General features: G+C 49.7%; 3 protein-coding genes across 24 annotated transcripts; 2 read left to right on the plus strand and 1 right to left on the minus strand.

Moving 5' to 3' along the window:
* The first annotated feature begins 4,328 nt into the window (after positions 1-4,328).
* Arfgap1 (ARF GTPase activating protein 1) lies at positions 4,329-26,218 on the plus strand. 21 transcript variants are annotated; one of them, XM_076571378.1, is made up of 15 exons: positions 4,329-4,439; positions 9,830-10,624; positions 11,017-11,192; positions 14,193-14,256; positions 14,707-14,816; positions 15,122-15,293; positions 15,755-15,855; positions 16,593-16,679; positions 17,135-17,231; positions 19,588-19,644; positions 20,648-20,680; positions 22,630-22,686; positions 23,141-23,200; positions 24,100-24,176; positions 24,775-26,218. In XM_076571378.1, the coding sequence occupies exons 4-15, from the start codon at positions 14,197-14,199 to the stop codon at positions 25,109-25,111; spliced, it is 1,248 nt and encodes a 415-aa protein (XP_076427493.1). In that variant the 5' UTR covers positions 4,329-4,439; positions 9,830-10,624; positions 11,017-11,192; positions 14,193-14,196; the 3' UTR covers positions 25,112-26,218. The 21 variants fall into 21 exon arrangements, with proteins under 21 accessions (XP_076427493.1, XP_076427494.1, XP_076427502.1 ...); XM_076571379.1 differs by lacking the exon at positions 4,329-4,439 and adding an exon at positions 9,678-9,746 and having other exon boundaries at positions 9,951-10,624; XM_076571376.1 differs by lacking the exon at positions 4,329-4,439 and adding an exon at positions 21,827-21,856 and having other exon boundaries at positions 9,681-10,624; positions 14,168-14,256.
* A 3,140-nt stretch (positions 26,219-29,358) lies between these two features.
* Positions 29,359-63,956, plus strand: Col20a1 (collagen type XX alpha 1 chain). Of its 2 annotated transcripts, XM_015995017.3 has the most exons (37): positions 29,359-30,862; positions 33,558-33,668; positions 37,812-37,955; positions 38,204-38,359; positions 38,604-38,729; positions 39,558-39,716; positions 40,220-40,339; positions 40,820-40,984; positions 41,634-41,786; positions 41,989-42,158; positions 42,573-42,702; positions 44,375-44,520; positions 44,601-44,724; positions 44,899-45,035; positions 45,567-45,696; positions 45,941-46,083; positions 46,281-46,413; positions 46,810-46,958; positions 47,135-47,264; positions 48,208-48,246; positions 49,458-49,596; positions 52,018-52,160; positions 52,447-52,556; positions 52,884-53,042; positions 53,115-53,192; positions 53,852-53,938; positions 55,299-55,352; positions 59,403-59,498; positions 59,573-59,626; positions 59,727-59,780; positions 60,181-60,234; positions 61,151-61,222; positions 61,839-61,874; positions 61,955-62,021; positions 62,095-62,265; positions 62,715-62,792; positions 63,737-63,956. In XM_015995017.3, exons 1-36 carry the CDS (start codon positions 30,694-30,696, stop codon positions 62,786-62,788), a joined length of 4,182 nt encoding a protein of 1,393 aa, XP_015850503.2. In that variant the 5' UTR covers positions 29,359-30,693; the 3' UTR covers positions 62,789-62,792; positions 63,737-63,956. The 2 variants fall into 2 exon arrangements, with proteins under 2 accessions (XP_015850503.2, XP_076427490.1); XM_076571375.1 differs by lacking the exons at positions 62,715-62,792; positions 63,737-63,956 and having other exon boundaries at positions 62,095-62,708.
* A 2,519-nt stretch (positions 63,957-66,475) lies between these two features.
* On the minus strand, positions 66,476-85,604 carry Chrna4 (cholinergic receptor nicotinic alpha 4 subunit). The gene is made up of 6 exons (XM_006994631.4): positions 85,316-85,604; positions 83,811-83,962; positions 80,491-80,535; positions 80,305-80,414; positions 74,430-75,804; positions 66,476-70,969 (listed from the first exon to the last, which is right to left on the minus strand). Exons 1-6 carry the CDS (start codon positions 85,398-85,400, stop codon positions 70,844-70,846), a joined length of 1,893 nt encoding a protein of 630 aa, XP_006994693.3. The 5' UTR covers positions 85,401-85,604; the 3' UTR covers positions 66,476-70,843.
* Between the last annotated feature and the right edge of the window lie 34,512 nt (positions 85,605-120,116).

Genomic DNA, 120,116 nt, shown 5'->3' on the forward strand with positions numbered 1-120,116 from the left:
GTGACAGCTACACATGTCTCCAGTGTGGACAAATGTCCACTCAGTCCCTTCCAGTGTGGGTTTGGTGTCATATGAAGGGAAATACTGTGGAGACAGCTCGATGGCACAGGGCACCACATGACACTGTGCACACCTCTGGGTACATTCTCGCCATGGCCATGTGTGGGGGCCACAGGCTTCACTGCATGTTTTGCATACAAGCACACATTCTTTCTGCAGCCTGCTGTCTGTCTCCAACTACCATGGTACCTAAACTGTACCAGACATCGGAGTTAAGCAGTGAGCCTAGCATGACCCTACCTGCATACTCTATGGTCCAAGCCTATACCTCCATACCTCCAACCAGGTGGGTGCCCTGTTGCACGAATCCTAAATAGTCTTATAATAAAAACCTGGAGCCAGATGTTGGGGTAAATGCTGAAAGATCAGAGGAAACAGAGGAACAAGCCACAGCCACTTCTCACCTCGCCAACTCCTAAGCTGATCCTGTCTCCACGAATCCTCACACTGAATGCCTCTGAGTCCTCAGCCAAAAAGGCTCTATTTCCTGTCTTCTCCTGCCTTATATGCCTTTCTCCGCCCAGCCATTTCACTTCCTATCTCAACCTTCCTGGTGCTGGGATTAATGGCATGTGTGCTTCCCAAATACTGGGGTTAAAGGTGTGTGCCACCACTGCCTGGCTCTGTTTCTCTCCTAGACTGGATCAATCACATGTAGCCCAGTGTGGTCTTGAACTCACAAAGATCTAGATGGATCTCTGCCTCCCCAGTGCTAGGATTAAAGGTGTGTGCCACCGCTGCCTGACCTCTATATTAATCTAGGGGCTTGTTCTGTCCTCTGATCTTCAGGCAAATTTTATTAGAGTACAACAAACTATCACCACAGTGCCCAGCCTGTGTTCTTCCCAGTTCTCTTGGTAGACAGCAGACATTTTGTTTCTGGTGTCTGCAGGTCCTGAGTCTTGGCTATCACCTCCCTGAGGTTCTTTTTTTTTTTTTTTTTTTTTTTTTTTTTTTTCTTCTTCTTCTTCTTCTTCTTCTTCTTCTTCTTCTTCTTCTTCTTCTTCTTCTTCTTCTTCTTCTTCTTCTTCTTCTTTCCGTTTTTCGAGACAGGGTTTCTCTGTGTAGCTTTGGAGTCTGTCCTGGATCTCACTCTGTAGACCAGGCTGGCCTCGAACTCACAGAGATCCACCTGGCTCTGCCTCCTGAGTGCTGGGATTAAAGGCATGTGCCACCACCACCTCGCCATCTCCCTGAGGTTCTTTAGGACTCACTCTGAGACAAGAGGGGTGTTCTTATTCACAGGAGAACAGAACAGTGAAGTCTTCCTGACACACCCTGTAGCTCAGGGGTGACTGGGATCCAGGGCTTCGCCTCAGCTATTTGGTCTGTCTGTGGGAATTCGCCTTTCTGCATACAGAGCAGGAGCGTGCCGTCTTAAGTTTCTGGGTCATCCCAACTTCCTAACCTGGAGTGCACCTTGGGGACATAGAAGGGCAGGCAGAGTTAGACACCAGATCCACACATTTCATCTGTGTCACAGTGTGACTTTATGCCAAACCTAGGCACATGCTCAATCTCATCCCTCTCTGGATCTGCCTCCACTCCCTGTGCCAAGCTCCATCTTTATAGACCAGCGGGTCTCGTTGCATTGTGACTGCATTTCTTTCTTTTTTTTTCTTAAAATTTTTTTTATTCATTTTACATACCAACCACAGATTCCCCCTCCCCCTTCCCTCCTCCCACCCCCAGCCCATTCCCCATTCCCTGCTCCAACAAGGTCAGCAGAGCCTAATACATTCAGTTGAGGCAGGTCCATGTCCCTTCCCCTGCATCAAGACTGTGTAAGGTGTCCCACCATAGATAGGTAGTGGCCTCCAAAAAGCCAGCTCATGCTCCAGGGATGGATCCTGATCCTACTGTTAGGGGGCCCCTTAAGCAGATCAAGCTACACAACTATCTTGCTTATACAGAGGGCCTAGTCCAGTCCCATAGAGGCTCCCAGCTGTTGGTCTAAAGTTCATGAGGTCTCACTAGTTTGGTTTAGTTGCTTCTGTAGTTTTCCCCATCATGATCTTGATGCCCCTTTGCTCATGGAATCCCTCTTCCCTCTCTTTGATTGGACTCCTGGAGCTCGGCCTGGTGCTTGGCTGTGGCTCTCTGCATCTGCTTCCATCAGTTACAGGATGAAGGCTCTATGATGACAGGGTATTCACCAATCTGATTACTGGGGTAAACCATTGACTGCCTTTCTTATGAATGGTAAAGAATGTCCCTCAAGGGACATTGCCACCTATTCTAAAATTGATAATGCATTTTTGGTTATATGCAGGATAGTTATATCATGTTAGACATAACGGTGATGTGGTTAAATATAAAATTTGTTTGCAATTGTATGTGGTATAGTTTAATCATGATAGGCCTACTTATGAACTGGTTATTATTTTTGTTTGGAAATCAAACATGATATAAAGAGATAAATCTGTGTGTCACGTTGACAAGGAGTGGACTTGTGGCTATTTTGTTGTTGTTGTTTTTGAGACAGGGTTTCTCTGTGTAACAGCACTAGCTGTCCTGGAACTTGCTCTGTAGACCAGGCTGGCCTCGAACTCACAGAGATCTGCCTGCCTCTGCCTCCCGAGTGCTGGGATTAAAGGTGTGTGCCACCACTGCCTGTTGTGGTGGTTATTCTTCCTTGTCAACTTGACTACATCTAGAATCAACTAAAATTGAAGCAGCTGGTATAACTATGAAAGATTTTTTTTCTTAATTAAATACTTTAAAATGGGAAGACCTGTAGTGGATACCTGTTCCACCTATGACCTTGAAGTACCAGCCCCTAAGGTGTGGCCTCTGAGCTAGCTTAAGACCTGAGGGGTACATACACAGTCCCTTTTCTTCTCTCCCTCGTGGGCTTGGACGGTGGGGATTGACTCAGGCGGCAGAAGCAGCATGGGACTGGCCATCAGCCTTCCAGGACTCTGCAACAGATTTGCCTTATCCTGTTTAGTGAGTTCTTCTCCCCAGTATCATTTCTTAATAAATAATTCTTTTATCAGTATCTGTGGATTATCTGCAATAAAGACTCATTTTTAACCCGGCTCTCTTGAGGTGAGAAGATCCACCTTTAATCTGGGCCATGCCTTCTGCAGGCAGCCCATATAAAGTACCCAGAAGAAAGAAGCACCCTCTCTCTTTTTGCCTGATCGTCCTCACTCTCGTTTGGAAAGTCTATTCCTTCATTGGCATTAGAGCCTACTTCTTTGGAATTCCAGTGTCTACTGAAGACCAGCTGAGACAGCCTCATGGACTGAACAAACTACTAGATTCTTGGACTTTCCATTGTTAAGGCAGCCATTGTTGGACTAGCAGGACCACATCCTGTGAGCCACTTTAAGAAATCATATACATATATTACATAATAGAAACATAACTGACAGAATATATATGTACACATACACTCTAGAGCACTGGTTCTCAACTTATTGTGACTCCTCTTGGGGTCATATATCAGATATCCTGCATATCAGATATTTACATTACTAGTCATAACAGTAGCAAAATTACAGTTATGAAGTAGCAATGAAATAACTTTATGGTTGGGGGGGTCACAATAAGGAACTGTATTATAGGGTATTAAAGGGTCACAACATCAGGAAGATTGAGAACCACTACTCTAGAGTCTAGAGAATTTTACTAATACAGCTTGGGTAAGGTAGGCTGGCCTTGCAGGGACAGAGGGTTGTCTTCTCATCTGGTTTGCTTGATTCTTGGAGCAGGTAGTCTGATCCTCGTTTCAGATGAGGAAGCTGTGTGAGGGCGATCACACAGCTGAGAGGAGGAGAAAGTGTAGGCTGAATCTCGCAGTGCACATTTGCTCTCACAGAACCGTACATGTTGCTGAGTGGTGAGCAATGGGCCTGGGCCTCCCTGGGTCCCAGGGCGGAGAGAAATTTAAGTACAAGTACTGAGACCACTGACAATGCAGTGTAGAATGGAGCCCAGGGCAGTCAGTGATAGTGATGCCATGAGTGACTATGGACACCAGACCAGAGCAAGGTAAGCCAGATGAGGCCAGTCACTTCTAATAGTTCACTAGGCTGTCAGACAGCATGATCAGCTACAGAGGAAGCCTTAAGCCTGGGACCCTTTTCCTCTAAATTGAAACGTTCTCTCCTGGAGTGAAGAGGAAGCACATGCCACTTTTCAGGCTCAGGAAGCTCAGAATGTTTTCAGATCCACAAGGCACTCCCCAAGGTTACATAAGCAACAGTTGCTGAGTTGAGGAGATTCTCCCAGGAAGCTGTCTGCAAGCTGTGCAGTGAACTCTCTGGGTGCAGCGCTCACGCATGAGTAGTCATGTTGAGGAGGACTTTCCTGTGAATGCAGCTGTGTTTGAATCACCCTGGTCCTGTAAGCAGCCCATCATTTACGCTTCTGTAAGTAAACCCTATAAGCTCACTTGTTAATTAAGCTAGACCTAGATGGAATAGTTTCTTTGGTCTGTAGTTGGTACTTTATCTGGGGTTAATAGATGTGCGCCCACTTATCCTTTGTAAAAGTCAACTAATTTCTGGGAAACTAGGACTCCCTGCAGCAGAAGGGCCCATGCTTGGAGTCTAACAGCATGAGGGAGAAGACCTTTCCCTGTGGCCACGTACCTGGGTTTCTGAGAACTTCTCCATAGGAGCCCAAGGCCAGGGATCTGACCAGGATGTCTTGGGATCTCATCTTTAGTATTAGAAACTCATAGATCAAAGAGCAGAGCAAAGCAGAGGCAGGCGAGGCTGATATTTTTCTCACAAGCTTTCAAACATTAGCTTTATTAAACAAACTCAAAGGGATCAAAAGCCAGCTGCAGGCCCCATTGGATCCCTCTGCCCTCTCCTGAGGCTAGCAGCTGCTCCCCTTCAGTGCATCCTATACAGATTTCCTCTGCCCCCACTTCTGTTTCTTCCTGTTGAGCTGTCTCTCACGATGGAGCCCATAACATGATCCCTAAATGTTGACAAGAAACCAACGTTTGAGATAAAAGACCCGAGCTAGAGTAGTTTTTAAAGAACGGAAGCTTGTTATTTACAGTTCAGGAAGCGGGAAGTTCAAGATCTAGCTTCATTAGATTTTGTGTTTGGTGTGGCCACTGTGCTTCCCAGCAGCCAGCAGGACAAGAGCCTTTTTACAGAATGCTATGCCATTTCTCAGGCCAGAGCCTTCTAATCCAGCCTTCTGTGACCACACCTTAAAAGCTCTTACATTGAGTTAGGCAGTGGTGGTGCACACCTTTAATCCCAGTACTTGGGAGGCAGAGCCAGGTGGATCTCTGTGAGTTCAAGGCTAGCCTGGGCTACAGAGGGAGATCCAGGACAGGCACCAAAACTACACAGAGAAACCCTGTCTTGAAAAAAACAAAAACAAAAACAAAAACAAAAACAAAAAAAAAACAAACTCCCCCAAAACAAAAAAAGTTCTTACACTGAGGTTTCAGGCTTGGCATGAATTCTAGAGGGACTTCATCATTAAATCATAGCAGGGAGTACCCAGGAGGATATAGAAATGATCCTTCTAGCCAGCAAACTCAGCTTCAGAATCACATCATGGACATTTTTCACTGTGGGCCATGCATTAATTTCGCTGGACAAAACACAGGACACTCTTCCCAGGCCCTCTGCTTTGTTTCCTTCTGCAGGGCACCCCACTTGGGAAGACCCCACTCCAGCAGCAACAATAGTAGTGGTCCCCACAGTCCCTGCCAGCCTGACAGCTTTTTAAATTTCTTTCTTTCTTTTCTTTTCTTTCTTCTTCTTTTTTTTTTTTTTTTTTTTGGTTTTTTGAGACAGGGTTTCTCTGTGTAGCTTTGCACCTTTCCTGGAACTCACTCTGTAGACCAGGCTGGCCTCAAACTCACAGAGATCCGCCTGGCTCTGCCTCCTGAGTGCTGGGATTAAAGGTGTGCACCACCACCGCTTGGCAAAGTCCTTGTGGATTAGTGTTGTATCTTCTTCCACCGGAGCTTCATCCTAAGTGACTTGCCTGGAGCCTGCAAATGACAGAGGCAAGATTTGACACCAGGCCTCTTCAACTTCAGAGCTGGACACAGACTGCACTTTTGTGCTAAAGAGAACATCCCAAGGCCCCTGGGAGTCCGGACTAGGACAGAGAGTAGCCAGGAGGTGCCAAGGCCACTCTAGCACATACCCAGAAGAGAGGTGCACAGCCCATACCTTATCTTAGGGACAGATCTCACTTGTCTGGGCCTGTCAGCTTACAGGCCTTCATCTGATCAACACCACGGTGGGTGCCAGCCTTGGTTAGATGGCCTGTGTGGACCTCTTATAGCCCGATCTCTACCCATGGTCCTGTTGGTCTTGGGGTAGGTTTGAGTCCTTTGTTGACTATCCCAAGTCCCCTCTGGCCACACTGGCTCCTTTCTCAGCTTCCTTGTGGGCACCAATTCCTCTACCTACTAACTCCACAGTCCCTAGGGTCTCTTCTAGGGTCTCATCCTGTGGGGCCTCTATTTCTTCACAGATCTGGCACTAGTGCTGTATTTTCTCTGTAAGCCAACTCCAGGCTCATGGGTTTGGTATTGGGTACCTAGGTCTGGATATAACCAAGTCTGAAGTCATGGCTCCAACTCTCCTATCAACTAGTCTTCCTGGGCCTTCTGGCCTCCAGCAAGCTTCTCATGACTTCAGCCAAGAGTCAGTATCCTGTTTCTCTCTCAGCTCCTGGACAGGGCAAGGTGCAGCTACCACACCTCGGCCATTCCTCTTCCCAGGCAGTAGTCTCTGGGACAAGGGTGTTCAGAGGCTCTCACACTGAGACTCCTGTACACATACAGGACAGTTGATGTATGTGTATATGCTGTTACCAATATCTAGATCTACAAACCTCTACCTGCTCAAGTCTAGCACATGCTCTCTCATGGTTGGATCCGAAGGAGAATAGCCCAATCTAAGACACATGTAGAGAACAGAAAAGACCAACAAAGTCCCACCAGTCTGTCATCAATGTTTTCCTCAGGAAGGCTGTAGACTTACTGGATCTGGTGACACAAAGTTAAAAGCACCCCCACCATGCAGGGAAAGCGTGCAGGAAAGGAGCACAGAGGAGCTCTGCACTGAGGTTGTGGACTGTCTGCTCTCCATGGCCAGCTTTCATCTGAATTAGTGCATTTGTTGTGTCCACAATTTAAGATTGGGTTTCTGTTTCTAGCAACTAGATGAAGAATCTCATCTAAGATAGGAATGGGAGGGGCTAAGGCACAGGGAGTATTTAGGTCCTGACCCTTACAGTCCTGAGATCTGAACCATCAAGCCTCTAATCTGAGGAGCTGCCAGTCCTGGCATATTCTTAGATACTGTGACCAAATGTGATTCAACACAGCTGCAGGTTCCTTGGAGGGTTAGGATGGAAGATGGCCCAAGACTGCTAAGGACAGTTGCACTTCCGAAGCTCTCATGGCTTCTTGACCTTGCAGTGTCGCCTGCTCTGACCGTCCTCCAGTTCCCTCTGTCCCAACCCCAGGCCCTCTCCATCATGGCTGCTTCACACTGCAACAGCCTTATCTGGGTGGACCTGAGCCATCTCACATTCTTCTCTCCTGATTCAGGAAGGATCTGGAGGAGGTAGGCTATCAACAGAAACACACACACACACACACACACACACACACACACACACACACACACACACCAGGAAAGCAGAGGTTTCACTGGGTATACAACTGCTAATGCCTGCTGCCTAGCTTCAGCCTCACTTAAAAAAAAAGTAAAATCTTCACTGGGAGGTGGTACAGCTCTGCCTAGCACACAGCAAAGACAGGAGCTTGATGACACCAGCAGAGGGAGGCTGTAACTACTACACTAGGCACTGGGAACAATCTGAACTTCAAGAGGGTGTAGGAGGCTCCCAGGAGAAAGGAGGGTATGACGCAGCAGGTTATGTCCTCAGATGGAGATAAGCCTCAATTGACCCAACCCTGCTCACCAGGGGAGGAGGGGGCGGGCACTTGTGTTCTCACCTCTTGGGTGCTGGCTAAGGACTGGCATATGTTCTCTAGAGACCAGAGGCCAGCTCTCTGGAGAAAGGTGCTATATGCTATGGGCACCCAGAAGGCCCATGGTGAGTACATTACAGAGGATGTAGGTATAGACACTGGGTTTCCAATTCTGCACAGGGGCTGGCAGTAACCTGCAGAGGCCTTGTGCTTACTCTGCTGTCTATTTCAGGGTGTTATCTGTATGGTACACTTGCAATTGGAGATAAATAACAGGTCCAGAAATGAGGACTCAGGATTGCCCACTATTTTGCTTTTGTGAACTCTGAATTCCTCAGTAGGCCTGACATGGCAGGGCTGAGCTCTGCCCTCTGGCTGGAAGGGCCCCAGCTCAGGCCAAGCAGGCTCCTTACTATGGCCTCTTGTCACCAGGATCTTCTTTGTCAGTTTACTCCAGTTGTTACACAAGGCAAGAGCCTTCCATGTCTGGGGCCTAAGCCACTTGCACCCGCCCAGTCCTCCTTGCATCCACTCTTTGCCTCCCAATCCTGGTGGCTGGCCAGAACTATCTAGACCTTCCATGGCAGTGTTTTCTTCCATAGACTTTCAGGAGACTGGAAAGAGGAGCTGTTTCTGATGAAACCCCAAATGGGCTGACCTGCCCCCTGGAGGCCAGTCAGGGCTACATGCTTACTGTATGCTGGTGGGAAACATCCCAGTTCAGAGATGAGAATGAGCCCACTATGGAGAATGTTTCAGAGTGACATTAACACCCGAGGGCTCTCACATTTGAGCTGTTTAATACTAGCACTAGTGCTTCCTGGAGCAGTGTTTTATTTAGGGTTAGCCACTATTTCTGTGACAAAAGTGACCAAAAACAACTCGGGGAGGAAAGGGTTATTTGGCTTAGCTTCCACATCACTGATCATCATTGAAGAAAATCAGGAGAAGAGCTCAAACAGGGCAGGGATGTGGAGGCAGGAGCTGATGCAGAGGCCATGAAGGAAAGCTGTTTACTGGCTTGCTCTTTATAGTTTGCTCAGCCTGCCTCTTATAGCACCCGGGACCACCAGCCCAGGGTGGTACCACTCATAATGGGCTGGGCCTTCCACATCAATCACTAATTAAGAAAATGCTCTACAGGCTTGCCTGATTACAGCCTGATTTTCTAGAGCATCAGTTCTCAACCTGCAGTTTGTGACCCCTTTGTTTGGGGGTTGAATATCAGATATTTACATTACAATTCATAACAGTAGCCAAATTACAGTTATGAAATAGCAACAAAATAATTTTGTGGTTGGGAGTTACCACAACATGAGAAGCTATACTAAAAGTTCGCAGCATTAGGAATGTTGAGAACCGCTGTTCTGGAGGCTCCCTCCTCTCCAATAACTGGTTTATATCAAGCTGACACAAAACTAGCAAACACAAACAGGAAGAGATGACTTGGTCAGGATGGGGATAGCTTGAGAACCACAACCTACACTGGCCAAGGTTCCCACCTGCCAAGCAGCATTTCAGCCAGCCTGACCTGAAGGCCGTGGGTGGGAGCAGCCCAGGTCTGCACCCTACACTTTTGTCTGTCACAGAACTCAGGAAGCATGTAGCCCTGACTGGCCTCCAGGGGGCAGGTCAGCCCATTTCGGGTTTCATGAGAAACAGCTCCTCTTCCCAGTCTCCTGAGAGTCGATGGAAGAAAATACTGCCATGGAAGGTCTTCGAGTCTCAAGCTAAACTGGGCTACAGTGTGAGAGCCTGTCTCAAGCCACAAAATCGGGCTCTGGATAAGTCATCTAACACTACATTTTTCGTTATTCTATTTATACAAAGTTCTGAACCTGTGACAGAAACCCCAACAGTGGATGGAAGAAGGGACGCATTACCCCTGACGGTGGTACGGGTACCAACCGTAAGTATTTGGCAAAATGCCTCACTGTACGTTTCGTTGCAGGTAAGTCTGGTTTGGTTTGGTCAATCTGAAAGTCGAACAACGCGGGAGGTGGTGGCGCATGCCTTTAAGTCCCAGCACTCGGGAGGCAAAGCCAGTCAGATCTGAGTTCGAGGCCAGGCTGACAGCCAAGGTTATAAAGAAACCCCATCTCGAAAAACAAAACAAGAACAGAAATTCAAGCAGTCGACGAGGGAGGAATACATGGCACAGAGAGGCCCAAAGTGTATACGAAACTAAAAACCACCAGCAATTAACCCGAGTGATTTGACCAGAACAGCCGGCCCAAGTCTGTTTTTAGACCACGAGTCCTCGGTTCGAGTTGACAGTGCCCGCGGGCAGTTCTTTGCTCTGGTCCAGCCTCGGTCGGCATCGTGGATTTCCCAGAAGCCCGACTGCCGTGACCGCTACCCGGATCCATCCGCTCTGCCTTGCTATGCGGCACCGCCCACCCCGGAGCGCCCCAGCAAACTCGGCGCCAGGCCCAGGGGCTGGACAGACCGGAAGAAAGCCCCGCTTCGGGGCTCGCGCACGGAAGCGGAAGTACCCCCTCACAGGCCTCCCATGAGTCCTTTCGAAGCGCGACGTAGCCGGAAGCTGCTGGCGGCTGGTGGGGGAATCTGAGCACCTAGTCCAGCTTGGCAACTCGGCCGGACCCGACCCCCTGAGGGCAGCAGGTGAGCTCGCGGCCCGGACACCCGAGACCCGCGGACCCTCAGTTCCATGACCTTCCGGTTCTCAGTTTACCGGGTTCCCGGTCCTCTAATCCTCGATACTGCGCCCCTAGGCCCTGGTCCCCTAACACCCCGACTGTCCGACGCCCCCAGTCTTCATCCCTGACTCCACGGCTCCCGGTTCCTCCCGCGCCCCTTACCTCCCACTCCCTAGCTTCCTGGCCCCGGACTCTCCAGTCCCCCGACCCGTGACGTTCCTGTTCCTGGGACCCCAAACTCCAGGATCCCTGTGTGAGGCTGCCCTTCTCGGTCCCCAGCGGCCGCCCCATTGCGTGAGCGGACCTCCTCGCCGCGGCGGTCCAGACCCCTCGGCCTCTGAGCCTGCCTCTCTTCAGCCTAGCGGTTACCCGCATCTACGTGGTCGCTCGGCGATCTCGGGCGCAGACCGGTTCTGCACAGCCCAGTTACCCGGGAAAGGGCCGCTACTCTTCACTTCGAAAGAAGATTCTGTCCAGAGGTGCCAGGAAGCCTAGCCTCAGCTTGTTGATCATTTTCCTTCTTGGCCTTTAAAGTGAGTACTTTGCCGAAAGTGGAAAAAAATAAACCAACAACAAAACAAACCAACAATAAAACCCCCAAAGGACCAGCCTTCTAAATCTTTTCTCAGTTTTACCTGGGTTTAGAAGGATGTGCTTATGATTGCCCTCTTTGGCACCACACGTCAGAAATAATCCACTCCGTTTCAGGCTTCCTATTTCTGCTGTGCTGTGTTCGCAGCATCGGAGCCCTGTCTGTAGTCCTGGGCAAGGTGATGTTCTGAAACCACCTGTTCTTCAGAGCGGAGAAGCATGCCTTAGACATGGGTTCTTTGTGTGCTTTGAGCAGTTCTGAGAAAGACAATTAGTATTTCTCCTTGTCACCCATAGTGTAACCTTGGGCCACACTATGTTCCCAGGTGTCCCTTTCGACCTCAAAGGTTCATCATGTCCCATTTTAAGAACCAAATGTTCTGTAGTGTGACATGTAGCTTAGTAAAGTCTGAAAATATCCTTATTTGCTTCAGTATTTACTGGTTATGTGTGCTTGAAGGAAGAGTATTTTGTCGTTTTTTATTTCAGCTTTAAGAATTCTTAGGGGTGGGTGAGAGATGGATTACCAGGTAAGGGTACTTGCCACCAAGACTGAGTACCTGAGTTTGACCCCTGGAACTCACATGGTGGAAGGAAATAGCAGACTCCCACCTTCTAGGCTTCTAGGCATGTACTGTGGACACATTGTACACACACCTAAGAAAGAAATGTTTTTAAAAAAAGGATTCTTGAACCTTTTTTGAGCCATATTTAGGCTGGTGAAAGTGAACAGATACTTGTTTTTATGTTATTAAACAATATTTAAGATAAGTAATACCCAGAGTTTGCCACACAGGAGAGTTCCTTCAATCCAAACCAAGCCAGGGATGATGGTGCACACCTGTAATCCCAGCACTTGGGAAGCAGAAGCAGGCAGATCTCTGTTTGAGGCCAGCCTGGTCTGCATAGTGAGTTCCAGGACAGCTAAGGCTATGTAGAAAGACCCTGTCTCAAAAACAAACAAAATCCAAGCCATGTCATCTACTTTCTCCTGTGGCTGCGACTGTCCTTTATTTATTTTACACAGTGAGAAGTGCAGAGTTGTGTCATGAGATGCTGACTTCTTGCCTTTGTTTGCCTCTGTTGTGTAGTTGTGAGCCTCTGAGGGCAGACACAGTGCTTTGAATATTGAGATTGAGTACAGAAACCTGCATTGGTCTTGGTGATGGCTGTTCATGTAGCTACTGGAGAAGAATGCAGAGGGCTTTGTAAACTCAGATCTACCTCTGTCTTCCCAAATGCTCTGAACTGTCTGGGGGTGTGCATGAGTAGATGATTGGGGTGCTAACTGTTCTGTCTGAATGAGTCATGCCAGGGCCCGAGTCCTACATGCAGGAGTCTGCATTTGTGTGTTCGTGGTTTTAGGGTACCATTCTAACATGTAGCTAATACAGTAAAAGGAAGCTAGAGTGAACTAGGATTTAGTTTCAAACAGTTACAGAAAACAGGTATTTCCTAACATCAGAAAAAAGGGGATCCTAGTTATGCTAAAAGATAGAAATTTCAAGATGCAGGAGAATTGGTGGGTTGAGAGTCAAGATTCCCTTTACTGAACACCATGTTTCTTCAGATTTAAATTCAAAATGAAATATGGGATCTAGGACAGAGGCTTTTTTTTTTTTTTTAAATGTGAACCACATGAATAGAAAATGGTCATTTTCAGTCTTAACAGCAAGTAAGTAGTGAGGTGAAACACTGAAAACCTGTAGCTTTTGTTAGAGTGCTCACCTGTTTTTTATATGTGTTTGCCCTGTGAATTAGAGGAAACAGCATGGGTCCATTGCAATGGATGAGTTCTGGAAAGACCACACCTGACTGGTGGGCTGGCAAGGGGGATGGCTAGAGGCCCAGGTCCTGCCTCCAGTCCCCTCAGTGCTGGTATGTGCAATAACAATGGGATTAGTTTACACCCAGCCTTGTGGTTGGCACAGTCTGTTGCTTTTGCTTTATTTTTTGAGTCTTGAATTAAATGGACCACCAGTTAAAGCTAAACATTGCTGAAACTGGCGGATATGAGAAAAGAATAGTGACTAGGGAAACAGTTCAGGGGTAAGAGCACTTTCTGTGTATGCATGAAGATCTGAGTTCAAATCTCCAGTACCTACATAAAACCCAGGCAGGGCTGCACATGCCTATAACCCCAGCATTGGAGGATGGAAATAGGAAGATTGTGGGAGCTTGTTTTCAGCCGAGCTCCAAGTTCAGTATCCCAAGGACATAGGATGGAAATCTGAAGAAGACAACCTGTGTCCTCCTCTGGTCTCCACATGTGTACACAGGCATACATGTGGATGGACAGGTACAAATGAAGAGAAGGAAGGAAGAGAGTATTAAAAAAGGAAGTGAGCTTTTCTCTTTAGCTGAGCCTTATTTCTGTTCCCACCAAAGGCACCAGGCAGTGGTCTGTGGTCATTGTTGTATCCTATTATTTCACATTTATCTGTCAGGATGTCCTCATAGAGGACCTATTTACAGACTAACACCATTGCCAGGAATACTTCCTTGGCCCTTGTTGCAGCCTGAGGGCTTCCTACACCAACTTGGAGAGCTGGCGGAGAGGTAGGAAGTACAAAATACTCTCTTCCATCAGTGAGCTGCCCTTTTTAGTGGGGAAGCAGATTTAGTTGCTAATCTTCGTGTGTTACTCCTTATGAGTTATATCACCAAATGACAGGGCTTTTTAGCCAGTATGCTGCCTGGTGGCACAGAGTGGCTGAACTTGTACATCATTCCTGACTTCTTACTGCTGGTTGCAGCCTGAGATTCCCTCCTCCCATATGAAGTGCCTTCTTGGTAAGTGGCTCCTGTACTGTATAGGACTACCACTGTCAGATCAGCAGTTTTGTGGCAGATGTTATAAAGAAGTCATCACTATGCAATGTTATTGCACTGCCAATTCATTTTCCTTCTCTTATAGTAAGGATTTGTTTTCCTCCTTGCAGTACCATGGCCAGCCCAAGAACCAGAAAAGTACTTAAAGAAGTCAGAGCACAGGATGAGAACAATGTGAGTGTGAACCTTTGGGCTGGGCTTGGGTAGACTGGTGAATGTCTTGGTGTCAGATGAGGCTATCGTTATGTCCCTCCTTGGAGAGACTGATCATGTCATAGCGGAGCAGCCGGCTGTTCTTGGTGCTCACTCATGTGGCTGTAGGGAATGGGACTTCTGTCACGCTGCTCAGGCTATGCTGAGGATGCCCGGTCTCCTTTCTGAACGTTTCTCTTATGAGAGGTTTTTATCTGTATGCTAGTTTCTAGGCAGCTTCGGCAGAAGCTTTGCTCTGAACCCGCATCCTTTGACCACCCTGAGCAGCCCTGTCCGGCTTATTGGTACTAGCTCTTTAGTTCAGTCTTTGCACATGTGTCCTGCTCCTCTTCTGCATCCTTTTGGGGCGTCTTTGGGGTCCTAACCCCACCCTGAGCTGCCTGGTGAGTTGCGTGTGGCCTCCCTTTGCAGGTTTGCTTTGAGTGTGGTGCATTCAATCCTCAGTGGGTCAGCGTGACTTACGGCATCTGGATCTGCCTGGAATGCTCTGGGAGACACCGTGGGCTTGGGGTGCACCTCAGGTCAGTGTCCTGCCAGTTAGCCCCTGCACATCCTGCATCTGTCCTACTTTTCGTGTTGTGGGGCCTGCTGCCCAAACTGCTGTCTGACAGGTGTTAGGGAGCTGTTGTCCACCTGTTAGATGGTCTTCACTCCACTAACCCCTGCCAAGATTATCAGCCGTTGTCCAGCTTGCTTCCATGAAGCTTCTTCTGGCTTCTGCCTCAATAAAGGGGGCACTTGTATCTAGCTCAGGATGTGATCTTGGGTTGGGAGGCTACTTGGGGCCCCTCATACTTGGTAATCAGATCAGATATTTGGTTTCTAGCTTTGTACGCTCTGTTACAATGGACAAATGGAAGGACATCGAGCTCGAGAAGATGAAGGCTGGTGGGAATGCCAAGTTCCGAGAATTCCTGGAGGCACAAGAGGACTATGAGCCTAACTGGTCCTTGCAGGACAAGTACAGCAGCAGAGCCGCAGCACTCTTTAGGGATAAGGTAAGGGCTAATCTAGCTTGCTTCATACACAGAGGTGAATGCATAGCACACATTTTCATAGTGGCCAGAATCTGGCTTTAGTGGCTTTGGGAGACAGGTTTCTTTTGTCACTTTCAGCATCTGTAGAGGCCATGTACTGTCCAAGAACAGACAAGGACAAGTGGCCTTTACTAAACCTAGGGCAGGCTTTTCTTGCCCACAGGTAATACAAACAACCTATGTGATCATAGTGCCTTAGACTAGCTCATTTTGCAGACCCTCTGAGAATTTGGCCTTCCTCAGATTGAGGGTCAAATTAATGAGTTCTTGTGCATTTAAAGTTGCAGCCATAGTGGCCAGTAGGTCACTGACACTCTCATCGTCATAAGAGCCCTGGTTCATGGCTTCGTGGTACTGGCTTGTAGAGTTGGACATGCTTGAGTAGATGGTAGATCCCCTTATGTCTTGTGTCATCTTGTTAGGTGGCTACTTTGGCAGAAGGTAGAGAGTGGTCTCTGGAGTCATCGCCTGCACAGAACTGGACCCCACCTCAGCCCAAGATGCTGCAGTCCACTACTCACCGGTAGCTCCTCTGACCTGCTGGTCAGATCTCAGCTTCACCCTCGCGTTAGTGGTGGCTTAGGATCCCCATAGAAACCTCATTTCCTCCACTTGTGGAAAGAGCTCCAATTGTCAGCTATTCCCAGAAGTCAGTGAAAAGTAGCTTTTTAACATTTCTGAAACAGTGCAAACTTCTAATAAAAATTTACCCCAAATAAGAAGTAGCATCTCAACCTGTTCTGCAGGAGGGTTGATTCATACAACCCTATGTGTGTGTCGTACAACCCTGGGAACAGTACCTGTGGGGATGTGGGTTGTGTCTTTTTTACCATATGGTCATACCATAGAATAGGCCCCAGGATGGTACAGATCCCTGTTGTGCACACCAAGTTCCACTGTGAAGAGTGTCCCCTCTGGAGGCTGGTGTAAGATGGACGAGGCACAGGAGATGACTTTGTGTACTAAATGACAGCACATCCTCCACTCCCAGGTCCTGCAGAATTTGATCAGAAGGTCCTAGCACCACTGATGGCTTCAGTCTTCTTTCCCAGCTCTGAGCCCTTCCTGGCAAGTGCAGAATTCACTGTCAGCTGCTATTAGACTGGGGCAGAGAACCATTGTACTCAGATGTGGCTGAGCAGCCTGTGGGTCAGAGCTGGTTGATGCTTAACCCCCCTATATGATATGAAATGTCACAAAGACTGTGTGGTTTCATTTGGTGTTGTCAAGGCCTTACTGGCCTTTAACTTTCTATTTCAGACCCTCTGGCCAGCCACAGAATGTGACTGCCTCTGGGGACAAGGCTTTTGAAGACTGGCTGAATGATGACCTGGGCTCCTATCAGGGGTAAGGCCTCTCAAGCCAGGGATAGCAAACAGGCAGCTGAGGGCATCTTTGACAGGCCACTCTGCAGGGGTTTACTCCGTTGGGTTGGGGCTCTTTCCTTTAGGGTAAGCTGGGCCCACTCCTATATGTGTCCATAGTGTGTGTAATCCAGGGTTCACTTATGGTAAGCCCCAAGATGGCCCATGTTTGAGTGGAAGTTTTGAATATGAAGAAACCCTAATATTAAAGATGATGCATTTTCTTCCTGGAATCTCCCTGGCCTATAAATGATGCTTTCCAGTAACCCCACTTATTGGGATTGGGTCTTGCTGAGGAACCTCAGGTCATGTGGTAAAAAGTATCTGTATAGTTCCTGTTCCCATTGTGCAGAATGCAGTATGTCCTGTGAGAGGGAGGAGGCACCTCTCCTGCTGGCCTGTTCATGGCTGTGGCTAGTGATGTCTGTTTATTCTCAGGGCACAGGAGAATCGCTACGTAGGGTTTGGGAACACAGTGCCACCTCAGAAGAGAGAAGACGACTTCCTCAACAACGCCATGTCATCCCTGTACTCGGTAAGCAGACCTGCAGAGTGCCTCCTGTGGCAGGCATAGCCAGAGGGGTTGTCTGGTACCAAGACAAGGAGGAGCCTTCATGGACAGAGTGGGTATTCATTCCTGGGGCACATACCCTTTGATCTGATTAAAGGCCCCTTCTTGTTTACCTTCAGTGAATGGTTCTTTTAAAAAATGGCCTTTTATTCATATCCCAGATGTATGCAGCCACTTACTTACTCTGACCATAAAACATGTATTTCAGATTTACCAAGGTAGATTACCTCAAAGCACTAAAAGTTTTCTATGGAGCCTGTGTACTTCTTATCTCCAGGTTATGTCCTGAGTTCAGTGGAAGGCCAACCTAGCCTCACACAGTTAGTGAGGAAGTGATGCCCCGAGCAGAGACTGCCCAAGGTTCTGGTATTCTGCTGGAGTGTGATGCTTGGGTTTGGGGCCATTTGTCTGCTTTCAAGGCAACTTGGAAGCTCTAGGTCAGAAGTTCAGAGTGTGGTGTCTTAGGCTTGCTTTTCCAAGGAAACTAATCTTTTTTAAGCTACTTTTGTTCATTGCAGTGCTGTGTTCTGTAGTAATCATAAATGCAAGCATCCTGAAGGGCTGGCAGGGGCTGCGTTAAATATCAGATGATAGTTCCATTCCTGGATGCTGCAAGTGAAAAGAGGAAGAAATAGGCCAGATGTGGTAGGGCACACCTTTAATCCCAGCACTTGGGAGGCAGAGGCAGGTAGATCTTTTGAGTTCAAAGCTAGCCTGGTCTAGAGTGCCTCCTGTGTTCCAGGACACAGGGCACAGTGTCAAGTTCCAGGACAACGAGGGCTACACAGAGAAACCCTGTCTTGAAAACCAAAAACAACAACAACAAACTAATAATAAGAAAGAGGAAAGGCGCCGGGCACAGGCCTTTAATCTCAGCACTCGGGAGGCAGAGGCAGGTGGATCTCTGTGAGTTCGAGGCTAGCCTGGTCTACAGGCACCAAAACTACACAGAGAAACCCTGTCTCAAAAAAAAAAAAAAGAGGAGGGAAGGCTTTTTATATTGATACCGGATCTTCAAAATACAAATGAATAAGCACAATGCATAAGAGGAATAAATGCTTACTGTGAAAAGGGACAGAATGCAGAAATCTTTGCTGCTCTCCATGTGCACTGGAGTCTAGACTGACAGGCACAGATGAAAGACCAGCATTCTTTTGTATCATGAATGTATGAATCTTTTACTTTTTTTTTTGAGACAGAATCTTGCCTATAGCTCTGTGTGGCCTCCTTGAACTCATGTAGACCAAGCTGGTCTCAAATTTGCAATGTTTTGCCTGCTCCATCCTCCTGCATATTGGGATTACAAGCATGAGCCATCAGGCCTGGCTCAAAAATCGTTTTAAAACTGAAGTCGAATTGTAATGCACCCCTGTAGCCCTAGCCCTAGGGAGGCTGAAGCAGGAAGATTGCAGTGAGCCACCCTGGCCTACATAGTGAGAATCTGTCTCAGAAACCAAAGATTTGCTTTAAACTGCCTCTTTGCCCCCAGGGAGTGTTGTTGTAGGACTGTGGCAGTGACAGTCATTTTCCTGCTATCACACTGTGTCTTTAGGACAGAAAAGCAGGCTTTTATCATAAAGCATATTGCTATTGAGAGCTCTCTCTCTCTCTCTCTTTTTTTTTTTTTTTTTTTGACAACTCATTCGTGACCAGTCTGGCCTCAAACTCAGAGATCAACCTGCCTCTGCCTCCCAGGTGCTGGGGGTAAAGGTGTGCACTACCATGTCAGGCCCTGTAGAGCTTTATTTAAAGCCCCTCATTATTTGCAAGCTGTATTCCCTGTCTTCTGCTGATGACCTTTTCTAAGGAACACCAATGAATATAGATGTCTCCTAAAGTATATCGGTTTCTCTGCACTCTTATGGGGACAAAAGCCAGTTGTGGTTTAAGTGAGATGTTTTTATATTGAAGTAGCTTTAATTTACTTTGGAAGGTATTGGTGAGGAAATAACTTTGAATTTAGAGGAAGGCCTTTTCCCACCACTGTCTGCTCCTCTGGGAGGCAGGAAGGAGTAAGGAAAGAAGTGAGTGCAGCTTTGCTGACACCTTTTATATCTGCCCAAGAGGCCTGGTAGCCGTCCTGTGCCGTGGTTGGTGTTTGAGTCCTTCCTCTTGGGAAGGACAGCACAAAAGTGTTCTGTATGCTGCAGCTGGCAAGGGGACTGTGGATACTGCAGCACTTGGCTGCCTTTGGCTGGTCACAGAGCTATAAAGGTGTTTGATGTGCCTTCTGTGGAGCCTTGCTGTGCTAAGTGTCAAGAGTATGTCATGTGCAAGGTCTAGGAAAGCCATGCTCCACCTTTCTCTGTTGTCTTCTCAGGGCTGGAGCAGTTTTACCACTGGGGCGAGCAAGTTTGCTTCTGCAGCGAAGGAGGGTGTAAGTAACTCTGGGGTGTATGCTGTCCACCACTGGCCTAGGGTTCTGGGCTCCTTCTACATGTGGTCCCCCTTCTAACATACAAGCATGGGGCCTTGTCCACTGCAAGATGGCCCAGGAACACTTACTGTAGCAGAAGGTGGTTTGTGTGTGTCAGGACAAACTACTTGCAGAAGTTGACTTGACTTCATGTGGGTGGAGACAGACACAGTACTAGTGAATAGCTGATGGGTACCTGTGCCTGAATTTTTGCCTTTAGGTCTTAAGAGTAGAGTTGGGATAGTCGAGCTTCTCTCCCTCACTCTTACTTACAATGAGGAGAACTTGAAAGGCCTTGTTGGGATAGACCATGCTGCATAGGGAGCATTTCTGACTCTGGCAATTAGTTGGCAAGCACTGATAGGAAGAAACCAGAAGATACAGGCTTTCAGCCTGGGTTGGGCTGTGTGGTCATGGTATTACGAGGAACAGGGATGGAGGTAAATTGGCCCACTGGTCCACAAGAACCTGACCAATAGTGCCCATAGCTATCCAAACAAGCTGGAAGCCATTGTATCTGCCTTCCTGCCCATTTGCCATGGAGAAGTTGCTGGCTGCTGAGAAGGTGTGTTTCCTCATCTCTAGAAAGGCTGGGGCCAGGGGAGGTGTAGTTATTTTCCAGCTTGGGCATTTGTAGACAAGGCCTACTTTTTCTCAAGTGTCAGTAGTTCTTTATGTCCAGATAAGTTAGATATTGTGCTGCCCACATGTTGAACAAGTAGGGGGAGGGGTGGCTGCTCGGCCCAAACATGTCCTATCCCAGCAGTTTGTGGGCTGTTACAGCATCTGCTAAGCCAGGCAACCTGGTCCCTGAGAACTGTTGCCAGGTTGGTGCTGACTGCCTGGGTACTTGCCAGGAGGGAGTTCTGGAACTAACTCCATTTGAGCTCCATATAGATAAAGCCTTATGATCAGGGTCAAGACATTTGACTACAAAATGCTGGCTTTTGTTTTTCCTTTTTAGGCTACAAAATTTGGATCCCAAGCAAGTCAGAAGGTAAAAAGGGGAAGTTTTTATTCTCTGTTTTAAAATTCTTCAGTCTCGCCGGGCGTGGTGGCGCACGCCTTTAATCCCAGCACTCGGGAGGCAGAGGCAGGCGGATCTTTGTGAGTTCGAGGCCAGCCTGGGCTACCAAGTGAGCTCCAGGAAAGGCGCAAAGCTACACAGAGAAACCCTGTCTCGAAAAAAACCAAAAAAAAAAAATAAATAAATAAAATAAAATAAAATAAAATTCTTCAGTCTTGTATGCAGTGTCTGGAAGCATACTGGGCTAAATGCTCAGGTTCTGAGGTCCTAGTGAAGAAGGTCCTCCTCCTCCTCCTCCTCCTCCTCCTCCTCCTCCTCCTCCTCCTCCTCCTCCGTCCTCGTGTGTCACTGTGAATCCTTATTGCCTCCAGCTGCTGCGAGCAGGGGGCTTCCTGTGTTCAGGGCTTCCTCATCTACCACAGCCACTGATAGACATGAAGCCACTGTGTCATAACTGCCTTATATGGGAAGAATTGTCTAGGCCATGGCTCTCAGCCTTGGGCTGTTCAGCTGGAAAGGGGTCACTGCATCCCCACGTGGCAGCTTGGTTTGTGTGGTCAGCAGTGACAGTCTCAGCTTGGCAGTTTGCTTTTCTTCCAAGCTGAGTATAAGAATAGTTGCCATGCTTAGAGCTCTTGTCGTCTGTCCTCCATGGTGAGGCGGGCAGGGTTTTAGGTCCTTGTAGCCCGCAGCATTCTATTCATATGCATTTCTGCCTCTCAGGGCCTTTTCCAGCCCACCATCCCTAGTGATCCACCTTGGAGAAGCCTTCCTGGCTTTGCTTCAGAGCTTCTAAGGTAGACTCCGGCTCCTCAGGCATATTATGGAGTCTAGACTGTGATATTTTGGAGCCAAGAAATAATGATGCCAGGGTCCAAAGTAGATTGGTGTGGTTCTGATACAGGTAATAAAAGGGTATGGTGGTACACAGTTGTAATGCCAGCAATCAGGTAGCTGAGGATTGTTAAATGGATGCATTGTGAGACCCTTCTTTAAAAAAAAAAAAAGAAAAAAGTTAAGGTGAGGGGTGTGTTTTCTGGCACTTCTGGGCATTGCTAATGCGACTCCCACTGCCTGCTCTTTCTCTGTAACTGCCTTCATGCCAACTGGGTCAAGTTTTGGGGTTACAAGCAGCAATCAGAGCCGGTAAACCCTGTTTGTACTGGTGCATGCTGCCCCATGTCTGCTAAGCATGTGCTTTGCTCCTGGCTGTATCTCCCTTTGTGTTTGGTCACCAGTGTCACCTTCCTAACCTGCTGGTGCTGGAAGCTCATCTTCCCCAAGAGCCACAGCCCAGATGTTCCCTTAGCAAGGTTGTTTGGGCCGTGTGGGCTCTGGCGAGAAAGGCTGCTTAATTCAGTTTTCATTTCATGGATTAATTATCTCAACCCAGATAACTCCTGGAATCACACCCTACTGGAAAAGAGCCTTCCTTTGTTAATGAATTATCCCCCTTCAAGCCTTTTATCTGGTCTTGTTTTGAGGTTAAGGTCTAGACAAGTCATATTCCTAAGGTGGCTCAAAGCTTCATGGCCATTAACCATGGTGGCACCAGGAAAAGCTGTACCCACTGTCTGCTACTGCTGTGCCCCAACCTTTTCTCCATCTCCACCGAGCCTCTCACATAGGCTTTTCTTCCATGTAAGGTTCAGAGACCGCTTCAGGAAATGGATGAAGAGGTGCCTGCAGTGAGCAGGTCCATGTCTGTCCTCCTTGTGGACTAGAGCCAGAGCTGCTTCCAGCATTGTGTGGGAGCTTCCTTCATATCTTGGTTCTTCCATTCTGGTGACCCTGATTCCCCATGTGTATCCATGTCCCACTGCCTTCCTTTCTGTTGGCAAAGCTTGTGCTGTCCTGTGCTTATTGTCCAGCAACTAATGTTGCTGCATGTAAAGCTCACATAGTATGTCTTCTCACAGGCTTCGGAGTTGGGCCACAGCCTGAATGAGAATGTTCTCAAGCCTGCACAGGAGAAGGTATGGGTGGCACCAATGGTTAAGGTGCTTGTGTGTACCACTGAGGCTCTTTATTGACTGGGGAAATGGGTGTATTGGAGATCAGCAAAATCTTGCCTATAATTTTCTCTGGTCTGAGGGTGGCTTTGGGCTCCTTAGTCCCTCCAGTTAGTTCCCAAGGGGTCTCTGAATTTGCTCTTCTTTTTTATCCCAGTGTCCTGGCCACAGGCAGTGGTGCTTATCTTCAGAACGTTCTTAGCCCTGAGAGGAGTCAGTAGTCCCCATCCTTCCTCACAACAGGAGTCTGGACAGCAGTTGACTTCTCCAGGAAGGCACAGGGTCCTCTTGGTAGTGATAAGGTCTTACGAAGCTGAAGCCAGATGGGCTCCTGGTAGAACTTGAGGAAGTTAAAGTGACAGGTCTCTCTGCACTCTGAAACTTCAGTCCTCCTAACAATGCCCTTTAAATTGTGCAGGTGAAGGAGGGAAGGATTTTTGATGATGTGTCCAGTGGGGTCTCTCAGTTGGCATCCAAGGTAGGGTGACCCTGCTGACTTGCACAGCCAAAGCCAGTCTCCATATTCCAGACACTGGAGCCCCACAGGGCCTTGGGCCAGCTGAGGCAGTGGCCACTCCCTCTGATTTCTGGGGGCTTGAGGAATATGGAAACAGCTTGGTTACTGGGGACTTGCCAGCCACTAACCTGTGTTTCTTTTCTGTCTTGGCTGCTGTGGGCCTGTCTTCGGTAAGTGCCGATGCCCTTGTTAGCTGTTGCTGGTCCTGTGACCTCTTCTGAGTTTGGTGGAATGAGGGTGGGGTCATCAGATTTCCCAGTGTGATGGCAATGGAGGACACCTCCTGAAGACCTTCATTGCATAGTGGTAAAGACAAGGCCTGTGGTGGCTTGAAACTTTTGAACACTTTCAAAGTATTGAGTGTGACATTGGGAATGCCATGGTTTTTGTTTGTTTGATGATTTTTTTTTTTTTTGGTTTTCTAAGACAAGGTTTCTCTATGTAACAGTCCTGACTTTCCTGGAACTCACTCTGTAGCCCAGGCTGGCCTCAAACTCACAGAAATCTGTCTGCCTCTGCCTCCTCAGTGTTGGGATTAAAGGCAGGCACCACCACCTCCTGGTGTAAGGCCATGCTTTTTACTATCCATTTCGAATTGTCCCACCCATCATAGGAGCTGCTTCTGCAGAGAAGGTAGAGAGAGATGCTGTAAGCATCTAACTACGCAGCCAACAACTAGTGTTGCTTCAGCACTGCTGCTCTGTTACTGTACACATATGTGTGCATGCATCTATATGGGATACTCTTCCAGGTTTTTGTCCAGGTCTTCTCAGCAGAGCAACATCCATTTTTGTTCATGTTATAGAGCCAGAGGTGCTATGTAGAGTGGGGTCCCAGCTTCTTTTCATGTCTCCTTGTAGGTCCAGGGAGTTGGCAGCAAGGGATGGCGTGATGTTACTACTTTCTTTTCTGGGAAAGCTGAAGACACATCGGACAGGTAGGCCATGTCCCCACCTCAGGCCCTGGGTCTTTTGGGCTCCTGAGAGATAGCTGGTGGCCTGCCTAGCACCCTCTGCCCGGTGTTGTCCACATCGTCCTTTACTAGAGACAGAGTGACTGCCCTCTCACCCTTACCACCAGAGCCCCTCACCAGAGCTCATGGACAGAGGCTGCGTGCTCTTTCCCAGGGCCCTAGTAAATACCCTACGGTTTGGGTGATGGTTGGAAATATGGATCGAGGTAGCAGGAGGAACTCAATCCCTTCTAAAAGTTCCATGCTCTCAGCACCAGGGTGGACCCTTACCAAGGCCAAATTAACTCTCAGAGAAAAGGGACCCTCACTTAGTTGGGTACTCTGACCCTACAAGGGTGGCTAGGAAGCACATGGAAGGGCAGTAACCTGTCTGACTAGGAAGAGCATGGAGCTGTTGTAGGCATTTGCCACACCCTGGTCAAATGTAGGCTGGGCTTATGAAGTGGTGAATCTTGTTCTAGAGAGCCCCTGAGACCTGAGCAGATTGGGCAGCTTGAGGGATACAGGCAGCACAAGTATCTTTCTGTGACAACTATTGAGATTTTGTTCCTCTCTGTAATAGACCCTTAGAGGGCCACAGCTACCAAAACAGCAGTGGAGACAACTCCCAGAACAGCACCATAGACCAGAGCTTCTGGGAGACCTTCGGGAGTGCCGAGCCCCCCAAGGCCAAGTCCCCAAGCAGTGACAGCTGGACCTACGCAGATGCCTCGACAGGGAGGAGGAGCTCGGACAGCTGGGATGTTTGGGGCTCGGGTTCCGCATCCAACAACAAGAACAGCAATAGTGATGGCTGGGAGAGCTGGGAGGGAGCCAGTGGGGAGGTCAGGGCAAAGGCCACCAAGAAGGCTGCCCCATCTACGGCCACTGACGAGGGCTGGGACAACCAGAACTGGTAGGAGCCTTGCTGCATCTTGGCCCAGCTCTGCTGGGAGACTGCTATGTTTGCACTTTACCTTTCTTGTTCCTCCTTCATTTGACCTCAGTGTGGAGACAGTGGCTCAGGCAGGACTTGAGTCGGTGCTGCCTGCCTGGTGTGGGGTGGCTTTCTCTTAGGCCGCAGAGGACATGTCATCCATCTGCCTCTTGGGTCCTCTGAGCAGCCTTCCTGAACTCTGGGTTCTTGGGACCCAGGCACTATCTCTGCAGCCATGGCACAGCCTGGAACTGCAGTGCTGTGCAATGTCAGCCAAGCCAGACATCTGCTTTTGTTGAAATGTCTTTTAAAACTTGAAAGGTTTGCTCTAGTTCTTTTTTTTTTTTCCTTGAAGAAAATGCCTGGAGTCTTAAAGCTGGAAACGAAATGACAGAAGCAATACTGGAGCTCGCACTGCCACCGACACCCTCACCTAAGTCCACGGCCTGTGGCTGTGCTGTGAGACTCACTTTGTGACCCTCTGCCTTTCCTGCATCAGCCTGTCCAGCCCTCAGTCTCATGGGACAACTCTCCACAGATGGCCACACATGGCAGTTGGGCTCTGGCCCTCCCTGGACACCTGACTTGAACTTGGCCAGTCCTGGATGGCTCAGAAAGGAGGAGAGGAGAGTAAAGGGGCTGGGAGCATTGTCAGCCTATCTGCCACTCCCACCTGGTCCAGGGGAGCCTGAACACGGAGGGCGTGCTGAGGGCCAGCTGCCATTGCCCAGGGTGGGGGCATCTTGATGGGGACCATCCAGGCAGAGCACCTGTTGGTATTTTGCCATGTATTGTGTCTACGACAGCCCAGGCCTTCTCCAGCCTGCTCAGGGTGCTCAGGGTCAGAGCACACTAGGTCATGTCTCCTCAGCATGCAGCTGTCCCTCCAGACAGCCCCATTTCCCACCCTGTGGACTTTGTGGAACACTGCAGTTGAGACCCATGTGTTATCAGTGTTTGGAGTGACAGCCTTTTCCTCCCAGGATTCCGTGACTGCTGTGTGCTGTGGCTGGAGAGCCCAGCTGGGTCTCTGTCTCCTTAAACCCACTCCTGTCTTGACCTTCAGTTTGACCAGCAGTGCATGACCTAAGCTCTGTGTGGTTTGTGTGTGTCATGTTTCCTGTTTGAGCTGAGCTGTCTGGGCCCTAAGGTTCCAGTGCTTGTCTCGCCTTGGGAAGTCATAGTTCTCTGCAGAACTGGTAGGCCTTAGGTTTGGGGAGCCTAGGTGCTTTATCCTCAGGTGAATATGACACTGCTCGGTCAGAAATGAAGTATTCAGGTCTCAGAACATCTCTGAGCTAGGAAAGCAAGGGGAGATATCCAGAACTCATGACTGACAGAGCAACCACAGGTAGATGAGATCAGAGTTAGAGACTTGGGGTGAGAAGCGATGGGATTTGTGGGAGCACATAGAAAGTCGATCAGAAGCCAAGGAAGTCTGAACATGGAGGAAGGACCTACACCAGTGCTGGTATATCCCCAGAGCAGAGACTGTGATTCAGTGGATATAGGGTTGTATAAGGGGGATGAAATGCATTGGTTCTGGTCTGGGAAGCTGCCTGCTCTAGGCCTTTTGAGGAATGGGAAATGGCCCTAGCTACCTATAGTTTCCTCTGGTACTGTGTTTAGGGACTGCAAATTTTGAGACTTGTTCTGACATAACTCAGAACCCTCCAGACCACTTCTGCAACCCCTCAAAAAAAAAAAAAAAAAAAAAAAAAAAAAAAAAAAAAGGATGAGTAAGGCCTAGGTCAAGGTATTAGAGCCTTTGGCTGGTTTTTGGAGCCTGTATGTAGGGAACTTGCCAGACTATATACTACATACACAAACCCTAGAGGACTCCTTCCCTTTGGTATACGTGGACAAACACATGCCATGTACTTCTGGGCTTCAGGGAGGCAACAGTTCCAGGATAGGCCTGGTTAGACTTAATGTCAGATAGTTTGGGCCTAGGTGACCTGGCAAGGGCCTGAGCAGCCCTAGCTGCCTCTCTGGTTGGTCAGGTAGCTTGGAAGGTGGAGGAGGAGAAGTTGGTGGTATCTTGGACTGGCTCTGAGCTTTGTGGCTTGGGTAGCCATTTCTGGGCCGTGTTGGTGGGCTCTTACCAGAGACTCCACATTCTTGGGGCAGGTGGTGGCTTGGCCTCTGCCTTCCATCCTCCTGTCCTTGGCTAAGAGCTGTCCAGTGGGTAAGTGTGGAGCCCCCTGTATGAGTAATGGCCCACAGAGGGGCTTGTCCATGGGTAGCACTAAAGGGCTGGGAGTTATGCTGATACTGATGCGTGGTCTCCCACCAAGTATCCTTGGCGGAGTTAGTGCTTAGCTGAAATTGGTCTTGGCCTTTGGCTAGCTGTGGTAAGTGTGGGCTTTAGTTTGAAAGGGGCAACTGACCTGCTGGACCATCAGGGGCATCTGTCTCTCAAGTCAAGCTTTGCTCCAGACTTCCAGCCCAAAACACCAGCCAGACAAGAGGGCACTTTAGGTCAGCCTTGTTCTTCGCGAAACCGTTCAGACAGTATTCTGAGTGACTGCTAGCCACTTCATCACAGTCATCACTGCTTGTGTCATGCCCATCTTGGTATCCCCTTCTGTCAGGCTGTGGTCCAGAAGAAAGATGAGCAGACTCTATGGCACTCTGTTCTGGTTTAGTTGGCATGGATCCCAGAGCATGGGGATGGGGTGTACACATGCCATTGCTAGGGGAAGCAGGACCATTGGGCTGGTTTAAGAACTTCTAGGGCATCACCAGGCAGCATGAGGTAGAAGATACAGAGTAGGCCACCTGAGGACCGTAGTGCAGAGGAGTGCTGAGGTGTTTGTAAATGTATGTAGGTGTTTCAAGATGCCTGTGAGCTGTGGCTATACATGCATATACCCAGAGATTACTAGGATGAATTCCTTCATCTGACCACGGTGAAAGTCTGCAGAGACTGTGAGCCTTGATCTCAGGTTGTGGGGGGTTGTTTGGGGTCCTAGAAACAGGGCTATGTCCCAGAGTTAGGAGCTTTCAGCATGGCATCAAGAAAGAAGACTGCCCCACTTGCATGGATTACATATTGGTCATTGGCCAGGTTTGCCCTAGGCCATGTGTAACTCAGGTTGTCTTCTGGCCAGGGCGGTATTGTATGAGGGGCTGCTATAAACAATTGGCAGCCATACCTAACCTGCAGGGGAGGTGATGAGCTCAAAGAAGAGTACCTAGGCAGGAGGTGCCTGGCAACTGTTATTCCCACAGACATGAATCTGATCAAGTGGCATGTAAGTCATCCAGCTTCAAGGAACATATCCCTGGGTATGAGTTCTTATCTGGGCAACTCAATAGGGAGACCCACAGGGTCCTGTAAGACAGGAAAGGCTACAGTTCTACAACCTCCAATCCTGCTGGGTTCTTGGGCTAAGGTAGGGGTTAGGGTGGGTGGGGGTAAGGGAGGCAGTACTTGGATCAGGCTAGGATATGGTGGGTTGAAGCCATTGTGTAGTTGAAAACAAAGCTGGAGTTGCGCGGGACTCATGGGAACTCTAGAGTGGCTGCTTCACAAGCCATGCCTTCAGGTGGGAGCAGGGGTCCTTTATCCCAGGCCTAGTCTGCTGGGCCAGCTTGCTAAGAGTTATAGGAGTTAGACCATGGGGGATTCAAGATGGATCAGGAGAGCTTTGCTGAGGGCAGAACTTGCCTAACCCATTCAGGCTGGAGTGGCTTAGGAAGGTAGAGAGTGCAAGGGCATCCCAGGTAGTGTAGGCATGGGCCTACTCCTAGTAAACACTTGTTGGGTTCTAGGGCAAACAGGAAGGAAGGGAATAGAGATCATAAACCCTAGTGGTTGGTAGAGTCTAAGTGGTCCTTCCTCCAAGTTTACTGGCAGAGACTCCTAATGCCCAGCACCTACCAACTTGGCACCCAGGGCCACACACACTGGCCTTTATTCTCAAGAAGCCTGTGGGACAGGCTTTTGCTGTCCCTACGACTACTAATGGGACTCTCGTTGTAGCATGCAATGGGGTCCTTTGTGCTGGGACCACCATCTCATTCTTGGAAACACGCCCCAGGCAGCAGCAGAAAAGGGGAGGAGAAAGGATTTGAGGGCGGGACAAGTGATGTTATGGAAGAGGACCTTTCATAAGCCCCGGTCTTCCAGTGGGCACAGCTGGGCCAGGAGGATCAAAAGGCATTGGGGAGTGAGGAACACTGTCTCTGGAGCAGCAGGTTAGTGACTCATCTATGGCCCTGGGCTGGGTGGGTGGGTGAGGGAGCCACTGGAGAATCCATTCAGGGCTATACTGGAGGGTGACTTTGACCTTTTGGAAAGTTTGGGATAGGTGCCGAGACCTCACAAGTAGAGAGACCAAGTCCAGCCTGGACACCTAAGCAGGTTCTCGGGATCCTGTGAGGATCTCAGATGACACTTGGAACTGTGGGTATACAAAAAAGACGTGTCCAGCAGAGGGAGGCTTATCAACTGTGACCACCTTGGCCAAAAGTCCAGAAGGTCAGGGCCATCTATGTGGGTCCTGTAGACAGATGGGACAGTGGTCCATAGCACTGAGACCTTAGTTTTAATTCCCAAGATGGATACGTATATTCACTCTAGGGCAGTGGTTCTCAACCTCCCTAATGCTGCGACCCTTTAATACAGTTCCTCATGCTGTGGTGACCCCCAACCATAAAATTATTTTTGTTGCTACTTATAACTAGTTTTGCTACTGTTATGAATGGTAAGTATCTGTATTCCAGTGGCCTTAGGCCATCCCTATGAAAGGGCTTTTCAAACCATCTGGGGTCACAACTTAGGTTGAGAACCAGTGCTCTGCCTTCCTGCAGGCCTGGGCCCTGCTCAAGGAGAGCTGGATTTTCCTTTCAGAGGGTACCCTTGAGTACACAGGGAAGTTGTGCAGTTACAGGTCCTTTGTTCAGTGGGGTGGGGTATCTGGATTCCTCAGGACTCTGGTCACCTCAGATTCACACATTCTAGACTGGGTCATGCTTGTGTCCCCTCCTCCAAAGTGCCACCCCTGGGCAGTGGACTCTTGGACCTCTACCCCATTGGCCTCTCAAGCATTGTTTCCCAACTTCTGAGAGATCTCAAAGGTTTCCCAATACTTCTCATGCCTACCCGGTGTCCCTGATGTGCCCTCCTGCATCTGCTCTAATCAGAATTTGGTCTTAAATGTCTCCTTTGCTTGAGGGCAAGCCACCTAATGTGAGGGCCTTAATGGTAGGATTCTGTGCAAGCCAATCCCAGGTACCATGTGGGGTTCCTGGGGCCCCAAGTTCTTGCCACCCTAGGTGATCCCCACTGTACATCTGTTGTGGATGTGAACACCAGCAGGGGCACGGGCAGGTGTGCTGCACTGGACCCCACTCGGGGAATTGGTTCCCTGCAGAGGGCACTTTGGAGCACACAGGGAAGCTGTGCAGTTAAGGGCCCTTTGTTCAGTGGGGTGGCCTAGTATGGCTTCAGGGCTGGTCTTAGATCCTCAGTCTCTGTCACCATCCCCATAATGACAAATCATAGGCCTCTGGGCACACACATGTCTGTGGAGACATCCTGCTGCTCCATGGGAATGGATGGAAAAACTAGCTTTCTGGTCAGGGAGGGGGCAGACAGATGAATTAGTAGTGAAGGGCTGTGGCCTCTCCTCCCACAGGCTGCTCATCATGAGCCTCCGAGGCTCCTACCTCCACTTCTGCCTCTGGATGTTGTTGGGTGCCACCTTGGCACTGGGGCAGGGACAAGGTAAGGAGACAATGCCCCCGCTGCCTGCAGGAGGAACCCTGCTGTAAGCCTTTGACCTTCTGTAACTGGCATTTCCTCGCAGATTAAATGCCTATATAAGAGCTGTTGCAGCAACAGGCAAGCTGTCGGAACAAAGGGAGAGAGTCCTCATTCTTAGCTTTTGTCTTGACCTTTGGCCTTGTGGTCTTTCAGCCTTGCCTGGGGAGGCCTTTTTTTTTTTTTTTGTCTCAGCTTTTTCAAGATTACTGGCATACTTCAAATTTAATCTTGTATCAATGCTTTGCTTAGTTATTCTGTAAACCTTTCAACGTTGTTTCAGATAGTACACACACAATTTAATAGAGAGCAAGATTCTTGCCTCCTCCTTTCTAAGACAGAAACGCCTTCCTGTGTTGTCTTAGATAGGTGGTGCATCCCTCTACTCTGTACAAGTCTTGAGACAAGAGTTTCCATCTGGTCCCTTCCTCTTTGGCCACTCCAACTGCTCTCCCTGGGAAAGGCTCTCCTGGTGTTTTCTATCCCCTCCAAGGGATGTGCACTTGGGGAGGGTCTGTGTTGCAGACTCCTTCTTGTGGAGCTGCTGCGGATCCCTGGAAGGCAGGCTGCTGTGTCCCTATAGCTTTCACGCTCATGACTACACCTGGCTCCCAGGAGCAATATGTATGTCCCTCCTAGCACCTGGCTGGTTTGAATCTGTTTCTGGGGTTACATCAAGGTCTAGCCTCACCCAAGTTAAGAACATCTTTTCCTGCCACTACTACCCACTGCACTGTAGGGGTTCCAACTCAGGTTGGCCTGGAGCCCAGCAGACTTCATTTCCCAGCATGTCTTCTCATCCAGGGAGGTGACTGCTATATGGGAATGTCCCTCAGCTCCCTTTGTTCAGACAGAGAAACCCCAAGGTGGGCTTGTGAGCTGGGATTTCAATAAGAAAGCTTTGCCGGGTGGTGGTGGTGGTGGTGGTGCACGCCTTTAATCCCAGCACTCGGGAGGCAGAGCCAGGCGGATCTCTGTGAGTTTGAGGCCAGCCTGGTCTCCAAAGCGAGTGTTGGGAAAGGCGCAAAGCTACACAGAGAAACCCTATCTCAAAAAACTAAAAAAAAAAAAAAAAAGGAAGCCTTTACTGTATGACCAACTTAAGTGATTCTGCAAGACCCACAAATGCACTGCTCCCCCACCTCAGGTCTCAGCATGACAGGCTGCTCCTCATCAGCCCTTTGCATGGCTTGGGTGGGCTGGGGTCTCAGAGTCTAATCAAAGAGACAGGGTCCACATGTTCAGCAACCAGCTGGGAGGCGCAGCTGAGGTTAGGGAGGGGAACACGTGCCTGTGCTATCTCTGAGAGGGAAGTTCTAAAAAGCCTCTAACACATTGCAGGAAGAGGGGAGAAACAGAAGGCTCTTCATGGGCAGAATTGGGGGCCCCTTTCACAGCTGGCCTGTCAGAGCCCCCACCTTATCCTGACACATTCTTGCCTTTCAGCAGATCACTGTCTGAGCAGCCAAGCCCATCCGGAAACAGTTCATTCTGAATGGGTCATTGTGTCTGTTGCAGACACCCTCAGTCTTTGCCCATCTTTCTGTTCCCCAGCACATGCTGAGGAGACTAGAAGAGGCCTCTGTCCCCATTTCCCAAAAATAGCTGCCTGCACCACAGAGTCCGGAAGCTTTCTGGGAGGTCTGCACAGACCCCACTGCGCCTTCTCCCCATTGACCATGGGTTCCCCCTCTTCCATGACAGGATTACCCTGTCTTTGTTTCTTTTCCTGTTGCCATGACAAAAGCTGAAGGGAGAAAGGGTTTATTTTAGCTCACAGTCAAGGTATAGTTCTTCATGGCAGGGAAGTCAAGGTAGCAGGAGCTGGAAGCAGCTGATCACATTGCATCCACCATCAGAAAGCAAAGAGGAGCGAATGTATGCTTGTGCTCAACTCACTACCTCAGTGTCATGTAGTCTGGGATCTCCTGCCAAAGGAGTAGTTCCATCTACAATTAAAATGTGTCTTCCCACATTGTTAACATCAGCCAACAAAATCAAGATAATCCTCCACAGGTGTACTCGAAATCTGATTTTTAGATTCTGTCAAGCTGACAATACTAACCATCATACTGCCATCCCTAGGGCTTTTGGTGTGCATCCTACACGTGCCCACATATAGGCACAGGTGCACACAGACATGCCGAGTGCACATAAGCAGACAGCCACCACCACATTTCCAGCTGAGGTCCTTTAACTAGTCTGCCCACAAAGGATGCATCAACCTAGCATGACTTTGGCAGTTGTGGGGCCGGGGGAGTGTCTTCAGAAGCACAGCTGCTTCTACAGTCTTTCTTGAGACTAGGAGACCCAAGGCAGCTTCTAAGACCTTGGGCAGTGGGTCAGCAGCTACTGTTTTATCTCTGCACCTCTAGTCATCACATGGCAGACACTGCCCCCCGGGTACTGATCTGAGCCTCCTTTGCAGCAGGAGCTTTCCCTTGGGTGGAATTAGACTCCCTCCTGCTGAAGCTAACAGTGTGGCCTTGTCATAGATAATCCCAAGGATGTAGGATTTTTCTTCCACAGATCTTCGTGGGGCCACAGACTCTTCAGACACCTAGGGCTATGTCCCTTCAAACCTCTTAGGGAAGGCCTCCCTCTGTTTGGTCACTGGTAAGTCTGTCTCGCACCCCAACTTCCGACCCTGTTTTTACAGTAAGTGGCCGTCTGAGGTTGGCAGTACTACCCGAGGACCAGCTGCAGATGAAGTGGAGGGAAGCAGAGCGGAGTGGCCTTGGCTACTTGGTGCAGGTGACACCTATGGAAGGTATGGAGCTCATGTCTCCCTACCAGGCTTTCTCGCCTCTTCCCTGTTAGGACTGTCAGAAACGGGTCTAGGGTCTCAAGAAAATGACCACACAGTCCAAAGTATTTTGGCAAAGCATGAAATTTTACTTCTGCAGAATGGTGTATAGCCAAGCTTAAGCAAGCAAGTAAGTGAGTACACCCAGTCAGGGGCCCCACTGTATTTTTGTTCCTAACCAAAGAAGTGTTGTACTGCACTCTGTGATCAGAACTGGGTCTCACATTCTTACAGATGGGCTAACTTAAAACAACAGCTGATTAACAGAGGACAACTTCTGAGAGTATGATGCAACCTTGAACACAAACTTGGATCTTAGGAAAAGGCTGAATGGCGGACAGGGACTTTTCCTCCCAGATGTGCCTTTTTGACAAATTTCTTTAAAGATGGAACTCCTTTGTCTCATTTAATGCTTTACTAGAAGAGACAGTGCATTTCATTCACAACTGTAGGACCAAGGTTTTCCACGTAAGAAAAGCAATGGGAATGGTGCTTTCCTAACAGGTGGTCACTGAGCCTGCTCCAGCTAGCATCTCCTCACACCATCCAGTGGCTCCCACTCTCTGGCAGGGCTATTTCTGCATTTCCTATGTTCCTTTCCCCTGTCAGCCTCAATCATGTGGAGCAGATGCAGTAGGAGAGGCCTCTGTATTCCCCTATATCCAGCATGAGCACACACACAAGGTGCTCAGGATACATGCTTTGAAGAAGTGACTCCCAGGGGTTTTAAGAATAGCCTGGATCCTGCATGCAGTGAGCATGTGAGAGAGCAGTTAGTTTTCCAGTTACAGGGGCAGGGTCATGATGACACAGGAAAGGCTTACAAGCTGTGTGTGGTGAGGTTACATCTATATTCTAATACTTGGGAGGCCGAGACAAGAGTATCCCCCTGTTCAAGGCTGACCTGAGCTACATAGATGCTGTCTTTAGTTTTTTTTCCTATGACTTAGAGGAAGATGACTAGCTTTAGCTCTATTAGTTATAAAAGAAAAATTGCAGGGATGGGGATGTAGATCAGTGGTAGTGCTTGTCCAGCTTATGTAAGGCCCTGGTGTGATTGAGTCCCAGTATTGAAAAAGGAAAAAAGAAAAACTAAGAATGTAAGCATCCATATTAAGTTATATAGAAATTCAGGTAGACTAGAAGGAAATGATAGAAAAGAGAATAAATTATAGAAATAAAAAAACATAAAATGAAGTGAATCAACAAAGCCAAAAAATATCTTATAAAATACTAATAAAATAGATAACATAATACTAATAAAATCAATAACAAAGTAATTGATTTGAGTTTAAATCTACACTCTTCTGATTTTTCTTTTTTATTTAGAAAAGCTTCTAAATGAATAGCAACAGAGCGTTCTTTTTAGCCAGTGAGACAATGTCTTTTTAAATTTGTGTGTGTGTGTGTGTGTGTGTGTGTGTGTGTGTGTGTGTGTGTGTACGCACACATGCACATGAGTGCAGGTGCCCTCAAAAGCCAGAGGAGACAGATACTCCTGGGTTTGGAGTTACAGGCAGCTGTGAGCTACCCAACATAGCCTAGGAACTGAACTTCATCCTCTACAAGAGTAGCCCATGCGCTTAACTGCCTGCCGTCTTTTCAACCCCAATCTTTATCTTTTTTTTTTTTTTTTTTTTTTTTTTTTTTTTTTTTGGTTTTTTCGAGACAGGGTTTCTCTGCGTAGCTTTGCGCCTTTCCTGGAGCTCACTTGGTAGCCCAGCCAATCTTTATCTTTTAGTTGAAACATTTTATCTATTTTTATTTAACAAAGTAATTGATTTATTTGGCTTTAAGTCTACACTCTTCCAATTTGTTTTCTTTTTATATACTTTTATTCTCTTCTTCTTTGGGTCTAAGATTTTTATGGAAAAATTTAAATACCTGGAAGGCAGCAGAGTGTGATGGAGCCTGGTGTTCAGCACTAAGCTCCACAGGTAATGTGGTGCCCGGCTTTGTTTCCCTCCTTGCATTATCTTAAAGCAAAGCTGAGACATTGTATAAGTCTATCTGTGTTTGCTCACCTTGAAGAAGGAAGGACTCAAACACAGCTCAAGTGCTATTGGTATGCCTCCACATTAAAACCACAACTTTGCAGCTCATCCAATAAATACCTTCTACAATTGAGCAGTCTTAATTAGGACCCCAAACGAGTATACCTTTCTTCCTCCCCTCCCCCGAGATGGGGTCTTTCTGTGTAGCCTAGCTTGGCCTTGAGCTCACAATTCCCTCGCCTCAGCCTCCTGAATACTGAGATTGCCAAGTGTGCATGCACCACACACTAGGCTGAGGTATACATACATCTTACTAGTCCTGTGCATCTCATAATTTTTCCTCTCTTCTTTCCCCTTGGTATTTACTTGTAGGAGAAGCCAGATCCCTGTGTCCTTGTCTAGCAATGGCATCTTTGAGAAGCTGTATGACTTATCCCTCTCTCCCCTGTGTCTCCTGCAGATTGGTAGTTGGATCCTGAAGTTTGGTCAGGTTCAAGTTGGGCTGTATTTGCTAGTGAAGATTGTTGCTAGTGGTATGGTGTTTCTGTTTTATGGCAGATGGCTGTCCACAGTGCTTACTTCTACTGTAGAGTTAAGGCTGGCTGGCAGGTGTAGGATGAAGAGTTCATGTCCTGGTGACCACCTTAGACACAGCAGCACACATCCTTATAAACATGTAGCAAGCCTGATAGCTGTGTCACGTTTCATGGGTGGCGCTGCAACCACCGAACATCACATCTCTGTCTATCCTGCTTCGTGAATCCTAATTCTGTAGATATATTAAATCTCATAACATCTATGAAGGTGGGCTCATATCTTAGTTTGTTTTCCTTTCTTTATTTAATTGAGATAGGGTCTCACTCCATAGTTCAGGCTAGACTTAAACTCATCAATTCTTCTGCCTCAGTCCCCTGATGCTTAGACTTCAGGTCTGTGCCACCACAGCCAGCTGGAACCCATCTTCTGCTAACATTATTATAAACTACAGAAGCATGTTAGCCCATGCCTCCCTGTCTGGCCACTGCCTACTGTGGGACTGGGTGCAGGTCTGGGGATTGCCCACTTTTTGAAAACCTTGTTGTATTCCTCCCAGGTGGGAAGTGTTTTTATTCCCTGGTGTTTGAGACCCAGAGGCTCTGTGAGTATGTCCATAAGTTTCGTTATACCTCCCAGCTCCATTATGAGGTCACTTCTTTCAGCTCCACCCCACCTGCCCCCACATAGTTCTCTTTGGAATAGTATGACTTTTTTTTTTTTTTTAAGACAAGGTCTCATTGTATAGTCCTGGCCAGCCTGGAATTTGCTATATAGACAACACTAGCCTTGAACTCACAGAGATCTGCCTGTCTCTGCCTCTCAATGGGTAGAATTAAAGGCATGCACCACCAGGCCTGGCTGTGATTTTTAATACTGGGATCCATCCCTGTCTTTAGATGACAGCATTCCAGAGCAGGAAAAGTGGACCTTTCCCCACAGGACAGGCTCCGCTGCAGAGGTTTTGAAGAAGAAACTTCTTCCCTGACAGAACTTCTTTCCTTTCCCATCCCTGGCTCTCCAATCCAACCCTCATCCTGTTCTCTTCCCTAACCTCAAGAGGGATTAGTTTGGATGATTTCTTACATTATATACATAATCCATGTACACATGTGCATATGTAAGGATAGGTGTATGGTACACATACATTCAAGGCACCCAATGCACACACCCATATGTACACATAGGCATGTATATATATACATGTATGGTACACATGCATGAAAGGCATGCATAACTCATACATACACACATGCCCATTTGTGTACCTACATGCATGCAATGCACACATGCAATGTACATATACCTAGCCACATGTACATGAATACATGAATATTACCTTAGGATTCACACACACATTCATACATTCCATATATATGTGAACATGCAAAACACACACATATAAACATCCACTCACATCCACATATACACTTTTGCATTCCACACATAGTACATATGCAAATGTATATGCACAAACATGTACAGTAAACACATGTCAGCATGCATACACATCAGCCCACATGTATGAACACATGTATTGTAAATTTGGCAACCTCAACAATTCTCCACCTCCACCTAGGGGACTTGGAGCAGGAGCTGATATTAACCACCAAGACGCCTAAGGCCACTGTGGGTGGCCTGAGCCCTTCCAAGGGCTACACCTTGCAGATCTTCGAGCTCACTGACTCTGGGCCTGTCCTTCTGGCACGAAGGGAGTTTGTGAGTAAGTCCTCCTGCACACAGATGGGGTGGATGTGAGTGGAAGGCCTCCAGGTTGGGAGCTCATGGCCTGGGCTTGTGACCTGAGGCATTTTGCCTGTAAGGTACTTGGGTCTTGTTTCCTGTTCCTGACATCGCTGCTCTCCTCCCATGAGGTGGGCAGGTCTGGGAGGTCCATAAACCTTCAAACCCCAAGCCCTTGCTCCCACTCTGGGCTGGTGTCCTGACAGTCAGTCCCTCCTTTCTCTGCAGTTGAGGATCTGAAGAGCCACTCTCTGAGCAGAGGCAGTCAGAGACTGGTGGAACCCACCCCGGAACTCACCTCCTTCCCTCTGGGGGCCTCAGACCCTGAGAAAACACCTGAGGCCAGTATTGCCTTCACCTCAAGCAGAGACCAGCCCATTCTTGGTGGGTCAGAGTGGAGTGAGATCAAACCCTGGGAGTGAGGAGAGCCTTCTGAAGCTTCTTGTGACTCTCGTCATATGGCCAGAAATTCTTGTTTGTATTTGACCATGTGCTCTAGCTTTGATTTAGGCTTATCAGTCATATTCCTGGACTCACAATCTCGAGTATAGGGGCCAGGTACCCCAGAGCCCTAGCTTAGGTCTGGGAGGTGCATGGTAGCAGCTGTGACCCCTCCCCCTGCCCCCAGGAGTGGCCAATAAGGATCAGAGGAAACTCAAGCAGGGCCTTGGAGTACAGGATCCCACTCAGCCAACCACAGACCTGGAGAGGCAGAGCCACATTGCAGACTCTGTGGGAAAGCGAGAGAAGCTAGGTAAGGTGACTCTCTGTACTGTGGGGTCAGATGCAGTGAGGGTATCTTCTCACCTGTCCCCCCTCATATCAGGAGGACACTACTTTCTCCACCAAACACGGAGCTGTGGGAGGGCTTCTGTCCTCAGACTTGGGTATTACTTCCTCCTGGCCAGGCCCTGTGCCCTATTGTGTTGTTATGGATTGGGTCTTCTACTACAGTGTTACCCTCCTATTGAGGGCCTTACAGGCATGCCTGGGCCTCCCCCTTTAGACTGAGGATCAGAAGCCACAGAGGAATCACCTGGCTGTGTTTAGAAATCTTGTAAGGCCTGCCAGGTGCAGTTTGTGTCAATTGATGGGGCCCCAGGGAGCATTTTATCCATAAAGATGGAAGATCCCGAGGCCACAGAAGTAGTTTCTGGTTGCTACTAGCACTGCCCGATCTTCCTGCCAATTTACCCAGTTTGGCCTATCTGTGGTGCTAACACTCCTGCCCATGACTGGTGCCCACCTACAGGCAACTGGGCCTGGAAATGTAGATGCTGGAGCCTGATCAGCTCAGGAACTAAATTTGCAGGTTCAGACATAGTGCTGCCAAGGGCCTTGGAAGGCATAGGTGACCCCTAGACCTGAGACTGTGATCAGCCCTCTCTGCGGGGACTTAGAAGAGCTGAAACCCCAAATTAGGATGCATGAGAGCTTTTCTAAACCTGGTAAGACACAAAGTCCTTAGAAACCCTTGCCCCCAAGATCCCAGGGAAGGATATTTTGAGGATTTCAGTCAGGTCTACAATACCTCAGGTGTCCTGGGGAGGACATAAGTCTCACCCATCCTTACCTGCCACAGCTGACACCCAGTTCCGCTGCACACCCCCAACTCCTACTGATATAATCTTTCTGGTGGATGGGTCCTGGAGCATCGGTCACAGCCACTTCCAGCAGGTCAAAGACTTCCTGGCCAGCATCATCACACCTTTTGAAATAGGACCAGATAAAGTCCAAGTAGGTAGGTACCACCTCCTTTGCCTTGCCTTGGGGGAAATTGGACCTCTTAAGTCCTCACCAGCAGAAGGGGAGTAGCTGCCCTCATAATAGGATGGGAAATGCTATAACCTCCCAGAGTCCATAAGCCGGCCAAGAGAGTTGAGAAACCTGGCTGATGGAAGCCTACTTGTCTGGATCGGATCATGTGTCTGATTCCCTTTCCCTGTGAACCAGGGCTGCTGTTATAGTCTGCAGGAATGATTGGCTCCCAGTCAGCCCCTCTGATGATACCCCTATGAAAGCCTTGGGCCCTGAAAATGTGTCTTTTCCTGGGAATGGGACCCACAAAGACTGTACCCAGAGCAGGCAACTCTGTAGATATGGTCTTTAAACAGCCCTGGCATTGAGGATGCAGTAGCACCCTTGCCTAGCATGCTAGCCCCTTGGTGCTGCAAAAAAAGACAGAGATTAAAAAACAAAACAAAACAAAAAACCCTCAGCCCAGCAACCAGAGTCCACCCCCAGGTCTGACTCAGTACAGTGGAGCCCCCCAGACCGAGTGGGACCTGAAGTCCTTCCACACCAAGGAGCAGGTGCTGGCTGCAGTGCACAGCCTCCGCTACAGGGGAGGAAACACGTTCACAGGTATGCCTGGGCCTTGGGTTTGGCTGTTCTGAAGCCTCTGGCCAACCTCCTTTTATGCCCCTTCCACCCGTGAACATTTGCGCGATGGGTGGGTGCTGAGCCCACTTCACACTTCAGGGAGCAAACTCGACCTCTACCACCCGCCCCAACATTTAGCAAAAGTGGAGAACTTTCGGCATCTTGTTGAGAGTAAGTGTCTGCACTGTTCATAGGCAGCTTCTGTCAGGGTCCCACTCAGCTGGACAGTCAGCCTTGCAGGTGGCTTCTTAGAAGACATAAGCGTGGCCTTGCTGGGTTATGGGTACCCTCTACAGGAGGAGCTGTCCCTGATCTCAAGTGTCTTTAGCCTGACAAGCAGGACAGACAAGACATGTGAACAGAGAGCCCTGGGATCAAGTGCTGGGAGCAGCCGTGGTTGAGAAGGTACCTGAGGAGGAAGTCCTAGTGGCTGCCTGTCACTTTGTCCTTGATGTTCCTAAGGCCTCGCCCTAACCCATGTCCTGGGTCAGAACCTGAAGCCAGCAGCAGGTGCCCGTCCAGAGGTAGCCAAGGTGTTGATTCTGGTGACAGATGGCAAGTCCCAGGATGATGTGCGCACAGCTGCCCGAATTCTTAAGGATCAGGACATTGATGTCTTTGTCGTGGGTGAGCCCACATAGTGCCTGGGCCCTGGGCTGGAATGCTTATGGCCAGGGTGGGCTCTGGGTCACAGACACATTCCACACCCATAGAGCCCAGAGAGTAAGTCCTGCTCCCTAGAGGTGCATGGCTGCACCTTGCAGCAGCATCTGCAAAGTCTGTTCCTGCCTGCTTTGCACGACACTCCCCTAACTCCTTGCCACCCTTCAACTCACACGGCCAAGTAGCCTTCAAACTGGTCCCCTGCCTGGCAGCTGACTTGTGTCTGACAACCCTTCTACCTTCCCCCTCTGCCCCCCAAGCAAGGATTGTTCCTGGTGCTCCCTGGGGCATCAACCACACTCACTGCCCTGTTTGATGGGAAGGAAACTTCAAGTTGTTCTAGGAGGCTCTCTCTCCCCAGGATTCCCCTCTTTCGTGGGCACCTGGCACCAGCATCCACATAGTCTGGTCCTCTTCCCAGAGCTCCCAGAGTTAAGCACACTGGCCTCTCCTGGCCTCTCCTGTTCCACTGATACCCCATGGGATCTAGGACACATGGCATCAGTTTGTGCCCTCCCATATGCTGGGGACTCTGGCAGGTCTCTCCTCTATGGTCCTGTCTGTAAATAGGATCAGGGTCTCAGAGAGATTGGCACACACTCCCCCAAAGCAGGTGTGAAGAATGCCGATGAAGCCGAGCTGAAGCTCCTGGCATCCCAGCCACTGGACATCACTGTCCACAATGTGCTGGACTTCCCTCAGCTGGCCACCTTAGCTGCTCTGCTCAGCCGCCTCATTTGCCAAAAAATCCAGGGCAGGGGCCCAGGTAAGAATACAACACCACAGTGACCACGGGACAGGGAGACTGGAGCCACACCAATTTCCATGGCTCATGAGGGTCTGTAGATTAAACCTGGGGAAATCTGTCCTTGGATATGTTGAGAGGATTTTCCCATCCCTCCTGTACATGGCCACCAGGGGGAGCAAATAGATGTGCTTACTTGTTCCCTGACCACCTTTCCCCATAGTCAAGCCAGCAGCAGCTACTCTGGCCCTGGACCCCTTCCCCATGCCCACCCGACTGGTCCTGACCCACGTCACCTCATCCAGTGTCCACCTGTCTTGGACTCCGGCCTTATACCCACCCCTCAAGTATCTAATTGTATGGCAGCCTTCTAGGGGTGGTACCCCCAAGGAGGTAAGGGGGGGGGGCCCTGGTTCAGCCTTTCCTTGGAAGCTGGGGCAGCTGACAGGACTCTACCAGCATGGCTCAGGTGGGTTCTGCTGAGCTATGGATGAGCACTAGAATGAAGGTCTACAGATGATTAAGACCACATGAGAAAGGAAAGCCAAGGAGGGTGGGGTTGGGAGTGGGTAGCTATATACAGATGCACCCAATCAGACCAAGTCAGGGTGAGGAGTGCTGGGCAGTGACTGCAGACACCTGGATGTGGTTTTGATGACATACTGATAGACAAATGCATTGTTTTACTATCTCTCCTGTGTCTGTGGTGGCTGGTGCTACTCTGTTCTGTGGAGGGACCTAATGTCTCAGGATGATGGTACCACGTCTCCCAAGCCTATACCCTGTTGATGGGATTTTCCTGCCCAGGTGGTGGTGGAGGGACCTGTCTCATCCATGGAGCTTCGAAACCTGACCTCCAACACAGAATACTTGGTCTCTGTGCTTCCTGTCTATGAGAGTGGGGTTGGCAAGAGCCTGCAAGGCCGGGCAACCACAGGTAGAGGGGTGACCTTTGTCTAGTCCTGCCCCTTGGGGACTATCAGGGCACAACTACAGGTAAACCTGGGTCTGAATTGCTCCCACAAGCCTCCATTCCAAGCCTCTCTGACCCTGGTATCCTCTTTTGAATGCAGTGGTGTCGCACATGGCTCATTACTACTGCTGCTTAAGATATCCTAAAGCAGCCTGGTGGTGTGGTACATGCCTTTAATCCCAGCACTAAGAAGGCAAAGGCAGGTGAATCTCTGTGAGTTCGAGGCCAGCCTGGTCTACAGAGTGAGATCCAGGACAGGCACCAAAACTACACAGAGAAACCCTGTCTCGAAAAACAAAAAACAAACAAAAAGATATCCTAAGACTCCCATCCTGTCTAACAACAGCACATGGCTGAGGCCACTAGCTCTCAGCTGTTGCTGGACCCACCATGATTCCTGGATAACAGCTGCATTGAGATAGAATGCATATACTCATGCTCACCCACTTACAGGGAACATGGGATAGCAAACACAGGACTTTGCCAGGTGTGATGGACATACCTTTAATCCCAGAACTAGAGGGTCAGAGACAGGTGGATCTCTGTAAGTTTAATGCCAACTTGTTCTACATAGTGAGTTCCAGGACAACCAGGGTTACAAACAGAAACCTTGTCTCAAAAGACAAAAATATAAACAAACAAAAAAGAACAGTATTGTAGGTAGAGTTTTCCTGTCCTAACAGCCTGCTCCCCAATAACTGACAGCCACTTTCCAAATAATTGACTTGGAAACTTAATATAAATTATAAATGCTTGGCCAATAGCTCAGGCTTGTTATTAGTTAACTCTTACATTTACATTAACACATATTTCTTATCTATGCTTTGCCACATGGCTCATGGCTTGTTACCTCATTTTCTTTTCTTTCTTTCTTTCTTTCTTTCTTTCTTTCTTTCTTTCTTTCTTTCTTTCTTTCTTTCTTTCTTTCTTTCTTTCTTTTTTTTTTTTTGGATTTTTTTCAAGACAGGCATCTCTTCTGACTCCATTCTTCTTCATCTCATCATTCTCAGTTTGGCTTTCCTGCCTAACTTTATCCTATTCAGCTGTTCGCCAGTCAGCTTGTTTATTAAACCAATCATATAGACATATATTCACACAGTGTACAGAAGGATTATTCAACAGCACAGTATATTCAAGCCTGTTTACACTAAGGCCATCATAGATCATATTTGTTCCCCAAGGAAACTGTACATTACATTGGCACCCCAGGTCCTTTACTCAGCCTTGGCAACCTCGACTCCACTCTGCCCCTAGATTTGCCTCTTCCGGTCATTCACAGGAATGGCTTCATGTATTACATGTTGTGTGTGTGTGTGTGTGTGTGTGTGTGTGTGTGTGTGTGTTTCAACCTGGAGGTTACATCCTTCACTACCTTTGTAGCAAATTGCTTTAGGCCAGTAAGATGATCTGGCTCCCCCAGAATTGTGAGCTGAAAAACAGAGTCCACTGACATTTAAGACAAGTGACTCAATCTTGTGCTCTGATTGGTGGTTGCCTACCTGGCTGTGCCCTATCTGTATAACCTTACCTAGTGAAAGTCTTATCATTAGAAAAAAGAGGGGTTCCTTTGTTTATGTTTATGAGTTCTGCATATGCCACACTCGCAAGAGTCCCCTGATGGTCATCCCCTCCCCAGCACCCCTGCCTCCACCGGGGGCACTAACCCTAGCCTCAGTGACACCAAGAACCCTCCACCTCACCTGGCAGCCCTCTGCTGGAGCTACTCAGTACTTGGTGCAGTACTTGCTGGCTGCCTCCCCTGGGGAGGAGCAGAGGAGAGAGGTGAGAGGTGGGGGCAGGGAGACAGGTGGGGCAGATGGTGGGGCTTGGTGCTGAGACATGTGTTGCCATATCCCTGCCAGGTACACGTGGGGCAGCCTGAGGTACTGCTGGATGGCCTGGAGCCGGGCAGGGACTATGAGATTTCAGTGCAGAGCCTTCGGGGACCAGAGGCCAGTGAGGTCCGGAGCATCAATGCCAGGACCAGTGAGTATCCTTCCCAGGCCACTTGTTCACATAGTAGATGCTCGGCTCTATTTTTTTAGCCTGTTCCAGGGTAGGTGACCACAGATGCCCCATATGTTCTTCAGTCCTAGCACTTCCTTTTCCCAGTCCCAAGCATAGCAATGCCAGCCCCTAAGGCCTTGTTATGCTCTGCAGCTGCCCCAGGGCCCCCAAGACACCTGAGTTTCTCAGATGTGAGCTACAACTCAGCCTGTGTGTCCTGGGAAGCCCAGAGGCCTGTGCGCCTGGTCAAGGTCAGCTATGTCTCCAGTGATGGCAGCCACTCTGGGCAGGTAAGAGCAGGGGCTCAAAAATCCCAAGGGCCTCTTGGGGGACTCGGAATCCTAGGTTGATTGAGCATTCACACAGGCACTGGAAGCCTAGCACATCCTTAGGCTCTCGCTCCACATGTTCTTCCTATGGACACCTTAATTCCATATCTGTTTAGCCTCCTGCTACACAGCCTTTGAGATGGTGCAAAGGACACAGTATTGATAATGTCCCAGCCCTCAAGGAGGCTGTGTCTGTCAGGAATTGGGGGAAGACTTGAAGCAAAGACACATGCACACACATGTGTACATACATGCAATAGTGATGTCATGCTAAGACTGTGGCCACGCCAGATTTAGAGGTGGAATGGCTTGTGGAGTTAAAAGGTGAGGCAGGGAGAGGAGTCTCCACTCATGAGCCATTCTGGGGATCCACAGCTGATCACATTTTTCCTCTTTTGGGAGTCATAGGCTAGCCATGGCTGTAGGTCCTGAGCCTGGGTCCCCATCCTGTCAGGGGCTCAGGTACCTGATTGCTCTGTATACCTCCCACAGGCTCAGGTTTCTGGAAATACTACCTCAGCCACCTTGGGTCCCCTTTCTTCCTCTACCAAGTACATCGTCCGAGTCACCTGTTTTTACTTCGGGGCTGGTTCCTCCATGCTGACTGGCCATGTGACCACAAGTGAGTCATTGAAGTCAAGGTTGGGGTGGAGCTGGACTGTGTCTTTATGGTCTGCTGAAGGGCCTGTATTGGGCATCTGTTCTGGCTGTGCTAGGCCAGGTGGGAACCAGCATCTGGGCAGATGTGATAGAAGGTCTGCAGAGAGACAAGAGGTCAGGGACATTCCTTAATATGACTGACCCTTATCGGAAAGCAACAGCTCAGTTCAGCACTCTAGACTCCATTTCTACACCCCATCTTCCAGAGAAAGCTCCCAGTCCTAGCCAGCTGTCTGTAACGGAGCTCCAGGGAGATGCAGTCAAGCTGTCATGGGTGGCCACCGCCTTGTCTGGTGTACTTGTTTATCAAATCAAGTGGATGCCCTTGGGAGAGGGGAAGGCCCATGAGGTAAGGGGACAAGGGGCAGATGAGCTTTCAGAGAATTTGCTATGGCCCCAGATCCTAAGGCCAAGTGGGGCTTAGACTCTGTGTGTCCATCCAAGTCCTATATCTTGGGAATACCTGTCTGCCATAGCCTGTGAGCCGGCCTCTTGAGGTGAGTTTCCCTATGATTCAGGTGGATCCCTGGACTCTCCTTTCTCTAGATCTCTGTCCCAGGGACCCTTGACACAGCCATCTTACCTGGCCTAATGAGTCATGTGGAATATGAGATCACCATCCTTGCCTACTACAGGGACGGCACTCGCAGTGACCCTGTGTCCCTCCGCTACATCCCCTGTAGGTGGCCTTTCTTCCATTCAGATGGGCTTGGGACAGGAGCAGCACAGAGGGGACCCAGATCCTCCTGGATCCACATGCCCGGGGTCTCATACTCCCACTGGCAAGCAGGCTCCCTGAGTCCCTGAGACCCTGGGCTGGACCACTGGATCCAAGCCCATAAAGGGTTCAGGCTCTTGGTGTGGCGAAGGTCCAGATTCCCCAGCATGGGTGACACAGATTCTGTGCAAGACCTCCTAGAAGTACTGGGGGACTCAGCAGGGGTATTGTTAGGGTTGGGCAGGGCAGAGCATAAGATAATGATGAGGACTGGCTGGTTGGCTGGCTGGCCTTCTGGCCATGGGTACCTCCATTCTGGAGAGCCTTGAATTCCACATTGTCTATGCCACTGGATAGCTTCAGCAAGCAGGAGCCCCCCATCCAGCCTGGTCTTGTCCTCGGAGACCCCCAACAGTCTACAGGTCAGCTGGACACCACCAAGTAGCCATGTTCTACATTACCGGCTCAACTATACACTGGCATCAGGCTCTGGACCAGAGAAATCGGTGAGTCTATAAAGAGCAGGGAGTTACCCAGGGATTTAGATGCTGATTTTATCTATCCTTTGTGGGTAGCAGCTTCTTTATAGAGGGAAAGATGGGCAGAAGGAGTACAGCCTTGAAAGAAGAAGGCAGTCTAAGAGGGAATGCTCAGAGGCCTCCCCTCACCCCCCCCCCCCCAGATCTCTGTGCCAAGCACCAGGAGCCATGTTGTACTTCCTGACCTGCTGTCTGCCACCAAGTACAGAGTCCTGGTCTCAGCTGTCTATGGAGCAGGGGAGAGTATAGCAGTGTCTGCTACATACCGCACAGGTTAGTAGGCACCAAGACTGGTTAGTAGGCAGCTCCTTCTAAACCCTAAACCCAAGCCAGACTCAAGGTCAAGCTAGATACTAGACCTAGTCAGACCTCAGATCTGGTCAGACCGCAGACTAGGCCAGATACTAGAATCAGTGAGACCTCAGAAATCAGTGGACCCCAGAGCCAGTGAGGCCCCAGGCCCAACACAGACTATGGAGAGGCCACAGAGAGTTGGGGTACTCAAAATAAACAGAACAGACTGGATCAGAATGACTGGGAAATGGCTAGAGAGTATGGAGAGTTTGACCTAGGAGAGACCTGTCCTTGATGCCACAGGACATAGTCAGGTCTCTTGTGGCCTGGTAGCCTCTAACCCACAAGGGCAGACTCAGCTGTGAGGAATCACTTGAGAGCCACAGCTGCTCAGGGCATAAGGCCTTCAGAGTCCATGAAACCACTGCCTCAACTCTAGTGCCCCATCTTGGATCATTCAGTTATAGCCCAAATGCCTATGATGATTGGTTCCTCACTGCTCAGTGGATGACCATTATGCCTGGAGTCCTGACTGTGACTTCATCTGACTTGTATCTAGCTATAGGGTCAGCCTGTATCTCTGCCTCCAGGCCTGTGCTGCTCACTGTATCCAGTCATCTTCCTGGCCCTACCTTCTGTACTTGGGGCTCACTTTGGGCCCATAACTTTTTGGGTGTGGTCCCCAGGGAACCTTGGTTTTGGCCCTGGGTGCACAGGGTAGGCAGGGGTACTTGCTCACTCAGTGAGGTCCTGGCATGGCAGTGAGGAATGGAGACTTCAGGGTGGGCATTGCACAAAGGAGGAAAATGGGGCTTGTGCCGGTCTGCCTTGTCACCAGAGGCCTGACATTGCCCGGGAAGTGGTCCTTTTGGTAGTTGGGCTAGCTTTGATGTGACTCACCGGACCCTCTGTGTCCTCTCAGCAGCCTGTCCAGCCCTGCACCCAGACAGTTCCCTCTCAGGTAAGTTCTGTATATCTGTGCCAGCTCTGCTCTGTCATTTGCCTGCTCTGCTTTTCTTGACCCTTCCAAGGTTGGGACAGACCTTTCATGATCTAGGATCAACCATAGGGTACTGATCAATTCCTGTACCTTCTCAGGTAGCCCACGAGGCTGTCAGGGAAGTTTTATTCCTGCTTCATCCAAAGTTAATATCGGCATGTGCAGGGCAGAGGCAGAGCTGGCTAGCTCCACTAGGGCCCTGCTGCCAGGCATGTGGGTTAAGTCATGCAAAGCCTGGAGTCCTCATAAGTACTATGCAAGAGGGTGGAGAACAGATGCTTAGCATGAGGCATGTCAGGGGATTCTATCCACCAAGGGAGGGCCTTAAAAGTAGAGTGTACAGAGCTCTGTGATATGAAGCCTGTATGTTACCTACATCCCAGCAAGAGAGTCTGTCTGGGACTTCTACTGCCCTGAAACTGGCAAGGATGGTGAGTGGTGAGATCAGTGAATGGTAGGGCCCGTGGAATGCAGGGCCTTGAAATAGGCCCCAGAAAGGCTGAGCTTCTGCACCCTTGGGTCTAGTTGTGCACAGTTAAACACCAAATACATGTGTGATTTCACTCTCTGAGTTGTGCCAGTTAATGCTGTAAAAGGAGCTGGTACTTGGAGGACCCACCATGACACTGGTCATCCCAGTGACTTGTATGCCAGCCTCAGCCTGTAGCAGGGGTCTGAACCATAGAGAGTCCTCAGGCTCTTGAGGCTGCTTGAAGCTTCTGTGCTGGCTAGAGGGGAATTCAGCAAGGTCTTCCTTAAAGAGAGCAACCTTGGAGCTAGGTTGGGGCAGAGTGTGTGTGCTGTTTGGTAGGTGTATGAGGCAGGTGGCTGGGTCTGAGTGTCAGGGGTTCCACTGTGTCCTGTATATAGCTTTCCAATGTGAGCAGTTTCCCCAGTGTCAGACCTGGAATTGAGGAAGAGGAACAGAGTGGCCTGGGATAGATGTCAGCCTGATTAGAAAGGAGCTAGATTCTCCTCTGGAGGGCAAGGCAGTGCTGGGCCCATGGCCACCTCCAAGACCCTGATCCAGCCTCTCATTGTTCTGGTGACCCCATCCCAAGCCATCTTTTCAGGCCCTCTTTTCTACAACCTGCCACCCCTCTCCAAGTGGAATTGTCCCTGTTCCTCCCCCTTCCCCAATTGTTCCTAGTCATCGTTCCCTGTTTCACCAGGATTTGACCTGATGGTGGCCTTTGGTCTTGTGGCAAAGGAGTATGCCTCTATTCGAGGTGTGGCCATGGAACCCTCAGCCTTGGGTGTGGCCCCCACCTTCACGGTCTTCAAGGATGCTCAACTCATGCGGCGAGCCAGGTGCGAGGGGCTGAGAGAACTGGGAGTACAAGAAGAGGTTGTACAAAATGGGGTGGGAAGATTCAATGTGGGGCCTGCCACATACTTTGTGGCTCTGCCATGACCCTGGTCCAAAACTGACTAGCCTCTGACACTGTGTCAGTAGACCATAGACTGGTTGGCTTCAGCCCTATATACTCCAGAAATTTTCTTTTGACAGATTAATGAAGTCTTTGTGTGTGGGATTGGGCTCCATGTCCAGCATAACTTGAAGCCATCCTTATGTAGCTCAGGGATCATTCACATTCACAAAATTCTGCATTTAAACCATGACACTGTTCCCTCTAAGTGGCTGTGTATCTTCATTGGGCAAATCTACCACCATCCAAGATTTGTGAGAAGTAGGTGCTTTCCAAGAAGCCATGAGAAGGCAATGAGGTCCCTGGCATCTAGTAGACACTAATTCCTGCTTATCCCATGAATGAGTCACTAACCTGAACTTTGATGCATACAGTATGACTGAGCAGTAGGCTCATTTCCCACACCCCGAAAGAACTGAGACCTGGGCATGTAACAAAAGTATAAAAAGGCCTCACAGAGGCATGCAAGGAGCACTGAAAAGCTCTGACCTTCACACCACTACCACATGCTCCCATGAGCAGGAAAGGAGTCCATGAGTGGACAGAGCATGGCCCCATGGGCTCCCACAGCAGTTTGGGGCCCGGGTGCAGGCAGCAAGCTGGAGATTTTGTCCTTGTTCATGCTCCTCCATGAAAACAGTTAGAAACTTTGGTCAGGTGCATGCAGAAGCCTCCTAGTCAAGCAGAGAGCTTGGGGAGGCCCTTCTTGTTCACTCAGCTGAGACCCACACAAACTCACCACTCTGTATACCCACACTCTAGTTCTTCATGAACTCCCTCCCCTACTTCTCCATAGCTTTCTCATCCATTACCCCACTGTCCTACCCCGAGGCGTACACATACCACTCTGTCCTCAGAGCCTGGCTCCATCTCTCATGCAATGGGTATGTTGGCTGATTGCATTTCTTAGCTCTATTCACCAGTGATCACGAAGTCTGATCTCATTTCCTTTTCACCCAGGAATGGACTTGCCAGATCATTTGATAGTTCTTATTTAGTTTTTCAAGGACCCTCCATTCTGTTTCCCACAGTGGCTATGTTAATTTACAGTCTCAACACTGTTCCAGGTTCTTCTCACTCTACCAACACCCAATAGATTTTATTTTCCTGACAGCAAGGTGGTATCTCACTATTTTTACATTTCCTCAGTGACAGTGATGTTAAGAGCTTTTCTATCTGCATGATCTATTTTTACATTTTTCTGAGAGAAGTGTCCTTTGAGGCAGGCATGGCCATGGCCACACATACTTTGTGCTTGACCTTGCCATGGAGTGTCCCTGGCCCTCATGTAGGCTTGGCATATTTGGCTGTCCCTCATCTTAATGACTATCTGTTTCCTTCACCAGCCTCTTCCTTCCCCCCTTGTCTTTGCTACCGGCCGTCCCTGTCTCTAGTCTTACCACAAAACCTAAATTAAAGCCTCCCACATTCTCAGTAGTGATTCCCCTTAATTGTTCCTCTCCTCAAATGAGTGACTTTTCTTGGAGCTCTCTCTTCTGGGGCTCCAAAAGAGGGTGGGACAGATAACTAACTTCCTTGGAGTGCTCACTTAGTCCAAGTGGCCCCCACCCTGACAGCTGCTGAGAGTAGAGGAATCCTTTCTTGTGGTGGAATGTAGAGGCTGATCATTGTGTTTGGAGAATTATATTGTTTTGTGTGTGTTGGCACCTGGAATCCTAGAACTCAGGAGGCTGAGAAAGGATCACCATGAGTCTAATGCCAGCCCAGGCTGTGTAGTGAGTTCCTGTCTCTAAGAAAAAAAGAACTACAGGATCATGGCTGAGGTGGTATTTTTCTAGCTCTAGGATTTTATCTTAAGAGCAGGTGAAGGTCAAACAGGGAGGCTGCAGATTGATAAGAATAGTTGTATTGAGTGACTCGAGACTCCATTTTTTTGTTCTTACTGCCCTTAGATAGGTTGGATCAGCATGGGCATGGATCCCCCCATTGCCTAGTCTGATAGATACCTCAGCATATATACTCAGTGGGAGCAGCTCTTGAGTCCCAGGACTGCTCCAGGGACCTTCCTGGTGGAGTCTCCCTGGTCGGGCCCCTCACCTACAGTGCCACTGAGCATAAGGGTCTCAGCAGTCCTTGCACAGTGACCTCCATTATAGCCTTGGCCTGGCTTCAGAGAGGAGAGGGTCGGTTGGCCCAGGGGCCTCAGCACTTCTTGTTCAAAGCTAACAGTTGTGGGTAGAGGGGATGCTCTGCTACACTCCCATGTTCCTTATGAAGAAACTGAGACAGGAATACCTTAGTTCAGTCCTCTGAAATCTGTTCCAATCCCTTGTCTCTCCAGCGATATCCACCCAGCAGCTCTGCCACCAGAACATACCATTGTCTTCCTGGTGCGCCTACTCCCTGAAACACCCCGAGAAGCCTTTGCACTGTGGCAGATGATGGCTGAGGACTTCCAGCCCATCCTTGGGGTTTTGCTGGATGGTGACTCTGGCCCCCATATCACCCTTGGCAGTTGGGAGGGATGGAACCCCTGCTTACTTTCTTTACCTCCTGGCATATAAAGATGCCAACAGGCTGGCCAAGCTGTGGGTGTCCCTAGGCAACTAGGCATGGAAGCCCATCATCATCAGTGTGAGCAGATATCCTGGATAGCACCATAGCTTTGCATTGTGGAGACCCTACTTGGGCCTTGGGTAGGACCTGTGTTCTGTCACTGCCACCCTCTTCCAGCTTACCATTCTCGTCTGCTCCCTATCCTCCCTGGCAGCTGGCAGAAAATCTCTGACTTACTTCAACCATGATCCCAGGGCAGCCTTGCAGGAGATCACCTTTGACCTGCAGGATGCAAAGAAGGTTTTCTTCGGAAGCTTCCACAAGGTCCTGGGAACTGTCTGCCTGAACCCTGCAGGCCCCAACCCTCTGGTCTGGCCTTCCCTGCATGTGGTTGTCTCCCTTGAGAGTCAAGCATTGATCCATCTAGGGCCTTTGACCCTGGTGCTCCTCTGTTCTGATGGTCCCTTTTTAATTTGGGTCAGAGAGCAAATTCTTCTCTTTGGGAGGCTCCTGCAGTAGCTTTCCCTGGGGAAGCTGAGACCCAGTAGGTCCCAAAGTGGAGTCGGAATCTGACCCCAGGCCCTACATGCTGGGCCCCCTTAATCTGTTTTGACCTGGTCTGGGGTGAGAAACTTGCTGTGGTTTCTGCAGGTACATGTGGCTGTGGGCCACTCCAAGGTCAGACTTTACGTGGACTGTCGGAAGGTAGCTGAGCGGCCTATTGGGGATGCTGGCAGCCCACCCACAGCTGGTTTTATCACACTAGGGAGGCTGGCTAAGGCCAGGGGGCCACGGAGCAGCTCAGCCACAGTGAGTCTGGCCCTTGTCTCGTAGGATGGGTGGGTTCTTCCTATGGGGACTGACTTTCCCCCTGCTTCACAGTTTCAGCTTCAGATGTTGCAAATCATGTGCAGTGATACCTGGGCAGAGAAAGACAGGTGCTGTGAACTCCCTGCATTGGTAAGTGGAAACAGTCCTGGACACAGTACCTTGGCCCTGTGAGAGTGCCACTAAGGGTTACAGAGTCTGGGTAGATGGCCTGTATAGACCCGTGCTCAGAGAGGTGAAAGCAGACTTTCTGGATGAGGTGGCCAGGGACCTGAATAGGAAAGTCCCACAGGCATTTGGGGGAAGGCCAAGAAGCCTCATCTGCAGTTATAGCAGCTGCCATGACTGTGACATGTGCATGACATTCCATTTCTGTCAATAACAGCTGTATGCCAGTTAGAAGTCCCTGGTCAGCTCTAAGGAGAAGCTATTCCCTCTTCTCTATAGACTCAGGTAGAAGCTCATTCAGTGAGGCTGTGGGGCCATCCTAGGTCTGCTGAGGACTTAGCAGCTTTCTTCTCTAGCCCTTGAGAACCCACCCTGAACTTGGCTGTGCTAAGAGGGTGGGAGGAGAAGGGAAAAGGAGATATAAGGCTCCCAGGGGGATCCAGGAGGGGGCACACTGAGCCTTCTGCATACACAGGACTTGGCAGCCTTCATTCTGACCTGACCTGCCTCTGGCAATGACTCTAGAAGTGTCCTAGAGTCAGGTGTCTTTGGCCATGGTGAGTCTAAAGATTGGATGAGATCCAAAGGAGGGTCTATTGAACAAATGATTTCTTTTTTTCCAGAGGGATGGAGAGACATGCCCGGCCTTGCCTTCTGCCTGTGCCTGCTCCTCTGAGACCCCTGGGCCGCCAGGGCCCCAAGGCCCTCCGGTGAGTCTGGCATCTTCTCCCCTGGGGGTGACCAAGGACTTCTACTGCTATTGGTGGACCTCAACACCAGCTTTCAGGAAAACAAACCCACCAGCTGCCCTCTGTAGCAGGAATCTTAACAGGTTTTATTAATAAAAAATAAACCTGGGCCAGGTATTGGGATGAACGCTGGAAGATCAGAGAGACAGAACGGGCCACAGCCACCTCACCTTGTCAATTCCTCAGCTGATCCTGTTTCCTCAGATTGGAAGCCTCTGAGTTCTCATCCAGAATGAATCTCAGCTGAACTGCTGCTAGAAGCCTGAAAGCTTAACCAGCCAAATGCTTAACCAGCCAAACGCTGCTAGTTTCTGGTCCTCACGCCTTATATACCTTTCTGCTTTCTACCATCACTCTCTGGGATTAAAGGTTCACTTTCTGGGATTAAAGGCGTGTGTCACCATGCCTTTCTGTTTCCAATGTGGCCTTGAACTCACAAAGATCCAGAGGGATGTCTGCCTCTGGAATGCTGGGAGTAAAGGTGTGAGTGCCACCATTTTCTAGCCTTTGTATCTAGTGGCTGTTCTGTCTCTGACCCCATCTAAGTTTATTAGGGTGCACAATATTTTGGGGAACACAATACCACCACAGCCCTCCCCAGCCACGTTACACACAGGATAGGCTTCCTTAGGTTTCTTTTATGGCCATCAGGCCCAGAAGCCCAGTCTGGCCAGCCCCTCTGCATACTACTTGAGCTTTTCTCTCTTATATATGTCCTCCATCTGTGGGCAGATGCTGGTCCTTCTCTGCCAGGAAATCAAAAGTTTCTCCAATGTTCCTGATGGGATGAGCCCAGGTCCCACTGGTCTCCAGGACTGTGCTGGTAGTGGTTGGTGAGCTATGATGTGGCAAACTGTGAGCCATGGCCTTGCAGGCAGCTCTGCCTTAGGTACTGGAAAGGAGTTAGCCAGCACCATAAGCCCTCTACCTTGGGCAGGCCATGGTATCCTCAAAGGATGTCTATACCTTTTCTGGTCCTCTCTCTGCAAGCCCAAGGCTTCTGGGCCAGTCTTGCAAGGTTGCAAATGCTTCCAAAGTCAGTGGTTGCAGGACACCTGTTAAGAGCACTTACTTTGCACTTGGTGGTTCACAGGCTTCATTATATATAGGTCCAGGGTGTGACCTCAGATCTGCCTTAATCCAGTGGGTACCCAGCAGTGAAGAGGAGGTCAGTAAGGATACCCTTGATCTTGGAGGATCCTTTTCCTCCCAGCAACACACATAGGAGTTCAGGGCTGGTGGAGGCTGGGTATGGGGGGTAGCTGAGTGGGACTAAAGATTATGATGGGGCTAATATTCAGTCTTGTCTGTATCTTTACAGGGCCTCCCTGGAAGGAATGGCACTCCGGGACAGCAGGGACACCCGGGGCCCAAGGTAGGTCTTATGAAGTACAGGAGCAATAAGCCTGATCTGACCTGCAGCGGGAGGGCCCCACGAATTCAGAGCACAGAGATCAAGTTTCATGGCATTCTGTATCAGGTGGAAGGGCTTCCCACTGTAGAAAAGCAGGGGTGTGATATCACAAGGAAATCAGGGATTATTCGGGGCTCCTCTATCACCTGTAGGACATCTGGCCTTGAACCTAGTATTTAGTGGATATTTGCTCTTCACTTATTTTTATAGGCAGGATCACCTACATAGAACAGGTGGGGAAACTGAGGCGTGGGAGTCCAGATTGCCTAGCTCTTCAACTGTCTCATCATTCCCCTCCATAGACACTGGGTAACTCCTCCATCCACAGCACATAAGAGACTGAATTCCAAAGTGATTTCAGACATGGTTAGCCTCTGAATTGTGTCATCTACAGGGTCTATGGGCATGTTGGAGAGAGGGTCTGACTCTGCAGAGGTTTGTGGGTGTGTCAGAGTATGGCAAGATGTAAAATTTATATCTGTACCAACTGGGATGGCACCAACAGCCCAAAGAATGACTCATTAAAGTTGATCTTTATGAGTAAAATGAGTTTTTAGGGATTACTTAGAGACAAATGTAGACAGTCTTTTGCCCTCCATTTGAATCTGGGTTCAGAACGCTGCCTACTGTCAAAGCAGCAAGTTCAGACGGCATGCATGGTGCACAGAAAAAATCAGGCTAACTCTGGGAAAATTGTTTGTGTGAGCTCCATTACCCTTATCAGGGATTCTGCTAGTCTCAGCAAACAGTCTGGCTGAGGAAATGACAGAGTTTTTACTGGAGTCTGGCAGATAATCCAGCTAAATGATAGTCCACTGAAGCATGATTTTCCTCTGGCTAGGAGCGGGAGAAGCGGTCTCATTACACAGGGTAGGGTCTGGCTCTAGGAGGTCTCTGTGTGTTGGGATAAGGGTCTTGGTCTGAGGAATGTGAAGTGGAAGGCAGTGTACTTCATAGCATTACTGCCACCTCCCCCCGCAGTGGCCTACAAGGTGCCATTCTTGCTTGATTCTAGACTGGTAGGCCACAATGCCACATGCACAGAGTGTAAGGCATTCAAGCAGTGGCAGCTGTTGGAATATGCTTCTCTGCGCTGACACCTTCACTTCTTTCAGCCTTCTGGGGTGTCTGTAAGAATTCACCCCATATCCTGTCCTGCCCTGACCCTGATACAGTGCCTCTTGGGAAGGATTGTGTGAACTCGGACAGAGCCGGCTGAGGTCTTTGTACTGTGGACATGCGTAGATAGTCAGCCTTCGATCAGGGAAATGAGTGTTCGGCCCTGCACCGCGGTGCTGTGTGGGCGCATTCTGCAGGAGCTCGAGAGTCCTCAGGGATGGATGCCTGTGTCCTTAGAGGTCAGCTGTCCTTGGAAGCTGAACGACATGCACCTGCTCTCCCATGGTGAGCCATCTGCTCTCCAGACCTCTCCCAGATAACTAGCTAATGTTAGGCAGTCTGCTGGGTAAAAATGGACATAACTGGAAGGTTTTGTTTGTTTGTGAGAGGCTCTCACTATGTAGCCCACACTAGCCTGGAACTTGCTATGCTAGCTTAGGTGCCTTTCAGAAGCTGCCAGGATTTTATTAGGAGTGTGTCCTCCAACTCTCCACTGTCCTGTTTGTTACTTGCTTTTCAGTGGGAGTCCTAACTTTTTGGAGTCAGCTGTGCTGCTAAAGTGACTTGTGACTTCCTTGCCATCTTGTTGTATGCCCTTTGACCTTGTTTGTGACTGGTTTATGTACAGATTTTTTTTTCTTTTTGGTATTTCAAGACAGGGTTTCTCTGTGTAGCTTTGGAGTCTGTCCTGGAACTCGCTCTGTAGACCAGGCTGGCCTCGAACTCACAGAGATCTGCCTGCCTCTGCCACCCAAGTGCTAGGATTAAAGGCGTGCGCCACCACTGCCCGGCTATCTGTACAGATTTTTTAGGTAAATTTTTGTCTAGTGTATATCATTGCTCTGTCTCTTCTGGGGTTTGAATTTTGTAGGCTATTTTAAAAGGCCTCTCAAGGTGGGCACGATAGTTCTGCATGTGAAGGTGCTTGCTACCTAGCCTACATGCATTTGATTCTCAGGACCCACATGCTGGAAGGACAGAACTGACACTCACAAGTTGTCCTCTGACCTCTACACGTGTCCACAACACTAATAACTGCCTATTAAATACAATTAAATTTAAAAGGCCCCTTGGTCTGCGAGTAGAAAGTGGACATCCTCTGGTTTCTCTGGATGCTGGCATTTTAGAGCTGCACGTGTTGGTTCATCCGCAGCTTGCTTGGTGTAAGTTGGGAGGAGCTATGTCCAGTCTCAAAAAGTTAGCCTCTATCCCCTATCCCCTGAGGATTTATCCCTGCTGGCCAGTACCATCTTCACCTAGACCTATCTCCGAAGCACACTTTACCTTCCTCACTGGTTTGTCTACCAGGCCAAAGCCTAGCCTGACCAAATCTTTCCTGTCCACTGGACAAATCCACATGTCATGAATGACAGTTGGCTTCCACACCTACAACTTCAACAAGGGCAGACTCAACCCTTGAGTGGCAGGTTGTGTGGATGCTTGCAGGTGCAGGTCAGAGGACAACTTTGTGGAATCTGTTCTCTCCATCCACCTTTACACGAGTTCCATCTTACCAGCCTGGTCTGATCCTCTTCAGAACATTGCTGGTTCTCTTTGCTTATTCACTGTGGACTGTAGCTCTCATTTGTCCTTAGTTGGTGTTTTCACTGGGACCAAGTTCAGGTTGTAGCTGTACTTAGGAAGAAGTGGTACTTGTAGAGTTTGTGTTTTATCATCCAGGAGCATGGCATCCTGTTGTTGACAGGCTCAGGTTCATGCCTAAATATGCTTCTTTTTGCTGCTAGTGAAAGTGGTTGTCTCTGTTCTCATTACAGCTTCTCTTGTGGTGTATGTACAGGCTCTTTCCTGAGGGTTTCCTACTTGTCTTGTGGTGTATTTTACTTATATCCCTGTTTTTTAGGCTCACATGAGATCACCTGTATAGTTACTTTTCCTTCTTCTGCCCAATGTTTATAACTTTGTTGTTTTTTTTTTTCTTCTTGCTTGGTGGTGTTGGTGAATAGTTCAGAACTCTGTCAAATGGTGTCATGTGGTGATACAGATGTCTTGGCTTAATAGTAATTCATTAAATGCAGTGCTGATTCAGACACTGAAAGAGATATTCATTTTCATGGGATAACAACATTCCTTTAATCTTAATTTATTTGAAATTTTAAAAAACAAATCAAAAAGACATTAAATAAAATGTATCATTTATTTCAGTGGTTATAGACATGATCAAGCAATTTTCTTCTTGAAGCTCTTCCTATTAATTTTGCTGTTTCCCCACATGCTAAGTACTCTTGCGTCATTAAGAAGCCATCATGGTGACAGTCCTCACCACTGTTCAGTAGGTGGCAGTGCTCTGCATGGTGGTGTTTTATTTATAGTTGTGCATTAATAAGACTGAACAGTTTGCTGTATCTTGTTTGGAACACTGATATGCTTAACTTAAAAAACAGTTTGGAAGTGTTCCCCCTAATCTCAGTTTAAACATCTCTGGTGTCACCTGTCCCTTAGAGCTTAGCTATCTAGTGAGAACTGAGTTTGGTGTTTGGGGATCATAGCTTAAGGGGATGATACCTTTGTCCCCATTATCAGTCCACTGAGTTCCTTCTCTCCCTTGGTGGTTTCTGTGCACGTCTCCTCTGGCCCCTTTGGAACCGGAGCAGAATAGGAAAACTGGGATGGGAAGAACTAGCTTCAATCCCGATGCCATTTTGGCTTGTTTGTGGCTCTGGATAAATGACCATGGACTGATGGTGCCCTACAGATAGGGTCCCCTCAGGACCCACTCAGGGTAGGCATAAGGGAGCCTTTGTTCTCCAGTGAAGGTGCTTGTGGCCTGGTAGGAAAACGACAGCATGATGGACAGTGCTGAGGGCAGGTAGAGAACAGGAAGGGATAGGGGACAGGCCTTCTCAGTCCTTACAATGCTTTTTGTGTCTCCAGGGAGAGCCAGGGCCACCTGGGCAGACAGGACCTGAAGGCCCTGGAGGTCAGCAAGGGTCACCAGGGACCCAGGGCCGCACAGTCCAGGGACCTATGGTAGGTGCTGCTCTGTACCCATCTTCTTCTGCTTTGTCTCTCTCCCCTGCCTCTCAGCCCATCTTCCCCTCCAGGGTCCCCCCGGAGCCAAAGGAGAGAAAGGAGACCATGGACTCCCAGGCTTGCAGGTAATGGGTCAGGGTGGTGGCAGAGAAAGGATATGGGTAGGACCCTCCTCTGCATGTGATGCTGGCCTCCGCCTGGTGGACCATTCCTCTTCCTTCCCAGGGCCTCTCTGGCCAGCAAGGCTTCCCCGGGAAAAATGGCCTACAAGGACCAAAGGTACTGGCTCCAGGCCTAGGAGGTGATGAGTGGGACAGAGTGGGCCCAGGTAGAGTCTTGGAGACAGAGGCTCTGGGGAGCGAGGAAGTGGGGAGGCTTCCTCTTCCACCTGAGGCTTCATGGAAGAAAGCCATCTCCGCCCACACTAAGGATAAAATGGTGCCACCCTGGGGTGGGGTGAAGGGAGGCAGCTCCTCTAATCAAAGCTGGGCAATTGTACATCCCACCCTCTTAGGGTGTGTCACTTTCTTGGTACAGTACTGGCCTGGACCCAAAGGGCAACAAGTTGGTAGGAGAGAATGCCAATGAGAAGAGTTTATCAGGGGCTGTGGGTGGGCACTGTAAAAGGCAAGGACTGACATAAGCCCCCATCTCAGTTTTCTCCTCCTCTGCCCATTAGGGAATGAGGGGACTGGAAGGACCTGCTGGCCTGCCTGGACCACCTGGCCCCAGGGTAGGCTTTGCCCAGAATCCCCAAGGCTCCCTGGAGCTGAAAAGCTAGTTTGGGAGAAAGGCACTGAACATCACCTGCCACTGTCCAGACCACTTTGGAGGAGGGACTTGTTCCTGCTGCAGCCTTCCACAGGGCTCTGCTGGCATCTGAATGTCTGTACCTGGGAGCACCCCAACTCTACCCCAGAAAAGGCCCTTGCGCCTGGATCAGGTTCCTATGGAAATAAGCCCTGTACAGGCCCAATCATACCTATACCCTAACTCTACAGGGCAGGGGTGCCAGGACTGACTGGGCCTGGTAGGGGTAGGTGGCTAGACTACTATGGGGACGTGATGCTGTTCACACTGTCAGACTTCCCAGCAGCTGGGACATCAAAGGCAGCCCTGTGACCCTGCAGAAAAGCTGGAGCTTCCTCACCTTGAGAAGACTTTCCTTCTTCAATCCCAGGGTTCTTTACTCTGAGCTGTACCCAATGAACCTTTGGGAGGGTACCTCAGGCCAGAAGCTGAAACTTACCAGGATATGCTGCAAGGACTACTCTCTGGGGTTGGGGGAAGTCCACTATGTTTCTGCCAGAGCACCCAGAGCCTATCAGGGAGCATTTCAGTGCAGAATAAACTGGATGGACAACTGGGTGAGGGGTGGGTAGTCTACCCTGGATACTGAGTGAGGAGTGGAGTGCCTATACGGAGTACTGAGCATAGGTAGGGTCTGCCCTGGGTGCTGGATGAAGACTAATGGTCTGTTATAGACACTGGTTTGGGAACAGGACCTGGAGCATGCTGGGGAGGAGAGCAAGGCCTGAGAGCAGCTAGGGTTAATCTTGTGGTACAATGGGACCCTGGATATCAAGCCAAGTCTGGGGAAGGGAATAGACTCCTTGGGGCTCAAACTCTGATATCTGCATTTTTTGCAGGGGTTCCATGGTTTGGCAGGGGGCAGGGGCACCAATGGGGAGCGAGGACCCCCAGGGGCTGTGGGGCCAACGGTAAGTGCCCCCTACCTCCCAGCAAGGCAGCCAAGTGACAGGGACGGTGCGAGCACAGGTTCAGGGGTTCCCCAGTTGAGGATCCGCCTGGTCAGAGCTTCTCATGGCTTCATGAGGACAATTGGAAGGAGGCAGCAGTTGACTTTTGGGGATCCAGCTCCCTAGGTGGCCACCTTAGCCTTCAAGCAAGAGGAGTAGGGTTTCAGCAGCTCAGGGCCCCTTAAGTGGGCTCCATGGTGTGGGCATAACATAGAAGAAGAAGCAGGACAATGAGTAGTTCTTGGCTCAGGCCTGCCTCTGGGTCAAGGAGGGTCTGTTCTCAAGGCAGCGTTTCAGCTGTTTGGGACCTCTGCCCATACTCCCCAGCACAAAATGTACAGCTGGGATGGTTCTCTGCAGGTCCCTCCCAGCTCCACTTGGGACTGTTCCTGCTGTGGATGTCCAGCTTCACTTGCTTGCTGTGGGCTGGAGCTGAGGGCAAACATTCCTGGACCCTGGTAGTTGGGTTGGGCTTTGGCACCACAGTGGCCTGTGTGCAGCCAAGCCTGCCTCATGTTGCATGCCAGCAGCTCCTTGTCTCTGTGCTGACGGCTTTTTCCCTGTACCCCTGCTACAGGGTCTACCAGGGTCCAAAGGTGAACGAGGAGAGAAGGTGGGTGATGGCCGTAATCTGGAGACTGGGACTCCCTAGTGGCACCTGCCATGGGTCCCAAAGCCATGTCCTCCTTCCAGGGAGAGCCACAGTCCCTTGCCACCATCTTCCAGCTGGTGAGCCAGGCCTGCGAGTCGGCCATACAGAGTGAGTGAAGCCCACCCCGCCCCGCCTCACCCTTACCGGCAAGGCTGGGCCCAGCTGATGTCTTCTTCTTCAGCACATGTGCTGAAGCTGAATTCCTTCCTCAATGAGAATGCCCGGCCCCCAATGCCCTTCATGGTGGAGACAGCACAGCCAGGCAAACCTGGATCTATAGAGACTCCTGGATCACATAATAAGGCTCTACTTCCTGGAGACGGGGGACATGTCCACCATCCTGAGGACCAAGGTACAAGGCTTCCTGCTCTTAGGAAGGATTCTAGAAGCAGACAGTGGTTAGTTCTTTGCACACACATGGGTGTATATACTTTTGTGTGTGTGTGTGTGTGTGTGTGTGTGTGTGTGTGTGTGTGTGTGTGTGTGTGTGTGTTTCCTCCTTATCAGTCCATTTACCCCAAAGATGTCTTAATGAACCAGAAACAGCCTGGGGTATCCACAGGTGACCCTACCTCATTTAGCAGTAAAGTCTCTACTATGGCCACTGAACCCACACTAAGGTACTTGTTTGGGTCTCGAAGACATGATGTGCTACTGTCATGAGTGCTCAGCCATTGGCCAAGGGCTGAGCCTCATGCTTCTCCTGAGAGGACCCAGCCTCTCCCTGGACAGACAGGGCACAGAACAGGAAGCTGAAGCTGCTACATTTCCTGGTCCTGCAATGTCCCCACTTCCTCTCAGGTGAGCCTGCAGCTATCAGCCACATGGGCAGCCCTGGACTGCAGGAGGGGCAGACCCCAGAACCCCTGGAGTGAACAGGTGAATTTCTCTCACCATGCCAGCCGTGGAGCAAGAAGGAGGGGCAGCTGGAGTGGAGATACCTGCTTGGGCTGCACAGTGTGAGGGTGGGAGATGGTGCTGCCTCCATCTAAGGGGCACTGAATATGAGAGTGGGATAGAGCTGGCACTTGTGAAGCTGGTTGTCCTGCAGACCCCCACTGGGCCAGCAAGTATGGAGGAGCCACAGAGTAGAGCAGAGGTTTGAGCTGCTGGAATGTGGGTGCTCATGGGCCTTGGAGGAGCCCCATACGGGAGGCTCAGTAAGGCACCCCAGTGACGGCCTGGCCAGCTGAGAGCTCCTGAGGTCTCAGACAGAGTACTTTGGGGGTTCTGAGTGTGGGTGATACAGTTGAGATGGGGGTGGGCAGGATCCAGCACCGATGACCTCTTTCCTGTCTCTGGATGTCCTGAGCAAGCTTCCCATGTACAAACCTGCCTGAGGAGGTGTTTCCAGATGCACATGTGGGGGGCGGGGTACAGTGAACACAGGTGGGCATGAGTACAGATAAGCACAGGTAAGTTCTATGAACACAAGTGCAGGTGAGCCAAGTGAGCACAAGGGGCATGGACGGGCTCACACGGGTTCAGACGTGTGCGACAGCATTGTCTCAAGTAGATGATGGAGGTGGAGGTGTCTGGGAGCAGACTCCGCAGGCACAAGGGCTCAGGGGTGCCGAGGCGCAGGAGTGGGGAGCCACCAAATGGACAAGCTAGAGCACTGGGTGAGTATGGCAGCCTTGTCCCTATCCAGGAGACCAGAGAACAACCCAAAGTTCTGCTCTGTTCCCATGTCACACCTAAAGCTAGTGTGTGGAGTCCTCGAGTTCTGTCACTCTGGGGAAGCCTGCGCTCACGGTGCCAGGAGGCTGGGCCATGCTCTCCTAGGCTGCAGTCCAGCTGTGTCTGCCCTTCTCTCTTGCCAGGACCTTCCTCTGCCACTCCAAATCACTCTACTGCCCCAACACCATCACCCACATTTTTCGTCTCAACACTAAGAACAACTGTGTCCTGGAGGGATGGCGAGGGGAAGCAGAGGAAGACACTGAAGCAGCAGGAGTCGGGAGGGGAAAGGGTGGCGCCTCTCAAGCCCCTTCTCTGTAGCACGTCCAAGTTCAGATAAACCTCTGCTTGCTCATCAGCCTATGTGAGGTGTCTGGTCACTGCTGGGAGCTGCCTCCCACCACTCATGTTGCCTATTCACTTAAAACTCCAGGATTCTTGGGCCTCCTCAAAGCCCAGACTCCTTCCCCTGGGCCTCATCAAGGCTCAGCCTGGATCCTGTGCTGGCCCCTTCTCATTCTCCACCCAAGGCAGCAGATGACTACCTGCTCATTCACTGCTCATCTTCTCCCCATTAAGACACAAACCTGCTCGTGACTTCCATTTCTCCCAGGGTTCCATTCCCGACAGTGTCTCCCTCAGAGCAGTGCTCTCACATCAGTCCTTCTGTCTCTTTCAGTCCCCTTTGCTTCTGGGTGTGAGCAACCCCCCCGTGCCCAGTCCAAGAAGTCCAGATTCCCTTCACTTCCCTCAGCCTCTGTGCTCGGATCCTAGCGCGGTGATGTCACTCGAAGACTTGGTATCTATGGCCTCTTGTCTTCAGGGTCTCAGAGCAAGGTTGTCCCTCAACAGCACCTCAGCTCTGGGTCTCTCTCCACCCTGAGAGATCATGCAAGCCTTCCATCTTACCCCACCATTCCAGACAAGGGTCCGGGATGGCATGAATTCATGACACCTGCATTCCCAGTCCTGCACAGCTGAGTCAGAGACTTCTGTTTCCTTTTTCAACAAATATTAAGTAATTGGCCCACCACTTCCATCTGTGTAGCTAAGCAAGTAAAGTCCAGAAACTAAGAGGAAACCCACATCACCGGGGTAAGGGGAAATGTTTAACAAGGAGCATGAGACGTTTGACACGGACTGAAGGAACAGTCTACCACAACTCAATGTGTGTGGGTACATGTATGCATTAATGCCTGCATACATGACTGTCTCTTGTGCATGTATAGTATCTGTGCGCATGCACATCTATGTATATATGCACATGTGTTTTTATGCAATGTTGTGTGCATACATGTTTCCCTGTGCCTATGGTTGCATATGTTTATGTGCATGCATGTCTCTGTGTGTACATATGTCACTGCATGTATGCATGTGTTTGCACATGTGTGCAGCACTGGTCCTCAAGAAGCTGTTATAAACAATGAGTAGTTCCCTCCTGGACCTGCATGTACACACATACATTCTAAGACACATATATACATGTACATAGATGTACCCTCACACTCCAATCATGAACTGCAGTTATGCAGGTTTAGGCGTGTACTGACAAGGAGGAGGAAACAGCCGAGGATAAAAACAGAAACAAATGGACAGTCTATATCAGATGAAGAGGAATTTCTGTTTTCGTTGGTCTATTAATTTTTAAAACACACAATGGACCACAGAGGAAAGGAAGGACATTAATAACATGAAGCCCCAAATCACAGGGATAAATGAAGGAAGGACTGTGTGTGAAAAAGAAACAGGAACCAGGTCAGCAGTAGACACAGTGAGATGAGAATGCTGTTGAAACCATCAGCAAGCTGCAGGATCAGAGGGGAGAAGTGTCTGGGTGTCAGGAGAGATGCAGGGAGCTTGTGACAGCAGCCTCACGTGAGGCCCAGAGGGAAGCAGCAGCAATAAACGGAGCACTGGCATTTTGGGATGACAAGACTTTGAAGATTTGAGCAGCAGAGAAAGGAATAAGATCTCAGACTGATGACGGGGCATGAGAGCTGACGAGTGGGTTGTGAAGTGTGTCCTTGATGTCATACAACATGTTGCAAAGACTGGGAACATTCATTGAGAACTCCTCCTGAGGAGAACCTATAGCCCAAACTACCAGACAATGAAAATCCGAGGCAGCAATGAGGTTCCCGGAGAGCAGAGGGGAAATGCCGAATTTCATATTAAGGATTAGGACAAAGGATATTTCAAGGACCGCAACGCTTCCAGGTGTAACACACAAACCCACTTTGAAACTCATGGGAAGAAGCTTTTGTTAGGAGGGAGTCCATGGCGACCTCTGCAAAGGACTAGGGAAACTGTGAACAGGGGGCAGCAACCTCCCTCCGCCTTGGGCAGTCATACAGCAATAGTCTAAGATCATTTTATGTGCTGTCAGAAGGTGGAGGCACAGTGATGTTTCTGATCAGTACAGAAAGGCTTTGAAGCACAAGTATTTGCTATAAGCAAGGAGCAGCTTCTAGAATAAGAACCAGCAGAGTAAGTGTCCAAAGTGGCCAATTAGATCAGGCTTTCCTCTGTGGAGGGGATAGAACGCATTAAACAATAACCTCCCAGTGTGGCAGAAATCGCTGTAACTCTCCAAATTCCACTGAAACACAAGACATGGTGTTCTAGTTGATCTGTCACTTGTCAGGTAATAGACTGCTAACACAGTCCTCAACTTTGTCACACTTCTTCTCAGTGCAAAAAGAGCACATGCTCCTGCTTGGCCAGAGTCCCATGTACATTTGAAAAGAGTAAACATGCTTTCTGTTATTTTAGAGAAGGCTCTGGAGATGCTATCCAGGCCCAGCTGACAACAATGGTGTTCAAGTCTTCTCTAGCCTTGTGTGTTTTCCCAATAGAAACATGTAATACATTTTTTAATTATTATAATTTATTATTGTGTGTGCATGCATGAGTTTATGCGCCTATGATTTGTGGGGACAAGAGGTTGATGTCTATTGCTTTCCACCTTATTTTTTGAGATATGGTTACTCACTGAAACTAGAGCTTGCCCGTTTGGCTAGAGTGACTAACCAGCAAACCCGGAGGACCTGCCTGCCTGAGGGGAATGCAGGAAACGTTTGAAGGGTTTACAGGTGGCTGCCGCCACTCTCAGCTTTTACATGGGTGCTGGAGATGTGAACATGGGTCTTCATGGTTATGTAGCAAACACTTATTTTACCCACTGAGCAGCCTCCCCAGCCCTAGACATGTTTGTTGTTGTTGTTGTTGTTGTTGTTGTTGGTTTATTCAAGACAAAGTCTCATATAGCCCAGATTGACATCAAACTCAACATATAGTTGAGGGTAACCCTCATGCCTCTCCCTCCCAATGTTGGGATGAAAAGCAAGTATGCAGACCTCGACGCCAGCACTTCTTATACAACGACAAACTGGGACAACCCAAATGTTCACTGCCAAAAGAATGAATGAATGAATGGTGTAGTAGCCATACAGTGAGCACATAAGAACTGCCTGTTCATGGTAAATAGATGAATCCTAAGCAGGCTAAGGAGAGGAAGCCAGGCACAGGAGAACAGCCCACAGGATGGAACCCACACAAGCTAGATGCAGAAATGGATACACTCAGTGGAGAGTGGTAACTTCTGGGTACTGGCGGCATAGGCAATCAGTCAGAAAGTGTATGCACGCATGCTGATTGTCTGTGTATTCTATCTGTATGTTACCCGGGAGGTCAGCAAATAGCAAGAAATGTCAGGCAGGATTAAAGTAATGGAAACTCCTACCTGCAAACAGAAAGAGCAAACAGCACATCCGAGTGGAAAGTGTTTTTGAATCATCTAAATCCCAGCACAAACTCCAGTGCCTGACAATTCCACCCTTCCCCTTGGCATTGTGTCCTGCCTCCAGCTGTGGGTCAGCAAATCAATTTGGGGAGCTTCAACTGGCATTTTTCTACAGATTGAAATAGAAGAAACGAGAATCAAGCAGCAGGAGCCCAGGCATGTTCTCAGGTAGCTTTTGGGAAAAACAAAAACCAAAACCTGTGCGTATACCGTGGACACATACCAGGGATTCCCAGGTACATCCCCCCCCCCCGACCCCCCTGAAGGTCAGGGCAATTCCAGGACCAGTTAGCGGCTTTGTGCCGATGGATCTCAATTTGTATGGGTGGCAGGTGGCCCAGAGTATGAAGCCCTGGACTCTCAGACATTTCTAGTGGAAAAGCACCAGTGTCCAAGAGTATGGCAACAGTGAGATCACTGCCACCCTGTAGGATGAGTTATCTATTGGGGATGGATGCCAAGGCTCTGTGCCCAAATCTCAGTTTACCAGGGAGACGAGAGACTCCCATAGTTGATGGCACTACAGGAAGGGTGTCAGTTGCAATTACCAAGAAATTGTCATGCCAGGCAGCTGCCTGGGATAGGGGATACCAGGTCCATCAGTAGGTGGAAGGAATGAGGGAAGGAAGCGGTACCATCTTCACAGGCTCAGGCTGCATAGAGGGAACAGCCTGTGATAGTCGGGACACCTCCTCAGACGCCAGGCTACAAAGGGATCCCTAGCTGCCTTTGCCTTTGTGGCTGTCTCTTGGTGTAAGTATTGTAAGGAATAGGTACCACTGTATCATCAGCCATGTAGGTGGGTAGGCGCCAAGCAAGCTGAGCACCAGAAACTGGTCAGCCATGGAAGCAGCAGTCTTGAGTCGGATAGGCCCCCAACATGTCAAGACATCATAGCATACAGAAAGCAAGGAAACATGATTAACACAGAGAAATGGCAACATGTGCCCACAGAGATGAACGCAGGAACTCAACAGCACCTTGACCGACAGCTGGAAATGAGGGCAGGGCTACACACTGATGGAGAGACACCACAACTCGGTTTATTCAGACACAAACAGCAACTAAGAACCAACAAGCACACAACAGCAATGAGTCTAGTGCACACGGCACTGCAGGTGAGCCCTGGCCACACAAGTGAAAGAAGCCAGACATCACGGAGTCCAATATGGGATCCCGGACACATGACCAGGAGCCAGCACTCCTGGTCTCCAGGATTCACATTTGAGTTGATGCTGTCCATGGGAAGGAGGAGAATGGGAGGGCTGGGAACTTTGGGGAGACACTGTCTACATATCAGAGGGACTGGGGCCACGCTGTCTGGTTTTTAAAGCTCACTGGCCCAAAGGCCTCAAATCAAGCACTCTGCCCTAACGGAACTTCATCTTGACCATAGATCACTGGAAACAAGCAGACAAAAGGACAGCTGAAGGGCCTGGGGAGAAGACGGTGCTTTATTTTCCTTTTCTGGCTTCTGGGTGCACGTGGGGATGGCCTGTCAGGAACATCAGCCACTCGATTTTTCTGACCAGAAGAGAAGAGCACAGCAGCCCTGCACAGTGTACCACCGTGACCTTGCTGAGCTCTACTGTTGCCTGCAAATCTTGTGGTTGGAGCCACGTGATGGTAGAGCTCACATCTGACAGGCGTGTCTGCTGCCTTCCTCACCGAGGCTTGTGTTCCCCTTGGCTCCCAGGTTCTGGGACAAACTTACTCACCAGGGTTATCTTGCAATGTCCTGAGGGCTCCAGTGTAGGGGATAGTGACCCAGTCAATCAGCGACGTGAGGGCAGATTGAAACATGGCAGATGGGGTCCTTGATGCCCTTAGGACTCCAGGGGAGGCCTAGAACATCCAGGGTTCAAACCCAGGCCTTTGTATGCCCTTCATGTACACACGAATGTCCTGGGGTCTCCAACTCAGGGTTCCTTCCCCAGCAGCACCCTGAGATGCCCAGCTGCTCTGTGTTTAAATGCAGGTTTGCCTGCAGGTACAGGTAAAGTCAGCACTGGCCCTTTGGCATACCTCTGTCCTGACAGCATTCAGCTGGAATGGGCAAGTAGTACCATGGGTTGGCAGCTGTATCTACAGGGAGCTTGGTGTGTTGGCTCCAGACTTCATTAAGTTCTTCATTTCTTCAGTCCCCAGAACTATCCCAACAGGGACCTCAGCTTCAGGGCCTAGGACAAACGGGCTGAGGGTGCAGGGCCCACTCTGCCAAGCCCACTTGGCTGGTGGGGACAGCAGAGGCGACCACGGCACAGGATGATTTCTTAGGTGTCTCCCATGTTCTGCCCTTCACCCAGTGGAATCTCAAAGAGGTGGGCACAGCTGGTGCTTCTCCTACCCCATCACTGGGGATTCTCCAGGTTGCCTGGTGCTGTCTTGGGAAAGGGAAGAGGAGCCCCCAGGTCTTCCCTACAACTTAAGTGCAAGGCAGACTGGGTCTGTGGCTCTCAAGACAATGAGTTAGAGAGCCTGACTTGCTTAGAAGCCTCTTGGCAATCTACCCTATTCCATAACATTGTAGGAGCTTCCTATCACTCCTGCTGGCCTAGAGAGTCCCAGGTCTCTCGTACAAGATGTGCTCAAGGGAACTGTGGCCTCACCACAGGGCCAGGATGAGAAGTCCTATCTTCAGTCTTTTAATCCCAAAGAAGCAGAAACATAGAGGGGTATCAAGAGAGATCCATGAGGGGACCTACAGCCCAGGACCTGGGCGTGATTTGGTTCCCTCACACCCTTGAGACTCCCAGTGCTCTTGCCCTCCTGGGGTTGCTGGTCCCTAGGAAGTACTCACTATAGAGCCCTTGTGACCCTGAGGTGGATGCAGGGCTCCCATGGGACTTCAGTCTTGCTGTGAGGGCCTGCACTCTCTTGTGAGTGGGGCCCATCCACATAGCACAGTGCTCTGCTTCTTCCCAATTCACCCCAATCTAGACAAAACAGAACCTGCCTGGGCTCAGCCCTGATACCTGTGTCATAGAGCAGCCCAGTCTGGAGGGTTGAGGGGGCACACCATGGAGTAGGGAGAGGATGCGGCCAGCAGAGGCACAGTGGGCGTTTCCCAGGTCTGATGAATCCCCGGGCTCTGGTTGCTGAAGAGGGATGAATTCTTGTGGCCCCACAAGAAAACTGAGACCAACATTGGATCATTCTCTGAGACACAGATGGGTGTGTGCTGTCTGTAGCCAGAGGGTGACTGTCACCTGCTCTAGAGAAATTTAAACAGGGGCTCAGACTGTAACTCTGCCCTGTGCCAGCCCTCAGCTAGCTCCAACCAGGCCCATGGCTGGACTAGAACCAGTGCCAGCTTCCAGGTCCGGAGAAGCAGCATTCTCTCCTAGGTGTTTCATGGCAGGCTTGGAAGATGGGGGTAACTGACAAGTAGCATGGCCCTGCAGAGACCAGGGAGCTGGGCCAAGCAGGCCTGTCCAGTGCTGTGTCCCTAAATCATACCAGCCAGCCAGGGGGGCAGGAAGAGGCCCACAGTGCCCAGCAGGCAGACAATGATGAACATCCAGAGAAAGATTCGGTCAATGACCATGGCCACGTACTTCCAGTCCTCCTTCACCTGCAAACACAGACATGGGTCACTCTAGCTCTCAGAGCCCAAGGGCAGCCAGAGAAACTTCTGGAACATGGAACTAGGAGTCACAGTTTCTGCATATCCCATCAATCAGATACACATCTGCACACACCCCTGTGGGCAGTGACAAGTGCAGAAGGAGAATGCAACTGTCCAGCTACGGCCAGAGAATCTGCTGGGGCAGAGCAGCTGCTGCAGGACAGAGCAGAGGGAGACACCACAAGGGGTGGGCTGGGCATCTACGGAGCCCATATCTAAGGCTGTATATGTGAGGGGTCTTTGAATTTGGACTCACTGGAGCTTTCTGGTAGTTCACACTGCCACAAGAGACTTGGGGTTCATGTTGTACCCCAGCTGGTCGTACCTGCTGAGCAGGCTGCCTGAACTCAAAGGGAGGCGGACCAGGCATACTTTGAATGACACACAGGGCCCATGACATGAAGCTCGTCTTAAGTTTGCTAAAGCTGAGTAGCAACATGGAGGTTGAGTCTACCTTCCCATAATGCAGATGTCAAAAGTGGGGGCTGGAGAGATGGATCAGTGGTTAAAGAGTACTGGCTGTTCTTCAAGAGGTCCTGGGTTCAATTCCCATCATCCATATGATGACTCACAACCATCCAAAATGCCAGTTTCAGGGAATCTGACAGCCTCTTCTGGTATCTGCTGGCCTCAGGTAAGCATGCAGTGCACAGACACACATGTAATCAAAACACCCATACACATAACATAAAATTAAACTAACTTAAAAAAATGGATCCTAGAGAGATGTCAGCCATGTGTCCTAGACCAGAAGGTAAGGGCAAAGAAAATGCTGGGTAATGGATTGATCACTAAGGCCATCCCACAGTGGCTAAGTGCCCAAAAGCAAGGGCTAAGTCCACACTCACCCCCTGGCCTGGTCCTGACTACCCATACCCACCTCTTATTTGGGCAAGTGTCCATGTGCTGCACAGCCAGCCTGAGCAGGCACTGTGTGGAAGCAATGATGCCAGATGGCCCATGAAGGGAGGAGGTCAGGGACAGAGGGTGAACAGTGGCAACAAACACACATAAAGCACAATGCATATGTCCACCATCTGCGGCCACTCAGTCTTCATTGGACTGTGCTATAACACATGGTGACCACAGGCACAAAGGACTACTGGCTCTGTCTACGGTTCCTCTGGATCCCACAACGTGAACTCTTTCTGCCAGGGGCCGATGCAAGGTAGCCAGGCACTTCAAGTTGTTTCCAGAAGCAAACACTCAGGGGATTGCTGCCTGGGTCTAACTAGGCCTGGGAATTAGCATTGCACTGAAGACAGTTCAGCATGCAGCTCTGGCCTTGTGCTTCAGGCAGGGTGGCTGTTACACCACTGTCCTGTGAATACGTCACCAGGCTAGAGGGGTCTGCAATGACCCCGAGGCTTGATCAGAGCTGCACTGGGACACAGTCTGTGCACATGTGAGCAGCAGGAGTAAGCCATGGTAAGCAGACCTCAAGTCAACTGAGGGACACTTGGCCTGGCAAGCCTGGGCTGGGGAAGAGTGCATGCGGCTGCCCCAGTTTCAAGGGCATCCACCCCGAGTTTTCAAAGCAATCAGAGGTGTCCTGATGGTTTAGGCCAAAAGTAAGTAGCCATGTTCACTTAGAAAACTTCAGAACAAATAGATCTTTGCTAAATAAAAAGCCCCTCAAGGGCTCCTCAGAGTAAATAGCTGCTTGGTGTTCCTCTGCCCCTTCCTGTGCCTGGGACCAAACCTCCAAAGATGAAACACCACAGCCATGACCAAAGCCCTGCTGTCCTGTTCCTATTAAGTCAGCAAGCTTCCCAGGCTCAGAACCAGGTCAGGCAGCTGCAGCAGGCCAGTGGAGATGGAAGAAGAGGTCACGAGCTCCAGCTACAGGACTATGCTGGGAATGCACTGGTTTCAGGAGGATTTCAATTAAACTTGTCACATCCATCCTCCCTCGGTGGCCTCACTCCAGTTCATCCCTAGATCTCTTTCTTCATCCCAGAGCAGCAACAAGACATAGCCCCAGAACCAAAATTTCCCTGCAGACAGGTCTCTGAGGTCCAGAATGTTCCAGAGACTCCAGAATGGCTTCATGAGTCCCTGAGACTCAGTGGGGTGACTCTGGTGCAAAGACCCACTCCTGGGATGTAGGGCACCGGCCCTCTTTCTTTCCAGGGCTTAGCAGCTCCAGAAGACAAACCACAGACATCTGGAAGTAGACAACAGGCAAGCCCCAGGCTGGGTAGGAAGATGAGAAGAAAGCCAGCAAAACCAACGTCCCAGGAGGGACAGTGGCAAATGCCAGCTCAGGGCAAGGTCAATGTAAAGGACAGATGCCACAGACATTTCAGCCGACACAGCAGAGACAAAGGTCGACCAGGACCGGACTTCCCCCATGACCTCTTCACCCGACCTCTGACTGAGACTCTGATTCTCACAGGCTGAGTCAGATTTGGGAAGCAACTTGCCTAGCACCAGGAGTCCTGCGTCTCAGCCCAGACCCCAGTCCTGGAGACCCTTATGTGTTTCAGACAGATAAATGTGAAGGGAAGATGACCCCACAATGCCCTGGTGGCAAGGTCAGACAGAGCTGGCACCACTGCCCAGCCCAACTGCTCAGCAGAGCGGCACTCTGTGAAAAGAGCCTCTAAGCCCGCACTTGGGTCAGGAGGCCAACACCTATAGAGGGACATGATCACTCTTTCCAGGCCTCTGTAGAGTCAAAGTTTGGAGCATAATGAACACATGGGGGTAGGCTGGCTGAGCACCGGCCGTCTGTGTCTCCAGGTTCCTGAGGGCCATGAAGTGTGGCAGTATATGTCCTCACCCCACAACCCTCCAAAGGACGGACAGGGTGGGAATAGGGTGCAGCTCCTGGCAGCCCCGTCCTCTTCTCTACACCCTCTCTATGCCTAGGGTTCAAAGGACCACCTTTCACCAGGTAGAAGCTCAAGGGAGACCTGTTCTTGGGGTTACAGGTCGGCAGCAGCAGCAGCAGCAGCAGCAGCAGCAGCAGTCCCATGGAATTTTGAGGACGGCCAGTGTGGGACCTTGCCTGTCACTGTGGGACCTTGCCTGTCACTCAGGCATGGCTGGGCAAGAGTTCCAAGGAGCTAGCAACAGTCTGAAGACTTCAAAGGAAGACCTTGCGAGTGTTGGAATGACAGTTAGAAACAGCCTCTCAGCCCGCTGCTTGCCAGGGCTGCTGAGTCCTGCAACCTGATGAGGTGGCAGCCCCTCGGTTTACTCCCCACCAACGACAGGGCTTTGCTTAACCCCAGCTTGCCCTAGGGACCCGTAAAGGATGCTAGGCAGAGACGCTGCACCCTCAAGTTGTGCAGCTTTTGTCTGGGGCCTTGGTTTCTGGACCATGTATGGGAAATGCCAGACATTTTATCTTATCTGGGCCAGGGACACCTCCCATGCATAGCCATTGGCAAGGACTTACCGAGAAATCTGTGTCTTCTGCCTTGAGGTGGTCTGCAATGTACTGGACACCCTCTACTGCCCGTGTCAGGGCTGGCGACAGGGGTAGGTGTTGAGGGGGTGCTTTGGTGCCCCGGGCCTTGAGCACAGTGACTGGAGACACAGGCGATGGTTCCTTGCACGTGCATTTGCATGGAGAGGCCTGGTCTGACAGCGGAAGCTGAGATGGATAGGCCTTCAGGGAGGCTGGGGAGCCAGTTGGCTGGCTGTCAGCCAGGGAGACAGCTCCATCCCGGGAAACACAGTACTGGATACTCCGAGACCGGCAGCGGATGCCACCCTCTGCTGCTTCTTGGGAGCTGGACACATGCTGGACACTCAGGGACCTGGCTTTGACAAGCATTGGGACCCTAGTGCTGTTGGGTGGGTGACAGGGGCCAGGTGATGGACAAGGACTGGTCTTCTCAACCTCTGATGTCTTCAAATCAGGGGCCTTGTGGGGGGGTGACTTGCATGTAGGCTGGGCCTCGACTGGTGTGCCCAGAGGGTTGTGGAAAGATGGGGAGGGTGACAGGCCTTGGTTTCGGATGTCACTCAAGATGCCAGGCTCGCCCTCAGGCTCTGGCCAGAAACGAGGAGCATTGGCCATCTTGTGCATGGACTCAATAAGTCTCCGGCAGTTGTCTTTGACCACAGATGGGCGCTTCATGAAGAGGAGGCGAGGCACGATGTCCAGGAAGACTCTGCGCACCCAGGCAGGCATGGTATGTGTGCGTGGTGAGCGGTGGTGTACATTGAGCACAAAGACCGTGATGACAATGGAGAGAGTGACAAAGATCATTGTGAAGAGCAAATACTCGCCGATGAGTGGGATAACCAGCGAGGTGGACGGGATGATCTCGGTGATGAGCAGAAGGAAGACCGTGAGTGAGAGCAGCACCGAGATGCACAATGTGACCTTCTCACCACACTCAGAGGGCAGGTAGAAGACCAGCACAGTGAGACAGGAGATGAGCAGGCACGGGATGATGAGGTTGATGGTGTAGAACAGTGGCAGCCGGCGGATGATGAAGGCGTAGGTGATGTCAGGGTAGATCTCAGCACAGCATTCATACTTCCTGGTGTTGTAGGTGCCCACAGCATCCACAATGACCCACTCTCCACTTTCCCAGAAGTCCAGCTGGTCTACACGGCTATGCATGCTCACCAAGTCGATCTTGGCCTTGTCATAGGTCCAGGACCCAAACTTCATAGTACAGTTCTGCTGGTCGAAGGGGAAGAAGGTGACATCAATGCTGCAGGAGCTCTTATAGATGGCTGGGGGTGTCCACTGTACACGCCCATCATAGAACAGGTGGGCTTTGGTCAGGTGGGTGACTGCAAAGTCCCCGTCTGCACTGTCAGAGAGAGAGAGCAGTGAGGTCTGCCCATCCCTACACCACACCCATGAACATTATTGCAGGGAAAGGCTCACAGCCCGACCAACAACCCCCACCAGCCACATGCAGAATGCAGGATTATGGGTAGTGGTCATGTGCTCTGGGCCATCACTTACCTGTGTGCTCCAGCTTATCACCCTTGAGTCAAGGTGGTATGTGGTCCAGAGAACAGTGTGAATGGTGCCCGCACCAATGAGCAGAGTTAGTGTTATAGCTCTTATCCATTACTATTAAGAGGGATACAGGGGTGGGCCCAGACCCCTGGCTTCTCTCCTAAGCTCCCACTGCCCCATGAATTTGCATTTGTACCTCCTCGATGCAGAGGGGCCTGGGTCACCTCTGTGTCTTTGTAGATTGAGACACTATGGGAGTTCCTCCTTGGTTTTCCACTGGTTACCACCTGAGCATCTCATGCACTGAGGGAAGGTGCAGGTGCCTGTCTTCTTCAGTTCAGGAGCTAACCACTGGATTCTGCAGTGTGCTATGGGTATCCCAGAGGTCCTCGTAGGACCATACCAAGCCCATTGTGTATGGAGTATGTGTCCACAGGACAGGGCAAATGGGTACACAGGCCTGATCCAGAATGGGTGCCTGCTGGGCCCAGGATCACAGGGGTGGGACAAGCAGGATTTCTTCATCATCCATGAAAAAGGAGGTCTCACACCAAGCAGCTTTTCATAGGTCATTGGTGAAAGGATAATCTCGCTGGAGACTAGTGGGCCTCTCTACCCATCACATCCATATGGAGGACCCTGGGTATGAAAATGACAGTGCGGAGCTACCCAAGGTACCTCCCAGGACAAATACCCCTCTGAATTCCCCCTGGACTGGGCCCTCACTCAGGATGGATCAGTTCTGACCTTCTGCCACTGGAGACTGGGAAGGTGTCTTCCTTTCTACTTGCCCCAAGAATTTGGAGGCCACCTCTCTATAGGCCATGGCACACAGGCTGGATGAGGACTCCAGCTACCGCCCTCATTCAGGCTCCAATGTCTGACTGTTGGCATCCTGCCTCTCCTCTCTGCCTTGAGGGATGTTTGCCAGGTTGGGCAGTGGAACATGGGCCTGCTGTCCTTCAAGCCCCTCCTCTAGATCAGAGTTCCAGCCTTGACCTCTGGGCTTCACAACCAGTGATGCCATGCCTTGTTTTACCCATTGTTGGAACCTGATGACACTGGGAAGCAGACTCCATCAAGCCTTTCTCACCCTGCTTACTTCCACAGCCCTCCCCAGAACTGCTCATATTTCATATTTTCCCCGTGAAACCGGAGTGGCCGGGTGCCACTCTTTAGGCCTTGGCTTCTCTACAGGACCAGACCATTCACTCTGGCCCCAGATTAGCATTCACAGACCGTCAGACTCAGCAGCAATGCACTAACACTTTTGGGCAAACCCTGCCAGCTTCAGCTCAGAAACACTGATGGGAAACCTCGATTTATAGTTAATGAGCTCTCTGAAGCCTGATTAAACCCCTCACTAATGGCACCAGCAGGCATCACTTTGGTCTCATCACTCATAAAACAGTGTAGCCCTGAGTCACAGGCTCCAGAACCTTCTGTTTTCCCAAGTGCCCAGACCCCTCTGTCCGTTCCTTTTCCCACCTCCATTCACAGGCTCAGCTCATTGGTTCTTAGACAGAGAAATCTAGGTCCCCTGAATTTCATCAGCCAACTGGCCCTGCTCCCCTGACCAGCTTCTCAGATCCTGACCAGGACCCCTGGTGGCCACCTGGGACCCTTAGTGGCCCTTCCTATGATAACCAATCACTTGTAGCACCATTCACAAGGTCCAGAAGTCCTGAGCCTCCCATGATGGTGCCAACCCTGGACCCTCCTGCATGTTAACTCATCCTGGGTCAATGCCATTGGTTTTTCTCCTGCACAGCTGTGCTGCATGTGGAAAAGGCTAGAAAAGCTGCTTGCTACATGCTCCCCAATAAGGTTCCCGGCTGCACAATGCAGAGTGCACAGCCTGGCTTCTACAGAAGCTGAGGTTCCCTCCGGGTACATGGGGGTGGATCTTGCGGCACATTTCGGGCCGTGTGGAATCAGGCTTGGGTTTGTTCCCTCCTCTCAGTCCCATCTCTCCAAAAATCAAAGCCTCAACACTCCAGGCACAAATTAAAATTCCCCCACAGCAAGTGAGTGGATCCTCTGCTGTGCAAACACTCTGCAGGGCAGGCAGGAGAGGCTGCAACCAGCTGGCAGACAGGGGCCCTCAGGGCTCACTTGAATTAGTGGCTCCCATCTGCAGCCTAGGCTGCTGGGTCTAGGTTTCCCACCCTTCAGACAAACTGGGGACTCAGCAGTCCTAGCTCAGGCTGTTTTGGCTCCATCCGCCTCCAGCTGTGCTACTCACCACTCTTGCTCTCCCCAGTCTGACCCAAGCCCCCATGAGATTTTCAGAGCACCTAAACCTATGTGGATGGATCCCTCTGAGGTCGCTGTTGTGCTTGTGTTTGCAGACAGGTCTCAAGTGCACTCTCTGAGGAAGGAGGTCTCTGAGGGCGGCAGTGCAGCTCATCTCCATCAAATTCTGGCTCTGCTTCCACATGATACTCCCATAAAGCCCCAGTTGACAGCACAGTCCACAGGGCTCAGCACTCTGAGTCGTAGTTCGGATGCTTTGTTCTTCTCATAGTGCCAAGAGTAAGGTAGTCAGAATGCCCATGGATAATGCTGTCCCAGACCACTGGCAGCCCAGCCATGCACCCAGACAGCAGGTTCCTCAAATGAGCTGTCGGCATTTCACTGCCAAGGCTGCTGATGCAGGGTGAAGATGATGGGTCCTCAGTTTCCAGTTCTGCATCTTATAGCCCCCAGGAAACCAGAGGAAGTACAAGCATTTGGGTCCTACAGCCAGCCGTCCAATGTAAGTTAGTTTTGGACTCAATGAGCTGGCCAGTAGCCGGGGGAGGGTGAGTCCCAGATTTTATCTCTTCCTAAGAGGCTCCACCAAATGAGACTGCAATTCAGAGGCAAGGGAGACCATCTGTTTGACCCGTACCTGGTTGAGCTTCTGGGTTTCCAGGAGAGGGAGCCCCAAGTCAACCAAAGAGTAGGGACTCCCCCTGTCCAGCAATGGAACCAACCATCTGGCTAGCAGCTGCTGATTGCTGCTAGAAATGGCCTTCCTCCCTGCCAGCACAGAGTCCTTTCAACCTTCACCAGCTCCAAGTCCTGTTTGGATAGATCTCAAGTGCTTATCCCAGGCCCACAGAAAAGGGGTTCTGCCCATTTTGCATGTATCCTAGCAGGTAGGAGAGAGACAAAGGTGACCTGGGAGGGGTGGGGACTTCTGAGTGCCTGTCCTCAGGAACTTGGTCCTGGGCTGTTCATTGGCTCCCCCACCTACTCCTCTGCCTACCCAATACCACCCAGGGAATGCATGTCCTTCCTTGCCATGGATCCAGTGGGCTCCCCAGAGTAGATTCAGTACTTGACCCTACGGTTCAAGGGTGGAACGAGCTGAGTGTAGGCCCCAGGAAGGCCCAGTAGCTAGAAGTCTTCCAGGGCTCACGGCTCAACTGGATAGCTACAGGAGACAGAGAGTCTTTCGGAGGGACGAGCAGGAGCCATGGACCTTGACGTTCCCTGCCATCTGCTTACTCTTAGCCCACCCATAACACGTTTTGGGAAAACACCTGCAGCTCTTTCTAAAAGCCAAGGATGTGGCTAGTACCCCGCTTAATGAAGGAGGAAAGAGAATCCCAGTCATTCTTAATCAAATAGGAGCATTTGTAGGTCAGACGGCACCCTAGGGGCTAGAGGGGTCTGTGGACAGATGGCTGAGACTAGGGGATAGAAGGGCTTCTGTTTGCTTTGTCTGCAAGCACCGTGGGAGCTGCTACCCACCCAAACCCTGAGGGAGGAGAGCATCACCTCAGCTCAGAAAGCAGCTGCTCCTAGCTCAGGTCTCTTTGCAAGGGTCCCCAGAAAAACAAGTGTGAGGATGCCCATCTCCTCCTTCTTGTCACCTCTGACTGCATTTGTCTCCATGCAGACCTCGGCTTCCAGAGCTGAGACAGGGTGTGAGCTGAGCCTGAGAGCTGGGATTGCCCACTGCCCAATGCCCAATGTGGGGCACAGCGTGAAGGTGGGACCAAGAAGAGCAGAGGCAAGGCTTTGGGAAGCAGCCGCTTCTCCTGCACCCCTTTGCCTGCTCCCAAAGTCCCCTGCGTCATTTGTCTTCCAGACTGTGATTTGTGCATGGCAGGGTTAAGGAAACCTGCCTGGGATGGGACCTGCAGTCACTGCCAGGAGAGGGTGTCTAACCCATTCTCTGCCCTCAGGAGACCAGAAGAAGTAGAAGACCTCCAGACCTCAGGGTGGGTACCCCCAGGTGCTGGAGGACTTCCACTCCATTTGCCTAGCTCCTCTTTGCTCCCAGCAGCTTCCTTGCTGGGCTGGAGCCTAACCTTACCTAACCTCACCACGTGCCAGGGCCCACGGGGCTTACTTGTTATAGAGGACGATGTCAGGCCTCCAGATGAGCTCAGAGGGGATGCGGATGGAGGTAACATTCTCGTAGTCACCAGGGTCCCAGCGTAGCTTGTAGTCATGCCACTCCTGAGTGGGAGTGGAGAGCCACGTGTGAGGGAGTTATGGGGCAGAGGGCAGAGGCGGGGAAGCCCTCCCCACTCACCTGCTTCACCCACACATTTGTCGTCATCATCTGGTTCTTCTCATCCTAGGGCACAAGCAAGAAAGGAGCTTGAGGTCCCCCTCAGTAACAGATATGTTCCTGCCTAGATCTTCTTATCCATAGCTAGCCACAGGCATGGACAAGCCAGGGCCGAACTTCAGGAGCGAAGGAGTGTCTCAGCCCTGAAGGCAACCTAGCCTGGGACGGCAGCCTAAGGGCAGGTAGGGTTAGGAGGCAAAGACCCTGGAACCTTTCCAGAAAGACATGGGGGATAAGCTCAGCTCCAAATGGACCCCAGGCTCCTTGTAGGCTGAGTGTCCTTCCCAGAAATCTGTCAGCCATGTCCACCCACACTGCTCCTTCTGCAGATGAGATCCATGTGCTGCTGCTCTTCCTATGGCCATCAAAGCCACCGGTTAGGGAGATCTTGACAAAATTATCCCCCAGGGCCAAGGTGGATGTCATGGAGAGATTCTGGTGGTTTCACCTCAAGGTCACCACGTAACAACCAGTCAGGCTGAGAAGATCTAGGCCATAGACTACTCTGTGAGGTCTCTTACAGCTACTGCCCCAATCCACCTGTCCTCCTTATGCCTTTATTTCCCCTCTGTGCCATATGAATGGGCCCATCTGTTGCATCCTTGGTGAAGAACAGCAGGTTGGAGACCCATGTTCTGAACAGTCAGTTCCTAAAACAGACAGGACCCTTCTGGAGAACAAGCAAGCCCTGGTGCAGGCACAGGGGTCTGTGGGGACAGCATGGCAGCCATAGCCATACCTTCTAGCCACTCAGCACTCAGGAGGGGCCTGAGAACTCAGGCCCACAGTCTGTGGAAGAGCATGGCCTCATCAGAGGCCACCTGATACTGGGCAGTATGTGTCCCAATCTGGACCAACATTTTCCATCATCAGCCTAAGCATGACAAACAGGTTCCTCCAGGGACCTAACCAAGGAGATCCCAGGACATCCAGCAAGAAAGTGTCTTGCCCAGAACACGGCATGTGTGTATGACTCCTACCCCACAAAAAACATTATAGACTATCAAGTGTGAGAAGACTGCACCCCCTGAATGCCACGCCCCAGGCCTGGGTCCTCTCCAGTGCAGTCACCTAGGAAGGTGGCCTGAGTGAGCCCCCTCCCTGGAAGGACTCTGAAGAGAAGATGGGATGCAGAGCACAGGCCATCGTCTGCTGCTTCCTCATGTTGCCTGCATGAGCTAGTCTGCAGTAACCTCATCCCTGCATGACCTGGACCTATACCCAAGGAAGCTGGAGATGGAAGACTGCTTGCTTCATCCCACAGGGCCTCCAGAGTCATCAGAACAAACTTGGCTGTGGCGTGGCTGGGCTGGGTCTTCTCGCCTTCCAGCCCCACGTGGCCATCACCCTCCAGGGGCCCTTGGGTCCCACAGATGTCACAGAGCTCTGGAGCACATTTCACAAGGACTCAGCATTAGGGTTAGGAAATTACTGGGGATCCAGTAGCCTTCTCTGCAGCTTGCACTGGGGTATGAACTCAAGCAAGGCACGCAGTCTCCCTTACTGGATGTAGACCCCAGAGAGGGCATCTGTAGTAGATGTAGTAGCTCACCAAGGGACACAAGCAGGTCAAGCACTTGGATGGGACACCTGGATTCCAGGCCCTAGTGTAAGAAGGAAGAGTAGGCCAAACACAAGGCAGATCTTTCTACAATGTGGCCATGAACTTCCAACATGTAGAGTGCCAGCCTGGAGCCAGCACTGCCCTGTGTAGCAAAGAGTTAGGTGCCTGGCAGAGTGTGGGGTGAACCTTTGGGACACACTCCAACCAGGCCCAGGAGCTATCTGTATGCATGTGTATACATGTTCACCTGTGGCCTTAGCTAGATCTAGGGCAGAGGTCAGGCCTGGCCAGGCCCTTATAGAAATTTTGGTGTTGGGTGTGCTCTGAGCCTCAGTGCCTCCGGAGGCAGAGAGACTGGGCTTGGCAGGCTTAGGCTGGCCTGGTGGCAGCAGACCCAGAGCCTTGAGCTGCCGCCAGCAGTTGCCTTGCCAGCCACCACCTGGTAATGGTGTTTGCAAACCTCAGCAAGGTTGAGGGGCCTGTACATCTTGCACTGTCCTTGATGTCCCTCAGCCCCAGGGACACTGCAGGAACCATTCGGGGGTCAAACGCTAGGCCCGCCTGAGAATCAAAGTCTGAGTAGCCGGCTCTGATAGGGCCAACTGGCAAGGTTCTCAGTGTCCAATCCCAGCAAGCCGGATCCCTGGGGTGTAGGTGCTTTTAGCTCACATCAGGCAAGCACATGGAAAGGCTGGAATCACACAGCATGTTCCGTGCCAGCCTCGAGTGTGGGGTGGGTCTTTAGGATACTGGGGCTGGGGTATGAACTCAAGCAGGGCATGCAGTCTCCTTTCTGTCCTCCCTTCTGTCCCTCCCAGAAGGCTCTGCAGGGACAGCTCTCTCCCCGGATCCAGGCTCTGTCCCTGAACCCAGCAAAACCCAGTATGGAGACCCCAAGCTTACTAAATCAGGTGGCCTTTGGATGCCCGCTAGTAATGTTACGCCTTCCCAACATCATTCCTCCAGCCAGGACAGAACCCATGCTGAGGCCCAGCATGAAGGGCAAAACCTTGAGTGGTACTGAAACTCAGGTGTGCACCAACCCCTGGCTGGGTTCCCCAAAGCCTGGTCCTACCCCATAAGGAGCAGCTGAGCCTGGCCAAGAAAGGTTGGGTGCTAACAGCATTTCACATAAGGGCAGCCTCCTATAGTATGCTTCTCGGGGCCAAGACCTTGTCTCTGGTGCTTCCTCCAGGACCCCTTGGGCCCCAGACCATGCAGCAGGGCCTAGCTACTGCCTAGCTCACGCATGTCCTCCTAGAAGTCTTCCTGGACTCTTATTAGGAAAATGAACAGGTAAGCAGGTTCTGACTTCGATTCACCCAAGCCCTGTTTTCCACACTGGTTGGTACTCCGTGGCCTCTGGGATCCACCTGAGATCAATGTGCCCCCAGTGAACCACAGTGCCCACACTAGGGTGGCACAACCAAAGTTCCCACAGCCTAGCTGCTGAAGAGCAGGGCACTGGCCCTCCTATACCCAGGAAGCCTTTTGTGATCTTTACTCCGAAAGGTGCCCCACTTACTTTAGGAAACATCGCCAGTAGCTTTCCTATGGAACAGTTCCGGAGCCACAGAGCCCACCTCCCTCCCCCAGTGCTGAGGACCTGCTGAAGCTCATGATGACATTTTCCTGTCAACCTTGGTTGGACCCAGCCACATGGAGTCTCAGGGTGACCCTATCATCCCATACACCACCGGGCCATCCCCACACCTACCACATCAATGAGCTGAGCAATGGACAGGCCGAAGCGGACAAGGACCACATCTGAGATGTTGGCTACTGGCCGAGACCACTTGTTGTAGCCAGAGAAGAGTCTCTTCAGGAGCCGCTCCTCCGCATGGGCCCGGGTCTCTATGTGGCCGCTAGCTGTGGGAAGGGCAGGAGGTTTAGGGACAGGAGACACAAAGGCTGCCCCTCCAGCCCCATACCATCACAGTCCTTCTTTCCTTCAGGTTCCTCTTACACATCACCTTCCACCTCAGGGCCCCTGGGCATGCTGCCTTGATTTCCCCGACTCCCCTCAAGGAAGCCTTTCCAGTGCCCCCGGAATGGGTCAGGCCCTCCTCTACTTCACCAGGAAAACAGGGCAATGGACAGCGAACACTGAATTGCATACAGCTTCCCTGCAGACAATCACTTTGGATAGAAATGCCCTATCTCCAGTGACCGGCAGAGACAAAGGACATGAAGTGACAGCAGCATGGGGAGGGGGCAGAAGTGCATGGGGGCAGCGAGAGTGGTGGGGACGAATGAAAGGACTGGGCGCTGCTCCTCATGAATGCAGGGAGCTTGAGCCCCTGCCCACAGGAGAGGCCCTGCTGCCTGGGCTTCTAGTGTCCACCCTGACGATGAATGCAGACCCTCAGGGCCACTAGCGCCTGGTGTTCAGGGTAGGTACAAGATGCCCTGGAGAAGCTCCACACTGCTGCCTGAAGAGGGTGGTCCCTCATTCCACCAGCCAGCAGCCCATCTGTGTCCTCTCCACCGGCCCCCCACGTGGCTAGGGGGCCTCCCTGCCTCCATTTGCTGAGTTGCTGCATCAAAGAGGGGGTTGGGAAGAGGGAGGGGAGCCTCTGCTGTCTGCAGGATTCTGCTTACCTGAGAGCTACAGGAACTCCTCAGGAGGGGGCTCCTAGAGTACCCCCCACAGCCTCATTCTTCCAGATACCTTGGACTAGTAAGGCCCAGCCCCACTGCTCAGCGGGGAGGCCAGGGATTAAATAACTGCCGGAAGCCCCTAAATGAGTTAGGGGGAAAGGTGGCCCTTAGAGAATAAGAGGTGGAGGAAGCCGGGGGTGGTGGGGTGGGGGCAGAAAGGTAAGGTGGGAGCTCCAGGGGCAGAAGCATATCCTTGAATCCAGTAGCAGACATGGGGGCGGTCTGCTGCGAAATTTGGCAGGATGGAACCTCCCTCCCAGGTGGACTCCACCTCTATCTTAGTTGGAGGTTCTGGTTGCAGCTCGGAAATGCAGCCAGACCCCCCCGCCCCGCACCTCCCCTCAAACCCTCTCTCCCGGCACTTGGCGGCTGATTCCTTCCTCACTGGCTCAGCTACCACCGCAGGACGTCGGAGCTGTAGTGGGTGGAGGAGTCTGACTATCCCGTTGCGCGCACCCGAGGCTTGGCACCGCAGCCCCGGGCCTCCTCTCCCCTGGCCCTGGAGTCCCAGGTGCCAGGACCCGGGAGAAAAAAAAGCCCATCCTGCGTTTCTAAACTTACCAGGCAAGAGGCCGACCCCTAAGAGCAGCAGCAGCAGTGGCAGTAGCAGCGGCAGCGGCGGCGCCCGGGGGGCCCCGAGCTCCATGGCGCACCGAGTGGGCTCTAGATGCGGGCGGCTCCCGGCTGTGCCGCGCCTCCGCTCCGAGACCCGCGCGCGCCCAACTTCATGCCCCGCGCCGCGGCCGCTCGTCCCCAAGCCGGGCTCCGCAGCTCGTCCCGCGGGGCGCGGCGGCGGGGCGGGAGCTAGAGGTTGTGGGCTCCGCGGCGCGGCCCCGCCCGGACCTGCTGCCTCCAGCCGCCGGAGAGAGGGGAGGAGGGGGAGGAACGGGAGGGAGAAGGAAGCGGGCGGGAGGAGGGGGCGGACCGGGCCCCGAGGGTAGGTGGAGGCCATACTCGGCCCCTCGTGGGGGTAAAGTTTCCTTGTACTCCTGAGGCTCGCGACGTGCCGAGTGGGGTTGGGGATCCCCTGGTCATCCCAGCAACCCCAGCGCCTTCAGGAAACAAGCCCCCAACCCTGGTCTCCAGCCCTAACCCAGCCGGCCGCCTGAAGACTGCTGGGCGCACATTCAGGGACTGTGCGCGAGAGGAGGACACCCTGCTTAGCTCTGGCTAACTCCATCACTCCACCTTGCCTTAGCGTGACTGTTTGCAGTTTGGAAATAGCAAGTCGCTCTCTCATCTCCTTCCCTAGACCAGCGTTGAGGAAAGAACCCACCCTCCATCAGCCTGCCGCCCTCCTCCTGCACTGCAAGCCCAAGAAGCATCCTGCAGCGCCCAGGCCCAGCGCTGCCCTTTTAGTGAGAAGAACCCGGTGCCCCGGACCCTGCGTCTCTCAGTTCCAGCCCGGTACCAGGGTCCACCTTTGTCCTTTCTTGGCGTGTATGTTCTCTCCCCTCACCCCACCCTCGCCGGCCCGGTGGACTGTGCTGGCACGAAAGCAGCTCCCCACCCCAACTCTGTGGGCAACGAGCTACTGACTAGAGAGGACAGGTGCTTGGAGAAAAACTGATGGGTGCTGAGGGTGGTCCTGAGGGATGCCACTAACAAGGTGCACAGTTGCTGTGGTTCCAAGGGAGGAGGGCCCGCCTGAGCAGCAGGTGCTGGAAGAAGGGGTGTGGTTTGTGGGCCTGAGTTTCCCAAAGAAGCCCTGTCCCACCCCAAAAGCCAGATGTGGCCCAACCTTGCCTTGTCCCAGAGACTCTGAAGCCGGCTCTGAGCCCCCAAACTGGAGACACTGAAGCTGAAGGGAAGACGGTGCTGTCTCTGTCCCTGTAGCACATGCCCCTCTGTCCCCAGGCATGGTGGCTCTGAGGTTGACTGGCCCTCTGCACCTACCCACACCAGTACAGGGCCAGTTTCCACGGCCCAGCTCCTGCTCCCACGCCTGTCCTCCTCTTTCCCGTCTCTCCACCATGCCCCACCTCCCCTGTCTGCCTCTCCAACACTAGTGTCCCCAGCTCTCTTGCCCTCTGGTGAATACATGTCACACACCCACTCTGGGACCTTCAGACTCCTCCAGGTCACAGGAGCCATCTGCCTATACTTTGTGAATAGAGCCTTCCAAAATATTCTCCTAGGCAGACCACCTCAGCAGTGACCATTGTTCCCCCACTGTGCCTCCCTAGATGCTGGCCCAAGAATCAGGATGTGTAGGTATGCCAGACTCCCACAGTACCCTCCAAGGCCAATTCTTACCATACCTATGTCTTACCTAAGGGGAAATGGGTGCAAAAAGATTTAATCAACTTGCTCAAGATCACACATTCAGTAGGCTGTTGAACTTCAGGCTGGCCCCTGGCCTCTCGTGAAGAATGTTCTTTGGGTACTCGCTCCCTTTCTGCCTGGAGTCTTTGCAGGAGCCAGGGAAGCCTGACTTTCCCAATAGAACGGCACTCTTTGCAGTCTCACCACTAGGGCTGTTCCTCCCTTTGGGGCTCTTCTTAATTTGTCCTCATCTACCCCAGCCCCCCAAAGAGTCATACCCTGGCTCCACACTTCAGGCATAGATTAGCCCCATCCCTCCACTAGCTGGGTATTCTTAAGCACACTTGTAGTCTTGGGCTAAAAACCAGTTGGTGGCTGAGCACTTACTGTGGGGCAGAAGGCAAGCCTGTGTAAGGCCTGGCAAGGCGAACCCGGAGGGAACTGGGGAGAGCAGCAAGGCCAATAGGTGCCAAGTGGGGAAACTGCAGCTGGACCTGGGTCTACAGACATCTTGATGTGACGTCTCTGCTTCATATGAGCACAGAACAAAGGGATTACCTTACGTGACAGTGCACAGAGCCAACTCCATCTAATATTAATAGCCAAAGATGGATGCAGTGGTGGTGCATGCCTGTCATTCCAGTACTCAGAGGCTGAGACAGGAGGATTGCCACAAGTTCAAAGCAATTCTAGGCTACATAGTAAGTTTGAGGGCAGCCTGGGCTACAGTGTGAGATCCTCATAATACAAAGAAGCAGCCAACCACGATTTGGGTCCCTTGGAGCCTCTTCCAGCTACCCAGGAACTTTGATTAGGAGCTGTCATTCAGACATGGCTGTGGAGAAAAGTAGGCAGACTAAGGCTTCTCACTGAACATCTGCTCCCTAGGTTCAGTGTTGAGAGCCCTGACTCCTGCCCCATGGCAAATCAAAACCTCCTTTGGGGTAAAGCCGCTTTGCTTTCTCCCATCTTGAGTCTAACCCACAGTTTCAGCTTTTGGCTGCCTTGAGTTGGGCTTCCTTTGACAGTGGTTTTTGGAGTGGGGGGGGCGGTGAGTTGCGTGAGCTCTCAGAGGCTCCGTAAGGATGACACGTAGGAGCAGTGTGGATGCTGGCTGTCCACTTGTGCTTGAGGATTTGTTTAGTGTACAGACCTTGGCTCCCACTACCTGAGACTGTTGATACAAACTCAGACCTGTGATTTCTCCAGCCCTTTACAGACAGCTCAGACGTAGGAGCCTCAGACCATATCTGAGTTAGAGCTTATGCCTGAGTCAGGGGGACCTGAGAGCTTCTTGGGGCAGCTCAGCTCTGTTGCCTGTTCCTCTTCACAGCTTCTAGAGACAGGCTTTGTGCCCAGCCTTCCAGGGTTAGCTGTCTGAGACAGTGGTTCTCACCAGCAGGGGTGTCCCCTAGGGCAAAAGGCCAGGCGGGGGTCAGCTCCACCCTCAGGGCACTGCTGACACAGCCCTGTGGACCACGTGTGCTGGCTCACACACATCTGCCTGGCTGGTTGACTTTCCCTGCGGATTTGCTAATGCAGCAGATTAATCAGTCTCACTCATTAATTTGGAGGGCCCCTCCTGCTCCACCTGCTGACTAGAAAGCACTGCGGGGACCCTGGGAATCCTGGCACTGAGTAAGGCTCTTCCTGCAGGCACTAGGCAATAAAAGCCTAGTTTACAAGTCTATAGACCAGTCTGGGCAGAAGGTTAGGGTGACCCTGAGGCCAGAGTCTTGTGACCCTGAGGGTGGGGGTAGGGCAAGCCCCTGCACATGCCTCCCACCCTAGCTAACTGCTCTTCCAGGATGCTGCTGCCCAACTGGACAGGAGTTCTGCGGATGTGGGCCTCTGAGGGGACTTCCCTCCCCCTCTCTGCCCTCTCTACCCTCCACCCTGTCCCAAGGACATTTCCATGGTAACCATCTGCTGGTATAAACAGGGATTCATATAAAAGCTGTGTCCGCTACACTAGGCCTCTGTCCCACAGGGATGTGAGTCCAGGAGGGAGGCTCTGGGCCTCACACACAGGCAGGGCTATTAGTGTGGATGGGCATGTGTGTTGAATGCAGATGGAGGAATGGATGTATAACAAAAAAGAAGGAAAAAGGGGGGAAGGGAGGGAGGGGAGGAGGGAAGAATAAAATGGAGGAAGGGAGTATCTGCCTCCAGGGCCCTGCCACTCTGAACCCCACCCCTGGACCAGGCTTAAACAGGCTGAGTCTCTCTGCTTGGTTAGGGCTCATGGCAGGTGGCTAAAGTGAGCAGTGGGAGAGCAGGGAGGGAACCCAAGCCCAAGGCAGAGATGTTGGGACCTGGAAGGCTCAGGGCACTCACTCTCACTATCGTCTGCACTGCAGTAGTGACTGTGAGTACACTGGGCCTGGCTGCATTTCCTGCCTCATCCTGACCCCTGGCTGCCCCGGGTGTTCTTATCCCAGGACACTGGCGGTCCTCCCAAGTTCTGGTCATGTGCTGAAGCAGAGTGGGCAAGCTACAGGCTGGGCCTGGTGCCATGGTGCCAGCTCTAAGCCTGGGGGTCCTTGGCCCCCTGCAGTCTGGTTCTGGATTAAGAGGACATGCCATCCAGGGTCAGAGCTGCCAGGATGCTAGCCAGGACCATCTGTGGCTGTGGCTAGAGTTTGAAAACCCACTTTCCTTGTCTCAGTAACCTGCCTCTTCTGACTTCCTGTGGGTGCTCCTCTTCGCCGGTAGGCCATTGATAAGCAGGCCTGGGGCAGTCAGTGCTCTGCTCCTCTCCCCACACTGGCACTTCTGCACTAGCACTTAATTGTCTATAAACACTCTGAGGAGGGCTCCAACTCCAGGGAGCACTGTGGTGATGAATGAGAGTGATCGCCCCGCTGGATCCAAGTCTTACTCTTGGCCCAGAGACAGCATCATGGCTGGCAGCCAGAGCTGATTGAAAACTGCTCAGCCCCTCCCATGCAGTGACCTCAGGCAAGCTGCTCACTTCCCTGAGCCCTGGTTTCCTCAGCTGCTGAATGAGGTAGTAATAATCCTGTGTTGTCAGTGCTATGAGGGAGGTAGTAGGGACCAGGTGCCTGGGATCGAATCGCCCTTTAACTTCCTGGCAGTTTGAGGCTCTCAGGGAAAAATCCCAGTGTCAACATCTGTGATCTACAATGCAGGTGCCCTCAGAGGCTAGGCATGGGACAGACTAGATATGACACAACCCAAAGAGGTGGCCCTGTGACCTGATTTGTGCCTCATCCCATATGGGCCCAGGGCTGAGGGTCATTGGTCGTGACCCACATCAGGGACCACAGTCACACTCAGGCCCCACCGGCAGCCAGAGCCTAAATCTCTCAATACCTGATAATCCCCAGTCCTGAGACACAGCTTGGGTCCTGCAACTGGTGCTGAGGCAGGTGGTGGGTCTCAGGCTCTTTGTGAAGAATTTTGTCCTGACAGGCTGACAAAGAAAAGCCCTTTGTCCCTACCAGCTGGCTGCCTGTAAATTATTCCAGCCAGAGTCCCTCAGAAGCTGCCTCTGTGAAGGATGGATGCAGCTTGCACTCTGAAGAACATGGACAGGAGGACAGGAGGGACAAGCAGTGGGCATAGCTTCCCTGTAGAGGAGGGTGGGGGAGGGGCAGCCTCCTGAATCACTCTGCATTTGGCAGCAGCAGGGCCAGCCAGGGATTAAGTGACCCTCCAGGGAGAATGCAAGGTCCTTCTGATAAATTCTCCTCCTTCACCTCCAACTCACCTTGTTGTCTTATTCCTCCAAGCCTGTCCAGGTGGATTCCTGTGGTCCCACATGGAGCTGAGACCCTGAGACCCCTGAGGTCACCCTGAACACCATGACTGAAGTTGGCCCAACATTCCCCTCACTGCCCATGTGGTCCATACCCTTGTGATCTCCATAGTAGACATGGCTCCCATTTAGATATCATCATATGGCCTTTGTGACTTGAGTCTGTATCTCTACACCACTGGACTTTCCACCTGTGGTCTCCTGTAAGAGACAGCATGCACATTCTGGGACTGCAGGTCCATGGACTTTGTGGGTGTCTGGCTCTTTCTAAGCCCCTCCTAGCACAGGTGTGGGGAGAAGTCACTACCAGTGGCTGAGAGCAGAACTCTCAGGTATATATTACCCAGACCATATATTGCCAATGACCTATGAAGTCCCAGGCCAGCACCTTCCCTGGGAGGAGAGACCCTCTAGGAATGGAGTCAGGATTGGACTCTCAGAAACTGCCAGTGTTGGCCTAGTGGGAGACTCAGACCCTGGTGATGGACAGACGCTGCTTCTCTGGTCTCTGGGCAGTGCTTAGTCCTTTCCAGCCATGCTCTCACCTCTGGGCACAGACACTCTGGGGTATGTGAGAGTTACAGGACCCCAAGACAGGAGGCCTGTGTCCCTGCTAGTGTCCCTCCAGTCATAGAGCTTTAGCAGGTTCTCCTATCCTTTCAGATCCTCCTTACCACAGAGAACTGCGGATGCTGTTCCCCACAGCTGAAGTTTTGAGAGCAGATGAGCCTAAGGGGAGATGCTGTGGCTATAGAAAGCTCTTCTTTGAAGGACAGGACTCAGAGCAAGACCCCCAGATCCCTTCTCAGATCACTGCAACTTGCCACAGGTTCTCTGGGAACCAACACACCTCAGAGAAGCCATGTACCAGCTGGGCTAGACCATTCAGCCTAGTTCCTTGGAGACCCACATCCTACAATCTGGAAAAGGCAGCACATCAGTGTCCACCTCAACGGGAATGACATCTGTCGGGCTATAGAGACTAGATGGAGCACCCCATGGCCACCTAGCTTCTTTAGGGGTCACGAGTGTCAGGGTCTCTCTGGGGCAAGAGCCCATTGAGACCCTGCCGTGGGCAGAAGAGTAAGGCTTAGGCAGCAGCACCCCCTTTCTACTAAAACCATGTTACAGTTGCAGCCCAAAAGCTGATAGACACATAAAGCACAAATAAAATCCCTTTGCATGTACGGAGTATGTATGTACATATGAAGTATGTGTATGTGTGTGGAGCATATGTTTACATAGGATGTGTGTGCATGGGAATGTATTTATTGCATGATGTGTGCATGGGGTATGTGTTTATACAGGATGTGTGTATATGTTGTTTGTGTATGTTCATAGGGTGTATGTTCACAGACAGTTTACATGTGCATGGATATATGTGTGCATGAGGTATGTGTGCATGGGTGTATTTGCATGGGGTAGCTACGTACAGAGTGTGAAAGTACAGGATATGTATGGATGGATGTGTGTACATGGTATGTATGGGATGGGTATGTGTGTACACTGTGTATGTGGTGTGTGTGCATGAGGTGTATATACACTGGGTATATGTTTGCAGAGGGTGTGTTTGTGTGTGTGTGTATGGGGCATATGTGTGCATGATGTATGGATGCTCATAGGGTGTGTGTTTATGGAGTTTACATGTACATGTGTGTGCACATGGGGTGTATTTGCATGGAATATGTGTGTACAGAGTATATATGGTATGTGTGTGCATGGAATGTGTGTGCATGAGATGTATATGCATGGTGTGTATGTACATAGGATATGTGTGTACACAGGGTATGTGTTTATGTTTACACAGGACATGTACATGCATAGGAAAATTGTGCATGGTGTGTATGTACATGGTGTGTGTTTACATGGAGTATAAGTATGTAAAAAGGGTATGTGTACATAGTACATGTTACAGTCCTCCAGCTGTGTTTCTTAACCCTTGTGACCCTGTGACCTTGCTTGCCTTGTGACTGACCCTAGGGCCCAGCCCCTGCCCTGCTCACTTTTACCTTCCTTCCCTTGGAGGGGTTCTGCAGGAAGGGATAGCCTAGCTTCCACCTGTACAGTTTGCTCCCCTGTATCTGAACAGGACGCTCACACTACAGGTCTTGGAGACACAGATCTCTAGGCCCAGAAGGTCATTACAAGGAAGACATTTCCCTTGTTAAACAACTGAAAAGGGAACTATGAGGGGTAGGCTAATCTTCCCACCCCTCTGCCCTTGGGTGTCCTTGGGTGTCTTGATATAGGGGATTGGCAACCAAGATTCCTGAGCTGTTTTGTGCATCCACAGCCTATAGCTCAGGCATCTTCTTCCCCACCAGTAAACTAGGAGACTGATAGTGGACCTCACCATCCAGGAGGCTCCTGACCACCAGTCTCCAACTTGTTCTTCCTCACTCAGTGCCTCTCTCCAGCACCCAACACAGGACCCTGTTTCTTCTGCCCCTCTCTGTTCTCTGGCCTCCTCTCTTACCAATTACACACCTTCCTTCTCACTTCCCACTGCCCCCAAGTGCTGTCCAGGCCACAGCACAGTGGACACTATTAACGGTATGAGTGCCACCTGTATCCCTGTGGCAGGTAGGGGCGCCCTGAAGAACTAGGGGCTGTTTCTGCTAAGCTGCAGTGTTCCACTGCTGAGAGTTCTTTCAAGATCCTATGCAGGAAATTGACTCATCCTAAGTAGGATGTCCTGGGGGCAGATATACCTCTCGTGGATGTGGATACTCCCTCTCCCACAGAGCAGGAGGGACCAAGCTGGATGTGGTCCTCTGAGCACCTGATGACAGCATCCGGGACTTTTCTTATGGTGAGGGTCCTTATTCAGGTGGGCTGGATGACAAGTGGGTCTATCCTAGCAGTAACTCCAGGGATCCAGGTAGAAACGGAAGTTGAAAGATAAGGAAGCCCAAGGAACAAGAGGAGGGCTCTAAGTGACCAAAATGCCTTCAAACCAGGTCCCAGATCCACAGGCAGTAGAGCTCACTGACTAGGACCCAGCAGGATGCCTCTAGGTGAGCATAGTCTTGAGCCTTTTTAGTGCAACTGGCTGGGGGTGGCAGGACATGGAAATGCCGTCCTGCCAGCAGGTGTGGGGCAAGACTCCACCTGCCCTGGGTGCCGAACCATCTCAATCGAGCTGTAAGAAAGGAGTCATTTGCAGCAGGGAACACTTTTCCCCCTTCAATTTCTGGCATGTTCTAACATTTGTCATACCAGATGGATTGTCACAAACATCTGAGGTGACATTATTGTTGTTACTTCTATGATATCAAAGCCAAGGTCATTGGAGAAGGAAGAGAGACCCTCCCCCTCCTATATCACAGCCTCTGGACATTGATTCCCCAGACCTGGGGCATTCACATCCTGGCAGCATCGTGAATCTCCTGTTAACCTGCTCCACTCCCTCCACACCTGTAGAAGCCTTTTCCTCCTGAGAATGTCTGCCCAGGGGAGCAGTGCACACGCCTTATTGTCAAAGACATCTACAAATAGCTGCTCACATCTCCAGTCCAGAAATCCAGAAGTGCTTGTGTCATTTCAAGCACGAGCCCAGAGCCAACTCAGTGCCTGCCAGAGCCAGCGGCTACCTAGGCAAGGCTATGTGGCTCATGAATATTCATGACTGAGGGTACATTCACCCTCCAGTTTACCTCCAATTAAGCCAATGGAGCTTTCCCAGCAACTCCAATCACTAACTTTGAGCACCTCTCTTCAAATGGTTCCCTTCTAGCAGATAGGGTGGCTAGACTTGATTTCCCTTCCTGTGTTCTGGTGCCAGTTTCAGCTCACTGTCTTTGTGAAGCCCATGGTACATTCCTGCCCTGTTCTCAGAGAGCCCTGGACCTCATCCCAGTCCTGGTGAAGATAATTACCCTTCAGAGTTTAAATACGATTTCTCGGCATTGGAAACATGAATTTGGCTATGGTATGTTGATGGGTTGGCACGTGTTCCCTCCTGCTGGCTGGGTCCCAGCTGGGACAGCCATCTCCACTGTTGAAGGCCAGAAGGTTCCTTTCAATTGGGCCATCAACACCAGCCCAGCCATGAGCATCAAACATCAGAGTACAGGAACCTGTTTATTGAGGAAGATCACTGCCTACAGAGCACCTAGATGTTCCCATGGGCCAGTGCCAGCAAGCACAGCTCTTCCTGTGCTTTCTATATGAAGTTAAGGTCTGGCTACCTGTTAGCTTTGCAATCCTGAAACTAGGCTCCATCTTGAGCAGGAAAGACAAGGAGAAGCTTGGGGGGCGTCAGGGCTGTGGAGGAGGTGGAACACCAGTAGCCTGGAAGACTATGCCCAGCCAGGGAAGTCCCTAGGGCATGTGTTGAGATCTCTAAGATAACTAAGAACGACAGCCATCCCACAGCTCTGTGATCTTGTTCTTTGGTGAGCACCGGCCCTCCCTGGAGCAGGTCTGCAGTTCAAGGCCCAGAGCATCCAGTCAGTGCAGGTCTGCTGTCCATCCATTCAGACTAGCAACCATCTGGGCATGCTGCCAGCCCCACCAGAAATAAGAACAAAATAATTCTACCCCATCCCAGAGCTCAGATCAGGATGACTCACTTGTGCTGAGTGAGGAGACAAATGGATCCATGATATAACTTTGTCCTTGGTCAAAAGGACATCAGTGCTCTGACCTGTCATTCTGCCCCACCTCTCAAGAGCATGGTTAGTTCTTCAACAGTCCAGGCTCCTTGATGTTTACCTTTGCTCTGTTTCACTGAGCCCTTAGCAGAGCTGCCCGCTTCACAGGGGGGCCACTGCTGCATCACCCTTGGTTATCCTGACTCATGCCCATGACAACACTTCTGAAAGTAAAGAAAGATGGTGTGGGGGAGGGGTGAACAGAGGCATTGGCTAGCATGGTGCTGTTAGGTATTGGGGACAATCCCACTCCCTCTGGCCTGATGGAGGAGCCAGCTGTGGCTGAAAAGGCTTAAAAGGAGGAACATGGAATTGACTTTTTTATATTGAAAATCCTGCCCTAAGAAATCAATCTGGCATTCCAGAAGGAGGCCCCGGAGCTGCATATGAGCCACTATCCCCAGGTGCCTGACCCCAATCTTCTCGGTGAAGTGGCTCTGAGAGGCTTTGCAGTCTGAGTACCAGCTTCATACTGGGTTTCAGCCCTGGTCTGCATCTGGACTATGCCAAGCAGCTGGGGCTCTGGGACAGCAGCCCATCTCCATGCCTCCTGGTACAGCCCAAAGAGCAGAAACCATACCCTGGGCTCCCCACTCTACACCTGCAGAACTTGCTGTGTGCTAGCAGAGTCCAGGGCAGATTGGGTTCTGGTGTTGTCCCTCTACATAGGAGGGTCACACTGAGATCCAGTTAAGCATGCCTGAAGGGCCAGTTTGGAACCATGTTGCCACCAGTCTCTTGCTACTGCCCAAATATGCAGCCAGAGCTTGCTTTCCACACACAGTGGCTTCTCTGTTCTCTTTGGGAATCCCTGGTCCAGCTCTCAGGAAGAAACAGTCTCCAGTTGGCATGTGGACAGCTGATGGGTAACAGCCAAGGTCCAGCCCCAACACTGACCAGGTTTTGATGTTTGAGCGGTCTTTTAACTTCTGCAAGCCTATTTCCTCATCTGTAAGTAGGACAATCAACGCCTAGTGCTCAGCTGTGGAATTAAAAGCCCAAGACAGCAGGGCCTTGGCACAGCACATCTGCTTCTTAGAACTGTGCTTAGAGCCAAGCCCTAGAGCAGTACCTTCTAGGGAGCCAGGGATAGAAGAGACACTTCTCACCGAGGGCTTGGTCTGCTGGGGGGGTGGGGGGGTGGGCTGAGAAAGATGTGGACTGCTCAAAGGCCTGAAATTGGGAGCTCACAGAATGTTCCCTCCCTGCCTTGGGGCCAGTCCTTTTAGCTCTAGGAGGACATCAGCAGCAGGCTGTTAGGTAGTCATTGTACGGTGACCACATCAGAGAAGAACTGAGAACCCAAGCGAGTTTGGGGCCTCAGAGTTTCTTTTTCAAAGCAGGGCACTGCTCAGTCTCTGTCAGGAGCCCCTTACCAGCACCTCCTGGACACTAGGAATGTTCAGTCCTCAGAAACCCCCACCACCCCATGGTGGAGGGTCTGTGTCACGGGGAGTAGTGTGGTGTCGGAAGGAAGGTGGGTCTGTGAGCCCAGGCAGGCTCTCAGCTGTGCTAGCTGTGGCAGCTGCTTGCTCATCTCCCTTCTCCAACACCTGTTCTCATCCAAATTGAACTTCTGTTTCATAAACCACCTCCATGAAGCTCTGGAGAGGTAGAGACTCCTTACGCTGCTAATTAAGGTTCCTGCCCCTTACCTCCCACTTAATTAGCAGCAACACCCACTCAGCCCCAGCGGGCTCTCTCTATCTCCTACAGAGGTTCCTGTAGGCTTCGCACAGAGCTCCTTCATCTCCCACAGCTCCGGATGTATGGGGGGTGCTCTGTTTGCCAGCCAGGCGGCTATGACTGTGGCAGAGATGCTTCACTCAGAATGACTTTAATAGGATTCCTATGCCCGAGGCTATGCTTGCTGGATAGAAGGTAAGCAAGTGGGAGGAGCCCCCAGGGTTTATGGGGACCCCTCTCCCACCTCCCAGGATATCCAGGGTCTCACAGAGATAACCTTTTGGCAAGGTATGGGAGCACATCAGGCCACAGCTGCCAGAGCCTCTAGGATAGAGCACATCTGGCCTTCACTTTTGAGCCCATCTACTGGTCGGTCCCTGCCTGGGGTCTCTCCTCCCTCAGCTAGCTCCAGGAAAGGCAGAGAAGTCACTGTGGGCTGTGGCCCCAGGTGGAGGTGGTTCCGTTCACAGGACTTGTCTTCAAAAGAAAGCTTGCATGGTAGTTCTATTTATAAAACAGAAAAGGCAGGGCTGTCCTGACACCAGCTGGGAAGTTTGAAACAGGCCAAACAGCCCCACACCCTCACCCTGCACCAGCCCTGCATCCCCCTGCATCAGCTCTGCACCCCTGGCTCTGCACACTACTCTCTCTACTAGCCCTGTGCGCACCCCAGACCCACACTTCTACCCTGTAATAACCCACCTGCCTGGACTCTGGTGTTTCCCTGGAAGCCAGGGTTCCAGGAAGCAGGCCAGATTCCATCAGCTCTGGGATTTGTGACTCAGGAATCTGGATAATTTTCTCAGTAATTGGTGGCAATTCAGGTTTTGTGGACTAGGCACTTTCAGACACTTGATTTTCCTCTTGTATCTATTCATTTAAATTTACTTCAGTTCCATGGTTAGATATATATACATTTTACTTGGAAATGATATAAAAAAAATCCAAGTAAAGGGAACCATTAATGACTCTCAGTACTGTCAGCATCCCTGATCTGAAGGTAGCCTGATACTGCAGGCTTCTTTAGCACCAAGGTGTACGTGCTTGTGGGGTTACCTGAGTGTGTGTGTGTGTGTGTGTGTGTGTGTGTGTGTGTGAGAGAGAGAGAGAGAGAGAGAGAGAGAGAGAGAGAGAGAGAGGAGAGAGAGAGAGAGAGAGAGAGAGAGAGAGAGAGAGAGAGAGAGAGACAGGGACAGGGACAGGGAGGGAGAGACAGAGACAGGCAGAAAAACAGAGAGGTAAGTGAGGAACTAGAAAGGAGACAGGGTACAAAGGTTTGGAGACCTGAAGACTTCTCCCACGATTCATCGTTCACATGGAAATACTTTTGGTACTGTTGAGAGCTCCTAAACCCTGGTGGATTTCCAAAGCCTGGAACCTCTTGCCAGGATAGGCAGGTGTGAGATAAAGATAACCAGCTCCTGGTCCTGACTGCAGCTCCCACAATGCCTAAGAATGAAGCAACCAAAACACACACACACACACACACACACACACACACACACACACACACACACACACAAAACCACACACCTGGGTGCCATGAACGTTTATTTGGTGGTGCAGATGACAAGGCTTTAGGACAGTGGTTCTCAAACTACAGGTCACAACCAGTTTGGGGGTTGAATGACCTTTTCACAGTGGTCGCCTAAGACCATCAGAAAATATAGATATTTGTGCTACAATTCATAATTGTAGCAAAATTATAGTTATGAAGACTATAATTTTATAGTTGGGGGCACCACAGCATGAGGAACTATATTAGAGGGTCATGGCATTAGGAAGGTTGAGAACCACTGCTTTAGGAAAATGATGCTGGTGATGATAATGATGGTGTAGTTGATGGTGGTGATGGTGGTGATGGTGTCGGTACTGCTGCTGGTGAGAATGGTGATGATGTTGATGGCTGTGGCAGTGGCAGTGGTAGTCAGGATGTCTGGGTTCTAATCTGACTCTCTGTGACCTCACTGGAGCTGCCTCAGTTGCTCCACTCATATCTCTTTGTGTAAGTACATTAGAATTCTACAAACTGAGAAAGTGTCTCAGTCCCAGAGCCTCCCCAGCATCATGACATCATATGAACCAGCAGCTCACGGGCCCCAGCAGGTCCTGCATGAGCATTCCAGGAAGAATCAGTTCTTGGGCTTTGGGTTCCCACCTTCTGTTTTACCCCGATAAGATCACTGACAGGTGCTGGTGATTGGTTGGTTGTGTGCCTGGTGCTTCACTTACCTAATTAATTAATTATTAATGCTAGTAACAACTATGACTAGTTGCTTGTCCCTTTCCAGGCCTCTGTGCTAAGGGCAGGTGCCTGAGCCTCAGATAGTTTGCATCTGAGGAAGACAAGACTGGAAAGCCTTATCATCAGACCTTGGGCTCTTCCTACAAAATAAGCCAGCCGGGACCTTGAATTGGTAGCCCAGCTTAGACTCCTTCTAGCCAGAGTCTAAGGACTATTTATTATAAGTGGCACTTTTTTATGTGCATTGGTGTTTTGCCTACATGTATGTCTATATGAGGGTGCCAGATCCCCTAGAACAGGATTTAAAGACAGTTGTGAGCTGCCATGTGGGTGCCAGGAATTGAACCCAGGTCCTTGGAAGAGCAGCCAGTGCTCTTAACTTCTGGGCCATCTCTCCAGCCCATGAGTGGCACTTCTAATACTTTGCTGTTTTCTAACTGCTCATTGGTCGCAATGAAGAAACACAGTGGCGTTTATAACCTTGCAAGCTTACTCCTTGCTAATTCTAAGAACTTTTTATAGGTTGCCTGGGATCTTCTGCATGAGAAGAGGAAAAATTTTATTTCTTCCTTTCTCATCTGTGTGATTTTTGTTTCTTTTTCTTACCTTATTACACCAGATGGGACTTATCATATGATGTTAGAAAAACGAAATGAAGAGGCTGTCCCTGTACATCCCTTACTGAATCAGGAAATGTTCAGCCCATCTTAATTAAATTATTTGTCTTATGTGGATGCCCCTTACCAGGTCAAAACACTCCCTTTCATTCATATCTTGCTGATAGTTTTTTTTTAATCATGCCTGCATGTTGAATATTGCCTTTTTTGCTTTATCTATATAGTCCTATGCTTTTTCTGCTTGTTAATCTGATGAATCATACTGAATGATTTTCATACTGTTTATTTATCTGTTTATTTACCTGTTGATGTGAATATATGCATGTGTGTACAAGTGCCCATGGGAACCAGATGATGTCGGATCCCACTGAGCTGAAGTTATAGGCAACTATAAGCTGCTGACATGGGTGCTGGGAACCAAACTCTGAAAGAGCAGCAGTTCTCTTAGCCACTGACCCATCTCCAGCCCCGATTTTCAGACTGTGAACCAGCTACATGTCATGTTTTCCCAGCTAGTCATAATAATATTGTCCTTTATATATTATAGCTTGAGTTTGTATGCCAACAATCTTCTTAGTACTTTTCCATCTGTGATACTTGGTCATGATTTTGATGGCTGGAAGGTCCAACAGACAGATCCAGCCTCCATCCAGCAAAGACCCCTGGCTATATAACAACCTGGTGGAGAAGAAGAAAGAGAAGAGGCCACATATAGAGGGGGCTGTGCATGTGGAGTAGCCTGTTTTAGCACATGAGTTCTTGTGAGTACTAAGTCACATGAGAGTTACAAGAATCCCTCCTGAGGGACTCCACAGTCTCATCACCTCCACTAGAATCAGTCCCACTACATTGGGGCAAGCTTCAACGTGATGGGAGTGGAAGAGAAAGACACATTCAAGCAATGGACCCAGACACTTGCCATCCCACAGAAAACCCTGTCCAAGGCCATGTGGCTCTAGCCTGGTGCCCTGAGGCTAAGCTGTGAGTCACAGGAGAGCAGCAGATGATGGAACTCATAGCTCCATTCATGCTGTTTTCAGTATTCATCTCCCTCCCAAATACATAGCTCCTCCTATGCTTCCACATCTCTGGATGCCTTTTGTCTTTCTATGGCTTTCTCTTAACCATGGTAGGCAGAATGCATGCCCATCCCATCTAACCGAACTAGGGTCCTACAGCTCTTCTTTTGACAGTCTATTTTGCTTGCTATTTTTTTCTTAATAGTTAGTCCCAGCTTTGCTCTGGTCTGTTTGCACCTCACACTCCCTCATTCATATATAGAGATTTAATCTCAAATCAATAATGTTGCAGGTAGGCCCTTTGGGAGGTGGCAAGATCCCGAGAACAGAACCTCCCGAGGTAATATCAGGAGCCTTAGCCTATCCCCTCATTTAGTGAAGGCATGTGAAAGGTACTACTGATATGAACACATCTCAGCAGTTACCCCATTATCTGGTGCCTTGATTTGGGGCTCCCCAGTCTCTGAACTATATGCAACAAATTTGTTGTTTATAAATTACCTAATCTAAGACATTACACCATATGTCCTGAATAGACTGAGACCCTGTTTCCCCAAGAACTGAAACATAGCACATCCAGATTCCAAATCAGAGTCTTCCTAACTGGCTCTGTGATATCTCTCAGGTTAAGGATGGCACTTCTTTGTGTGGTGGGGACTAAGTGAATAAATGCTTGGCACATCACTTGACATTTAAAAATATTAAATAAATGCTAGTTACTGCTCCCAGCTGGAGCTTGTGCTGGAATACTAGACAAAATATCAAGTCATGGGCCTAATAAGGGGTCCCCAGGGAGTCACATGTACCAGACTGACCCCTTCTGCAACCTTGGAGGAAAAGATGCCAAGGCTGAGAGATTTCTGATTGCTGGGATGGACTCTGAGTAGAACTCTAGAATTCAGCTTATCTATGCAGGGGATCTTCTGAGGATGCTTGCATGGCAAAGCATAAGAACCTCATTGGCTGCTGAGTCACTGGGGCCCCAGGAAAGATGCTCCAAGTCTAGCTGGCTGCACCATGGAGAAACACTCATCCCACCAAGGCAGAAAGCTGGTGTGCTGTGTAAACAGAGTTTGCCAAAACCCTTAAGTAATTCTGTCCACGGATAGCATGGACTAGGTTTAAGATCATCCAGGGTTGGAACTGGCACCAGAGCAAGTCCAAGCCACACATTAGCCTTGACAAGGAAGAGATGGATAGATGACTCAAAGGTTCCGTAGAGATGGGAAGATGGGAAGACTGAGGAGGCTGAAGCAGAAGGGTAGGGGTGACACCCCCACTCCGTCTTCCAGGCCTAGCTGAGCTCCATTGCACCCAGCCATGCCCTTTATGTGGTGTGGGAACCTTTTCCTAGCAGCAGGAACTTCATCCAGGACTTCAGCCTTGTGTTGGAGACTTGATTGTATTCCTTGCTATGGCCAGAGAGGAGGAAAAGATGTAGTGCTGGTGAGGAGGGAGCATCCCTCATGCTGGTCTGTGTGGACCTTCCCTGCTTAGGGGATCAGACCTCTGAGACACTGTGGTGGTATTGTGTTCCTCGAAATATTGTGCACCCTAATAAACTTACCTGGGGTCAAAGAACGAACCGTCACTAGACAGACATAGAGGATAGGCAGTGGTAGCACACACCTTTTAATTCCAGCATTCCAGAGGCAGAAATCCCTCTGGATCTCTGTAAGTTCAAAGCCACATTGGAAACTGCCAGGCATGGTGACACACGCCTTTAATCCCAAGAAGTGAGCCTTTAATCCCAGGGAGTGATGGTAGAAAGCAGAAAGATATATAAGGCATGAAGACCAGAAACTAAAAGCATTTGGCTGGTTAAGCTTTTAGGCTTTTGAGCAGCAGTTCAGCTGAGATTCATTCTGGATGAGGACTCAGAGGTATCCAGTCTGAGGAAACAGGATCAGCCGAGGAACTAGCAAGGTGAGGTTGTTCTGCTTCTCTGACCTTCCAGCATTCACCCCAATACCTGGCTCCAGGTTTGTTTTTATTAATAAGACCATTTAAGATTCATGCTACATGACACTCTGTCCCACTGGGGACAAGTCTGAGCTGGTTGGTGGAGCTGTGTCCTGCAGGCATGCATGGGAGGACAACACATAAGCCTTGACAAAGGAGACATGGGTTGAAGATGTGTGAAGGGGCTCTGTGCAGTGTGGCCATTTCCCAAGAGATGAGGGACACTGCCAGCAGAGATGTCCACTTCACCCACAGGATACCATGTCCTTTGAAACAATCCAAATCATCAACAAGATTAGGTCTGCATTTATAACCAGTCAGAGCAAGACTCCTGGATCTGAGCTGTGGTCTTTCTGGGAAGCAGGGGAGCAATCGGGCTTTGGGCCCTAGCCCTGAAGCACACCAGTTCATTTGTACCCAGAATTCCTGACAGCAGAGGCTAAAATGGGGGGAGACTTTCCAGACCCAGTGATGAGGAAATGCCTGGTGCAAGCTCTTGGGAATAGGAAAACCTCCACAAAGGAGACATGAACTAGGATCCCTTGTGACCAAGGTCACTGGACGCCAGCACCCAGGCAAGCCCACCATATGGTGGTGTTTCCTCTCTCTACAGGACACAAGCACTATTCCAGTTCTTTTGGATGAGACCTCAGCACCGTCTCTCTAATACCACAGGGAACCCACCATGGTCCTGCCGTGTCTCTGCTCAGATCCACTTTGAGATAACCCCCCAGGCCCTGACTATGCAGAAGACAGGAGTTGGGAGAGCTTGTCCCAGAGGAAAGAGAAGCAAGAGGCTACACCTTGCAGTATGCACACATCTGCAGACCTCTCCCCCAGACCCATAGGTCTCCTGAAGTCTGACTGTAACAGCACAGTTGCTGAGGAGGAAGAGCTGAGTGCTGATGCCTGCCCTTCAAAGTGGGTGGGGCCAAAGGTAGGGAGGAGGAGGGGCATAACATGGCTCTTCTAGGAGCCTGCTAGAAGACCCCAGACTATTTCTGAGGTTCTAGGTCCCTACATCTGGCCAAGGAGCACACCATGGAGCTGCACCCATGGAGGGACACCACTCCTTACTGAACGGCTTCTACTGAGATGCACTGTGCAGGACTTTGCCTAGGGAAATACAATATAATTCAGAGCAAGAGAATATGTGTACCTTCAGAACCTGAGATCTGGGACCTTTGAGAGGTAGGGTTCCATAGTTTCTCCACACAAGTTGGTACAGATGGAATCATCTTGCTCTTTTCCAGAGCCTGAAGAGCTCAGGCAGACCCAGGCTTCAGAGCAGGAGCACCCACAGATCACATATCAGTAGCCAGTAGCTCTGTCTCTGCCACCCAGGCCAGCTGAAAGGACTGGAAGTTTTGTGTCCACCAGTCTGTTAGTGATTTTCTAAGTACACTGGTAGCTTTGTGTGGATACACACGGTGGCCTCTGCCTGAGGTTTTCAAGCATCCAGGAGCTTCCTACTTGTTCAGGATGTGTCCTCCATCTCACCTCTGCTTTGCCCTGCTCTGCTCAGAAAGCTCATTTATCTTTCAACACCTCTTCTTTCGACCCTCCGGGACCCATCCCCCACAACAAGTAGCCTATATGTTTCCATAGCAACCTGCACATGTTCTCAGACACATTTCTTCAGACAGTGAGCTCTTTGAAGGTGCCACCCTGACTTGAATACTTCATAACTGTTCCAGTGTGGGGGTACCATGACCTTGAACCAACAACATGGGCAAGCAGGTACCTCCATCACATACCCCTATGTCATTCCCCTAAGCACATCCTAAAGCAGGATTAACATCATGTAACAGATAAATGGTCAGGTTAATATAACAGATAAAGAGATCCAGAGAGAGCTCTCCCATTTAAAGAAAAGGAACAAGGGCATCATGATGACCAATGACAACTATGAACCAGCACAGGACACACACAACAGTCGATTCTTGTATCTCAGTGAGAGGCCAACTGTTGGCTCTAGCTGGGAACTCTCTGGGAAGAGGGAGTTCCCTGGCAGAACAGCTCAGACAACCCCTCTTCCAGGTGCCATGTAGCCTAGATTGTGCTGGAGCCCCTGGTTTTCCTGCCTCCTGAATTCTAAGATTATAGGCACTCATCCCCTCTACCCAAAGCCTGTCCGTGGAGCTAGAAGGCCAAGAGCACTCACTGCCCCCTCACTCACTGGAGCCTGGAGAGGCTGGGGACAGATGGATGGGGGGTCTCCCTACCTTAGCAGTGGAACCAACTTTCCCAGTGCTGGTGACATCTCTGCAAGGCTGGATTACTGTCTTGGGGGTGTTCCCATCTTTATAGCAAGGCAATCGGGTTTTTTAGTATCTGCTTTGTTGATATCTGGGGCATCCTGAGTTAGCACCGGGTGAGCAAATGTTGACAAAGGGTCAGCCCTCAGACACGGGCCATAACAGGCCCAGCTGAGGCCCAGCCCTGTGGCTTAAATCATGTCACGCATCCTGAAAGCAGCAACAGGAAGAGGCTCCTTTGTGAGCATCTGGCTATTCTTTCCTGAGGCCAAGTGAATAACTCATATCAATTCACATATACCAGACTCTACATTTCAGTTTCTGGTAGTAAAACCATTATTTCTGATGCAAATTCCTCAGCCCAAATAAATCACTGGAACTCACCCATTAGGGAATAAAAAGTGGAGACCATCTGTGTTTCTGTGTCCCTATGACTGCCCAGGGACTTTTGTTGTTCACTTCAATATCTAGCCCTCACTCTGTTCCAGCCCTGCCAGCTGACACTTGGCAGAGTAGTGGAGACCCCTGGGGTGCCACAGGCTCTGCCACACCTTCATGATGGGCATTCTGATCTAGGGGTCCTGACATGGAATGGGAAGCTGGAAGGGGCTGTGACACAGAGCTTCTCATAAGCCTGCTGTTTCCTGGATAGGGAAGGCCACAAGGCACAGATGCACATACATCCCACTCCCACTGTGCATTAGGCCCTTGTCCCTACCTGCCACCTGTGCTTGGGGCCAGACCTGGGCATACTCTGCAACCTCACAGCAGTTTGTTCACAGCTGATGCTCACACAAGAGACTGGATCTACTATAGTTTTCTGGTGCAGGAGAAAGCACCTGCTTGGTCTAGCTACAGAATCAAAAGGCCAGCCAGCCACCATGCCTGAACTGGTTGTATGAGCCTTTCGTACATTCTCCACTGACTGTTCCTTCCCTGCTCTTAAATGGCAGCAGGCCCAGATGAAACACGGACTGGGCCGTGATAGGAGGTCTGTGTAGAGGGAGTCAAAAGACGATCTGGGAAAAAATGAGTGGCTGCCCCATGGGAATGGGCCCCAGGCATGCTGGGCCCAAGATGTTGCCCCAGAGGCATCCCGATAGGCCTATGGACTTCCTTGGGAACTTCTGCCTGTCCCCATGGCAGCTTTCTCCACTTCCTTTGGCCCTGAAATGTCTCTAGCCTCAAACCCAGGAGTGTAGCTGAAATGACAGCATCAACTTCCCACAAGTCCTGTACACCCCACTCAAAATAAGCTGAACCGAGGAGACCGGTGACTGAGAGCTGCTGACCACTGAATATAAAGATGTAAACCTAAGTCCAAACACCTGCCCCTCTGCTGACAATCCTGTCATCTCAGAGAAGGAGGAGCTGGGAAGCCTGCACCTTCTCTCCCTGCGTGACCCAGGTGATGTCTTCTACCAGTTCCATATCCCCATCCTGTCCAAACTCCCAGGTCGTGTTGACATCCCTGGCCATATTAAGGCCTAGGGCAAGAGGCCCTACTGAATTCAAAGGTGCATGCTTCCTCCGACCTCTGGGATACTCAGTCTTTCCTGAGGGATAACTGGCAGAGGCTTCTAGGGAAACAGTTTCTCCAGGGAAGCTCAGAACCCTGAGACCCAGAATACCCTACGTATCTCCAGCTCAGATACACTATTTAATCTGAAGTCAGTGCCAACGTAAGTAGGCAATGGATTTATTTTGTAAAATGGATGTTAAAACTGACTTGTCCTCTACAAAGGTGCCCTGGAAGAGACCCTGACCCAATCAGGCGCAAGACCAACCATGCTTCAGGTTCACCAGAGCCAAGCAAGTAGGTGTGACTGCAGTGCCACCTGCTGGAAATCTGTGGAAGTGCTGGGCAACGGACCTGTGAAAGAATGAAAGTGCTGGGACCACATTGTTGGGTTGCTTATTAAGTCTAGCCTCTCCGTTCAACCTTAGATACAGTTCTCTCACCTTCGCCCTAGATGTAATAACAATAGCCAATCCATTTGAAGGGAGAACAATATGCAGTGAGAACCAGAAGAGAAGTCCCCAGGAGGGACAGGTGCCTATGTGATGTGAGCATCTTCAGTGAGTGGTGGCTCAGGCCCTGTGGTCCTAGTCCTGCTCCCCTGGGGATGGGGTGACCTCTTAGGTTGGAATGGAGTAGAAAGCCTAGATAGGGATTCCTATCTGTCTCCTCTTACTCAGGGGAGGTGCTGGCCAGGTTGTCAGTGGACTTGGCAATGCCTTGGTTTCCAAAGTCTCTTATAAAGGTAAATGTGCTCTTGTACCCTATGCTAGCAGGACCCCAGCCTGCACCCTGCTGTCACCAGGCCTGGCTCCTCCCACAGGTAGGTCTCTTCCATTCTTGCTTCATTGTCTTCCTTCCCTTAGGGAAGAACCTGGTTGCTCCTGGTAGGAGTCTTATAACCAAAGTCTCTACCTTCCCCTGCTTCCCTCCATCCCTAGATCTACTGAGAACCTGCTGGAGGCAGGAAAAACCTATTCTAGATCCAGCTAGGCCCATGTCACTGTCCTGTCAGTCATGGGCCCATCTGACTTGCTGAACTCTCAGCTGATTGGTTAAGGCAGAAAATATTTTACCAGATTGCTTCTTGCTGCCCAAAGAACATAACATTTAATTTCACACCCTAAATTGCCACGTGACCCCTTTAGACCTAGTCTCTGAGAGCTTGGTTGGGGTGCTGATCGCAAACCCAGGAGACGGTCTGGTGAAGCTCCTGCCTGCCTGCTAGGGCTCGATGCCTGTCCTGAATGGGCAGTTTATCACTCTCAGCTCTGCTTCGCTTCTTTTTATTGTTTTGTTTCCTTAGTCTCAACATATTCACTGCTTTTCTGCTTGTTTAATTACAAAACTAATGCATGATACTTGTAACTATCTCGAGAGTTACACGTGTAATTAGAATGAGAAAGGCCCCACCTGTCTCCCACTACTGAGACATTACTACAGTTTTCTGCGGCAGCATACCTCAACTCTTCCCTCCTATCGGGATCAGTGAGCTGGGGTGCTTGGGATAACGGGTACAGAGGGACTTGGGGACTGAGGGTAGGAGCACCTTCTGCGCTGCCCCGTATAAGCCTCCACTGTCTCCTGATGGACTGCCTGCTCTGGGCTCACATCCCTGCAGTGCATGGCCGTGGAGGCCAGTTCCCCAGGGCAGCCAGGGTTCTCTGGGACTCAGGGTACACAAGCCCCCAAAGCTCTAGGCGATGTCAGAGCGTATAGGATGGGGGATGCCTGACACTGGGGACACAGGTAAACTTATACCTCGGGGACTTGCCCTCAGGAAAGGCAGGGACCATATGGGTAGAGGAACCCCAGTAGCTTTCACCAATACATTCAGGATTTACTGTCGGCAAAAATACGAGCACTGAAAGCCTGGCATCCATGACACTGACCACCCCACCCCCAGCTCTCCAGAGAGCTAGACCTGTGTGAGCAAAGGACCAGGGTGGGGAAGTACACACAGCACGGCATGGCACAAGGAGATTACCACGAGTAAAGCAGAGCTAAGGTCCAGAAGAGTTGGCAGAGGGCAGAAAGGAGCAGCTCTGAGGCATGGACACCAAGCAAAAGAGTTCACACAAGACACAGCAAGTAAACAAGACTGATTCCTCCCAAGCTGCCTCAACCCGCTGAGCAGAGCTGGAAGTCTGTAGAAGCAGAAGTAGCTGGTGCGTGGAGGAGAGAGGGCTGAGGGTCCAGAGCCTTAGAGATCTGTGAGTTTCTGGCCTGAGTGCTCCTCCACAGAAATCTACTCTGCAGTATTTGGAGAAAGAACCACGCAGGAGTCAGGCCAGAGCAAGTGTCCACACAAGGATGGAAGGAAAGTTGTAACAGACACCAGGCAGAACTCTCAACAGCAGAAGACAGCTGGAACCAGAATAAATGCTGATCCATTGATGATGAACAAATCTTAAAGTCAAGATCCAAACCTCTAAGTATTCCAAGTAACATAACATCATCCCATAACAAGTGTCAAAATCACAGGCATGCAAAAGTACCCCCACCAAAAGAATCACTGTGGATCAAATTCACAATGTAGAACAGTAAATCAGATTTCTAGGCATTCAAAGAAACAAAGCAAATGAACAAAAATACAAACAATTGGAACTGACCAAAATTTGCATTCATATTAGATTTGGCAGACAAGAATATTTATAAGTTATTATAGCTATATTTAACTTACTCACAAGTTAAATAGAGATAGAGAAAATATAGAAAAGATACAGATGTTTGTAGAGAATGCAATAGAAGTCTTGGCAAAAGAGAAGACTACTAAACTTGGACAGCAAAGAAAGGATTAAAAATGAAACATAAAAGAGAATTTTAAAAGAAATAAAAGAAACATCAGTGATCTATGCAGCAATGTAAAGTGACCTAATACACTTATAATTATAGTCCCCATAAAAAGACAGAAAAGAATATCTGAAAAAATCATGACCAACTGGACCGGAGAGATGGCTCAGCAGTTATGAACACTGACTGCTCTTCCAGAGGACCTAGGTTCAATTCCCAGTGCCCACATGGTAGCTCACAACCATCTATAACTACAGTCCCAGGGGATTCAGTATCCCTCTCTGTCTTCCATGAGCACTGCATCCCATGTAGTTCACAGACAAAAATTAAGGCAAACACTCATGTACATAAAATAAAAATTTAAAAAAATCAAGCTGGGCAGTGGTGGAGCAACCTTTAATCCCAGCACTCAGGAGGCAGAGACAGGCAGATCTCTGAGTTTGAGGCCAGCCTGGACTACAAAGTGAATTCTAGGTCAGCCAGGGCTATGCAAGAGAAACTCTGTCAAAAAAATCTTGACTAACAATTTTCTGAATCTCAATACTTCAAATTCAGCACAGAGCTGATTTTAAAATTGTGCTGAATTCAAATTCAGCACATTACAAGCACAGAGTGTGTGTGTGACTCAGCCCATGTAGACCCATCATAATTAAATTTCTCACGGTCTATGGCAAAGAGAAAATCTAACAGAATTCAATGAAATCAATCAGTAAAGCAGCCAAAGATCAAGAAAGACAAGTTAACAAATGAAGAATAAAGAACAAGAGACTTTGGGCTTGGAGACATGGCTCAGAGTTAAGAGCACATGCTGCTCTCACAGAGGATCTGGGTTTGGTTCCTAGTATGCATGCCAGGCAGCTCACAACCACTTGTCATTCCAGTTCTAGAGGGACCCAATGCCTCTGTCTTCTACTGACACCTGCACACACACACACACACACACACACACACACACACACACACACACACACACACACAATTAAAATAATAAGAGTAAATTTTAAGAAGAAGAGCAGATGGTGCTGAAGAGATGACTCAGGGGTTGCTCTTACAGAGGACCCGGGATTGGTTCCCAGAACCCTCATGGCATCTTACAACCCTCTGTAACTCCAGTTCCAGAGAATACAATAACCTCTTCTGGTCTCTGCAGGTACTGCATACAGATGGCACACACACATGCATGCAGTCAAAACACCCACACATTAAAAAAAAAAAGCTGAGTAGGGGCTGGGGATTTAGCTCAGTGGTAGAGTGCTTGCCTAGCAAGCGCAAGGCCCTGGGTTTGGTCCTCAGCTCTGAAGAAAAAAAAAAAAAAACTGAAGAGCTCCCATGGTACTGGACTAGGCTCTCTGGATAAGTGAGACAGTTGTTTAGCTTGAACTGTTTAGGGGGCCCCCAGGCAGTGAGATCGGGACCTGTCCGTAGTGCATGAACCGGCTTTTTGAAGCCTAGAGCCTATGGTGAGACACGTTGCACAGCCTTGGTGCAGGGAGGAAAGGCTTGGACCTGCCTCACCTGAATGTACCAGGCTCTGCTGACTCCCAATGGGGGACCTTGCCTTGGAGGTGGGAATGGGAGGTAGGTTGAGGGGGGAGGCTTGGGGGTGGGAGTAGGGAGGAGAGGGGAATCTGTGGTTGGTATGTAAAATGAATAGGAAATCTCTCAATAAAAAAAAGAACTAAAAAAAAGAAGCCAAGACTGAAATTAGGAAAAACATAGAGATCCATGAATCAAAACTATAAAATATATTTCTGACATGTAAAAAATTTTTTTAAATTAAAATTCCAAAAAGAATAGCAGATTTCTTCCTTCCTTCCTTCCTTCCTTCCTTCCTTCCTTCCTTCCTTCCTTCCTTCTTTCTTTCTTTCTTTCTTTCTTTCTTTCTTTCTTTCTTTCTTTCTTTCTTTCTTTCCTTCTTTCTTTCCTAAAAACACTGTCTTCTTGGAGAATACAAGGTGTCTTTCCATTTATTTCGGTCTTCAGTTTCTTCCAGCAGTGTTTTGTAGTACTGTACAAGTACTACGTGTCCTTGGTTAAATTTATTGTTAGTGTCTTTTGTATGTTGTTTTGTATGTGTTATGCTGAGTTTGCATATGCAGCCCTGTCCAGGCCCTCACGTTCTCCAGCAATGCCTTGCCTGTGAGCTTCTGCTCACGTTCTCCCTCTGTGAGGACCACTCTTTCTTTTGCTCGGTACATGGTTTTGTTCTGTTCTGTTTTGTTTTTTCTGAGACAGGGTCTCACTATGTAGCTCTGGATGTCCTGGAACTCACTATGTAGATCAGGCTGGCCTCAAACTCACAGAGATCCTTCTGCTTCTGTCTCCCTCCTGATTGCTGGAATTAAAGGTGTGTGCTACCACCTGGGCTAAGACTAATCATATTTCTTAACAGAAACAAGTAAGAAGAAGATGTGGGGACACATATTTGCATATAAAAGGAAAAAAGTCAACCTAGAATTTTATACCTAGATAAAATATCCTTCAAAAACAAAGGCAGGGCTGAGTTTCAACTTACTGTACAGTTCAGAAATCACTCCAACCTCCATTGGGAACCCAAAACACACAAATGATCAACTTTTCTCAACCCCATCACATGTCAGGTCTCAGGGATCACTCACTTGGAACCTGCAGTCACACCACTCCCGTTAGGTGTAGGGCCTGAGCAATGGTGACTCAATACATACTCCTAGGTGCCAAGAACAATATGGCCCTAAGCTAGCAAACTGCTGATGCCTCAGCATGGGCTAGTCTCACAGTTAAATTGCTTGGCAACAAAGGTTTAGGGTATTCTACGCTTTTTACAGCCCACTGGGTGTTTCCAGGGACATTATGAAGGACCATGACTCTTAGTGTGCCATTGATCGAGCAAGGGGACACCAGCATGTGCTGTGCCCACCTCCATCTCCTGCAGTAGGCATCTCCTTCCACAGAGAACATTGAAGAAGATATTGCCACAGAAGGAGGACAGGGAAGAGAAGAGGTCCTTGCCCTGAAGGAATGGCAGAGAGTGCTCAGCCAAAGCACAGCTGAGGGCCCTGAGAAGTCAGAGCACTGGGAAAGGCTTAGCCCCAGCACAGCTCCTGCCTAAGATGGGACTTACTAAACATGTGTAACAGTCGCCGCCCTGCCACACGACACCAGTAAGGGCTAGACTGAAATCAAACTGTAAAAATTCTCTCTAGTACAGTAGGAGGAAACGGCACAAAGTGAGAGGAAGACATTCAGACCACCTCTAGTGAAAAGCTGCAGCCTGAATAAGGACTGAGAGGACCAGCCTTAGCACCAGCTTCCACAAGTCAGCCTGCTTCTGGTTTGTTCTCAGACCTCCACATCACCACCTTAAAAGAAAAGCCCCTCATGGCCAAGTGTGAGGATGTCCTCTCAGTGTTCATTGTTCTCCACAAGAGCTAAAACGAGCAGGGAAAACACCCCCAGGAAGCAGAGCAACAATTGAAACCAGAGTGGATGGGGTGTGACAGATGCCAGGACTGCCAGGAAGAGAACTTAAAATAGCTGTAAGTGATCTATGGAGACAGCAGACAGCCTACAAGATGCTTAGCTATTCCAGCAGAGACAGAGCCTGGAAGTAAGATCCAGATGGAAATACAACAACTCGGACAAAACAGTGTCTTCAATGCTCAGGAGACTCACACAGCTGAAGGAAGTCAGAGAAGGCAAAGGCAGACCAAGGGTTGATCTAAACTGGAGCAGAGTCACAAGAGAAAACAAGGACCATCTAGAGCAACAGCAGCCATTTTGCTTTCAAAGTTAACAATAGACTCCAAAACAACAGAGCCAAGGAAAATCCAAGAATGCCAGGCAGGATAAATGCCCAAGAACTATGATGAGAACATCTACCTCAAAATCCTAAAAACCAAGTCAGCAAGATGCCTTAGTGGAACGTGTGCTTGCTGCCAAGCTTAATGATCTGACTTCAATCCCCCAAACCAACATGCTGGAAAGGGAGAACCAACTCCCACAAGATGTCTCCACACTTGTGCTATGACATCCATAAAGCCACATGCACACACACACATACACACACTTACAATTGTACGTGAATGTACCTGTACACATGCATATGAATACACATACCCCTATGTTCACACTGCCACTCTGCTGTGCCAATAAAGGATGGAGTCAGCCACTGGCTGACTAGGATTAGCCATGGAGATTTTGGAGGACTGAGGAAGTTGGATAGAGAGGGACAGGAAGAGAGAAAAAGGGGCCGAGGGAGATTTCCTGGGCTTTTGGATGGGGAAAACATGGAGAGTAGGGTCATCCAACCATCCCGCCTCTGTTCCTTGGATTTGTCAGGTTTTAAATCCCAATTTCTGACTCCCAAGTTTTTATTAATACTAGAATAATTTAGGCATCGCAGTATCTGGTGTACAACGTGTACCTTAGATCACAGCTAGGCCACAAAGCCACCACAGCCGCTCCGGCCCGCACCCCTCACCAGCAGCTGGCTCTGCCTTTAAGGCTACCCTTTGCACTAGCAGGGCATGCCCCTCAGCTCTGCTGCTGCCAGAGCAGGGGTCTTCAGCCTGGCCACACACTGCCAGCTGCATGGCGCGCGCTCCCTGGGCAGCCACCTGCTGCCACCACCACCACACAGGCAGCTTGGTCTTCTTCTCCCAAGTGCATCCTGTGCTCTCACACTCACGGCAGGAGGTTCGATCCTCTCCCACGCTGGATCGCAGCCACACAGTTCCTCTGGTTACCCCACAGGGCACATGAGCACCATAGTGGCCTCCGGCCCAGGTGTGCAATTAGCGCTGGCTGGGGCACCCCTCGGTTCCCACCCCCTGCTGGGACAGTGGACCATCATCACTACTCTGCCAACACTGTCAGCACCAGCAGATCTGGCGAGACACCTGGGAATTCTTAAATTAGGAAATTAGGTTTTTTAAAAAAGGGAGGGGAGAATCTTTCCCAGGCTGAGAATTAGAAGTGTCACAAGGCAGGGAGTTGGACCCTGTTTAGTGCTACTGTGGATGGCTTGCAAATGGGAAAAAAAAAATGAGGGGATAAACTACTTAGCTGGGATCGACATATTACAAATTTTAATTACTATCAGTTTGGTAATATTTTAATCCTTAAAAAAATGGTTTGATGACTGTGCCAAATATGAAAATTTGACTGGTAAGATACAAACCTCAGAAAGACCCACTAATGAAAATAAGAAAAATATCCAGACACAAACACAGGAATTTAGAGCAGAACCTACCACACCATTGCATGATGAACCTGAAGAGGGGCAGCCCACGATTATTAGAAAACCAACTTTAGTTTATCTAGTTGCCATATAAGAACAACCACCAGATGACAGGCATTCTTAAGGCTATGCAGAAGTTGACTGGAATCCTGTAGCAGCTTTAGATTTGAAGAGATTTAAAGGAGCAGTAGTTTCATATGGTATGCATTCACCCATGTGAAGCAGATGTTAAATTCATGGGCAACTCGCCACAGAATTATTCCACAAGACTGGAAAGATTCAGCCACAGCAATATTGGAAGCTGGTCCTCAGTTCAATGAAAAACATGGTGCCAAGAGGAAGCTAGGTCATAGAACAATGAGGTAGGGCTAGAGGTATGGAAATTTCCCAACATCAGCTTCTCAGTGAACATCGGACACACCTTGGCACTCTATCATATAACAGCTTTGAATGCTTGGGACAGGGTTGAAGAATCAGGAAAGAGGACTGAGTCATTTACTAAAATCATACAAGGCCCAAAAGAAGACTTCACTGATTTTTTTTTTATAAAGATTGACTTCAACTGTAAATAGAGTGATATCAGATCTAGAAGTTAGACAAATATTAATTGAATCTTTGGTTTTTGAAAGTGCTAATTCAGAATACAAAAGGGTGATTAGGCCTTTAAAGGCAAGATCAGCACCAATAGACAAATGGATTAGAAATATGGCTGATCTTGAGGCAGGGGGAAGGGTTTGGATTTGCCTCTACTGGATGTGCCTCCCCATGGGAGGCCTTGACTTCTTGTGGAGGGAAGTAGGGGGTGGGTTGCGAGGGGGAGACTGGAGGGTGGGAGGAGGGAAGAGGGGGATCTTTGATTGGTGTGTAAAATAAATGAAAAATTTTTCTTAATAAAAAAAATAGAGAAAAAAGAAATACGGCTAATATTGGATCTCATGTTATTGATGCTGCTTTGGTAGGAGAAGTAATTTCTAGAAATTTTAGGAAAAATCAAAATGTCAGATGTTTTAATTGTGGCAAACAAGGTAATCTGAAAAGGGAGTGTAGGCAAGATATTCTTAGAAACGATGTTTTTTCTAGAGATAATTCAAAAGCCCCAGCCGTTTGAAGTATGCAGAAGCTGTGGCAAAGAACAGCGTTGGACTAATGAATGCAGGTCAACACGGGACAGGTGAGGGAACCCTTTGCCACTGGGGAATGCCCTGAGGGGCCTCCCACAGGCCCTAATATCAAATTGGCTCAATTATTCTCTGTCAGCATCAGAGAAATTCACCCACAGAGCAGTTTAAAAAGTTACTATCTGTTGTTAAAAACCACACTGCTCTGGATGTGACCAAAGACAGAACAACTTCTAGAGATACAACAAAAGGTCCAGGAGAGACCAGAAAACAACTATTGACAAACTGCTATAAATGATCAGATACCAAAGCTAAAAATACATATCAATGACATTAAAATTGAAGGTTTGGTAGACACAGGGAAAGATGCAACAATAAATATCACCAAAATCTTGGCATCCAGACTGGCCTATTCAGGAGGCAACCACTCAGCTTCTAGGGACCGGAACTTTATCTCAGGGAAAACTAAGTGTAAGATGGGCTGAGTGTGTAGGGCGAGAGGACAGGTAAGAAAATTAAAACCATTTGTAGCTAACATAGTAATGAATTTATATGAGTGTGATTTGTTACAGCAGTGGAAATCACATATTATCATTCCTCCAATCTCAGAAGCAAACCATAAAATAAAGAATGCGTCTGAGAGAAATATTAAAAGGTATTATAAGAACAGTCACAGACCATCCAAGTTGCACATAAACAGGGCACAACAGCTGGTGGTCTTTCAAAGGCACAACATCCCTTCTTTAAAATGGTTAACTGACAAACCTGTGTGGGTGGAACAACGCTTTTAACATTAGAAGAATTACAGGCACTAGAACAGCTGGTACAGGAGCAGGTAGATGCTCAACATATTAAAGAATTGACCAGTTCTTGGAATTCTGTATTTGTCATTAAAGAGCCATCAATAAGATAATTCAGCCAATGGGCTCTTTACAGCCTGGAATTCCCTTGCCTTCTTTATTAAAGGATGGTCTGTTACAGTGATTTAAAAGACTGCTTTTTTACTATACCTTTACAAGAACAGGATAGTGAAAATTATGCCTTCACAGTGCTTGTAATAATTACTTATAATAATTCTCAGTCTGTTAAAAGGTACCAATGGAAAATTCTTCCACAAGGGATGTTAAACCACTGCACTTGTGTCAATATTTTGTACAACAGCCACTGGAGATAATTTGTAAACAGTTTCCTCAATCTATAATTTACCATTACGTGGATGATATTTTACTAGCTGATTCAGACTTGGATATATTAGAGAAAATGTTCAAAGAGGTAAAGAAAATTTTGCCTTGCTGGGGACTACAAGTTGTTCCCAAAAAAGTACAAAGAGGAGATACTATTAATTATCTAGGATATAAGATAGGTTTACAAAAAATTCAACCACAGAAAGTACAAATCAGGAGAGATAAATTACAAACTCTTAAAGATTTTCAAAAACTTCCAGGAGACATTAACTGGCTACAGCTTAAGTAGCCAAGAACTAAGTAATTTATTTCAAACTTTACAAGATGATAAGGGCTTAAAGAGTCCAAGAAAATTAACAGTAGAGGCTGAGAGAGAATTGACTTTGGTAGAAAAAAAATTACAGGATGCACATGTGGATCACTTAAATACAGAGCTTGATTGTATCCTGGTCATACCACCTTCTATGCATTCACTTACAGGAATTCTTATGCAGAGGAAAATATTATGTATTAGAATTGATATTTTTACTACACAAACAGAGTAAAAAAATTAAAGACCTATGTAGAAAAAGTTTCTTGCCGGGTGATGGTGGCACACGCCTTTAATCCCAGCACTCGGGAAGCAGAGGCAGGCCGATCTTTGTGAGTTCGAGGCCAGCCTGGTCTCCAAAGTGAGTTCCAGGAAAGGCGCAAAGCTACACAGAGAAACCCTGTCTCAAAAAAGAAAAAAAAAAAAGAAAGAGAGAAAGAAAAGAAAAGAAAAGAAAAGAAAAGAAAAGAAAGAAAAAGTTTCTGAATTGATTCTAAAAGGAAAATTGAGACTTCATAAATTAACAGAAATAGACTCAGCAGAAATTGTGGTGCCTTCTACTAATGCTAAAATTGCCTCATTATGTGCAGAAAATGAACATGGACAAAGAGCTTGCAGTAATTTTTTGGGAGAGATTAGCAACAAATATTCCCAAAATAAGAGACCACTTTGTATAAAGAGAACTAATTGGATTCTTCCTCATATTGTATGGGGAACACCAATTTCTTCAACCCCTACATTATATACTGATGCAAATAAATCAGGAAAAACAGTTTATAAGTCAGGAAAAATAAGTAAAGTGGCTCAAAGCCCTTATGATTCAGTTCAAAAGTCAGAATTAATTATGTTATTCTCATAGTATTATTAGATTTTCCAGAACCTCTTAATATAGTTACTGACTCTCAATATGCAGAAAGAGGTTTTTTACATATTGAAACTGAACTTATTCCAAATGATTCAGAATTAACTTTGTTGTTTATTTAATTATAAATAAATAATCAGGAATATAAATCATCCCATACACACACACACACACACACACACACACACACACACACACACACACACACACACGCACACACACACACATATCACATCACATCATATATCAGATCCCATACAGGCCTACCAGGTCCTCTAGCACAAGGTAACGATAAAATTGATCAGCTATTGGTAAGAATTGTGCTAGAATGTAGCAGGAATCTTAAAAGTTCTTATTGATAAAATCAAACCCAAGGCGAGTTATTGGGGTCCATGCTGGTAGATCAGAGAGATAGAACAAGCCACAGCTATCTCACCTTGCCAGTTCCTCAGCTGGTCCTGTTTCCTCAGACTGGAAGCTTCTGTGTCCTCATCCCAATGGCTCTCAGCTGAACTGCTGCTTAAAAGCCTGAATGCTTATCCAGCCAAATCTTAACCAGCCAAAAGGCTAACCAGCCAAATGCCTCTAGTTTCTGGTCCTCATGCCTTATATATCTTTCTACTTTCTACCACCACTCCCTGCGATTAAAGGCTGGCTTTCTGGGATTAAAGGTGTGTGTCACCATGCTTGGCTATTTCCAATGTGGCCTTGAACTCACAGAGATCCAGAGGGATTTCTATCTCTGGAATGCTAGGATTAAAGGCGTGTGCTATCACTGACTAACTAGTGGCTTGTCTGTTCTCCGACCCCAGGTAAGTTTATTAAGGTACACAATATTTTGGTGAACACAATACCACCACATCTCCTCTCTTTTTGTCTAAAATTAAAAAAGCTTATAACTAATACAAGAAAAACTATCCAATAAGCATATACAATATATACAGCCAAAATTACATTAATGATGTCTAGTCCATTAACATTTTTCAGATAAAAAACTCCATTATATATATTAACAATGTCCAGTCCAGTAACATCTGATAAACTCAGACCAAAAAATTTTCATTACTTATCTTATTTAAAACAAGTAGTTCCTTTTTAAAAGTAGATTCCATAATCTCCCTTTTTACCTTATCATATCCATATTTTCTCTTCTTTCTTTTCATAATAGATTCAGTAGTCTACCTTTTGTCATTTTTATATCTTCCCCTTTTTCTTCAGTGTAGATTCAATGATCCACCTATTTATCCTATTATTTCTTTATCTTTTTTTCTCAGAGTAGATTCAATGATCTATCTCATATCTATATTCTCTTTTTCTTTTTGCTTTCTAGGGGTGAAGATATCTTTAGGGAATCTTGAAAAGAAAATTTTGGGGTTAATCATCAAGTCCTGTATTGTTTGTCCAGTCTCTGGATAATAGGAAAGTTCAGGGCTTGTTTCAAGTCCTTGTTTGAGTAGTCTGTCAGGCTGGATCATCTCAACTAGTCCTCTCGAAATTGTTCTGACCAGTTTGTAGTCCAAAGTCGATTTTTCCATGGTGTTAATCGGCTTAATGGCTTTATCATAGTCCATGTGGAATCATCGTTGTAGGATCCTGTCATCTTTTTGAAGATTTCAAAGTTGCTGTTAGGTGTGGTCATGGTTCCATGCAGACTTTTTTTTTTTTTTTTTTTTTGTGCCTCCTCTGTGGCTTGGAGCAATCACAGTCTGATAAATGTCTGTCTCTCGGAACCATGAACATTCTTTCCTAGAACAGAAAATCTTCACAGCAATTTCTCCCCACCATTTGTCTTGCCAAACTTTTCCAAACTGACCTTTGCCGATGCTTTCTTGTAACACGATGGTCCTGGCAATTCTTCTCTGAACTAGCA

Source organism: Peromyscus maniculatus, chromosome 4, assembly GCF_049852395.1.
Source record: "Peromyscus maniculatus bairdii isolate BWxNUB_F1_BW_parent chromosome 4, HU_Pman_BW_mat_3.1, whole genome shotgun sequence".
Taxonomy (NCBI): domain Eukaryota; kingdom Metazoa; phylum Chordata; class Mammalia; order Rodentia; family Cricetidae; genus Peromyscus; species Peromyscus maniculatus.

Excerpts from the sequence above, each read along its gene's own strand:
- Col20a1 (XM_076571375.1), top strand. The coding sequence starts at position 30,694 with ATGGAAAAACTAGCTTTCTGGTCAGGGAGGGGGCAGACAGATGAATTA. Across the intron at positions 53,193-53,851 it reads GCTGTGAACTCCCTGCATTG|AGGGATGGAGAGACATGCCC; the intron begins GTAAGTGGAAAC and ends CTTTTTTTCCAG. Across the intron at positions 59,781-60,180 it reads ATGGCCTACAAGGACCAAAG|GGAATGAGGGGACTGGAAGG; the intron begins GTACTGGCTCCA and ends TCTGCCCATTAG.
- Chrna4 (XM_006994631.4), bottom strand. The coding sequence starts at position 85,400 with ATGGAGCTCGGGGCCCCCCGGGCGCCGCCGCTGCCGCTGCTACTGCCA. Across the intron at positions 83,963-85,315 it reads AGGGGTCGGCCTCTTGCCTG|CTAGCGGCCACATAGAGACC; the intron begins GTAAGTTTAGAA and ends CCCTTCCCACAG. Across the intron at positions 80,536-83,810 it reads TTGCTCAGCTCATTGATGTG|GATGAGAAGAACCAGATGAT; the intron begins GTAGGTGTGGGG and ends CTTGTGCCCTAG.
- Arfgap1 (XM_076571376.1), top strand. The coding sequence starts at position 14,197 with ATGGCCAGCCCAAGAACCAGAAAAGTACTTAAAGAAGTCAGAGCACAG. Across the intron at positions 16,680-17,134 it reads GACCTGGGCTCCTATCAGGG|GGCACAGGAGAATCGCTACG; the intron begins GTAAGGCCTCTC and ends GTTTATTCTCAG. Across the intron at positions 20,681-21,826 it reads GATCCCAAGCAAGTCAGAAG|TTTTGGGGTTACAAGCAGCA; the intron begins GTAAAAAGGGGA and ends AACTGGGTCAAG.